Source organism: Cucurbita pepo, chromosome 1 (assembly GCF_057944985.1).
Source record: "Cucurbita pepo subsp. pepo isolate OVF chromosome 1, ASM5794498v1, whole genome shotgun sequence".
Classification (NCBI taxonomy): Eukaryota; Viridiplantae; Streptophyta; class Magnoliopsida; order Cucurbitales; family Cucurbitaceae; genus Cucurbita; species Cucurbita pepo.
In genome coordinates this window covers 10,949,544-11,075,940 of record NC_141798.1, presented here as the reverse complement: position 1 = coordinate 11,075,940, position 126,397 = coordinate 10,949,544, and the positions used below count along the sequence as shown (strand labels likewise).

General features: G+C 37.5%; 7 protein-coding genes and 1 pseudogene across 20 annotated transcripts; 4 read left to right on the top strand and 4 right to left on the bottom strand.

Annotated features, from left to right (window-relative positions):
• The first annotated feature begins 17,922 nt into the window (after window positions 1–17,922).
• MEF8S (Pentatricopeptide repeat (PPR) superfamily protein) lies at window positions 17,923–23,409 on the top strand. 8 transcript variants are annotated; one of them, XR_002814863.2, is made up of 5 exons: window positions 17,923–18,248; window positions 18,357–18,404; window positions 18,851–20,738; window positions 22,753–22,805; window positions 22,891–23,409. XR_002814863.2 is itself a non-coding variant. In XM_023674650.2 (4 exons), exon 3 carries the CDS (start codon window positions 18,862–18,864, stop codon window positions 20,719–20,721), a length of 1,860 nt encoding a protein of 619 aa, XP_023530418.2. In that variant the 5' UTR covers window positions 17,923–18,248; window positions 18,357–18,404; window positions 18,851–18,861; the 3' UTR covers window positions 20,722–20,738; window positions 22,961–23,409. The 8 variants fall into 8 exon arrangements, 5 of the variants coding, with proteins under 5 accessions (XP_023530418.2, XP_023530411.2, XP_023530394.2 ...); XR_002814864.2 differs by having other exon boundaries at window positions 18,357–18,415; XR_015411444.1 differs by lacking the exon at window positions 18,357–18,404.
• A 12,686-nt stretch (window positions 23,410–36,095) lies between these two features.
• LOC111792904 (uncharacterized) lies at window positions 36,096–42,069 on the bottom strand. 2 transcript variants are annotated; one of them, XM_023674531.2, is made up of 6 exons: window positions 41,601–42,069; window positions 37,673–39,116; window positions 37,510–37,586; window positions 37,178–37,289; window positions 36,973–37,089; window positions 36,096–36,675 (listed from the first exon to the last, which is right to left on the bottom strand). In XM_023674531.2, the coding sequence occupies exons 2-6, from the start codon at window positions 39,089–39,091 to the stop codon at window positions 36,319–36,321; spliced, it is 2,082 nt and encodes a 693-aa protein (XP_023530299.2). In that variant the 5' UTR covers window positions 39,092–39,116; window positions 41,601–42,069; the 3' UTR covers window positions 36,096–36,318. The 2 variants fall into 2 exon arrangements, with proteins under 2 accessions (XP_023530299.2, XP_023530301.2); XM_023674533.2 differs by having other exon boundaries at window positions 37,673–39,091.
• Window positions 42,070–47,263: 5,194 nt separating this feature from the next.
• Window positions 47,264–48,028, bottom strand: LOC147794702 (uncharacterized; annotated as a pseudogene).
• A 4,527-nt stretch (window positions 48,029–52,555) lies between these two features.
• Window positions 52,556–61,199, top strand: LOC111792802 (Beta-glucosidase, GBA2 type family protein). 4 transcript variants are annotated; one of them, XM_023674392.2, is made up of 20 exons: window positions 52,556–52,718; window positions 53,509–53,587; window positions 54,263–54,373; window positions 54,769–54,825; window positions 54,927–54,997; window positions 55,652–55,751; window positions 55,934–56,004; window positions 56,118–56,218; window positions 56,308–56,411; window positions 56,521–56,574; window positions 56,741–56,796; window positions 56,947–56,985; window positions 57,110–57,254; window positions 57,945–58,126; window positions 58,207–58,274; window positions 58,982–59,054; window positions 59,123–59,184; window positions 59,266–60,193; window positions 60,303–60,593; window positions 60,715–61,199. In XM_023674392.2, the coding sequence occupies exons 2-20, from the start codon at window positions 53,513–53,515 to the stop codon at window positions 60,983–60,985; spliced, it is 2,859 nt and encodes a 952-aa protein (XP_023530160.2). In that variant the 5' UTR covers window positions 52,556–52,718; window positions 53,509–53,512; the 3' UTR covers window positions 60,986–61,199. The 4 variants fall into 4 exon arrangements, with proteins under 4 accessions (XP_023530160.2, XP_086983791.1, XP_023530166.2 ...); XM_087127665.1 differs by lacking the exon at window positions 52,556–52,718 and adding an exon at window positions 52,758–53,063; XM_023674398.2 differs by lacking the exon at window positions 52,556–52,718 and adding an exon at window positions 53,101–53,406.
• Window positions 61,200–68,598: 7,399 nt separating this feature from the next.
• Window positions 68,599–72,802, bottom strand: LOC111792938 (protein FAR1-RELATED SEQUENCE 11). Of its 3 annotated transcripts, none has more exons than XM_023674573.2 (4): window positions 72,659–72,802; window positions 70,844–71,860; window positions 70,158–70,601; window positions 68,599–69,389 (listed from the first exon to the last, which is right to left on the bottom strand). In XM_023674573.2, exons 2-4 carry the CDS (start codon window positions 71,822–71,824, stop codon window positions 68,784–68,786), a joined length of 2,031 nt encoding a protein of 676 aa, XP_023530341.1. In that variant the 5' UTR covers window positions 71,825–71,860; window positions 72,659–72,802; the 3' UTR covers window positions 68,599–68,783. The 3 variants fall into 3 exon arrangements, with proteins under 3 accessions (XP_023530341.1, XP_086982059.1, XP_023530349.1); XM_087125933.1 differs by having other exon boundaries at window positions 70,844–71,864; window positions 72,659–72,786; XM_023674581.2 differs by lacking the exon at window positions 72,659–72,802 and having other exon boundaries at window positions 70,844–72,552.
• Window positions 72,803–90,913: 18,111 nt separating this feature from the next.
• On the top strand, window positions 90,914–96,538 carry LOC111793051 (uncharacterized). The gene is made up of 14 exons (XM_023674748.2): window positions 90,914–91,353; window positions 91,742–91,849; window positions 92,824–92,883; window positions 92,997–93,098; window positions 93,388–93,471; window positions 93,551–93,669; window positions 93,794–93,895; window positions 94,210–94,326; window positions 94,591–94,656; window positions 94,768–94,834; window positions 95,574–95,627; window positions 95,714–95,803; window positions 95,917–95,943; window positions 96,023–96,538. Exons 1-14 carry the CDS (start codon window positions 91,333–91,335, stop codon window positions 96,116–96,118), a joined length of 1,113 nt encoding a protein of 370 aa, XP_023530516.1. The 5' UTR covers window positions 90,914–91,332; the 3' UTR covers window positions 96,119–96,538.
• Window positions 96,539–104,138: 7,600 nt separating this feature from the next.
• On the bottom strand, window positions 104,139–112,206 carry LOC111792759 (DNA (cytosine-5)-methyltransferase 1B). The gene is made up of 12 exons (XM_087127581.1): window positions 111,890–112,206; window positions 109,534–111,040; window positions 107,901–109,407; window positions 107,551–107,715; window positions 106,636–106,840; window positions 106,436–106,547; window positions 106,102–106,249; window positions 105,823–106,020; window positions 105,365–105,643; window positions 105,126–105,287; window positions 104,759–104,977; window positions 104,139–104,461 (listed from the first exon to the last, which is right to left on the bottom strand). The coding sequence occupies exons 2-12, from the start codon at window positions 111,036–111,038 to the stop codon at window positions 104,312–104,314; spliced, it is 4,650 nt and encodes a 1,549-aa protein (XP_086983707.1). The 5' UTR covers window positions 111,039–111,040; window positions 111,890–112,206; the 3' UTR covers window positions 104,139–104,311.
• A 9,916-nt stretch (window positions 112,207–122,122) lies between these two features.
• On the top strand, window positions 122,123–122,629 carry LOC111777343 (uncharacterized). Its single transcript, XM_023656894.2, has one exon. It carries the CDS (start codon window positions 122,123–122,125, stop codon window positions 122,627–122,629), a length of 507 nt encoding a protein of 168 aa, XP_023512662.2.
• The last annotated feature ends 3,768 nt before the right edge of the window (window positions 122,630–126,397 follow it).

Below are 126,397 nucleotides of genomic sequence, written 5' to 3'. Positions count from 1 at the left end.
TTGCACCTTCTTCAACTTTATTCGTAAGGTCGGAGATTGTCTTCTCATTCTTTTTCTTCTCCTATTTTAGACAAAAGAAACTCATACTCAGCTCAGTCACTTCCTTCTCTAACCATTGAACTTTTGTTTCTAGCTCTTTCTTTTCTTCTTCAATTTTCATCCTCTTTCTTCTTTCTATCTCGAATTTCTTTTTCGGCCATTTGAGTTCTCTCTCTTCGAGTTCGGGTTCTCTGTTCTTCAGTTGTTCATCATTCTTCGATTTTCTCGTCTCTGATACCGCGATTTCGCCAAATTCGATGCGAACTAGATCATTCCTGATAGTTTCTACCACCTCAAGACTACCGTTGTCATCTTTCGCACCCCTGTCTCCTTTTGTGCTCGGCTCTTCATTTTAGCCATCAAGAGGATGCCTCCATTTGTTGTGTCATCCAAGGCTAGGTTGATGGTTTCTTCCACCTTCTCTTTGGCTCGACAATCTCTCGCATAGTGACCCATTCTGCCACAATTGTAACATCTGTCGGAGTTACAATTATTCGCGTAATGACCATATGATATGAACCAAGAGACATCAATCATACAATATACTTCAATGAAGATGTGAAGAAAATGTTGACAAAATGATCAAAGTTGTTTCAATTCATGCTACATTGAAGAAGAATGAAGTTTGATTGTTGTAAATTTTGGGTGGGTTACAATTTAGAATAATTTAGAGTTACTGTATTTTAAGACTTTTTATTTACTTTAGGTTACATTTACATAATGGCTAATTATAATCATTAAGTATGAATGTTACAACTTTTGGTATGCCTTTAATAGTTTCATTTTGAGGCTAAAGCCATGTATGTTGTATTAGTAAGCAGACTTGAAAAATATAGTAAAAGAAGCATTTTTGCTCTTCTTTAGCCAACGACTAAGTTTCTTTGCAATTCTATATAGTTTAGGTTGCATGTAGAATCATTCAAGCTCGACATGATCAATCTTGCTTGTGGAGTGATTCGAATCTCAAACAATGTTCTTGTCTTGAGATATTCGATCAACAAGGTAATCCGAATCTTATTCCCCTTGTATTGATTTTCTTATCTTATCACCATATTTTTGACATTTAAATCACTAGATGTTGGAATTGTATCCTTGACCGCGCCCTTGAATGCGTCCTCATCCATGCCAATTTGCTTGGGTCGATAGTCTCTTCTCCTTATAATTTTCTTCATAACCATTGCTTTGACCACCTCGCCATTCTAGCGGCTTCCACATTCTCTACCTCGAAAATTTTGTGAGTAGAGTATTTTTCCATCCTTTATTGATGCCTTCGTCTGAAGCACTTGATCGAGTGGCTCCTCCTTTTTCTTACATTGTTCATGTGCCTCGAGAGAGCCGGCAAGCTCATCGACTGTGAACTTCGTCAGATCCTTTGACTCTTCTATGGCACATACGACATTCTCGAAGTTGTCTGTTAACGACCTTAAGATTTTTTCCACAACCCGCGTCTCGGGTAATATTTCTCCGTTTCGATTTAGCTGATTCGCTACGGTCTGTACACGTGTAATGTAGTCAGATACATTTTCTCACTCCTTCATCTTCATGCTCTCCAACTCACCACGCAGAGTCTGGAGACGCACCTACTTGACTCGGTCGGTTCCTTTGAACACCTCTTCTAGAGTGTCCCACGCTTCTTTTGAAGTAGTTGCCCTTGCAATCTTCTCAAAGCCCGACTCGTCAACAGTTCGAAACAACATGTATAATGCTGCTTTATCCTTTGACTGTAATTTCTTTAGCGCCTTGTTTTGCTCTACCATATAACCCGTGGTATCCTTCGGTTCTTCGAAACCTTCTTCGACCACCTCCCATGCGTCTTGCGAACCGAGAAAAGCTTTCATTTGGATGCTCCAATTCTCGTAGTTCGTCTTCGTCAATCGTGGTAGCGACATTTGTCCCATCATGTTCACCATCGGCTCTGATACCAATTTGTAGAAAATAAATTGCTCTGATACCAATTTGTAGAAAAATAAAGTCGCTCCGATACCAACTTGTGAGAAAAAAATGCTTGCTCTGAATCTAACTCATTTAGATAACTCTCACGAAACTTCGGTGTCAAAAGGGGAGAGACAAGGAGACGAAGAAATTCTCAAAAGGCTTTTTGTATTACACACTAACTCAGACAAGTGTGCTGTGCTGGTTCTTTTCTCTCTCCCATGTTCTTTTCTCTGTCTCCTCTGTTTCCTCCTTTTCTTCTTCTTCTTTTGTGCTATTACATCAATAAGTGAAGCCCTTTTATAAGCTTTCCTAAGGCCAAAATTGGCCTTAACTACCCATAATTTTCTCACCCATTTGCTCTCCTTTTAGTAATTTTCTCACCCATTTGCTCTCCTTTTAGTAATTTTCTCACCCATTTGCTCTCCTTTCAGTAATTTTCTCAGTCATTTGCTCTGCTTTTCGGAAATGATTATGACCTTGTGACTGAATTAAAAAAAACAAAAATTCATAATTACTTTTTTTTTTCTCTCTCCCACATTTAAGCTTATTTCTCAACAAGATGTACCTCATTTGTTGAATCATACAAGTCTCACAAACTTCGCATTATGGGTTGTCGTGGTTCATCTTCATCATCGAAATTTTTTTAGTCCGTTGGTGCACTTGTTGGTGCAACGACTGATGATTCTCCTACTTCGATATTGACTTTCGTCGAATTGTTCTAGTCCCATTCGCTTGCTTTATTTACTCGCACAATGCGACTCACTATCACCATCTTTCTTATCGGGTCAAGTAGCTTGTATCCTTTTGTCTTCTCATCATATCCAATAAAAATATACCTTTTGCTTTGGTCTTCGAGCTTCGTCCTTTGTTGATCCGGTAAATGAGCATAAGCCACACTACCGAACACTTTGAGATGAGAGATTGTAGGCTTTTGTCCGCTTCAAGCCTCTTGCGGTGTTTGATCATCTAACTTCACATGTGGCCATCGATTTTGTACGTAGATGGTGCATTACACAGCTTCTGCCCAAAATTCCTTTGGCATCCTTTTGCTCTTGAGCATTGATCGAACCATGTCCAGAATGGTCTGGTTCTTTCTCTCGGCCACACCATTTTGTTGAGGGGTGTACGGTGATGTTAGAAATCACCATATGCCTTGCTCATCACAATACTCCATGAAAGATGTCGACGTATACTCGCCACCTCTATCATATCGTACAACTTTGAGGTGTCTACCAGTTGCCTTCTCCACCATCAGTTTGAACCTTTTGAACACCTGGAATGCCTCAGATTTTTCTTTCAGAAAGTAAGCCCAAGTTTTCCATGAGTAATCATCGATAAAGGAAATGAAATACCTCTTTCCGCTGAAAGGCTCGAGGGTAATTGGTCCACATATATTTGTATGGATCAACTCGAGAGGTTGTTTAGCCCAAAATTCAGCCTTATTTTGAATTGAGGTTCACGCATGCTTGCTGAGTGTCACAATTGCACTTTTAATGGCAGCGGACTTACGATTGTGCGGCACTCACTTTCCAACGACAAGTGAGCTAAGCCAATTCGTTCTTGCGTCGCCTAGGGCCAAGCGACGTATGCTCGAGCCTCTGGCCTTAGTTTTAAGAGAAGGTTTTAGAAAACGAGGGCAGAGAGAGATTTTTGAAAGAGACGTTATATAAGCAAGCAAGAGAGAAATAACAACGGCTTACAGTATATAACCTTGGGTAGGGAGAAGTTGACAACTAATCGTATCCCCCTATAGTACATTCTGAGGCATTTCATGTCTGACAAGCCTAGACATGATATTGCTGAAACGTCATACTTCCTAGAAATCTAAAAGTAAAATACTAGAATATGAAAAGACATAAAGGGTTGGGCTTGTCATGGGCATGCGGCCATGGGCAACACGCCTTGGACGAGCATGACCGTGACATCCTCCCCCACCTAATTGGTTGACGTCCCTGTCAACCGACTACTTTCGAACCTGGCGATGTGGGTGGGCGGAGTCCAGATCTTCGGCGCGTTCCCAGGTGGTTTCCTCCGTAGGGAGATTCTTCCATTTGTCAAGGAATTCACGAATCGTCTGTACAAGTCTTCCTATCTTCCTAACCCTGTCAGCTAGGATCTCCTCTATTTCTTTGTTGTCTCTTTGTTTCAGATCGATGTTCGATCTTGTGATTACATTTCGCTGGTCGTCGTCCGGGTCAGGGTGATAAGGCTTCAAGTTTCTCACATGAATTACTAGGTGGATTTTCATCTATGTGGGTAGCGCAACTCTGTAGGAGGTGGCCCCGATCTTTTTAAGGACTTCAACCGGGCATTCATATTTTTGAATTAGTCGCTAGTCCTTTCGGCTGCAAAATCTGATCTGTTCTGGTCTCAACTTGATGAGGACTTGATCTCCTGCTCGGAATTGGAGGGGGCGACGCTTCTTGGCCGCCCAATTCTTCATTTGCTTGGAAGCTTTCTCTAAATATGTCCGGGCTATATCTGTTGTCTGCTTCCATTCTCTTGTGAAGTTTTGAGCTTGAGGGTTTTTCCCTGCATAAGGATGATCAATAATATGTGGTAAGGCCGGTTGTGGTCCACTTACAATTTCGAAGGGACTCTTCCCCGTAGACGAGCTCGTTTGACAATTGAAACAGACTGGGCAACATCTAGCAGTTGTATCCAGTTCTTCTGGCGAGCGTCGACGAAGTGACGTAAGTATTCTTCGAAAAAGTAGTTGAACCGTTCTGTCTGTCCATCGGTTTGAGGATGGTAGCTCGAAGAGATGTTTAAAGTCGTTCCCAAGAAGGCGAATAATTCAGTCTAGAATGTGCCGATCACCACGGACTGCAGATTCGACGCTAGATGCCAATCACGATGATGGTCTGGTGGCTAGGTACCGGAGGATGGAAGACCTACTGGGAAGAGGTGAATCATCGAGACTGGCGGCGTGCCAGCTCGAAGAAGAGGTGGCCGAACAAGACGTGGAGTCTGGAGGACATGTCGCCAGGGACATCGAGCCATAGGGCTCAAATCGAAGTTCAAACAAAATAAGGTAGATATACCACAGGTTTTAGGAGGAGATTGTTAGATAAAAGCTTGAGGTTTCCTTATTTAGATTTACAGATTTCAATTAGTTAATTAAATATCTTTCTTTGACCGTTTGACAAACACGTGGAATGGATTACCAATTTTGTAGGTGGTCATTCTCAATTAAATGACACAGATTTAGTTGACCACTCTCGGACCATTTTTGAAATGACACAGATTTAGTTGGCCACTCTCGGCCATTTTTTAGGATAGTTAATTATTTAAATAGGTGAATCTTTTGAAAAGATATCATCACCTCATTTTAAGAAAAAGTCAAAATTGCAATTCTCTCTCTTTCTCTTATTTTCACATTTTTATTTTCTTCCAACAGTTAAACGATTTCCTCTCACCGAAAAGGATTTCACTTGTCGATTGTAAAAAACGACAAGTGGTATCAGAGCCCGGTTGAAGCTATCGCTGGTATATCATTGCGGAGGAGCCAACCTTATCAAAAGTCAAGTTGAATAGCTCAAAAGGCTAGAGCGTCGACCTAACAACACACAAGTCTCAGGTTCAAGTAGAAGAAAATGCAAAGTGCGAAAATGCACACATCGTGGGGTCCATCCCAGGTGACACAATCGTGCTTTTGAAGGCAGCGGACTAGCGATTGTGCTGAAATAGAATTACAAAAGGGAATGAAAAGACATGACAAGAAAGGACATACGCCCTAGAATGAAAAAGGGAATGAAAAGACACGACAAGAAACTACATACGCCCTAGAATTACAAAAGGGAATGAAAAGACATGACAAGAAAGGACATACGCCCTAGAATTACAAAAGGGAATGAAAAGACATGACAAGAAAGGATCTACAGAAAGGATCTACTGCTGGATAGATACCTTCGGCAGCTAATCCTCTTGATAGTACGGTAGTAGCATCCAAATGTGCAAATGTGGTGGCAGGAGCAGGATTGGTTAAATCGTCTGCAGGTACATAAACTGCTTGAATAGAAGTTATGGACCCTTCCTTGGTAGAAGTAATTCTTTCTTGTAAGGAACCCATTTAAGGGCTGGCTTGTCATGGGCATGCGGCCATGGGCAACATGCCCTGGACGAGCATGACCGTGACATCCTCCCCCATCTAATTGGTTGACGACCCTGTCAACCGACTACTTTCAAACCTTGCGATGTGGGTGGCGGCGGAGGCAGGAGCAGGATCGGTTAAATCGTCCGCAGGTACATAAACTGCTTGAATAGAAGTTATGGACCCTTCCTTGGTAGAAGTAATTCTTTCTTGTAAGGAACCCATTTAAGGGCTGGCTTGTCATGGGCATGCGGCCATGGGCAACATGCCCTGGACGAGCATGACCGTGACATCCTCCCCCACCTAATTGGTTGACGACCCTGTCAACCGACTACTTTCAAACCTTGCGATGTGGGTGGCGGCGGAGTTCAGATCTTCGGCGCGTTCCCAGCTTGTTTCCTCTGTAGGGAGATTCTTCCATTTGACAAGAAATTCACGAATCGTCCGTACAGGTCTTCCTATCTTCCTAACCCTGTAGGCTAGGATCTCTTCTACTTCTTTCGTTTCTTTCTACTTCAGATCGATGCTCGGTCTTGTGGTTGCATTCCGTTGGTCATCGTCTGGGTCAGGGTGATAGGGCCTCAAGTTGCTCACATGAATTACTGGGTGGATTTTCATTCATGCAGGTAGTGCAACTCGGTAGGAGGTAGCCCCGTCTTTTTAAGGACTTCAACCGGGCCTTCATATTTTCGAACTAGTCTCTGGTCCTTTCGGCTGTGAAATCTGATCTGTTCTGGTCTCAGCTTGATAAGAACTTGATCTCCTGCTCGGAATTGAAGGGGGCGACGCTTCATGTCCGCCCATTTTTTCATATGCTTGGAAGCCTTCTCTAAATATGCCCGGGCTATATCTGTCGTCTGCTTCCATTCTCTTGTAAAGTTGTGAGCTTGAGGATTTTTCCCTGCATAAGGATGATCAATAATATGGGGTAAGGCCGGTTATCGTCCACTTACAATTTCGAAGGGACTCTTCCCTGTAGACGAGATTGTTTGGCAATTGAAGCAAAATTGAGCGACATCTAACAGTTGTATCCAGTTCTTCTGGCGAGCGTCGATGAAGTGACGTAAGTATTCTTCAAGCAAGCAATTAAACCGTTCTGTCTGTCCATCGGTTTGAGGGTGATAATGTTGGGTTTTATGTCCTAAAACTCATAGTTTGTAAACAAAAACATCTTCTATTTTCAATAAAGTTATTATTGTTATTTCTTCATAAAGATTGTTATTGAATAAAGTGAACTTTACGATCATTAATCTAAATCCATTAAACTAAGAACACTCTGGCTATAGTATGATTACTTGAACAATATGTAGAGACATAAGAGTAGATCAAGTTCAAGTATATAGTCAAAATGATCTATAGTATAAGGATAAGGCTGAGTACCTTATTCTGGGGACACTATGGATGCGGCCCACTTTTGTATATGATATAAACAATGTGATCACTAAATTGTACATGTGGAGACATGTGAGTGGGGGCGTCCTATGCAATGAGTATTGCATAAGATCGGACCATGAAGAAAACCACTCTCACTTTATAATGTAGTTTACTGTTGAGACTGATTTTCTTTTCATTCGATAACCTAGGTAACTCGGTTTTAATCCTGAGCTAACCATGAACTCCTGTTTATTCGGAATTATCCTTAGATTTGCATGGGTGAGAGTGGCTCTAGTTCGCCGACTCAATAGGCCTCCCATTTCAGGGGTAAGACTGGGTGAATGGCTGGGGACGTGGGGTGCAAGATGGAATTCACTCCTACCCACTTTTAGGGATAGAAGAGAGGTAGTTCCTTTAAGCACTGACTCCAGGTCTTGAACAAGGGGCCCCACCCTCTCATTGGCCTGAGAGGGATTCGGTTTACTGGTTGGACCACAAACCAATTGTTCATTAGAGGATCGGTGAGACATAAGGAACAAGAAGTAACTTTAGGGGTAAAACGGTAAATTGACCCAGCTCTAGTTACGAACAACCTGTGAAGGATCGACTTACTAATCATGGTTATATCAAATGGACAGAAATATATCTATAGTTGAGGGGAGTGCAACTACTAGGCTATAGTGGAGTGTCCTAGTAGTTAACGAATATTGGTTAACAAGGTTAATGAGTTTAGCCGGTTAATCTTGGATCGTTGGAGCCCATGATCTATAGGTCCATTAGGTCCCTCTGCTAGCTCATATCGGACTAAACCATAGAACAGTGTGACGAGTGAGTTCGAAGTGTTCGAATTCAAATTAGGGAATATGCGCTACATATATACGATATATTTAACCACATTTTTGTTTAATTTACGAATCAAACAAAAGAGAGAATCTGAGATATTTAAATAAGATTTAAATATCTTAATCAATTATGTGTCGGAATTGATTGGGATTGGCATTTGAATTAATATTAAATATTAATTAAATAGTTTAATTAATCATTTAATGTTACTCTAATTTGAAATTCATTATTCAAATTAATTGTTGAATTAAAATGAAGAAAGTCAAAATGTTGACTTCATCTCATGGAAAAATCCATGTTAGTGGAATTTTGAGGTGTCAAAATTTGGTTTAACCAAACTTGCATGTTTGCCAAATAAACCCCACAAGTTTGAGTGGAATTTTGAGTGTCAAAATTTGGTTAACTCAAACATGCATGCTTGCCACATAATCCCAAACATTTGAGTGGAATTTTAAGTGTCAAAATTTGGTGATCTCAAATTTGCATGAACATGCAAACATGACTCTTTAAATAGAGTGATCATGGTACATGGAAGGTCTTCTTCTTCTTAGTGGAAAACCTTGAGAAAAACCTCTCACAAACATCTCTTCACATATACAAAATCCCTTCCAAGTTTAGTCACTCACCGGATTCCACAATCCGTTCTAAAGCCGGAGGATAGTGGAGAAGACACTAGTGGTGGTTCGAAACCGGTTCGTGAGGAAAAAGGAGTTTGAACTACAAAAGGTTAGTATCTAAACTAATTAAGTTTTAATACTTATGAACATGCTAGTTATATACTGTAATTAATGTTCTTAAAGTGCTTAAGATCCAAATTGCTTTCGCATGTGTTATATTAACACCATCTATTGGTATCAGAGCAAGTTTTAGGCACTTTATTTACATTAATTTGATCATGGTGGGTACCATTTCATGAATGAAATTTGTGGTTGCTAAAGTGGATGGTTTTGGTTTTGGCATTTTTTTATGCTTCCATTTGATACAATTATTGTAATAAGCCTAATGTGTATGGGCTTTAATGAATGAAGAAAGGTCTGTAATTTTATGGAGTCATTAGAGTCCATTTTAGGTTGTAATTGATCGAAAATGGAAGAGATAGCAAGCTGAACCGAAGAAGATGGAAGAGGCGGTTCGAGTGTTTTTTCTGCCGTTGGGGTCCGATTCAACGTTTTTAAGGGTTGGTTCGCCCAGTTCGTGATCCTCGGGAACGGCTCAAGTTATTTTTAATTATTAGTGTAATAATTTAGTTAATTGCTTGCTTTAAAATGCCAAAACCAACCCACTTTAGTGTGTTTAATTAATTATGCATTATGAATGTATGTTTTAATTAAATAGAAAATGTATATGCATAAAGTATGTCATATAGATTTAAAATCCCACCATAGGCTAAGCATGTTTCATGCATTCCAAGTATGTTATAAGTGTTATAATGTAAAGTATGCATGTTTAGGGTTCCATGAGTGAAAGATATAAATTGTTATATTATTGCATGGAATGGATGATTACATAATTGTTATATAAAGCATGTTAGATGCATGTTATAGGTTATTTTCAACGTCATAAAACGAGATAGACGTTAAAATCTATAATAAAGATAAGTGTTTGCTCACTTAGGGTCAAGACCCTAGCACGATCAATTTTAAAGTTAAAATAGGTCGATGTCTTACGAAATTGCGGTTACGAGAAAGCTCACCTGGCACGATCTTGTCTAAGGCTGGAGATACTTAAGTTGACGGTTTACGGAACACCTACTACCTGGAGATCGGACCAGTACTTGAGCTTAGTTAGCCCAGTTTTATGAGCATGCTTAAGTGATGTAAGATTTAGAAAAATCACCTAGACTTAAAGTTATATTTAATTAGCCGGAATATAGTTAAGTAATGAGTATACCCAACCATCTAAAATACTTAGTGGGAGGAAAAAGATGTATAAGATACATCGTTTTATTTTCACGCTCTCTGTAAAATTCACACAGTGAGATTCATGCTCGGCCTCGTGTCGCCCTGGGAGCGTCCTCCATTCGGAAGGTATTTGCATGAGTCAATAACAAGGTGAGTAGAGAAAGTATTTATAGTAAGTGGGAGAAGGAAGTATGTCAAATACGTCCTATGGTCTCTACCACTAGGTTGCACCATGAGGTTCCCATGTTCCACCTGCATGTTGCCCTAGAGCAACTACCCATTCGGAGGGTCGTAACATGGGAGTCGAAACAACGCAAACTCCAGAAATGGGATAGGATTTCTTAGGTCCGTTCCCAACTTTGGCTTTTTCATTCGATAGCATTGTTGGGACCGATCTATGAGGTCTGAAAATGGTGGGTCACACTTACGAAGAAATACTAAGAGTTGGTATATTCTTGACCAAAACAGCGATAACTAAAGAATACTATAGGAACAAGAGTTATTCTGGGAATAGTGTTTAAGTCAAGAATGTCTTAGTTTAGTGAATGAGTGATTGACTGCCCCTCGGTAGTAGTTGCTCTAACTCACTAAAGTATCGTTGCAAATTAATAATGATTTGGGTACATTATTACATTTGCTAAAACTGATTGGATTAAACAGGATTAGGTCAAATCACTAATAGAATTTTCTTTATATCACAGCATGACAAACTCAATAGTACAATTACTCGCTTCTGAGAAATTAAAACGGCGACAACTACACAACTTGGAAATCAAACCTAAACACAATACTGGTCATTGATGATTTAAAGTTTGTTTTAATTGAGGAGTGTCCTCCAAACCCCAGCTCAAATGCAAACCGAACAGTTCGGGATGCGTATGACAGATGGATAAAGGCAAATGATAAAGCCCGAGTGTACATTCTAGCCAGCATATCTGATGTTTTGGCTAAGAAACACGATGTTATGGGTATTGCTAAAGAGATTATGGAATCTCTAAAAGGGATGTTTGGACAACCGTCCTTCTCCCTTAGACATGAAGCCATAAAATATATTTACAACTGTTGTATTTCCGAGATCATTCGAAGATTACCTGGTTGCTTGATGCTGGCAGGTATTACTGTGGGGTTGCGGTCGGTGATCACCAAGCATTTTGCCAGTGGCATTGGGATGACCTTGTGTTCTAGGAGGAACTCTATCCCAAGTACCACGTCGAAGACACAATCGCGCTTTCGAAGGCAGCGGACTAGCGATTGTGCGGCACTCACTTTCCAGCGACAAGTGAGCTTAAGCCAATTTGTTCTTGCGTCGCCTACGGCCAAGTGACGTATGATCGAGCCTCTAGCCTCGGTTTTAAAAGAAGGTTTTAGAAAATGAGGAGAGAGAGAGATTTTGGAAAGAGACGTTATATAAGCAAGCAAGAGAAAGATAAGAACGGCTTAGCATATATAACCTTGGGTAGGGAGAAGTTGGCAACTAGTCATATCCCCCTATAGTACATTCTGAGCCATTTTAAGTCTGGCAGGCCTAGACATGATATTTTTGAGGCGTCATACGCCCTAGAATTACAAAAGGAAAAACACTAGAATGAAAAGTCATGACAAGGGTTGGCTTGTTATGGGCATGCGGCCATGGGCAACATGCCCTGGACGAGCATGACCGTGACATCGGGCAGGCTCACTCACTCCTCCACGTCGCCGTCGTGTGCTGGCATCTCCATCACTGCCACAAAGAGACTACTTCAGCTCTCGACAAAGAGGATCCTCTACTCTTCACTAAGGAGGGGAATGGGGCTTGCACGCCTAAAGCTCTGTGACAACACTGGCGAGAGCAATGGGCTCTCCAGCCGCAAAGGCAGGCGGTAAGAAGCCATGAAAGTCTCCTCGCGGGCGCATGCGCGGGAAACCGGCGGATCAAAAGAAGGAACCCCGACTGAATGACAGGCCAATCCAGTGCTCGTACTATGGGAAGAGAGGTCACCTGAGCAAGAATTGTGTTGGAGCAAGTTCAGGAACAAGGAGACGACCGAGAAGGCAGGCCCATGTGGCTCAATTCGAGGAGGACGAACCCGAGGAAGAGCTCCAACTGTGCATATAACAAAAGGCACCGGCTGGGGAGCCAATTCAACTGAACTTCTGGCAGTGGAACGACATGATCGAGGTAGACCACAACTCAAATCAATTCACGGTGGAGTACCTCATCACCGAGTTGGAAGAAGGAGGAGCACAGCATCAGGAACCGTTACCGCTGCTAGCAGCTGCACCCCCTGAACCAGTGGAGTTTGCAACACCACGGACTGCAGATTCGATGCTAGATGCCGATAACGATGATGGTCTGGTGGCTAGGTACCAGAGGATGGAAGACCTTATTGGGAAGAGATTTTTTAAAGAGACGTTATATAAGCAAGCAAAAGAGAAATAACAACGGCTTACAGTATATAACCTTGGGTAGGGAGAAGTTGACAACTAGTCATATCCCCCTATAGTACATGTTTGGTAGCCCATGCACCATATTCTTCTTCGTTAACTCCTTTAGGCTGCCATGATGTAGGTGACCAAAACGGAGATGCCACATTGATGCCTTGTCTTCTACATCGACTCGCAAACACTTTTCTCGTATGCTTCTTAAGTTCAGTTTGTACATCTGATTTCTTTCTATCTCGACTGGAGCAACCAAACGCCCTTGAGTCCATTAAGAATATCGAGTAACCTTTCTCTGTGAGTTGTCCCATACTCAATATGTTGGTCTTGAGGTCTGGTACGTAATAAACATCTTGGATTGACCTCATTACACCATCGTTTTGCAATAAATGTATCGTACCTCGGCCTTTGACCTCCACCTTTGAAGCATCTCCAAATGACACATGACCATCTTCAATCTTTTGCATCTCTTTGAATAGGTACTTGTGACCGCACATATGGTTGCTTGCCCCTGAGTCGAGGTACCACAGAGTGTCGCTGTTGATGTTGTCTTCTTGAGCCAGCAAGAGAAGACCTTCATTTGTTACGTCTTCCAAGGCTAGGTTGGTTGCTCCTTCCACCCTTTTTCCGGTTCGACAATCTTTTGCAACATGCCTCACTCTGCTACAATTTTAACATTTGTCGAAGTTACAATCATTCGCATAGTGACCATATTTTTTACATTTATAGCACTGAATGTTTGATCGGCCGCCTCTTCCTCGTCTGCGTCCTCTCCACGCCAATTTGCTTGGCTCGATTGTCTCTTCTCCTTATAATGTCCTTCATTTCTGCTGCCTTGACCATTTCCACGACCTCCACGACCTCTACTCTGAATATTTTGAGAGTAGAGTACCTTTTCATCTTTTATTGATGCCTTGGTTTGAAGTACTGGATCGAGTTTCTCCTTCTTCTTCTTCTTACGTTGCTCGTGTGCCTCGAGAGAATCGATGAGCTCATCGACCGTGAACGTCACTATGTCCTTTGACTCTTCTATCGCACATACAAGATTCTCGAAGTTGTTGGTTAATGACCTCAAGATCTTCTCCACAACCCATGTCTCGGGTAACATTTCTCCGTTTCGATTTAGTTGGTTTACCACAGTCTGTACGCGCGTAATGTAGTCAGATACATTTTCTGACTCCATCTTCATGCTCTCCAACTCGCCACGAAGAGTTTGAGACGCACTTGCTTGACTCGGTCGATTCCTTTGAACACCTTTTCTAAAGTGTCCCGCGCTTCTTTTGAAGTAGTTGCCCTAACAATCTTCTCAAAGCCCGACTCGTCAACGACTCGGAAGAGCATGTATAATGCCGCCTTATCCTTTGACCACAATTCTTTTAACACCTTGTTTTGTGCCGCCGTATAACCCCTGGTATCCTTTGGTTCTTCGAAACCTTCTTCGACCACCTCCCATGCGTCTTGAGAATCGAGAAGAGCTTTCATTTGGATGCTCCAATTCTCGTAGTTCGTCTTCGTTAATCACGGTAGCGGCATTTGATCCATCACATTCGCCATCAGCTCTGATACCAATTTGTTAAAATAAAACTCACTAATTTGTGAAGTAATCTCACACACACTAACGATCGAACGCTCCGATACTACTTTGTGAAAGTACTACTCACGTACTTGTGAAGGAGATGTCTAGAGAGGAGAGACAAGGAGACAAATAACACTAATTTTATCAAAGACCTTTTCTATTGTTCTGTATTTCTTTTCTCTCTATTCTTTTGCTCTCGCTTTACAGGAAAAAGATTAGGTATTTATACCTTTTCTAATCCTAATAATAGGGTGAGGGAAACTCTCATAACCCCCTACCATGTTCCCTAAAAAAAACAATGGCCTTTTCTTTCACATGGCTTTTTAAAATTAACTTTCCTAACATAACAAACTAACTGCATTTTGACATTTTAAGTTTATTTCAACACCCTCTTGGTTTAAATTTGTCTTGGCCTGGTGCTGAGGTACCTTTGAGGAGGTAGGTGACGTCTGTTCTCTTTTTCTCTTCTGGTCAACCATCGTGTTTAAGTGGGTTTGACTGTCTTCTATCGGATACTCCCTATCGTCGAGCGTCTCGGCAAGTCAGAGTGTTGTTGCATAATCAGGTGGAAGGTGAGCTGACACCGCCCTTCGAACATCGGGCCTCAAGCCCATAACAAAACATTCTACTTTCAGCTCTTCTGTTGAGAAAATTATTGGGGCGAAATGGGACAGGCGGGTGAACTCTCGTTCATACTTCTCTACTGACCTGTTTCCTTGCTCTATGCTTAGGAATTCACGTTGCTTCTTATATTGCACCACTGGTTTGAAGTATTTTCGGAGGAACGCTGCTCTAAACTGCGTCCAGGTGATATCGTCTTCGTCCGCAGCAATTGCCCGGAAGGGTGTTTGCCACCACAATTTAGCATCTTCGCGTAACAGGTAAGTCACACAACTCAGTCTATGCTCCTCCAGACACTTCATGCGTTGAAAAATTTCATCAATAGCCGACAACCATAATTCAGCTACGACAGGGTCCTTGAATTTTCCCTTGAATACTTCGGGGTCCAATGTTTGAAAGCTGGAAAATACTTGATTTCTTCTGTTGCGTCGGCATCCCCCCGGTTGTGATGGGTCGTCTGCCTGGAACTTTGCACTAAGGTCGGGATCAGTTGTGTCAATTGCTCATTTGTCTGTGCCATGGATTGCATCAGTCCTATCATCGAGGTCATGTTAGGTACTTCCGGAGTATCGAGATTTACTCTCGGTAGATCAGATGTGGGAACTCCTATTTCCAAATTTGGGTTCGCATTTATTGACTGTTCTTGAAGTGGGGCCTCTACAGATAGGTTCTCACATTTACCCCCTCAATTTGTTACTTGGTCAGACATCATTTTTCCTTGTTTTTGGTCCTAATCAACAATTAATTACCTCATAAAATTTCTTTTTTCAGCCGGGTATTATGCAATGTGTATTATCCATTACTTTATGACTTACACGTATATAAAACCACACATGATAGTCAATCAAAATATCAATATTCGTCACTACATGTTCACATATTATGCAACATGCATTATCCGCTACTTTTAACTTACAAGCGTGCATAAAATTACCCATGATAGCCAATCAAAATATCCAACAATACATATTCCTCCATTTTATGGCCAAGCTTACTTGGACGTGACGAGGGTTTGCCATTCAGTCATGGGCGACTCTTTAGCTTACGATGTAAGCAGTCTGCAGAATCCTATAACTGGGCTTTGATACCATTTGTAACGGCCCAGATCCACCGCTAGCAAATATTGTCCTCTTTGGGCTTTCCCTTTCGGGCTTCCCCTCAAGGCTTTAAAATGTGTCTGCTAGGGGAAGGTTTCCACACCCTTATAAATGATGTTTTGTTCCTCCCCAACCAATGTGGGACATCACATCCTAACTGTATCGTGTGCAAATGGAGAATCAAAGCAGGCAAAGCAATGTTTGCCTTGAAATCCATAATCGAAAAAGAGATGTTAGAGCACATTTGGGATGACAAGACACCGAAAGAAGCATGAGACACGTTCATGATGTTGTTCTCAAAGAAGAACGATACGAGGGTACAACTTATGGAGAACGAGTTGTTATCAATTTTCACAGTGTGACATGGGGGTTGCTTAGTACTTCTACAAAGTCAAGCCGATTTACCGAGAGATTACTGAACTAGACCCGAAGTCCGCCATTGGAGAAGCTCGAATGAAGAAGATCATCATCCATGGATTGTGACCAGAATATAGAAGTTTTCTTATTTTTGTACGAGGATGGCCCACTCAACCATCACTTGTAATTTGTTAGCCAGCCAAGAAGCCATGGCTAAACAAATGGGAGTCTTGTAATCTCTTTTCAATTGTTCTTAATAATAAGTGCGAGTGTTTCCCACAAAGAGTTGTGTTCAATACTATAGTGAGAAGGGATCTTAGCCATGACGAACCTATGCTCGTTGTCGTTATTGTAGTTGAAGAGGGGAACTCAAGTGAGCTAACTCCAATAGAAACCTCGTGGTGAATACAGAAAAACCATGGTACAAGACCAGAAAGTAAGACAGTTTAATTTTTGGAAAAACCTCGCGGTCTTTCTGGAAAGTAAAACTTGAGTAACCAAAGTAAAATAATCGGGGAAGGTGACTTCTTTGTTTTTGTTTTTTTTTAGGTTAGAAAATAACTATACAATAAAGTTATCGAAAAAGGTACAAAATTTTCTTAATCAAAAAGTACGAAAGTTGACTTAAGAATAATAACGGTTGTAGACTAAAAATATTATTGAATTAGAAGTAAAAAGCGAAGAAAAAAAAACTAGGGTTAGATTGTTATGAATCACGGATCACCACAATCGTATGATATTGTTCACTTTGAGCATAAGCTCTCATGGCTTTGCTTTGAGCTTCCTAAAAGACTTCATACCAATGGAGACAGTATTCCCCGCTTATAAACCCATGATCTTCCACTCAATTAACCAATGTGAGACTGACTCCCAAGAAATCGTTACATTCTTTTAGTATTATCCGTCTTTTTAAATAACTTGTTTGGAACTTGGTGGGTGATTATCACCATCTTTAATGTAGACCTAGAATAAAAGAGAAAATTTTTCAAATAAAGTAGACCTATAATTTTCTCCAATTTATCTCAATGTCAAGAATTGTAACTTCAATCTTCTTTTCATAAACCCAATTGCAATAGGGCCCTTTCTACAATCATAAAAAATACGTCCATACACCTTATTAAGTTCAAATCAAATCTTAAAAAATACGATACAAATATTTGTTCTTTTTAACCTAATTTACAACAATAAATATATAATTTTCAAACAATAAACTAAGGTTTAGAGCTGAATTACTCTCATAAATGAGCGTTGTCCACGTATAATTTTTTTATAGAAGAAATATGATGAAAATGAACTATTATTTATGCAAGAACTAAAGAACTATAAAAAATATGAAGATGAAATGAGGTAGGTTGAGAGGTATCATTAAGACACGGCATACGTAAAAAAAATCAACATCACACCTATAAAACACATTTAAATTATTATGTCCTATCATCCCGATGAGAAAGACATTTTTTTAATTTTTTTTAAAAAAATTAAAGATAATAATAAAATTTTTTAACGTCCAAAGATAATTTTGAAACGAGATACTAACAGTTTTCGATAGTATATTATTTATTTGTAGAGAGAAATATTTATGACATAATTTTAAAACCATCTAAGGATAATTATAGATATAGAAAAGGAGAAAAGAAAAAAAAAAAAAAATAATAATAAAAAAAAAAAATAAAAGAGAAAAAAAGCGAAAGAAAAAAGGAAAAGCTAAACCCTAATCAGCGTCGTTCGACAGTGACCAGGCCCACGTCTCACAGGCGACGACTCATTGTTCAAACGGCGGTAGCGCGGTGTTACCCACGAACAGCAGCGGGCGAGCTTTTCCTCTTCTTTTCCGGCGACTGCTCCAGCTTTCCAGCGAGCCTCGACACCAGTGACGCTTACCCCTATGAGCAATCGGACCACACCCGAATAACCCGATTTGGATTACCCATAGCCTGTGTGAAGTTCAATTTGCAAGTTCAAACCCATTCGAACACCTTCCAGCAACAATCCAGGTCGTTTTATTTGTTAGATTTGGATAGCAAAATTTTGTTGAAGCCCTTTCCATCTCTGGTAGAGTATGTTAGATTGTTCTCTAACCTTTAGGAGGTATCTGTTTGCAGTTTTGGAGTCTTTCAAACACTTTTCAGCCAGGCTCTAAGTCCATTTTGGTGAGTTTCAGGTTGTAAAGCTCTATTTAATCTTCACTGGATCAAACCATTCTCTCTAAGCTAAATGCTTGTTTTTTTTAAAAAATATTCCTAACTTGGACTTCTTGGTTTTAGAAATTTGATATATTACCCATAATTTTGTAGTTCTCAATTCGTGAAGTGGTATTCTTGTTTGCTGCTTTTTTTTTTTTTTTTTTTTTTTTACTTCTTTGGATATTGATATTTGTGATCTGTTTGTTTACATTCTTTTGTTCGGTTAGTTGAAAGTTAGAATTGTGCTACCATCTCTGCCCTAATACTTTATTTATTTATTTACTTACTTTCCTTTTCCACGTTTAGGTTGTCTATGGCCTTGCATATGTTGGTATAGCGTTTGATCAAGCTATATTCTCTTTTTGGATTTTCTACACAGTTTCTCTTATGTTATCCTTTGTTCTCTTTAACAGTTGAACCATTAATGTGTAAGAAGAGAGCTGCAATTCTTGCTAGACGCTCCTTAATAGCAGTATGCAACATACGATCTTCATGTAGCTCCTCAGTATCAAACAAAGTCCTAAATCAAGTTAGAAATTTAAGCATTGCTTCTGAAAGAGAGGAATATCAGAACGATAATGGATATCATGCAGATAACTCTTTGCAGAGTTACCAAAGCCATGGTGGATTTAGCAGTGACAGCCAAAGCCCTGGGTACTATCAGCATCATGCCCAAAGTGCTAGTTTCCAAAGCTCTTCTTGGCCTAATCAGAATATTCTACTTGAGCGTAGAGAAAATTTAACTGCATACAATGGGTTTAACAATGGAGAACTGCAGCAGAACAATTATGAGGTTTCTGGACAGAATTCATGGGGCACGCAGATTGAATCCAGACAATTTGTACATGGCAACAGCCTAAATTACCACAATTCTATGCCAGGACTAAACAACCATATTCCCATCTCAAGACAATATGAGCAAAACTCTATGTCTCAGCCACATCGACAGGGGCAATATCAACAAGGTGGCATTGTTGAACTATATCAGCCAAACCCAGATACTATTCAGAGTCGCACGATTGGTACTCAAGTATTAAAAAACACCAATGCTGATGAGGAAATTGGCGTGACTAAGGATAACCCATATGGTGGTACCCTTGGGGAGCTTGATGAATTCTGCAGGGAAGGAAAATTGAAGGAGGCTGTGCAAATTCTGGAAATGTTAGTGAAACAAAACATTCCTGTTGATTTATCCCGGTATTTAAATTTGATGAATGCATGTGGGGAAGCAAGGTCCCTAGAAGAAGCCAAAGTGGTTTGTAATTACGTAATAAAATCTCAAACCCCTCTCAAAGTTAGCACCTATAACAAAATTCTGGAGATGTACTCTAAATGTGGTTCCATGGATGATGCCTATATGATATTCAATAAAATGCCCAGCCGCAACCTAACATCTTGGGATACTATGATTACGTGGCTTGCTAAGAATGGCCTAGGGGAAGATGCTATTGACCTTTTCTACGAGTTCAAAAAAACTGGGTTGAGAATTGATGGAAAAATGTTCATTGGAGTTTTCTCGGCATGTAGTGTCTTGGGAGATGTTGATGAGGGGATGTTACACTTTGAATCAATGACAAAGAATTATGGCATCATTCCTTCTATGCAACATTATGTTAGTATAATAGACATGCTTGGTAGTGTAGGTTATGTAGATGAAGCATTGGAGTTCATTGAAAAGATGCCATTTGAGCCAGGGGTAGATATTTGGGAAGCAATGATGAATATCTCTAGAGCTCATGGGTTGATGGAGCTTGGTGATCGTTGTTTTGAGCTTGTCGAGCAGCTTGATCCCTCTCGCTTAAATGAGCAATCAAAAGCTGGCCATTTGCCTATAAAAGCTTCAGACCTTGCAAAAGAGAGAGAGAAGAAAAAATTAGCCAACCGGAATCTTTTAGAAGTCAGGAGCCGAGTACATGAATATCGAGCTGGAGATACTTCTCACCCTGAGAATGACAGGATCTATACCTTGCTTAGGGGTTTGAGGGAACAAATGAAGGAGGCTGGTTATATTCCAGAGACTCGATTTGTACTCCATGATATAGATCAGGAAGGCAAAAATGATGCTCTACTTGGTCATAGTGAGAGACTTGCTGTTGCATATGGTCTAATCAGCAGCTCAGCCCGCTCACCCATAAGAGTAATTAAGAACCTTCGAGTTTGTGGTGATTGCCATAGTGCACTAAAGATAATTTCAAAAATTGTGGGTCGAGAACTCATCATCCGTGATGCTAAGAGATTTCACCATTTTAAAGATGGATTATGCTCTTGCCGTGATTACTGGTGAAGAAAACGAAACTTGAGGTATGTCTTGTCTCCACTTGTCTTCCTTTAATGTCTAAGCTTTTGTCAGGTTTGGACATATTGATAAATTGCTTTAATTTATATTCCTCATTCCCGTTAAAAATTGAATTGCAAAATTAGGTTGGCGCTGAATTATATGTTGTATTTTGTGATGTTATGAAAGTTTATCTTTATATTCCTGGTCTTTGTTTTTGTTGTTTTATTTTAATTCGTGGTCTTCTCATTTCATTGTTGCATTTGCATCTTGTTCAAAGTTTGGTTGGACATTGAAATTATCTTGTTCATTGAAATCTAATTTTTTTTTTCATTAGAAGTTAGGAAATGCATGTTTAGAGTTTGGCTAGAGATTGAATTACCTCTTGCTCGATAGACTCTAGTAGCACGGTCAGTTATCTGTCATTACCTAAAAGGGGAAAAATTTTGTGATCACCTCCTAGTTGAAACCGTACGTGTACTTGATTGTAGTATCAAGTAATAAGTGACGTTCTCAGTGCAATATTCTTAATGATAGTGTGTTGTCATCCACTCATTTACAAATTATTGAGACTGATAATGCCTTCCCCCCCACCCCCTTCCTGCCTCCTCGAGGTGTATTGATTGGCAATGATGTGTTGTCCAAAGTGACATACCCACAAAAAAAAAAAAAAAAAAAAAAAAAAAAAAGAAATCAAGTTAAGTAATATATGATTTTGGTACTTTGTATAGGATCCTGGATTTTGTAAAAGTAAGAACTTTGTATTGTAAGGTAATAAATGGTCCATATTCCTTAATGGTGGATTTATGCTTTTAAAAGGCTTCATCAAGGTGAACCATGAGCTCCATTTCTATTTTTGCTAGTTGGAGAAGTTCTAAGCGGATACATGGACAAAGGTATGTCTATGACGGTTTTAAAGGCTTTTTTGTTGGCAAAGATGGGATTCTTACAAGAAATAATTTTTCATCGATGAAATGAAAAATCACAGAGAAATATGGAAAATTTTTCACAGAAGAAATGACAACTAAGGCTATCGGATCATCTTACAACACTGACCAAAACAAACTATACTAACTCTTGATCAAATAGAAAAACTAAACAAGAAACAAAAACTAGGAAAGCACACTATGATGTCAACAACTGTAAATTTCAAACTCTCAAACCACCAGCAGCAGCTTTCTTTCGAGCTCCCTCATTAGTCAAAACAAACTGCCGACAGCAAAAACTCTTCCTCCCACAACAATGGATCAGAAATTGCAACTTGAGCACCATCTACCTTTGGAACCAACAACAAATAGAGAAAACCGTACTTGAAGAACTCTCAAGAATTTGTAAAACTCAAATGAAAGACAATAACTTAAATAATCTTTTGCCTCGTAAACTTTGAACCTCTACCATCGGGGGGGTAATTTTGAAAATAAAGAGGTGTTGATAGATGAAGGATTTTGGTTTGTCTAGGGGAGGGATGATGCTTTGTAATGTCATTCTTACAAATTTCATAATGTTCTGGCTTTGGCTTAATGAATCCTTACTCTTCTAATATTCTGTCATTTGCAAACAATACCAATAGAGAGTTCTCTTCATTAGGGAATGTCATGGATTATCTCTTCTTTGTTGCCTAGCTAAGGAGAAAATGTGTGTGAGAGAGAAGGGAGAGTAGGAGGTGGGGATGGAAATGGATGGCATTCCTAGTCGGGGAAGATAAAAGTGGAATCTAAGGATTCGAACTCCTTGATGTAAGATTTAAGGGGAAGTAGATTAAATCTTAAGGAAAGAAGCAGAGTTGTGACTTCAATTTTTATCCAATTGGTCTCAGCTATTGGAGCTATCGTTTAACAATAAAGCTGTTGTGGTTGAATTTTTCCTGATCGGTTCACATGGAGTAAACTCGAGTAACTTTATACTTGAGCTGAGGTGTAACATAGGCAAAAAGAATGAATGCTCGAGTGGTTGAAAAGAGAACTTTGGGTTTTGTAGGAGACATAGCGTTAATATGCTTTCTAATCAAGTTTCCTAATCATCTCATTGATCCTTGTTTAGATTACATGCTTCCTTGTTCACGAGCTGTTTCAGAAGGTTAGCTTTTTTAGTAGGTATTTCTCATCTTCCCCTCTGGCTATTGTAGAAGCACTATGACAGATAAATGCACAACTCTCATTGCATATGCATCTTCTGCAGCTCCATTACCCATGTTCAAAAGGGTGTCGAGGTTCAAAATTAACAGAAAGTTCAAAATTACTATTCCCAGGCAAAGTCACCGAACTCTTTCACACTTGGTGGAGACTTATGCATGAGAATGTAAGGAACAAACCGCTGATGGCTTGTGCCTGGGCTCGGATCAAACCTAAACTATTCTTCCTAAACTGCAGCTATTATTTATCGACATCTCTTATTTACTTAGTAATGTAATCACCATTATCAATAACCCCAATTTTGATGTAGCAAGAGAACTAGTGATAGACAAACTGGAGCCAAGCAGTCGGTCAAACTAAACGAAAGTCGAATTGAACAATTTCTATTTTGTTTTCCCAATGATTTATTGGTTCAATTCTATGTACTATTTTCTATTTGGATTGGTTTTATCAATGTTCTATAGAGACAAGCCAATGTGTCTGTACATATGTTAGTGAACAAAGTATCATGTAGTGTGTAATCTTTCTGAGCAGTTCGATATGGGAAAATGTTTTGGTGGGAAAATTTGTGCATTTTTAGTTGGTTTATCAATGAAGAAACTACTTAAACCAAGACTAGTAAACATGATTGCATTAGGTTCGTATTGTACCAAGTCAGATGGTTTTTTATATTTTATTTTTTATTTTTTTTTATTTTTATAAATGGATTGTATTATATTAAGATATGAGGGGACGAAGTGACTCGGCCAAAGGTTCAAAGTTCCGCTTATACCTTACAAATTGGTACAACGGAATGTGCAGCTTGTTTTTATTTTCTATTTTTTAAAATGATTTTATTCTTTCGTTTCCTTTGGGATGAAATTTAGAGATTTAAAGTTAATAATACTCGATAAAAGAACTATGTTATAATTTTGTTCACTAGAATTTTACAATTTAATATAATCGTATAAAATTGAAATGATGTTTGATGTTTTGTTTACGATTACGTAGATATGTAATAATATTCAATGCAATGTAGTCTTATAATTAAGAGGCTTACCATTAAATATCATTCTTGTTTTTACCTTTCGCAATAATCCACCTACTTAGAACTCGAATTGAAAATTGTTGAAATTATAAGTTTTTGTTGATTCTTGGATTCCTAATGTAAATTAAAGCAAAAAATCTAGGTATATATAAAAGGTTTAAAAACTCGACAATCTCATGACATATTTTATTAAATTCTTTTAAGGTTCACGTGAACTAAAACGTGTATCATTTCTCTGGTTGTTTGATTTGCTTTTTTCTTGTTCATTCATTGTCAATTAATAAGCCATGACAAAGACAAAGACAAAGACGACGACGACAAAAAAAAAAAAAAAAAAAAAAATTGTTTAGTTTGAATAGGAACGGTTGTGGGACAAAAGATACTCTGTTTATTCAAGTTAGAGGTTGGTGCGTCTACTCTTTTGTGTTTGGTGTCAAAGGTAAACATTTTTTTTTTATCGAACTTAGTGATCACTATGCAGTAGGATCATGCAATTGTCTCGTGAAAACAATTATGGTACACTCGAGTGATCTAGACACTCACTCACTGATATAAGAAAAGGTTTTGAGGAACATGAATGTTTTTTGTGCTCCGAAGGATTCTTTGTCTCGAAAAGTGGTTTGAAGCAATCTTTACTCCCACACCTCTTCATTGGTGGAAGAATATCTTTATATTTCTCCTTAAACACACTCTCCCAAGCACACATTTTTTATAAGAAATAGGGAGTTGTGGATTAAGCATCAACCAAATGTGACTCAATCTTAATACCTATAAACGCTTATCCTTTGATTTGCATGGGTGGAATAAAAGCTGGGAACATAATATCTCGAGATGGAATTCACTTCTTTCCATATATGGAAAGTAGATGAGTTGTTCTCTAAAGCGTCGATTTCAAGACTTGAACAATGGGGCTGCACCCTTTCATTGGTTCGAGAGGTACTTGACTTATGATTTGATCGTAAAAAAAATTGTTCAGTAGAGAATCAATGACACTTGAGGTGAAAGATGTAATTATAGGAGTAAAACGAACTTTTAACTCAGGTGTATTTACGAACAACTCGTGAATGGTTTAATTGTTTGTAATGATTATATCAATGGATATAACTTATCCTACCGTGCATAAGAGTATAATTCTAAGTCTATAACTAAGTAAACTATATTTAATGAATAAAAATTAATTAATTAATTTTATAATTTATAGATCCATAAGATCCCTTTAGTGACTCATAGCAACGCTAAAATGTTTAATTTAATTAAATTAGATATATTAAAATAATTTTTTTTATTGTATTTAATACATTAAATATTAAAATAATAAATGTATATGAGATACATCAATATGTATTTGAAATTTGAACGAAATTCAAATTCGTAGAATATATATTTAGATATTCTTATAACATTTAAATATGATTTGAATAATATATTATAATCGATCGATACTCAAATATATTATTGGTAAAAAGATTTTCTAATAATGCGAAAAGGTCATACCTTCTCCAATTCCTTGGAATTTTTTTCAATCGGAGATACCTTGGTCTTGTGCTTGAGTCATAACGTGGAAGAATTTATGTGTTGTTGGAATATATTAATGAGGCTTGCAAGCTGCCGGTTTCTAAAAATGTAGAGCTCTTACTCTCGTATTAATAATTTTTGTTTTAATTCTCAATAAAATTAAATCGGTTTCCAATGTTTTTGCTATACGGATGAAGAGTTATTTTCTTCAAGGCTCTCATGCATAGATAACAGTATCATCTGAGGAGGTTGTGAAAATGAAGTCAGGATAGATAGATTTCTACATTTAAGTAATAGACTTTATGTTAGGATAGGTCAATAGTATCACAATTGCGCTCTTGTGGCAGTGGTAGCGGACAAGAATTATGCGACATTTGCTCTAACCCTGAAAACAAGTCAATCATGTGAAAGTCACATTTTGTAGATAGTCTTGACATATGATCGAGTTTAAAGTCATGTCTGAGAGAAATATTTTAGAAGACGTGAGCGAGAAAATACGTTGAAAATAATTTGAAAGAAAGTAATGTTATAGACTAAAAACGAATAAGTAATTACGAAAACTTTGATAGCATGTAACTCCGGTAGTAAAAATTGACAACTAGTCAGATCTCCTATAATGCATTTTCGGGCATTTTAGCCCTTGTAGGTGTAGACGTAATTTTGGTGAACGATTATACACCTCCATATTGACCCGACATGGTTTTGGTGAACGATCATACACCTCCATATTGTCACTATAGGAATAGTAAATACCTAACTACACATAAATGCAAATAATGGAACGGACATGCGGCTATGAATAATATGTCTTGGACAAGCATGACCAAGACATCTGAGACACGACACAAGCAATTTGTCTTGGACAAGCATGACTGTGACATCCTCTCCCACTCAATTGGTTGACGTCTCTGTTAACCGACTCTTCACGAACTCAACGATGTATAATGAGGTTGACTTTAGGTCTCTCGACGCACTTCCAGGTGATCTCAACATTGAGAAGTCTTTTGCATGCCAGGAACTATTGAAAATCAATTCTTGAGTCATCGATTCTTCGTGTCTTCTCTATCAAAGTCTCTTTTACTTTCTTCGCAGTAAAATTCTTTTTCGTGACATGAGGTCGTACCACCTCCTTGTGTCCGGTATCTTTCTAGTAGGATAGTAACATTTCAAGTTACTGACGTGGACAACAGGGCTAGTCCGCATCCTTGTGTCTAGTGGTGTTTCAACTTTCACCGTCTCATACTCAGCTTCTGAATTCGTTCCAAATTTTGCTTGAAAGGCATAGAGAGTCATCTTTTGTGGGCACTCAGTTTTTCAGTTGGCCTCTTTGCATATGAAGCAAGACATGGAGATTTGGCTAGGACTGATTTGGTTATGAGGACTCCACCATGATTTCTACCCCTATATTGGGAGGACTCACATTCTCCTTCACTTATAATTCGGTCACTTCTCCCACTTTTGGGGGGTTGGGTTGATAATTTCTATTACCCATTGGCAGAAGCTTAATTTGGCCTTTCGTCTTGGAATTGATTATTGCTAAGGTCAAAACAGTGGTGGTGAAGACCAAACCCCGGAAAGGTCTTGAACTTTTTGTTTATAGAGTTTGGTCTTCACCTACAACTTCAACCCGTCAACAAAGCTGAAGAGCTTGTCTTTCTCGGATATGTCGTAAATGTCCAACATAACTTAGAAAACTGTTGAACATAGTCTCGAATATTCTTTGTATACCTCAACTCTCTTAACTTCCTCCTATTATCTCGACATTCTTTGGGAAGAATTGTGAGCGGAGTTCTTGTTTTAAATTCTCCCAAGTGTCCACGGTACATTGGCCATCTTGAATATTCATGTACCCACCACAACTTTGCATGGTTAGCTAGATGTATTATGGCCACATGCCCTTCATCTCTTTTATCATGGTACTTATGGCTTGAAAGTATTATTCGAGGTCAAAGATAAAAAGGTATGTTCTTAAATACTCAAACATTTGTGAGACCATCTGAACGATCTCTTATTGGGCATTGTTTAAGCTCTCGATACGTCCTCCATTCGAGCAATAGAGCCCATCAAGCTATCTCCACGCTCGAAGCCACCAGAAGTTATGACCTTGTCTTATAAGGTCTCGACCTAACCATTAGTTCATGGATGGGTATTGCCTCAAGGCGGTCTACCATTTTGTCGATCTTGTCAACTTTAGCGGCAATCTAGTTCATTTGAAACTCTAAAAGCCCAATTCCATTAGGAACGTCACTCAAGTAGAGAAACTGATCTTCAATCTCTACCAACCAGTCAACCTGAGACTTGCCCAGTTGTTTTGCAGCGAATATGTTTGTTTACCACGATTCAAAGAGTTGACTAAGCTATGATACCACTTGTCACAATCGCACTCTTGTGGCAACGAGACAATGATTGTGCAACACTTATTCTAATCTAGCAAACAAGTTAGTCATGTGAAAGTTGGACTTTGCGGACAATCTTGATGAATGATCGAGTCTCGGGTCACGTTTTAGAGAAATATTTTAGAAAACGTGAGTGAGGAAATGTATGGAAAACCATTTGAAAGAAAGCAATGTTATAGGCTAAAAGCGAATAATCAACAACCATAAATTTGATAGCATATAACTCGGGTAGGAATAATTGACAACTAGTCATATCTCCATATAATACATTTTGAGGCATTTTAACCTAGGCGACTGTAGACATAATTTGGTGAACGGTCATACACCCCTGTATTGACACAACAGAAATAGTAAAGGTCTAACTTCACATTCAACCAAGTAAAAGAGGGTTTGGAACATGCATGCAGCCATGGACAACACGTCCTAGACAAGCATGACCGAGACATTCAACAAGCAGACACAAGTAACACGCCTTGGATAAACATGACCACGACAAATAGCATCTATTTTAAAACTTTGACAAAGATGTTAATTTTTTTGGTTTTCATTTATGTTATTTTATGAGTTTATTATTATGTTTGAAAAGAATTTATGAAAATTTATGTCCCTGACAATGCTTAAAAGTGAATTATTTTTAAATAATTTTTTCTGCACATAGTAGCTATGACATTCATGTAATGACAGCTACTGTTTTTATGAGAACTCTAAGTCTATAGATCCGGTAAACTAGCTTACCATGTAGGCTTAGAATGTCTTTATGACGTGGCAACAAATGCTTTGTCACATCAAGTGTGACATATGAATCAAGTGTCACATGAAAGATAATAAATGATGTTGTTATGTTATGATTTACTATTCATGGAATATCAATGCTACATGATGTTTTGATGTTCAAAACATTTTTAGATTTAACATGTTTTGTACTGTGATTATGAATCTATAGTCTCGTGAAAAGAGGTTGGTAGTAAGCTAATACTAGTATAAGCATGAAGATGATTTTTGTTAAGGAAGATTAGATGTTTCAGTCAGATGCCTTGAAACATAAAAAACCGATGTGGTATTGGGACCTTAAAGGTGAAAAATGATGTCACGTATACTAGTAAATTGCTTCAAATGAAAACGACCAAGGGGGCTTGATAGACAATAATATTCTATAGGTTGCTATAGATATTGAGAGTAGTAGTGTTGAAGTAAGTTTTGTCACCACGAAGTACGTAATTATGAAATTAAAGTGTTGGTATAGACAGGAAAAAGAGTGATATGGGCTTACCAAATGAAAAATTTATGACCTGACACCATTAAAGTTCAAGCACTATATTGAACTAATTTGTGATTGCCGCGACGATCTTTAATAGAGTTAGGAAACCATGATTTAAAATTGAGCGGAACCATGATTAAATTGTAGAAATGGTTCCTAAACCAATTAGATGTCGTATCCATGATAATCTTCCTGGTGCTACTATGCGAATGCATTTCAATATCGTATTATGAATCATTTTTTTATAAGTTTATGAGGGATCTTCTTAGTCATGTCCAAATGTTTAAAAAGTATTATAGTAGTTAAAGTTTCAAGATGCTTAATTTGTGATTGCTTTTGTTAAGTATCTCGAATTTCTCCACACTTAAAGAATATTCATTATATTTATGAAATACTTATTTTTAGAGGAGAGTTTTGTTAAGATTCCCTTTTAGTGTAACAAAGGGATTGAAAGAGATAACCCTCTCATTGTGTCTTTCCATTATGGTTATAGAAAATTTTTTAAAATGAAACCATGAGGATGTATGAATAAAGAGGTCAATTGTTGGGCCTTGAGAATGTATATAATTTGACTTGGAAGGCAAAGATTACATGAAATTTATTAAACCATTTATCTAGTTGATAGAAGAAAGCAAGACATGGTTGAATTAAGTATTTTAAAGGTTCCAACATTAGTATCAACCCGATATGTTGATTTGAACTAAGAGCTTGAGTCATGTACCCGCTTCTAATTCTTAAGATTATGCATAGAAAGATTTAATACAGTTGAGGTACACCAAGCCACATACACGTGTTATTAAATCATACTTCACACGCCTTAGTGTTTTTGTAGTTTTTATACCTGGTGACAACGTGTTGATGCTACTACAAAGCATCATGGTGCTATGCTGCTAAGTGTCACAATTGCATTTTTGATGGCATCGAACTTGCGATTGTGCGACACTCACTTCCTAGCAACAAGTGAGTTAAGCCAATTCTTTCTTGCGTCGCCTACGACCAAGCGACGTATGCTCGAGCCTCTAGCCTTGGTTCAAGAAGAAAGTTTTAGAAAACAGGGGCAGAGAGATTTCGAAAGAGAGTTTTGAAAGCAAGATTTGAGAGATTGAAATTGGTGTTATATGTGATGCAAGCAAAAAGACAACAACAACAGCTTACAGCATATAACTATCGGGTAGGGAGAAGTTGACAACTAGTCATATCCCCCTATAGTACATTTTGAGGCATTTCATGTCTGGCAAGCCTAGACATGATTTGTCGAAACGTCATACTCCCTTACAAATACAAAAATAGGGCATTACAACATGGAAAAACATAAAGGGTTTGGCTCGGCATGGTCATGCGGTCATGGGCAACACGCCCTGGACGAGCACGATCGTGACATCCTCTCCCACCTAATTGATTGACGTCCTTGTCAACTGACTATTTTCAAACCTAGTGATGTGGGTTGCGGCGAAGTCCAGATCTTCGACGCGTTGCTAGCTTGTTTCTTTTGTAGGGAGGTTCTTCCATTTGACAAGGAATTCACGAATCCTCCGTACAGGTCTTCCTACTTTCCTAACCTTGTCGGTTAGGATTGTCTCTACTTCTTCGATATCTTTTGTTTTCAGATCGATGCTCGGTCTGGTGGTTGCATTTCGCTGATCGTCGTTTGGATCGGGGTGATAGGGCTTCAGGTTACTCACATGAATTACTGGATTGATTTTCATCCATGTGGGTAACACAACTCTGTAAGAAGTAGCCCCATTCATTTTTAGAACTTCAACCGGGCCTTCATATTTTTTAACAAGTCTTTGTTTCTTTCGACTGCGGAATCTGATCTGTTCCGGTCTCAACTTGATGAGGACTTGGTCTCCTGCTCGAAACTGGAGGGAGCGATGCTTCTTGTCCGCCCACTTCTTCATGTGTTTGGAAGCTTTCTCTAAATTCGCTTGGGCTATATCTGTTGTTTGCTTCCATTCTCTCGTGAAGTTCTGAGCTTGAGGGTTCTTTCTTGCATAAGAATGATCAATAATATGGGGCAAGGCCGGTTGTCATCCACTTACAATTTCAAAGGGGCTCTTTCCCGTAGACAAACTCATTTGACAATTGAAACAGAATTGAGCGACATCTAGTAATTGTACTCAGCTCTTCTGATGAGCGTCGACGAAGTGAAGTAAGTATTCTTCGAGCAAGCAGTTGAATCGTTCTGTCTGTCTATCAGTTTGGGGATGGTAGCTCGAGGATATGTTTAAAGTCGTTCCCAAGAAGGCGAATAACTCAGTCCAGAATGTGCCAATGAATCTACCATCCCTATCGCTGACGAGGCTCGATGGAATACCTCATAGCTTCACAATGTGTTTGAAAAATAATTAGACTGTTAGTTCGGCTGAGCATATTTTGGGGGTGGAAATGAACGTTGCATACTTCGAGAATCGGTATATGATAACCAAGATGACTTCATACTCACCGACTTTTGGGAGGTGTGTTATGAAGTCCAGAGACACTTTTTCCAAGGCCTTGTTAACACGGGTAGAGGTTCCCAGAGTCTCGAGACTTTGGCTCTCTCGACTTTGTCCTGTTGGTAGATGAGGCACGTCTTGGTGTATTGCATTATGCCGTCACGCATATTTGGCCAGAAATACCCCTTTTTCATTAAGGCATAAGTTCGTTGCCACCCAGAGTGTCCGACCCATAAAGTATCATGACATTCTTGGATGAGCTTCTTCCTTAGTTCTCTTGGACATATAATCGGTTTTCTTTTGTCATTAGAAGGTCTCCCTCGACCCAAAACTGTCATGTCTTCTCAGCTTTGGCTAGTTCAACGATGGCTTTGGCCGACGAGTCTCTATGTAAATGTTCTTTGATGATGTCGCACATCGATCCATCGATCTTACTTGAGTGAATATGGGCTAACATGCACAGAGCTCCATGTTCGCCCTTCAGACTCAGTGCGTTAGCTGCTTGGTTACTCTTTCCTGTCTTGTGTTCAAATTTGAAGTCGAATTCAACCAACGACTCTTGCTACCGAGCTTGTTTTGTCGTCAACTTCGGTTGATCGAAGAAGTGGCAAATAGCGCTGTTATCCGTCTTCACCACGAATTGTGATCTCAAAAGGTACTGTCTCCAGACTTGTAGGCAATGAACCACAACTAGCATTTTTTTTTTAGAGACATTGTACCTTCTTTTTGCATCATTGAGCTTTCAACTTTCATAAGCGATGGAGTGACCTTCTTAGATAAGGACATCGCCTAGGGCAAAGTCGGAAGCATATTTCTCTATTCAAATGGCTTAGAAACATCCACCAATCCGAGGACAGGACCCCTCGCCATGGTTGCCTTCAGATCTTCGAAGATTATTTGACATTAATTTGGCCACGACCAAGGGTGGTCTTTTTTTTCAGAAGTTTTGTCAATGGGGCAACTCGTCGTGAAAACCCTTCGACGAACCACCTATAATAGTTTGCCAATCCTAGGAAGGATCGTACATCGGATACGGAAGTAGGAGTTTTCCACTCTTGGATAGCTTTTATCTTGTCGTTGTCCATACTGATCTGCCCACAATTGATGACATGTCTAAGAAAGTTATGCATGTTTGTGCGAAAGCACATTTTTTCTTTCTTAACATATAACTGATTCTGCCGCAGCTTGTCGAACACTAACTTTAGGTGCATCTTGTGCTCTTCTAGGGTTGCTCTGTATATGAATATGTCGTTGAGGTATACTATGACGAATTTCTCCAAGTATTCGTGGAAAACCTAGTTCATTAACGTGCAAAACGTAACTGGGGCATTTGTCAGGGCAAAGGGCATTACCAGGAACTTGAAAGCCCCGTATCTTGTTACACACGTCGTCTTGGGCTCATCCCCTTCGGCAATACGTACTTGGTAGTACCTTGATCGTAAGTCCAGCTTTGTGAAGTATTTAGCCCCGTGAAGCTGGTCAAACAAGTCGGATATTATTAGTAGTGGGTATTTCTTATGTATAATCACCTTGGTTAAGGCTCTATAGTCTATGCACAGACGCAACATCTCATCTTTCTTCTTCTAAAACAGTACGGGGGCTCCATAGGGTGCTTTGCTGGACGGATGAATCCTGCCTCCAACAACTCATTTAGTTGTTTCCTCAATTCGGCTAGCTCAGGGGGAGCCATTCGATATGCGTTATTCGCTGGAGGTTTAACCCCGGGGAGGAGTTCAATTTCATAATTGATGCCTCAACGAGGTGGTAATGTTTGTGGTAAGCTCTCTGGCATTATGTCGGCATAGTTGTCTAGTACATCCTTGATTTCGCTCGGAATGGTCTCCTCAGTGGTCACGTCTTCCATCAGGGGTATAGCCAAAAATGTGGGTTCCTCTCGTGCAAGTCTTCATTTCAATTGTATGGCAGAGATCATTCTAAGGTTACTTGGTTGCTTGATGCTTGCAGGTATTATTGTGGGGTTGTGATTGGTAATCACCAAGCATTTCGCCAGTGGCATTGGGATAACTTTTTGTTCTAAGAGGAAGTCCATCCCAAGTACCACATGGAAATCGTCTATACAAACCATGACAAGGTCCATTTCTCCTGACCAGGCCCCTAATTTCAAGGGGACTCTTTTGGAGACTCCCACGATAGGCAAGGCCTCGGAGTTGACAGCTTTCATTTTTCGGGTTCCTTTTCTATGGTGAGTCTCAATCTTCGGGCTTCTTGGTCGGCAATGAAATTGTGGGTCGCACTTGAGTCTATCAAGGTGCTCTTGCTCGGTCGTTAGTTTATTGTTGTGTCTATGAACATAAGCCCTTTCTTTATTATCTCTTTCGGGTCGACCTTCCGTTGGAGGGATGACAGGAATTTAAGCGCACCCATTCAGGGGTTGTCTTGATCTTCCTTCTTGTCTTGTGTAGTCTCGACTCCTGTGTCGTTGCTCTCTTGAATGGACACTTGGAGTGCACTGAGAGAGGCTCGGTGAGGACAGTAAGACAGTTTGTGGGGGCCTTTACACAACAAGCACTATAAAGGCATCGTTGGGTAGTTCTTTTGAGGGTAAGGTCCACGAGATGTCCCCGCTTGGTTATTATGAGGAGGTTTATCTGCCCCTCCATTTGGTCTGTCGTTACTTCCGTTTGGCCTATTGGGGCCTTTGTTTTGATGACCTTGCGGCTTATATGCTTTCCCCCAGTATTTGAGGTTTGTATAATTTTTCTTTGGAAACTACCTTCGCTTCCAAAGTCTAGGAGTCTTTCGGCATTGGCGATTGTGGTGGCTAGGTCTTAAACCTTTTTCTCGTATACTTTTGTCATGGCCCATGATTGCAACCCATTTATGAAGAGGAATACCTTGTCTTTCTTTTACATGCCCCTGATATCCAACATCAAGGTCAAGAACTGCTTGACATATTCCCTTGTGCTTCCAGTTTGTTTTAGTGCTAGTAGTTTTTTTCCTTGCTATGTATTCTATGTTTCGGGGAAGAATTGATCCTTCAACTCTCTCTTGAGGTCTTCATATGAGTTGATGGTGCATAATCCATTTTCAATGTCTTGCACATTCAAACGCCACTGAAGCTTTGCATCGTCTATGAGATGCATTGTAGCTACTGTAACTTTTATGTCTTCAGTACAAGCTCTTATGGCTTTGAAGTACTGTTCGACATCAAAGATAAAGTTTTCCAACTCTTTGGTGTCCCAGTTCCCTTTGAAGGCTCTAGGATATGGGAACTTCAGTTTGTTGGGTCCTGTATGAGTTTGCCCTGACGAGACATTCTCCACGGCTTTCATGGTCACCGCAATTCGGGTGTTCATCTCGGCCATCTTTCCTTGGATGGCATCGATCGTTGTTCTGAATTCGTCAGCTAATCCATTAAACAACTTCATCATGGTATTTTTTAGCTCGTCGAACTCTTCGCCACATCCCTCTTTGTGAGCGACAAAGCTATCAGAGCTACCAACAGGTCTTGAGCTGCTCGTAGGAGTAACTCTTTCTTTGAGCGAGTCCACTCGAAACATTAGTTCTTTGATCAGCAATCCGTCCAGGCGGTTGCTCATTGTGTCGATTTCTTCGACTTTTTCATTCAATTCCATCAATCGTGCTTCCAAGAAGCAGACGGTGTCAGGGACTTCTTTGAAGAACAACATTTCCTCCTCTATCAAAGTAAGCCGGTTGGCTTGTGATTTTGTGTCGACTTTATCGTCAACATGGTTTCGGTCTTTAATATGTCACGAAGCTAACAAAGCTCTGATACCACTTGTCACAATCAAACTTTTGATGGCAGCGGACTTGTGATTGTGCGGCACTCACTTCCCAGCAACAAGTGAGTTAAGCCTATTCGTTCTTGCGTCGCCTACTGCCAAGCAATGTATGCTCGAGCCTCTGGCCCCGGTTCAAGAAATTTTAGAAAACGGGGCAGAGAGATTTCAAAAGAGAGTTTTGAAAGCAAGATTTGAGAGATTGAAATTGGTGTTATATGTGATGCAAGCAAAAAGGCAACAACAACGGCTTACAGCATATAACTATCGGGCAGGGAGAAGTTGACAACTAGTCATATCCCCCTATAGTACATTTTGAGGCATTTCATGTCTGGCAAGCCTAGACATGATTTTTGCCGAAACGTCATACTCTCTTACAAATACAAAAGTAAAGCATTACAACATGGAAAAACATAAAGGGTTTGGCTTGGCATGGTCATGTGGTCATGGGCAACACGCCCTGGACGAGCATGACCGTGACAGTAAGCATCATCGCACGGGTACCCGTCTTTTTCTTTTCGTCTTTGTTTTACTACGCCGGGTCATTATCCTCTCGAGTTTGGACTTCCTCATTTGCCTTACAAAACTTTTTGGTTGTTTGTAACACCTCTTCACGACTATCAAGTTTGCTCTTTGACGAAGCTTTTCGAGTTTCAGCCTCACCATCTCCAAAGTTGCCTCTTAAACTTATGCCAGTTACATACCATCCAGTAGTCCAAGTTCCATGACGGATCATCTGATTGTACCATTTTATGGCTTATAGACATATATAATGGATAGTCTTGTATGCATCATCATTACTAACTTCTAATAAGAACGAATCAGATGATGTGCAAAGCTCAGATGGGAGAGAACATTGTTGTGAAAGAATAGCGTTTTAATATTATATTCACATTTGCTCAAACCAATGTTATCTGAAAAACAATCGATCACCCGAGGGAGCATTCAATACCAAACAAGGCACGTGATGTATTTTTCTATAATCTTCTAACATTTCATTTTCACAATAAATACAAGAACTAATCACCAACCCATCCACCCACACCCAAATAAAAGGAAAGAAAAATGAAAAAAATATCTCAGAGAAGTGGCTCAGAAAGTTCCATCTCGTTTGAACTCTCTTGTTGTTGTGTTTCAGAACGGCGAGAGCCAACAAAGTCGAGTCCAAGCCACTGCCATGGCCAACAAACGTATCTACTCCCATTTAATCCTCTTCTCGAATCTTCTCGTTTATCGAGCTCTTCAAGCTGTCGGGTAAGCTCTTCCACCCTCTCCCTCAACCTGGACGCCCTCACGTCCGCCAGTCTCAATGATTTCTCCGCAGCATCTCTGGCTGCCATGGCAGCGTTTACTGTCTGTTCTTTGAATTTGAGTTTATTATCAGAATCCAACATCACCTTCCTTGCTTCTTCAACTTCCTCTTTAACAGCTGAGATCTGCCAATGCCAAATTCAAGTCTCTTATCATAAAGTATTTAGCTGGAAAAGACTAATACTTTCAGTAATCATAATTACAAATTAGAATAAAAGCCCTTGATTATAGGCTGCACAAGAAGTAGCTTTGTATGAACTAGTAACCAAGTTATCAGGTCCAGACCATGCAATGGGAAAGATAACAAGAATACTTGCAAATTGATATAAATAAGGTCCCTTGGGTAACTCTTTTGTTCATGAAAATTTAGATTATAAACAATACTCCGAACCCTGTGCCAGACAAGTTAGAAGCAAGCATACCTGTGCCAGAAACTCTTGCTCTACAGCTTTGCCAGCAGCCGCTTCTTGCTCTGCAGCTACCTTCCATCTCATGATTTCTTCTTCCGCAGCTGTAATGTCCATCATTAACCCTTCAACCTAAATCACGAAGAAACCCAAAACCCAATAATTATGAACAGAAACGAATGAACAATTAACTTAAATCAATGAACAATTAATTACATACACTTTCATTGGCAACTCTCTCCTTTTCTTCAAGTTCCATAATTTGAAGCGATCTAAGTTTAAGCTCCTTGGATTGGGATTCTAGACGCTCTTTAAGTACAACTGACTCTGCCCTTAACACATGTAAGATAAAAAAAAAAAAAATAATAAATAAATGCAAAGAAATTACAGGTCAAAATCAGCAGAGATTACATATGCATAAGTATAATTCTATAAATATGGTCATTTCTGCGAGACTCCAATATCTAAAGTAAATCACAAATACAAAGTCCAAGGGTTTGTTTTAATCAGAAAATCAGCAACTCAGGGACTGCTGAATATATGTTCTCGTACCTTAATTCCTCCAGTGAATGCCGTAGCTCAATGATTTCAATCTGAGATGCCTTCACGATATTCTCCAGAGCACCAGCCTGCATTTTGCAAGAGAACATAAAAGAAATTTAAAACTTGATATCATTTAAAGGAAAAGCTTATAATAAAAGACAAAGAAACTTACCAGGGTGAATATTTCATCCTCCTCTGCATCTACTGCTTTACCATTGTCCCTAGATGTTGAAAAAATCTCGTCTCCAAGAAGCTTGCTGAATTTGAAATCAATCCCAGCCTCCCTTAAACCATTCTCCGCAACTTCAAATAATTGATTTGCTTTTGAGGGATCAGATGTTATCCTCTTAGATAATGCACTCCTTAGCAAATTTCCAATATGTTCTTTCTCCTTGAGCAACTGCGCAACTGTTTCATTTAAATTCTTAATTTCACGAATCTTTTCCTGAGTTGAACTCCTTGTCTTATCCATGACAAGTACTGCTAATGCATATATAGATTCCATTCCAGCCAACGACGCCCGGACATTCTCCTCCATGTCTGTTTCCTGAGGGAGGAACAATGACTCTGAAAATTCAGAATGGTCTATATCACTGGCATCAACTATCTTAATAATATCATAAATTTGGTCGTGAATTTTTGAAATGAAACCCAACTGATCCATAAGTAAAGGCCTTTGGGACTCTACTTTTGACTCCAAATTCCTTAACTTATCATCGTACTCCTGCGCAACCTGCCTCAGTTCAGAAGCTTCATCCTCAGCCCTAGTTAATTTACCACACAAATCTGCTTCAATTTCAGATATCTTTTTATCCCTTTTGGTGAGAGTGTTTTCCAAGTCTTCAATAACAGAAGTTTTCTTCGAAACCTCATCCCTCAGCCCACTAATCGTAGCTTCAAGCTGAGAAACCTCAATGGCAATTTCATAATTCCTAAGCTCCATTTGTTCCCTGGTTTCGTTTCTTTCCTTCGCCGTGGTGTCAATCTGTCTAACAAGCTCTTCAACAATTTCGTTTGTTCTCTTGATAACTCCATAGGCAACTGCAGGTAATCCAGTATATTTTTGAGACCTAGGCAACCCACCTGCTGTAAAATTCTTGAAATTGCTCACTTTTGCAGATATCTTATCAATCCCAGTCACTAGCATATGGGATGCATTACCAATTTCTGATCTCAGAGCATCCCTTTCCTTGAGGATCTCATCAAATTCCTTGGTAATCTCATCCCTAAGCTTTGAGACTTCATCTCTCTGCTGATTTGCCACAGCCAACTCTGCAGAAACCTTTTCATTCAATTTCAAGGCTTCTTCCTTCTCCCTTAATGCCTCATCCCGCTGCCTCCCACACTCATCGCGCTTCTTAATCGCCTCATGGGCAAGCGCCTTTAAGCGATTAAACGACACTAGCAATTCTGATTTTGAATTCTCTGTTGCTTCTCGAGCTTGCCGCTCACGATCACGCTCCGCAAGAATCTCTCTAAACCTCTCAACAGAGATTTCTTCAGTAGAAGGATTCTGAATCACAGTAGGATGTTCATCACCCTCAACATCACTGAGCACAGCATCTACGTCTTCGTCAACACTACTCGCCATCTGTGTAACACCCCAAAATTCTAGCCTACATTAAGGCACATTACTAGATTTTCAAACTTGATCCCAAGTAAAACAACAAACTCATTTAAAGAAAAATTAGTAAAAGAATGATCAAGCAACATATTCAAAAAACTAAATTCAACCATATAAGTAAATCATAGTTTAGGCTCCGAGTTGTTTTTGGGGACACCTCCTCTTTTACATCACCAATCTCATAATAATCCTTATCACCAATGGGAAATGGAGGGGTACGTACAAGTGTAATCAGTACATAGCTCCCACCTGAGGAGCCACCAAACAACATACAATGTACATTACAATATCATGTATCTTACATACAAGCTAATCACGTACTATATGGAAAGCGAGTAACATAAGAAACATGCTCAACATATGACTCCATATTATGCATAATGTTCCTGTTCAAAGCTCTTTCAAACACCTCTATTTCCCATAACTCTCTTTACTTCGCATTCACAAGCTCTTCACGATTGACTCCTTCGAGTCGCATCAACCTCTGACCATTAGTACCTACGGCCTCAATGCTTCTCTGTAGTTTACAGTACTCAACGTTTGACCCTTGACCATTTGTATTCAAGACCTCGAGCTGTTACATTGCTCCATGATTGTTTGTATTGATGACGCAATGATGACTTAGCAACATATTAGTATTCCACGGTCACCACAAAACTTGCTCTATGGACTAATCACATCGATCATTGACCATTGTACCAAAGCCTTGTATCATCCCTCATCCATTTTTACCCAAGATGCACAAATATTCACCAACTTAAAAGCCTCAACCATTTGTAAATATAGTTCTCTTGGCAAAATGGATTTGGCAATACCAAGGTGAGGAACAGCCTTTGGGAGAAAAGTAGCTGATGCAATATATGACACCACAACTCTAAAAAAAAAAACTAGGCAAACATTTGTAGAATCAGCAAGAGGCCCATGGAAATCTATCTTGAACTTTACAACTTTGATATAGGACATAGATGAACTACAAGCTTGGGGATGGATTGAAGGTTGATTTATGGACCGAATTTTGGCTTGGAAATGGGCCTATTTATAGAAGATTCCCCCTTATTTATAACCTCTCCCCTGGTAAAGTAGTGGTGGTGCATGACTTACAGGTGCATGCTAAGGATATTTGGAATCTCAAGTTGAGAAGAAACCAAAAGAGATGCTGAAATTGATGAATATGCCTCCCTTTTACATTGCCTATCTTTAGTGGTTCTTTCAACCGAAATTGATAGAGAATATGGGAACAAAAATCCAATTGGTTTTTTACTACTAGCTCCCTCATTCGTGATCTTTACCCTGTAGCAAAGACAAAGTACCAAAGCCTTACGAGTTGATTTGGAAAGGTCAGGAACTTTCCCACAAAGCTATCATTAAAGATGACAAGTTACAAAGAAGGATGCCTTACCTGGTTCTCTACCCACAATGGTGTGAAATCAACAAGAAAAGTTCAAAAACACAAAGTCATTTGATTCTCTCTTGCAATTTTGGTGTGAACTTCTGGAATATCACCTTACCCTCTCTTGTTGACAAAGGATCCTACCAAATGATCCCAAGTTGCTTCCAAGTTACACTCCAGGAGGTCACCCTTCAAAAGGGAAAGGAGACTCCTAGGGAGAACTTTATCAGAACCTTTTGTTGGATTATATGGCAAGAATGAAATAGAAGAATCTTTCAAGATAAGGAATGATCTTTCTGTAGATTTTTTTTATGCTATGGTCAATATGGTTGTATCTTGGTGTAAATGCTCTCTCCTTTTCCATCACTACAGCTTTGCTTCCCTCCTTTCTAATTAGGGAAGCCTGTTATAGATCTATCCTTGGGGGGTTTCCCATTTTCTATATCTTGTAAGTTTATATCATCAATGAAATTATTTCCCATCCAAAAAAATATACCTTACTTCCTTTTCTCAAAACTTAAAGTCCTCTAACCCTTTTCTCACTAATAAGACTCACAGTCTCACAAGAATGGACAATCCTATATCATGCTTCCAAGACCATGATCTTAGCCGAAAGACCACATGAACACATTCATCATGCTTTTCCAGTCAATCTCAACATCACAACACCACAGCATGCTCAACATTACAATATTATAACTAACACCTCAGCATGTTCAAACACATCCAAATATCTAAGAGTTCAGGAATGGCATTATATAAATCATAATTATCAAAAAAATCAAACAAGACATACACCATATAAGGCATAGGGAAAACAGACTCAACCAACAAAAACTACATACAAATGTTGTAAAGTATTCCTAGCCTATTCTAACGGTTCCTGAAACAAGAAAGACAAGATTTCGAGGTTCGAACTCAGTTCCAAATTCTTGAATAAAGTCAAAATGGTTATGAGGAGGCGTTGCCAACGTGGACCATAAACTATGTTCAATCAATCCGAAACTAGTCCAAACCTAAATAGAGAGGAATTCCAAGGGTTCGAAACTACTCTAAAACACTTCGATCAAATTCAAAAGGGTTTACCGCCTAAATCTTGCCGAAAAGAAATTGGGTCCTTATTGAATTGTATTCGTATGGGTTCGGGTTGTGCGTCCCCGCCAAAAGTCATCGAGCTGCCAAAAAGTAGTTCGCGCCGTCGCGAATCTGGGTGTTGTCATCGCAGAAGGAGCGTCGCCGCCAACAGAAGCATCGGCAGAGAAGATCCCCCGAGGGAGGAAAACTCGTCGTCGCCGTTTGACGAGGGACGGAGTTGGCGCGCAATAGGTGGATGGAACTCGCGCGTGCGTGGATGGGTGACGCCGGAGACCAATGGGTAGCCGAAGTTGCAAATGAAAAGGGATTTGGATTGCGATTACTTGAGAATGAAGCTAAAACTTGGATGAAAAGGATTTCCGTCGGTGAATCTAAATTCAATGGAGAAAGAAAAAAGGACGACCAAAGGACGGAGCATAGAAGAAAAGGACGATGGCTACCATTTACCAACCAGTCTTCTTTTGCCATTGCCTTTTTAATAGAAAATTATTTATTCAGCACCGAAGATATGATCCTGTGTTATCCGACCTATCGTAGTTTTCTACATCGGAAATCCCGATGGCTGCCACGTTTTAGGTGATGAAGATCAAGTAGATCACAGCCGTACGATCTCATTCTGCGAGTCCAATTAGGAAAAGAATGTAGGGAACTCGGGGGTAGATGCTAAAATTACAGCTTTTTTTTTTTTTAAAAAAAATATAGTATATTACATTTATATTTATTTTTGTATTTATTTTTGCGGATATCGTATTTTCCAAGCGAAATTTTTCATAAATTTTAATTTTTTTAATGAATGATTTCTATTTTTATTATAATTTCTAAAACATTTTAATAAATTTAATATTATTTCATAATAAAGAATAGAATATAGTTTTTACCCTTTTAACTTTGAAATATATGTAGTAAGTGACACATTTGGGATAAATCGGATGTGTAGTACTTCTTTACATACTATCCACACATGCGAACGTGGACCTACTAGGCGGGATCGCGTACCCCCTGGCTTTGTTGGTTGAGCTAGCACTCGTTGAGGGGCTATTGCATGACACCCAGAGGGAATAACGACTGTCGTATCATAATGGGAAACATGATGGTCATAATTAGTCATAGTATACGCGTTTGTACTCATCATAATGAGAAATATCTCGATGCACGTGAACACACAGTTATGCATGAGGTTCTTATACTTTCCATCATGACATAATAAATGATGTAAGATAACCTCCATTCTTTCAAAACAAATTAAATCGGATAATTATGCGTACATAATTCTTAATACATCATTTCATACCTAACATAACTTCCATGACATGACATGACATGACATAATGAGGTTGTGCATCATAGATTTCCTTATTTCAAAACATATCATGACATGTCATACCATATCATTGTTGGATTTTATGTTCTAAAACTCATAGTTTGTAAACAAAAACATATTCTATTTTCAGTAAAAATTGTTATTGAATAAAGTGAATTTTACGATTATTAATCTAAATCCAATAAGCTAAGAACACTCTAACTATAATATGATTACTTGAACTATATGTAAGACATAAGAGTGGATCAAGTTCAAGTATATAGTCAAAATGATCTATAGTACAGGGATAAAGCTGAGTGTCATATCGTGGAAACACTATAGATGCAGCCCACTTTTGTATATGATATAAACAATGTAATCACTAAATTGTACATACGGAGACATGTGAGTGGGGGCGTCCTATGCAATGAGTATTGCATAAGATCGGATCATGAAGAAAATCACTCTCACTTTATAATGTCGTTTACTGTTGAGACTGATTTTTTCATTTGATGACCTAGGTAACTCGATCTTAATCCTGAGCTAACCATGAACTCCTGTTTATTCGGAATTATCTTTAGATTTGCATGGTTCAGAGTGGTTCGAGATCGCTGACTCAATAAGCCTCTTATTTCAAGGGTAAAACTGGGTGAATAGCTAGGGACATAAGGTGCAATATGGAATAAATTTCTACTCACTTTATAAGGATAGAAGAGAGGTAGTTCTCTCTGACTCTAGGTCTTGAACAAGGGGCCCCACCCTCTCATTGGCCTGAGAGGGATTTGGTTTACTGGTTGGACCACAAAAACCAATTGTTTATCAAAGGATCAGTGGGACATAAGGAACAATAAGTAACTTCAGGAGTAAAATGGTAAATTGACCCAGCTCTAGTTATGAACAACCTATGAAGGATCGACTTACTAATCATGGTTATATCAAATGGACAGAAATATATCTATAGTGAGGGGAGTGCAACTACTAGGCTATAGTGGAGTGTCCTTAGTTAACGAATGTTGGTTAACAAGGTTAATAAGTTTAGCCGGTTAATCTTGGATCGTTGGAGCCCATGATCTATAGATCTATTAGGTCCCCCTACTAGCTCATATCGGACTAAACCATAGAACAGTGTGACGAGTGAGTTCGAAGTGTTCGAATTCAAATTAGGGAATATGTGTTACATTTATACGTTATATTTAACGGCATTTTTGTTTATTTACTAATTAAGCAAAAAGAGAGAATCAGAGATATTTAAATAAGATTTAAATATTTTAATTATAAACAGTGATTTATTTAAATATTTTAATTATAAACAGTGATTTATTTAAATATTTTAATTATAAACAGTGATTCATAATCAATATGTGTCGGAATTGATTGGGATTGATATTTTATTTAATGTTAAATATTAATTAAATTATTTAATTAATCATTTAATATTATTTTGATTTGAATTAATTTGTTGAATTAAAATAAACAAAGTCAAAATGTTGACTTCACCTAATGGAAAAATCCATGTTTGAGTTGGTGGAATATTGAGTGTCAATATATGGTTTAACCAAACTTGCATGTTTGCCAAATAAAACCCATAAATTTGAGTGGAATTTTAAGTGTCAAAATTTGGTTTGACCTAACTTGCATGTTTGCCAAATAAACTCCACAAATTTGAGTGGAATGTTGAGTGTCAAAATTTGGTTAATTCAAACTTGCATGCTTGCCACATAATCCCACAAATTTGAGTGGAATTTTGAGTGTCAAAATTTGGTGAACTCAAATTTGCATGAACATGCAAATATGACTCTATAAATAGAGTGCTTGGGAAAAACCTTGAGAAAAACTCTCACAAACTCTCTCTTCATATATACTAATCTCTTCCAAGTTTAGTCACTTACCGGATTCCACAATCCCGTTCTAAGGCCGGAGAATAGTAGAGAAGACACTAGTGGTGGTTCGAAACCGGTTCGTGAGAAAAAAGGAATTTGAACTACAAAAGGTTAGTACTCAAACTCCTTGAATTTTAATACTTATGAACATGATAGTTATTTACTATAATTGATGTTCTAAGAGTGCTTAAGATCCAAATTGCTTCCGCATGTGTTATATTAACATCATCAATTGGTATGAAAGCAAGTTTTAGGCACTTTATTTACATTAATTTGAGCATGGTGGGTACCATTTCATGAATTAAAAATTGTGGATGCTAAAGTGGACGTTTATGGTTTTGGCATTTTTTCATGCTTCCATTTGACACCGTTATTGTAATTGGCTTAATGTGTATGGGCTTTAATGAGTGAAGAAAGGTATGTAATTTTTATGGAGTCATTAGAGTCCATTTTAGGTTGTAATTGATCGATAATGGAAATGATGGCAAGTTAAACCAAAGAAGAAGAAGGAAGAATTTTTTCTTCCTGACCCAACCCGACTCGTGGTAGGCTCGAGGGAGTGGATCACATTATTTTTTAATTATTAATGTAATAATTTAGTTAATTGATTGCTTTAAAATGCCAAAACCAATCCACTTTAGTGTATTTAATTAATTATGCATTATGAATGTATGTTTTAATTAAATAGAAAATGCATATGCATAAAGTATGCCATATAGATTTAAAATCCCACCATAGACTAAGCATGTTTCATGCATTACAAGTATATTATAAGTGTTATACTGTATAATATGCATGTTTAGGGTTCCATGAGTGATAGATATAAATTGTTATATTATTGCATGGAATAGATGATTATATAATTGTTATATAAAGCATGTTAGATGCATGTTATAGGTTACTTTCAACGTCATAAAACGAGATAGATGTTAAAAATCTATAATAAAGATAAGTGCATGCTCACTTAGGGATAAGAACCAAGCACGATCAATTTTAATAGTTAAAATAGGTCGATATCTTGTAAAATTGCTATTACAAGAAAGCTCACCTGGCACGATCTTGTCTAAGGCTGGAGGTACTTAAGTTGACGGTTTACGGAACACCTACTACCTGGAGATCGAACCAGTACTTGAACTTAGTTAGCCCAGTTTTATGAGCATGCGTGAGTGATGTAAGTTTTTTTTTTTAAAAAAAAATCACCTAGACTTAGGTTATATTTAATTAGCCAGAATATACCTACGTAATGAGTATACCCAACCGTCTAAAATACTTAGTGGGAGGAAAAAAGTATATGAGATACATAGTTTTTTTTTTTTTTTAAGCTCTCTGGAAAATTCACACCGTGAGATTCATGCTCGGCCTCGTGTCGCCCTGGGAGCGGCCTCCATTCGGGAGGGATTTGCATGAGTCAATAACAAGGTGAATAGAGAAAGTATTTATAGTAAGTGGAAGGAAGTATATCAACACATCCTATGGTTTCCACCACTAGGTTGCACCGTGAGATTCCTATGTTCTGCCTGCATGTTGCCCTAGAGCAACTACCCATTCGGAGGGTCGTAACATGGGAGAAGGAACAACGCAAACTTAGAAATGGATAGGATCTCTTAGGTCCATTCCCAACTTTGGCTTTTTCATTCGATAGCATTGTTGGGGCCGATCTCTAAGGTCTAAAAATGGCGAGTCACACTTACGAAGAATTACTAAGAGTTAGTATATTCTTGACCAAAGTAGCGATAACTAAAACACTATAGGAATAAAGAGTTATTCTAGGATTAGTGTTTAAGTCAACAATGTCTTGGTTTAGTAAATGAGTGATTGCCCCTCGGTAGCAGTTACTCTGACTCACTAAAGTATCGTTGCAAATTAATAACTTTTGGGTACATCATTACATTTGCTAAACCTAATTGGATTAAAAAAGATCAAGTCAATTCACTACTAGAATTTTCTTTATATCACAGCATGACAAGCTCAATAGTACAATTACTCGCTTCTGAGAAATTAAACGGCAACAATTACGCAACTTGGAAATCAAACCTAAACACAATATTTGTAATTGATGATTTAAGTTTGTTTTAACTGAGGAATGTCCTCCAAACCCCAGCTCAAATGCAAACCGAATAGTTCAGGATGCATATGACAAATGGACAAGGGCAAATGACAAAGCCCGAGTGTACATTTTAGCCAAGATATCTGATGTTTTGACTTAGAAACACGATGTTATGGGTACTGCTAAAGAGATTATGGAATCTGTGAAAGGGATGTTTGGACAACCGTCCTGCTCCCTTAGACATGACGCCATAAAATACGTTTACAACTGCCGTATGAAAGAAGGGACCTCAGTTAGAGAACATGTCCTGAACATGATGGTCTATTTCAATGTGGCAGAAGTAAATGGAGCTGTCATTGATGAGAAGAGCCAAGTTAGTTTTATTATGGAGTCTCTTCCGAAGAGCTTCCTACAATTCCGCATGAATGCGATGATGAACAAGATAGAATATAACTTAACTGCTCTTCTCAATGAGCTACAGACTTATCAGTCCCTCTTAATGAACAAGGGACAAACAGGAGAAGCAAATGTTGCTGTCTCTAAGAAATTACTACGAGAAGCAAATGTGTATAATGTAATAACTCAAAATTTGTCCAGGTTGAGGAAGGGAGAGGGACTGATAAGTCTGTAGCTCATTGAGAAGAGCAGTTAAGTTATATTCTATCTTGTTCATCATCACATTCGTGCGGAACTGTAGGAAGCTCTTCGGAAGATACTCCATGATAAAACTAACTTGGCTCTTCTCATCAATGACAACTCCATTTACTTCTGCCACATTGAAATGGACCATCATGTCCAGGACATGTTCTCTAACTGAGGTCCCTTCTTTCATATGGCAGTTGTAAACGTATTTTATGGCGTCATGTCTAAGGGAGAAGGACAGTTGTCCAAACATCCCTTTCAGAGATTCCATAATCTCTTTAGCAATACCCATAACATCGTGTTTCTTAGCCAAAACATCAGATATGCTGGCTAAAATGTACACTCGGGCTTTGTCATTTGCCCTTGTCCATCTGTCATATGCATCCCGAACTATTCGGTTTGCATTTGAGCTGGGGTTTGGAGGACATTCCTCAGTTAAAACAAACTTAAATTATCAATTACAAGTATTGTGTTTAGGTTTGATTTCCAAGTTGCGTAAGTCACCGTTTAATTTCTTAGAAGCGAGTAATTGTACTATTGAGCTTGTCATGCTGTGATATAAAGAAAATTCTAGTAGTGAATTGACTTGATCTTTTTTAATCCAATTAGGTTTAGCAAATGTAATGATGTACCCAAAAGATATTAATTTGCAACAATACTTTAGTGAGTTAGAGTAACTGCTACCGAGGGGCAACCAATCACTCATTTACTAAACCAAGACATTCTTGACTTAAACACTAATCCTAGAATATCTCTTTATTCCTATAGTGTTTTAGTTATCGCTACTTTGGTCAAGAATATACTAACTCTTAGTAATTCTTCGTAAGTGTGACCCGCCATTTTCAAATCTCGGAGATCGGCCCCAACAATGCTATCGAATGAAAAAGCCAAAGTTGGGAATGGACCTAAGAAATCCTATCCATTTTTGGAGTTTGCGTTGTTTCTTCTCCCATGTTTCGATCCTCCGAATGGGTAGTTGCTCTAGGGAAACATGCAGGCGAAACATGGGTATCTCACGGTGCAAACCTAGTGGTGGAGACCATAGGATGTGTTGATATACTTCCTTCCACTTACTATAAATACTTTCTCTATTCACCTTCTTATTGACTCTTGCAAACACCTTCTGAATGGAGGCTGCTCCCAGGGCGACACGAGGTCGAGCATGAATCTCACGGTGTGAATTTTCTAGAGAGCGTAAAAAAGAAAACGATGTATTTCATATACCTCTTTCCTCCCACAAAGTATTTTAGACGGTTGGGTATACTCATTACTTAGGTATATTTTGGCTAATTAAATATAACCTAAGTCTAGGTGATTTTTTTTTTAAAAAAAAAACTTACATCACTCACGCATGCTCATAAAACTAGGCTAACTAAGCTCAAGTACTGGTTCGATCTCCAGGTAGTAGGTGTTCCGTAAACCGTTAACTTAAGTACCTCTAACCTTAGACAAGATCGTGTCAGGTGAGCTTTCTTGTAACCGCAATTTTACAAGATATCGACCTATTTTAATTATTAAAATTGATCCTACTTGGTTCTTAACCCTAAGTGAGCATGCACTTATCTTTATTATAGATTTTAACGTCTATCTCATTTTATGACGTTGAAATTAACCTATGATATGCATTTAACATGCTTTATATAACAATTATATAATCATCTATTCCATACAATAATATAACAATTTATATCTATCACTCATGGAACCCTAAACATGCATACTATACATTATAACACTTATAACATACTTGTAATGCATGAAACATGCTTAGCCTATGGTGGGTTTTTAAATCTATATACCATACTTTATGCATATACATTTTCTATTTAATTAAAACATACATTCACAATGCATAATTAATTAAACACACTAAACTGGATTGGTTTTGACATTTTAAAGCAAGTAAATAACTAAATTATTACATTAATAATTAAAAAATAACGTGATCCACTCCCTCGAGCTTGCTGCGGGTCGGGAAGCAAAAATTCTTCCTTCTTCTTCTTCTTCGGTTCAACTTGCCATCATTTTCATTATCAATCAATTACAACCTAAAATGGACTCTAATGACTCCATAGAAATTATAGACCTTTCTTCACTCATTAAAGCCTATACACATTAGGCCAATTACAATAACGGTATCAAATGGAAGCATAAAAAAATGTCAAAACCATAAACATTCACTTTAGCATCCACAATTTTTCATTCATGAAATGGTACCTACCATGCTCATATTAATGTAAATAAAGTGCCTAAAACTTGCTCCGATACCAATTGATGGTGTTGTTATAACACATGCGGAAACAATTTGGATCTTAAGCACTCTAAGTACATCAATTATAGTAAATTAGCTAGCATGTTCTTAAGCATTAAAACTCAAGGAGTTTGAGTACTAACCTTTTGTTGTTCAAATAACTTTTTCCTCACGAAAAAGAGTTTCGAACCACCACTAGTGTCTTCCCTACTATTCTCCGGGCTTAGAACGGGATTGTGGAATCCGGTAAGTGACTAAACTTGGAAGGGATTTAGTATATATGAAGAGAGAGTTTGTGAGAGTTTTTCTCAAGGTTTTTCCAAGGGCTAAGTTCCATCTACCTTGATCACTCTATTTATAAAGAAATATTTGCATGTTCATGCAAATTTGAGATCACCAAATACTGACACTCAAATATTTGAGATTAGGTGGGAAGCATGCAAGTTTGAGCTAACCAAATTTTGACACTCAAAATTCCACTAAAATTTGTGGGGTTTATTTGGAAAGCATGCAAGTTTGGTTAAACCAAAATTTAACACCTCAAAATTCCACTCACTCAAACATGGATTTTTCAATGAAGTCAACATTTTGACTTTTTTTTAATTTTAATTCAACAATTAATTTAAATAATTAATTTCAAATCAAAATAATATTAAATGATTAATTAAACAATTTAATTAATATTTAACATTCTATCAAATGCCAATCCCAATCAATTCCGGCCCATATTGATTATGAATGACTATTCATAATTAAAATATTTAAATCTTATTTAAATATCTCAAATTCTCTCTTTTTGTTTGATTCATAATTAAAACAAAATGCGGTTAAATATATCGTATATATTTAGCGTATATTCCCAATTTGAATTCGAACACTTCGAACTCACTCGTCACATTGTTCTAAGGTTTAGTCCGATATGAGCTAGTTGAGGGATCTAATGGATCTACAGATCATGGGCTCCAACGATCCGAGATTAACCGGCTAAACTCATTAACCTTGTTAACCAACATTTGTTAACTACTAGGACACTCCACTATAGCCTAGTAGTTGCACTCCCCTCACTATAGATATATTTCTGTCCATTTGATATAACCATGATTAGTAAGTCGATCCTTCACAGTTGTTCGTAATTAGAGCTGAGTCAATTTACCGTTTTACCCCTAAAGTTACTTCTTGTTCCTTAAGTCCCACTGATCCTCTAATGAACAATTGGTTTGTGGTCCAACCATCAAACTGAATCCCTCTCGGGCCGATGAGAGGGTGGGGCCCCTTGTTCAAGACTTAGAGTCAGTACTTAAAGAAACAACCTCTCTACTATCCCTAAAAACGGGTAGGAGTGAATTCCATCTTACACCCTATGTCCTCAGCTATTCACCCAGTCTTACCCTTGAAATGGGAGGCTTATTGAGTCGGCAAACTCGGGCCACTCTCAACCATGCAAATCTAAGGATAATTATGAATAAACAGGAGTTCATAGTTAGCTCAGGATTAAGGTCGAGTTACCTAGGTCATCGAGTGAAAAAATCAGTCTCAATAGTAAACGACATTATAAAGTGAGAGTGATTTTCTTCATGGTCCGATCTTATGCAATACTCATTGCATAGGACACCCCCACTCACATGTCTCCGCATGTACAATTTAATAATCACATTGTTTATATCATATACAAAAGTGGGCCGCATCCATAGTGTCCCCAGGATACTTAGCCTTATCCTTGTACTATAGATCATTTTGACTATATACTTGAACTTGATCCACTCTTATGTCTCTACATATAGTTCAAGTAATCATACTATAGTCAGAGTGTTCTTATTTTATTGGATTTAGATTAATAATAATCATAAAATTCACTTTATTCAATATCAATTTTTACTGAATAAACATCAATAATAACTTTATTGAAAATAAAATATGTTTTTATTTATAAACTATGAGTTTTTGGACATAAAACCCAACAAAATGTATTGGTAAAATTTGATTATGAGACTTCGTGTATGTATTGAATGACATAATGCTGTGAAAGACAGTTGTGGCAATTACTTACCGAGTGTATGAATTAATTATACCGACAAAGACATAGATTGGTTGTCTCACATCCTGGTTATTAGTTACAAGCTAGTCAAGGTTTCAGTTTTCAAGACCACATGCTAATTGGTCATGTTTTAAGCTTGGTCACAAGCTAATTGATCAGTGTTGGCAGGTTCGATAGGAGGTACATGTTGGTTGTCCTACCTCGTCCCCCTCCCCTCCCCTCCCCAACAATTTTAACCCCTCGATTTTCTTTTTATATTTTTATTGTATATATGCATATCTAATCCGAGCAAGTGGTTACATATCGAGCATTCAACATTTACAAAATATTTTTCAAGTAAAAACAAGGGTGGACAAAGGCGGTAAGGAAGACTATTCTCATGTTTTGATCGTATTTCTAAATTATTTTGTTTTATTTACTTTAATATGTCCCCTTTTAATTTCTTTTCAAACTTTGAGATATTTGTTTTAAAGAGTGTTAATGGTGTTTTAATATTTAATTTCGTTAGTTAGTGTTGGCTCTAAAAATTTGGTTATTTAAAATAAATTTAATTGGCCTGCAAGTTAAAAAAAAAAGTTTTAAAATTTTTTAAGGATAATTTGGAATTTATTTAAAAAATGAAAGAAAATATTGGGTAAAGTATGGAATATTTTGATTAATATAATATTTAAAGAAATAATTTGAGGAAAAAGAAAGAGAACGAGTTAGTTACCCGTACGTGCGTCCACAGGTAATAAAAAGCAGTTAATAAATCTCAGGTTTGAAGAAGATGAGATAATATTATTTGTAAGAATTGGTAAACGACACTTGTACGCGTTCATGACGAGAGACAGACACAGACAGATCGGATTCATATGCAATTCCGTATCGCTTTTCCTTTTCCGCCATTGGAGCTCCTTTCCAGTATTCCCTGCTTCTTCAATTCCGCTTCCTTTTCCTCATCATCCTTATCACGTACGTATCTCTTCCTTCGTTTCCCCTTTCACTCCATTCATCATGTTTTTGGATGATTTTCGTCTTTGTGCTTCTTAGATTCAACTTGTTTGTGTTTTCGTCTTCCTTGATTCCCCTGCTTTTTATCCTCTAATTCTAGTTCATCGTTTTTTTCAATCGCTTTTCGCTCCGATCATTTTTTTCTTTCCCGATACAATGCAATTTCGAGGTTGACTTTATTGGTTTTTTTATTGAACTTCTTCGATTCCCCTGCTTTGTGTTGCAATTGACCAATGCATTTGCTTATAGGCATGCATGAGCGTTAAAACATGTACTGTCTAGGAGGGGATATATTGTGAATTCGAGGTTGATATATTCTTCTTGTTCTTTTGTTACTTCGTTTTTATTGCTCGAATTCCGTGCTTTGTATTACCTATGATGCATCTACGTGTACTTGTGTGGGGGCGGATGTCTGTACTGGATTTATTATGTCCTCTATGTTTGGATTGAAGTTGGTCCGTTTCTCTTCTGGCTTATAGATTCTTGTCTGTTTGGCTTTTTAATTCGAATCAAGAGAAAATAAATTTTAATTTCCTATTTGCTCATTAAACTGAAAATCTCTATCACTTTGTGTGTGCGCGATCGTGTTCTGGCTCTGCCAATTTTAATTGTTATGCAGAACAAAATAAGAATAACGTTTGGATTTAGGGTAATTGCAGTTCTTGTTGTGGCCTATCTCTTAGATTATTATTGTAGGCTTTATGGATAGAGCTTCACTTATCGCTGTATTCTTTAATCCTCATATTGACAGAAACATGTCAGAAGGCATGAAGTTGGAAAATGGCTCTGTTGAGCAAGATGAGGATCTCCATAACTCTGCAACTGAAAAGGTAAATAGTGCATTCCTTCTTATTTGAATGTTAAAGATGATCAAACCCATTTTCCACGATATTCAAATTGCTTTAACTTGCGCATAATAATCTATAAAAGGGAACAGGCTCTGCCTTACTGTCCGTTCATCTAATCTACTCATAGGAACGCTTTTTGAAGCTTGAGTAATTATCTAGGAGGGGTATGTCAATTATTTTGCGATTAAAACGTAAACTTTCAAGACTTGTGCCATCTTTTAGCCCAATAAATGCATATTTATTGCAGAGTACAGATAGTAATATATACATATACTTTTTTTTTGAATCAGACAGTATCTACTTTCTCATTTCCTCCTCTGTTAAAGGATTCTCACATATTTCGAGGGGGAAATGGCGCCGTTTTGTCTATGCAGAAAAAGCAGATACTGAACTGATAAATTAATGGCTACTATTTTAAAAGGAATGCCTAGGTGTGTCCCTGGGCTCTGTGCAGTCATTCTCTTGGCATATTGCTTCCCTTAAAAGTACATCTTTGTGTGCTAATTCCTTCCTTGTGAACCTTGTGAAGGATTACAGTGTGAAGAAATATCTGTATTTGACAAGGGATGCTTCTAGTAATATTAGTTCCCATAGAATGCCTATTTCTATTGATGCTTATATATATATAGACTGACTAACTTTCCTCAATACGCATAGCCTAGCATTGATCCAGGGCAACCCCCATCACTCACCTGGCAACGAAAACTAAACAGTGAGGGAGTTTCACTTCGGCAGTTCAGGTTGCATCTGAAAGAGATAGTTCATCTGGTATTTTGAATTTCAGATGATTTCTTTTAAGATCTCTATTATACCTTATAACTTTGTGAGCATATATGTCATGGCTGAATGGTTCAGTGTTTCTTGGTGTCCAAGCAGTTAAAAAAGCTTGGTATTCATTATTTTGTTTCTATAATATCAGAATTTGACGGATTTATACTTCCATCTAGGATTGGTCTTCTTTTATAGATATTATTGATCTTCTTTAATAGATATTATAATGTGAAAATAAGATCACATGCTTGCCTATTTTTATAAAATCAATGTTTCTATGCATTACTGGTACTCAAATCATCAAAAGGATGCAGTTTAAACTCATGGTTTGAACTATCAGCCATGATGACTGTGTTCTGTATGAAATATTACTCACTCCTTTTCTTTTCCAGGCTCCTGTAGGACTTAGGCTAGTCCGCCATATACGAGAAGAATCTGTGAAAGGAAGGGTAGTAATTTTATTGTAGTATGGCCAGTCCAGTTTGATTCTTAGGTTTGCAAGTAAATAGATCTAGAAATTATTGACTACCTCTTCTTGTCTGCATTTCAGGGGGCTATGATAAATCCTTTTATCAGACGCCAAATAACTGATACTCATGGAATACCTCTAGGTGGTATTGGGTAAGTCTTTCTATCTTTATATTTTTCCCTCTCCAAATTTAGTATAACATGTACAGGACAATTTCTTTACTTGATATCTGCATTTTTCATTCACCTATCCTCCTTTTCATAATTGCATGCTTTTAATATTTGAAGATTTAAATACTCTTCCAAAGTCAAGTTTAAAATCTGCATTAAGAACATGGAAAAGATTCTTTATATTTGTTTAGCCAGATTGAATAATGCTTAGGACCTTCGATATATATAGGATATGCAAAGTTACAGGTGATAGAAGCAAGTATTGACTGTTCAGATTGAATCAAGAACAATAAGAAATTTAAGCCCCCAATATGTTTTTATTTACATCTAAATTAAAATTTTAAGAAGTAGAAAGAATTTTGAATATTTACAGGAAGTGTACAGATTTCACATTGATCTTTGCATGTAGCTTGTCTGAATTTTATGTTGATGACCTCTTTTATGAAATATGTATCTTTACTTGTAATCTTCCCTTCCACGTGGATCTGCACCGATATTTGGCTATTACTTATGCTTGTTTTATACTGAAGTTGTCAATTATGTAAGCTTTTGGTCCATTGAAATTGACCTGAGAATAATTATATGTAGCTATTCTTATTCTTTGTTCTTTTGTTATTTAACAATCCAAATGTTTAGATCAGGAAGCATTGGAAGAAGTTACCGAGGTGAATTTCAACGATGGCAACTATTCCCTAGAAAATGTGAAGATAAGACAATTTTAGCAAATCAGTTTTCCGTGAGTTCATTGAATCCCAATTAGATGCCTTTCTTTGTTTCTTTCTTTCTGTGTCGAGAGGCTTTTTAATGTGTTGTATCACACGTCCTGTGTGTTCATTTTCATCCTTTTGGATTCATTAGTTACCAAAAAGTTAGTCAATTCAATTATTAATAATAATCTAATTACGAGTACTGCAATAGGTTTTTGTTTCACGACCGAACGGGAAGAAGTATTCTACTGTACTATGTGCACAGAACCCTCAAACCGAGAGGTAGTTACTGAACTTTTTTATGATGTCAAGTTTATCTGCATTTGGAGATTGTTGAATGGCATAATTCAAAAGTAGATGTTTATTTGCCCTCTCATTATCATATACACCATCAGGGATGTTGAATTATCAGGAATTGGGTCTTGGGACTGGACTTTGAAGGGTCATAGGTCTACATATCATGCTTTGTATCCACGAGCTTGGACAATATACGATGGTATTTTTTTAATTCTACATTTTATGCTTCTTAAGTTCATCATCATTTATAAAATGTATGTCATTTTTCACCCTTTTCCTCCACTGCAGGTGAACCGGATCCAGAACTTAAAATAGTTTGCCGTCAAATTTCACCTATTATTCCCCATAATTACAAGGAGAGCAGTTACCCTGTCTCGGTTTTTACTTTCACGGTAGAACTGCATTTCTGTATTCACATTTATTTTATTTTATTTTTTGCTGTTGTTGGTTTGTCTTATGAATTTAAGTTCACCATTGGTCTCTTGATCTATTTTTCTTCAGCTGCACAATAGTGGAAAATCAGCTGCTGACGTCAGTTTGCTTTTCACCTGGGCAGTATGTGTTCACCATGAATATCCATTTGATTTCTATAATTTCATTTTCTAATGCTATGTCATGAACTAATTATGATTCTTTTAGATTGTTACTTGGAATTTGTCTAGATTTTATCCAGAATCATGAGATTCTTTGGACTTGATTTTTCTTTTTCCGTGCTATTCAGAATTCAGTGGGAGGGATTTCTGAATATTCTGGTAACCATGTCAATTCGAGAACAAAGTAAGAAAATTACACTGCTGAACCTCATTTTTATTCTTTATTACCTGAACTATGACTGCAAGTGTTACTTCAATTAAAATTTTGCTCATTTATTTGTATTAGAATTACAATTAATTCAAAGCTGACCTACAATATTTATAAATTTTTTAGGACAAAGGATGGTGTGCATGCTGTGCTTCTACATCACAAGCAAGTGCTTTTCTCAGTTATTTATTCCAAATAATGTAAATAGAAAGGGGATTCGGATAGGGTATGATTAGTGCAATAGCTATAAATTTTCTGTTTCTTATCGTCTTCTTTATTAAACATTCAGGACAGCAAGTGGATTACCCTCTGTGACTTATGCTATCGCGGCACAGGAGGGTAATGGCATTCATGTCTCAAATTGCCCTTGTTTTGTAACATCTGGTAACTTCCCGGGTATATCGGCCAAGGATATGTGGCTTGAGATCAAAGAGGTATTTAGCTTGATGTATTTTACATCATTTCCTGATGATGCTTCGAGATTAGAATGCATGTCAACTTTTATGACTCTGAGATTTGGATATCTTAAGAAGCGAATGATTTTGTTGAAATATTCTTTTATGTAACTGAGATGTGTGCGGTTTTGAACTTCATCACTCTTACCTCAAATTCTTGGACACCTTAGGTAATGAATGGTTTTACTTAGAACTCGTTTGGTTTCAATTGGAAGCTATTTTTCCTATTGATTGCTCTGATTAGAAGAGAAAAGATAGGAGAGAAATGTTCGAGTTAGCAAAATCTCATGTAACTCTTCCTTGGTTTTTATAGATAGAGTTTAACAACTATACTCCCTTTTGTAGTCACATAAATTGAGGTGAAATTTTCTAAGCTTCATTGTGACTTTGTTCTCTATGTAATACTTGGTATGGTGGACCTTTTATTGTAATTTTTCAATAATTATTGAAAAGTCTTGTTTCTTCTTTCGAAAAGAAAATTGAGACTCTTTTGCTCCCTTGTTTCTCACAAAAGGAAAAATATACTGCTTTACAGACTACACTACAGATTTCTAGTGTTATTATTTTCTTCATGTTTTCACTGTTCATGATGCAATTCTTATTAAAATCGTCATTTGTATTAGTACTTTCCTTTTGGAGCTTGATATATGTCTATTTTTGTTCTAATAGCATGGTTCCTTTGATCGCCTCAACTCTCCTGACATGTCAATGCCCACTGAAGTGGGTTCATCCATTGGTGCGGCTATTGCTGCTTCAGTTACAGTTCCACCTAATGCAGTTCGTACTGTTACATTTTCGTTGTCTTGGGACTGTCCTGAAGTGAACTTCTCTGGAGGAAAAACTTATCACAGGTCAGTGGAAAAATTGTACAAGAAATGATACAACCTGAATCAATCATTATTTACGTTGTTAAAGAAGATTTTCTATGCAGGCGTTACACAAAATTCTATAGTAACCTTGGAGATGCTGCTGCCAATATTGCACGTGATGCAATACTAGGTAAGTTTTAGTTGTGTCATAATTAGATTGTCTGAACCCCAATTTGTCTCTCTCTCTCTCTCTCTCTCTCTCTCTCTCTCTCTCTCTCTCTCTCTCTCTCTATTATGCGTTGAAAGTTAAGTAGTGCTTAGATTTTTTTCCCTTCTAAATTCAACTTAGATACATTTATATTAGCTCCGGTACATTATAGTTGATATAGTAGGTGAAGCAGATGCGGTTGTGACATAGGTTTGAATCCCCACCCTTATTTGTGCATGATATTCCCAAGAAAAAGGTTTTCCAAGAAAGTAGGGCTTTAATGAAGTAATTGAGAGGCTGTTAGTATTGTATGATTAAAAAAGTAGCTGAAGGGTTGATGCATTGAATTAAGTAGGTGAAGCAGATGCGGTTGTTTTTCATGGAAGTTCAGGTTGTATAACTCTCGTAGAAACCTTTAATAACATTTTAGTGTTTTCCCTACAATCGTCAAGAGCATTGTGTCTTTGAAGCCTTGCTTTAGTCTTGCATGTTTGGTGGTCACCAAACTTGGGGAGTGTTTGGGCCTTGAATAAAGATTTATTTTATTTATTTATTTATTAATAAGGTTATGATATTTTGAATGTTCCTCATCTTGATCCATTTCCCATGAGAAGGAACAACGTTAATCTTGATCCATCTCCCACGAAAATATGTTATCTTAACACCCTGTGTTTCTGTATCTGACTTAGAACATCGTCACTGGGAGTCCCAAATTGATGCTTGGCAAAGACCTGTGCTTGAAGACAAGAGGTTTCCTAAATGGTATGCTTAATTACATCAGTTATTGTTAATTGATTTCTTCAGATTTTGACGTCTCCCGATTTCTGCAGGTATCCCACGACTCTCTTTAATGAGCTTTATTATCTAAATGCAGGAGGGACTATCTGGACAGGTATATCTAACCTACAAATTTAAGATTGTTTCTTGTCATTTTGATTAAAACTGTATCATTTTCTTGAAAATGTTTCTATAGATGGGTCACTTCCAATTCAGAGTTTAGTAAGCTTTGGGGAAAGGGGATTTTGCCTTGACGAATGCAGATTTGGTCTGCAGAGTGCAGTTGATGCATCCCATGAAAATGACACTGCTAATGATATTCTTGGGAGGATGACTTCAACACTTGATGAGTTACGCAATTCAGGCACATCAAATTCTGCATTTGGACTAAATCTGCTACAAAAGGGAGAGGAGAATGTTGGCCAGTTCCTTTATCTTGAAGGGATTGAATACACCATGTGGAATACCTACGACGTTCATTTTTACTCGTCTTTTGCAATAATAATGCTGTTTCCAAAACTTGAACTCAGCATTCAACGAGATTTTGCAGCGGCTGTAATGATGCATGATCCCAGCAAGATGCAACTTCTAGATAATGGGAAATGGGAAGCAAGAAATGTTCTTGGAGCCGTTCCTCATGATATAGGAGTTAATGACCCGTGGTTTGAAGTAAATGGATATAACTTATATAATACGGACAGGTGGAAGGACTTGAATCCCAAATTTGTGCTTCAAATTTATAGGGATGTTGTTGCCACAAAAGATACGAAATTTGCAAAGGCTGTCTGGCCCTCTGTCTATCTTGCCATAGCTTATATGGACCAGTTTGATCGGGATGGCGATGGGATGATTGAGAATGATGGCTTCCCTGATCAGACTTATGATACGTGGTCCGTCACTGGTGTTAGTGCATACAGTGGTGGTCTATGGGTGGCAGCTTTGCAGGCTGCTTCCGCCCTGGCTCGTGTAGCTGATGAAAAGGATGCTGAACACTATTTTTGGTTCAGATTTCAGAAGGCAAAACGCGCGTATGAGAAATTGTGGAATGGTTCTTACTTTAACTATGACAGCAGTGGGGGGAGTTCAAGTTCATCTATTCAAGCTGATCAGTTGGCTGGACAGTGGTACATTTATAAACTATCTTGAAGTTCTATAATAATAATAATAAAAAGTTCAGCATTAATATAAAAATCTGTATGGTCTTCTGATGGAAGCTTAATATTTATGTGAAAGGTATGCTAGAGCCTCAGGTCTTCTTCCCATTGTTGATGGAGAGAAGGCCAAGAGTGCAATGGAGAAGGTATACAATTACAATGTGATGAAGGTGAAGGGTGGGAAGCGAGGTGCGGTAAATGGGATGCTTCCTGATGGAACAGTGGACTTTTCATCAATGCAGTCAAGAGAAATATGGTCAGGAGTGACATATGCTGTTGCTGCTACAATGATCCATGAAAAATTGACTGATATGGCATTTCGAACAGCGGAAGGGATCTATGAAACTGCATGGTCAGAAGATGGCCTGGGGTAAGTAAGATCATATATATTTTTCTTTTTCCTCTTCCATTGTGTACACTGTTTTCAATCAAATCCCAGATGAACTTTCAACTGTCATATTTATGAACTTTTTGTTGTTGGTTGTGGTTAGATACAACTTTCAGACACCAGAAGCTTGGACAACCACAGATCGGTATCGAGCGCTGTGTTACATGCGACCTCTTGCAATTTGGGCTATGCAATGGGCACTTTCAGAAAAAATATCCATCATTGAGGAGTTGAAAGAACTTGACAATGAGGCCATATTAAGGCACCATGCCAAGTTTTCCAAAGTTGCCCGCCTTCTGAAGTTGCCTGAAGATGGGACATCTGCAAGTGTTATACAAACGGTCTATGATTATACTCTGAAGAGGTTTTTCTAGATTCTGTCAATCCACTTTTGGTTCGATATATTATAATAAACTATAAGTATTACTTGTACCTTCTTCATTCTGCTGTGAGTTTAAGATGAGTGAATCTAAATCTCTAAAAGCGGTCTTAAACTTCTGGGTTTGATCAAGGATTATTTCTTCTTAAAGACAGTAACATTCTGGATCTATGAATATGCTGAATGCTGAATTGCTGTGGTGGAAGAAAGCTGTTATTCTTGGGCATGGTGCTTGACGTGGATCCTAAACTTTTTGTTTTGGTGTTTGTGTGTGTATTTGCTCATTTTAGTTTAGGAAGGGACCCAAAAAGATTAGGTTTAATAACAAAACCCAAAATGACTAAGTTACCACACTCTTAACCCTTTATTATTAGCCTTGCACGTACATGAAGGTCCACTCTTAAGAACCTAGGTCTTGAGTACTTGATTAGTCTAGGCCTAAGTGTCATTCTATGTACCCATGTGGTCCCTCGTCCCCCAAAATGGGTTTATGAAATGGATGTTCTATCCTGACACCCACGTTAATTTCTACACACAACACAAAACATAGACATAAGTCTTGAAACTAAGGCACTGTCTTGGCTAGACCACTCTAAGTCACATGATTGGTATAAAAGTTGAGGTGCTCTCTTGGCTAGATCACTCTAGGTCGCATAGTTGGTACACGGGAAGAAAAATCATGCATGTCATTCTATTGATCAGGAGGAAAACGTGAACTCTTGGCATACCAAAAACAAAACGTGGGAGGTCTTCGAGGACTTAGAGTAGTCACTAGGCTAAGCTAGGTTTATTTCATGATGTGAAACTTAGCTATCAAAGCATTACGTTAGGCATGTAGTCCTAGTTGTGCCATGTCATGGATTTAGCCTACTTGGCCGGCTATACTTTTAGAGCAAAAGTATAGATTTTAAGTTCATTTGGATCATTAGAAGGCATTTTCGTCTTTTTTACCATTAAGGATCGTTTAAGCCCTAAAAATACTCCGAATTTAAATGTATTAGAAGGCTTAATTTCAAAGTTTTATGCTAAGTAGAGTCCATTTTATAGGTCAATTCCAAGTAAAACGTTTATTTAAGGTCCTTTTCTAAAGACTCTAAGTCCTAAATTCTTCCTATTCACTTAGTATCAACTAACACTTTTTAAAGGTCAAACTAAGTGATTCCTGTAAGTAAAGTTTGAGAAAAGTTTGTTTAGACGTGTTCGAAAGCTCGATTCGTGTCCTTTGAAAACTCAAAATTCCTCAAATTATCTCGTGGAGGTTTCTTATTGAACAAGGTTTTCAGAACCATGGTTAATTTTGTAAGAACCAATAAAAAAGAGGATCAAATTGAATAAAAAATGAATGTAGTTCAAGAAAATTGAATCGACCATGTCATCATTTCCTACCTACGGCAAGGAGGAGATGTGTGCGACTTATACTTCAAAGTTGGTTTCTTCATCAAACCTGTAACCCAGTCATCAAGGACAGGGTTACAGGTTTTAGTCATTAAGCTTCTCGCATATTTATCTCTAACTCTTGAATTGAAATTCAAACTTTTGCCCAAAAACTTGCATCAAGTTATTGATGTCTAATAGAAAGATTCGGGATTTGTTAAATACCTAAGTGAGATAGGTCAAGTTTCTAGGTTGTCATCCTAAAGATATTGATTTATTGCAACCCTTGAGTATTTCGGTGCAAAAATAGGATGGTTCGTGGTGAATGTTATGACAAGACCCTAGAGATAGCTAAACTTATGCACAGTTTGAGTGATAGTAGGTTGTTTGTTTGACAATTAAATCTCATGGCAAACTTACTATCTTACGAGATAGTGTTGAGTAGAGATTCTTGAGTTATATCGAATGTTATAACAAGTTTGCACCATATGCATGGTAAAAATGCACTACAATTTTTCATCCTCAGACCGATGGCTCAACAAAAAGGTTGAGTCATACTTGAAAAACACATGTTGTGAGTCTATAGTCATCTGTGGGTAATTACTTTTATTCGATGATGATCGAGCGTGCATATCCCATGTGATGGGATAGGTTGAAAAGAACAAGCTGTTAAGTCTTGAGTTGAACAAAGTTACGAACATGGTTGTTCAGGATAATAGATGAATATACATACAATACAAAGTAGACAAAATAGTTTGGTGTTCAATATAGAAACTCGAAGTACGAAGACATGAACAACGAATGAATGGAAGGTATAGCAAAAATGAATATAAAAATATACTAATAACGTGCATGTAGACTCTAATTGAATCTCAATCCTATTAGCTAAATACTACATACATACATTGTAGACGATATCAAGGGAACCATAAGGTACTTTAGCCTATTCAAAGCTTATAAATTTTTTTAATTTCTCTACCTCTTGAGTTCCCTTGAGTTCCCTAGTTCTTACCCTGTCGGGTCCTTGTTGACTCTCGAAATCTATGGCTCATAGTTCATCTTGGTCTGGTGCAATTGAGGCGCAACTGGTGTGTGATACCTCATCATGTTGCTTGTGAATGCACGCCTACTTATCTGAGTTTTGTGTGAGCCCCTCAAGAGTTCTAACTTTTCAGAAGTTGTGGTGTTCACCTAAGTTAATTCCCATGAATTTATTGTGACTGTCTCAGTCGAGGCGGCTCTATTTGGGATACATCCTCACTCAGTTCATCTTAGTACATCAACCCATGAGGATTTCTGTAATGAATCATAGAGTACACTTGAATCATTTTTTACTATTGTTATGCGGTATCTAGCTTCTTCATCTAGGGGATTTTGATGACTAATTCTTCTCATCGTGTTCAAGTTAACATTGAATTTGCCCTATTCCTAAATTCTATCTCACTGTACGGGACTCATTCCTGAGTTATCTAGTTCAGTTTTATTGAACGAGTTCCAATCTATGAAACATGACGTACATTCAAGCTCATTTAGCCCTAATCATGATCCTAGAGTTTGCTTATATATATCATCAACAAAATTGTTCACTTAATATCTTCTATATAATAGTAAAGACATCTATTCAATAAGATTGGTACGTTGAGAACATACATAACGACCATACTCTCTTTATCGAGTTAATCCAGCAAACAAATGGGCCATAAAACCAATGATACATTCTAGGTATGCATATTTTCATTACAGGGACTTATCATGAACTTAGCATACTTAAAAAAAAATTTATTTAACGACTTGGTTTGCCTAAAACATGCTTAGAGTCCAATTACATTTCACAAGGTCTTATAGACTAAAAGAAGTTCATAGATAGTGGTTCGAGGCCTTAAACATGCAAAAATCTATCATGGGAGACCTTGATGTTTATACGTTTGGGACTTGAATGTCAACAGATTTCTTTGAGAAGTCCTAACTTGAATCAAAATAAGGAAACTGGTCCGGCAACTTTACACCGATCAGGCCCTTCCAAGCATTATCTTTCCTCAATTTCTTCTACAAACCTGTAAGTATACTCCTTATGACTCCAAAGGAAGAAATATTACCTCCTTTCATTTAGAAATGAAGGAGAATTTTGAGAGCAATCGTGTTTTTGGGTTTGATTATTAAGTTTATAACTCGAAATGGTTTTAGAGTTTCAAGGGCTTTTAGCCCTCAATCCCTCGATGATGTTGTTGCCTTATCACTAAGTTGTAGGATTAAACCTTAGCCAATGACATTGAGTATCACTAAGTTGTAGGATTAAACCTTAGCCAATGACATTGAGTATCACTAAGTTGTAGGATTAAACCTTAGCCAATGACATTGAGTATCACTAAGTTGTAGGATTAAACCTTAGCCAATGACATTTAGTGTGGGGACAGAGTTTGTTCTTAAATCTTCTAGACAAAAAAATTTACCTAAAAGTGTCTTTCTTTAATTGGCCAGATGTAAGTCTCCTCAACCCTCAATTCCTTCATGACTTTTATTCTTTAAACTTTTGATATCAAAACTCCCAAAATTTGTTTCGAGATTCTCATAGACCAATTTTACATTTATTTACAAATCATTTGTGAATTCTTAGCCATTAAAAAACAATTTTTTTTATTTTTTTTATTTTTTAGTTTTCAATTGGGTTTTTAAAACACAAGTACAAAATAAAAATAAAAATATTTGGATGTGGCTGTATTTATAGACTTAATTTTCAAAAGATAAAAAATTTAAATAGCTTATACACAAACTTCTATTCAGTGTTGGAAACTAAAAAATACTTGAATAAAATTGAGACCTCAAAAATTGTTTGGTGAGGTGAGATTAAGGATCTGATTTTCAGCTATAGAGGAATCCCACATTGCTAGATTTGATATTAGATGTGGTCTTTATAATGTAGATTGTGCCACCAACCATTGCCGAGCTTGGTAATGCGAGCTTATAAATCAAATGGGGCATTAAAGTGGATGGAGGTTGGCTCAATCAATCCATTGGGTAGAGTCCATGGAGTGAATATTTGGCCTGTCTATTTTAAGGTGGGAGTTGGGCTGTTGTTCATGGGTGAAGGCCCACGGATAGCGCTGGCTTCACAGAACAGCGTAACCTCCCTCTCCTGTCGTTGGAAGGATAGCAAGCCGGTTCTCCATATTTCAACAATACAATAGTTTGAGTGATTGTAGGTTGTTTTGAGCTAAGGAATAATGCTTTTATTTTCTAAAATTGTTGGATATGTTTGCGTGTATATTGCTAATGAAGGTGTGATTGTTATGTCATAAATTGTTATGTCATAAAAGTATGCATGAGATGTGTGTCGTGTCCACCAAAAAAAACCATAGAGGTATTCCAAGTCATCAGACAATTTGGACCTTAGTTTTAAATACTTGATTCTATATAAAAACTCAAATTATAATTTTGATCATTACAGATGATCCATGATTTTTTACGAATGATCACCAACGTATTTGACTGGGTGATTAGTTCCTCCATATGTTGGTTAGGGTTGAGTTAGATAGCCCAGATCTAAGATAGGTCATGTATAACGCTCCAAATGTATTAATTTTCTAATGAATAAAAGAAATATTAATAAAAAAAAAATTTAAAATAAATTTAGAAATATAATTTTTTACTCGAGATTGATGGGTTGCATTGGTTAAAATTTATACCCTAAAACCTTATCATTAATTAATTATTTTGATTATTTTATTTAGCATATAATATTATTTATTATATGAAAAATCCAAAATTATTAGTGTAATCTTGAACATGATGTGATTATCATATCTGAGAATTATGTTTAAGCAATAACTTAAAGGGTTTATATTATACAAATAACATTAGGTGTAATTCTGTTCCCCTATAGTTGCATAACTCTAGTATGCTCCCGACATCAATCTCCAGGTTCTTGCTCGATCTGTAAAAACAAAGTGTAGCAAGAATGAGTATAAAAATATGCTAAGTAACCTGCCGGTAGACTTTAACTGAATCTCAATCCTAGTAGCTAAATACTACATACAACATCGGAGACTATATCAAGGGAACCATAAGGTACTTTAGCCTATCCAAGCTTCTAAATGTTTTTAATTTCTCTATCTCTTGGGTTCTCTAGTTCTTACCCTACCAAGTCCATGCTGACTCTCGGAGTCGATGGCTCATAATTCATCTGGATCTAATTGCTTGTCAATGCACACCTACTTATCTGACTTTTATGCGAGCCCCTCAGGAGTTCTAACTTTTTTCGAAGTTGTGGTGTTCACCTAAGCTAATTCCCATGAATTTCTTGTGACTGGCTCAATCGAGGCGGCTCTAATTAGGGTACATCTTCACTCGAATCATCTTAACACATCAACTCATATGGATTTTTGCGATGAATCCTATAGTACATTTGAATCATTCTTTTTTACTTTTGTCCTAGCTTATTTGCTTAGGGTATTTTGATGACTAATTCATCTCATCATGTTTAAATTAACATTTGAATATGCCCTAGTCCTAAATTCTATCTTAGAGTTACGGGCTCATTCTTGAGTTATCTAGTTGAGTTCTACTGAACAAGTTTCAATCTAAGGAACATGACGACATTCAAGCTCATTTAACCCTAATCATGATCCTAGAGTTTTCTGTCATATATCATCAGCAAAATTATTCACTTAATATCTTCTAAATCATAGTAAAGGTTATAGACTTGCAAATCTTATGTACAACACATATATTCAATAAGATAAAATCAATGATACATTCTAGGCATGCATATTTTCATTATAGGTACTTTTCATGAACTTAGCGTACTTCAAAAAAAATCTTATTTAACAATTTGGTTTGATTCAAACATGTTCCAAGTCCAATTACGTTTCACAAAGTTTTATAAACAAAATTCACAGATAGTGGTTCGAGACACTAAGCATGCAAAATTCTATCATAGGAGATCATGACACTTTCTTCAAGAAAAATTTCAAACCTCAGTTAATTTTAGTGCACTATATAGGGAGAAATTAAAGGGGAAAAGGTAGTACATGCAACTTTACATCTATTAGGCCCTTCCAAGCCTTATCTTTACTCGATTCCTTCTACAAACCTGTAACTATACTCCTTATCACTCCAAAGGAAGAAAGATTACCTCTTTTCATTTAGAAATGAAGGAGAATTTTGGAAGCCATCGTGTTTTTGGGTTTGGTTATTGAGTTCCTAACTGGAAATGGTTCTAAATTTTCAATGACTTTTAGCCCTCAATCCCTCCATGACGTTGTTGACTTTTAGCCAATGACATCGATGCAAGTCTCCTCAACCCTTACCTTCTTTCATGACCTATTTTAATTTTCAATTAGTTTTTTAAAACATATGTACAAAATAAAAATACTTATTTATAGACTTAATTTTTAAAAACTAAAAAACTTTAAATAGCATATACACAAACCTCTAATTAGTGTGAAACTCAAAAATTGTTTGGTGAAGTGAGATTAAGGGCTTATTTTCATTTGTAGAGGAATCCCACCTTGCTAGATTTGATATTAGATATGGTCTTTATAATGTAGCTTGTGCCACTTACCATTGCCAAGTTTGGTAATGGGAGCTTATAACTCAAAAGGGGCATTAAAGTGGATGGAGGTTGGCTCAACCATTGAGTAGGGTCCATGGAGTGGATACTTGGCTTGTCCATTTCAAGTAGGGAGTTTGGCCATTGTCCATGGGCGAAGGCCCATGATGGATATAGCTGCCCTTAGAGTGGAGGAAACTGCGTGAGGCTGGCTTCACCGTAACCTCCATATCCCGATAAATACTTGGTGGATAGTCCTCAACCCAACAATCACTTTTTTATTATTATTATGATTTTGTTTAATACCATCTATTGTTTTTTTAGTTCAATTTTTGTATGAATTAGATAACTTCTAATCTAAAATTTAAACAATTATTATTTTATTAAAGCTTATTTAGAGTTGAATAGATTTAATTAAGATTTTCAATTTTGTCTATTAGATTTTCATTTTTTTTTTTGTATTAAAAAAATAAAAGCATAATAAATCAATTTCATTTGAAGATTATCAAACATATCTCTTCTTTTCTTTAAATATTATAATAAAAAAAGTAAACAAAAAAAAAAAAAAAAAAAAAAAAAGAAGAAGAAGAAAGAAAATAATGAAAGGTAGATTTTGATGACAAAAAGTTAATCTTCAATGACCAGAAATGCGTAGAGGAGATACAAACGAATTAGAACAGCAGAAGGAAATGCGTAGAGGAGAGTAAGCTTCTTACATTAAATGTTTTACATTACTTAATTAGAACATTAGAACAGTAATGGCACATGAAACTAAGCTCATGTCCCTTTAAATTCATCCCTCGCCCTCACTCTATGCAGAATACAATGTTTCCTTCAACTCTCCTTCCTACTTTTAGTTTACAACATAATGTTACAAGTTCCTGTGTATGCTAGAAACATCTCTCGAATCGGGTAACGATGTCGAATGTTCCCGCACACGGGATAGGAGGACAGATACCTGCTTGGTTGCAAAATCAAGCCTCTCCCGGGACTTTGCAGATTCAGTAACAAGAGTTGTCACCATGCTCTGCAACAACTGAGTCCTTTCACCATGATCATTTGTAGTACTTTGAAGGAGCTTTGCCGATGGCATGCTTATCCTTCTCCATCGTACGGGAAGATAGCTTTCGGGTATCTGGAAACAGTTTACGGTCGATAGGACTCGAAGAGCATGGCGGCAGAGTATTCCTGAGAACTCAAACTGACGGCAGCTGCAACTTATGATACCTTCAGGAGGAACCCAATATACCTTTCGACCTCCATCAGCTTTCGTATGATGCCTCACGAGAAAGCCATCATCCATTTGAAACGATGCGTAATGGGCTGCCAATACGAGTTGTTCTTGAAGCTTTGAGAAGGCAAAAGGAGTGAGGATTGTGGCAGCGTGGGATTCCATTGGGGCCCCTGTTTTGAGGCTGATATTTTGAAGATTTTGTTGCATTGTTTGTTGATCTTTGAAATCCACAGCATCAGCTACCTGAATATGCATGATTTTATCGAAAACTATCAGCAGCACGAGCCAAACACAAATGAAAAACCATCCAAATCAAGGGCATGTGAAATATACATGAATTCCACGACGCCAAGCAATCAAAAACAGGAGAGTTTCACTTGTTTTGGCTACCGTGCCCATGTGCTTGCTTCTACCCTTGTTTTTGTGTGACCCTCACCCTTTGTATTTCTTTTGTTCTGTTATTTTTCTAATGAATGTATGTGTAATACCACCTATTCTAGACTGATTTATACTCCAAGCAGAAGATCAATCATATTATACATATAGTAACACATCACTTTTCCATCAATTAGGAAACCGTTACGAACATGATCTCAACATGATAGGAATGCATTTAATTAATAAGCAACAAAGAAAAATAGTTATGTAAGAAAACGAAATTTCTACTTGAAATTTCTCCTATGATTCTCACGTGTTTGAAAGAACCACACACCAAATTAGTATTTCGAGACTCGGTATATCTAGCACACCCAAGGATAGATTCAATATCTGTTCATAATAGATGAAAGTAATCATCAAATTCTGTGATATGACAAGAAGATTCAATAGCACTAAAAACCAACATCAACAACAATTCCTGCATTGTGCTTACATCAATCCATATAGGCTAAATTGACCCTATATTTTAATCACAGAGAGGAGATGAAAGAGACTTGATGAAGTAGCAAACAAGCAGTTATGGATTCAAAAACTGCACTGGATAAACGGAAACAGTAAGATAAATCAGCATACCTGTTCAATAAACTGCCTAGGTCGAGTTTGTGCACTCAAAAATCGCTGAATAAAAGCATTAATTGTTTTTGATTGGTCAATAGTTTCCATTCCAGCAAAGAAATGGCTTCTCAAGAACGGTAACGCCCAAAGAAAACGCGTACTGTACAAGTTGGCTATGGGACTATTTGTATGCAGACCAAAGGAATACACCATATCCCTCCACCCTATTTCAAAATCCTCAATTGACTCCAGATTATATAGTCGATAGAATTCCCTTTTCCATTCATTGTAACGTTCTCCAAGAACAGCATTAAACCATGATGGAAACTTTGCCACAATCATCCAAATACAAAGTGCATGCTTAGTAGTTGGGAGTTCCATGGCTATTGCATCTTTGAGACACAGGTTCTGGTCGGTTAATATTGTCTGCGGAGCCTTCCCGTTCATGAACCCCATAAATGCCTTCCATAGCACACGAGAAACAAACAAATAAGTAAGTTGAAAGTTATGAACTATTCAAATAGATGTCATGTCCATCCCTGAGCCATAATGAATGAAGGGAAATTCCGAAATTAAAAACTGCAGTGGCATGGATACTAAGAATGCTTGTTTTATTTTCTAGAGTTGAACACAAGGATCGGTAATATTATAATTCTCAATGTGATATACTGAATGACAAAGAAATAATATTTAAACTGTAGTACCTTCAAAGCCCATGTAAATGATCTCAAATTCTCCTCCCGAAGAAGTACACAACTTAAGAGACAAGGCATGCCATAGTTATTAATTCCAACCCATATCCCAAGTGGCATGTCAAATGCAGTCCATCGATGTGTGGTATCGAAGACCACTGCATCACCAAATATCTCATACGCCTGAATGGATGATGCATATGACCAGGCAATGTTCTCTAACCTGTTGTTTGAGTCGATCATAAACTCGAATATGAAGTTTGGATCTTTCTCCTTAATGTTTTGGCACATCCGCAATAAGTCAATGCTCTCTTCTTCATGCTCTAATTTTCTAAATGATTGAAGTAGATTTCTTACATCCTTCTCAGTGAAAGGCAAATATCCTGGCTCCAAACCCTTCTCGAGCTCCATGAGCCTCATCATTTGCTGCACAGAAATTCCTGATTTGGCATACATAAGAATTCGAGCCTTGTCCATCTCAGAAATAGTTCGATATGCTGGAAGAAAACGAACTTGGTTTGGTTCTAATAGTTCATGATTATGGTGGTTTGCAAAACCAGTGACGCGCCACTCTGCTGGTCCTAGTTCCATTGTCTTGCTTATCCTCATATATGCTTGACATCCACAACGAGAGGATTTTCTATTTCTTTGAGGCTTATTTTCGTTAGGTGTTTTCATAGGAGTGTTCCCAGCACGATGACAAACAAAATAGCGCCTCGTAAGGCCTTTCCCAATCCCATCTTTTCCCTCTGTTCGATGTCTTCGGATTGAGAAGCCACATCTCTTTGCAAATTCACTATAAAACTCATAAGCAGAGTCATGAGTAGGAAACCTTTGCCCTATATACGGAGTTGCATCATTACTTAAATCCAGGGACATCCTGGTTTCATCAGGTGACTCATCCGTGCTGCCGGTTTCTTCTAAAGACGGGGACTGTTGGTCAGAAGGATCATCATATACCACCAACAATGGTCCAGTCTCTTCAGACATCATAATATCTCATTTAACTCCTCAAGTTCAACTTAAGACCTGGCTTTGCATTTAGAAATCAACAAATGAGAATGAGAATGGGGCAAGTTCAAAAGATTCAGCACTCCTTAAAAATCCAAAGCAATTCTTACCCTTTCATTCTCAGGAAGCAATAAAACCATTACAAATCAAAATTTACAGCTTACAAGTACAAACATTCCAATTCACTTCTTGTTCCTGTTCTTTTAAAAAATGATTAAAAAATGCCGGAACAAAAATTAAAAACTTGATTTCGTTGTTCTGAAAATACACATTTTAAAAACGATTCTTAGAAATGAGGAATGAGAAATAAAACCGTCATTATGAATGCTTATGTTTCTAAAAATTGAAAACAAGAAACAAGAATGTAATCAAACAAAGCTGAAAGCTGAAATATAGTGCACATACTTGGTAATGATTTTCAAAACGAAGTTTATTTTCCTTACAACACTGTTATCACATCATATTGAAGTTAGAGCCAGAATTGACCAAATGAACTAAAACCTTCGACTGCACAGATCATAATCCCAAATTGGCACAAAGTTTCAAGCAAAACACATAAGAAGAAGGCCTACACGTCTACGTTTGATAATAAGAACAAGAACAAGAACAAGAACAAGAACAAGAACAATTAGCAATTGGGGCAGGTGTCTATTATCTAAATAATCAAACAGGCACATAGGTTAGGTTCCCTCAATTTCATGTTTATCAATCTGGAGTAGGAACAAACTGAGATATATATATATATATATAGATATAGATATATATATATATATAGAGAGAGAGAGAGAGAGAGAGAGAGAGAGAGGATGTTTTTACCGCGTTTTAAAGGTGTAGATGGCGCCATGAAGATGTGAAAGTGAAAGGAGCAGAGCCCTAAATTGCGCAGGGAGGAGATCGGAGCCAATATATACTTCCTGCGCACTTTCTTATCCAACGCCTATTCTCTACCATTTCTCTTTCCCTCTTCCACGCAGTATTGGGCCCAAAACGCCCCGTTTCGACGGCTTTTTTTTTTTTTTTTTTTTTTTTTTAAATGCCATTTTTTAATATAAAACAATATTTAATATATTCAAATATATATTATTTAAATAATATTTAAATATCATACAATATACTCATTCAAATTTTATATAAGTATATTGTATTAAATAATAAATATGTATTTTTATTCCTTTTACGTTGAATATATCTAATATATTAAACATTCATCTCAAACTCCAATTTTTTTTTTATATTTAATAATATCAACTATATAAAACATTTATTTAAATATTTCAACAATTAGATCAAAAGTCTATTTTACCCCTATAACTATATCTAATAATTTAAGTATCATTGATCCTCTAGTGAACAATTTGATTATGATCCAACCATAAACTATGTTCCTCTGAGACTATTGAAAAGATAGGAGTCTACTTTAAAACTTATATGGGAGTGACAGGAATGTACATTCAACCCGACAAACCAAACTGACCCAACTTGAATTATAGAGATTGGGTTGGGTTGGATTGGCATTTCGTGTTGGGTTGGATTAATTTTCTGAACCCCAATAGATTCAGTTCGAGTCTCAAGTTCATGGGACAAAATTTTCGAGTTGACCCTGTTAAAATCTTATAATATATATTAAGAATTCTAGTGTATTCATATGTTTGCTAGAGTGGTAATTCAACCTTACTAGGAATGCTCCACATGTAGGTACAACTTTAGCTTCTAGATCAACATTTAGTATGAGCTTGAGGGTTATTGATTATTTTAGGAGTTATGGATAACATATCCTAACGAGAGTCCAATAATGGTGTATATTTTATTTTTATATGTAATTATATTCCATATAGTCTTGTTTTCTACCCTTACGTACAATCAAAATTGTACTGATGCATAGAGTTACAATACAATTTCACTTTCTATCAACTAATTTTAGTACACAAGGTTCTTATATTATTCATTATGATATAAACATAATGTCTTGGTAGATGATAACTCTTCAAAAGTAGAGTTATACCAAGTTTTTTTTATAGTTAATCATGCAATCATACAAACCATTTTCTTATTATTTGCTCCACTTGGTCTAATTAGCAAGCATGAAATACTTTATTGTGGTTCAACATGAAATGAATATCAATTTTCATGAATCGAGCCTAATTGTATATTTAATTGAGTTATTTGACAAAATTTCAGAACATTTATGTTGAACCATGATGTTGTAGCAAATCTGGGAACAAGGCTAATGACAAATCTAAAACAAATTGTTGACCTTAATGCGTGAAACAATTTGGAAAGCAAATTTTCGGGGATGACATGAAAATTTTAATCCACATCAGCAATCCAAGTATGTCATTGACTATCGAATTAGGAACATCCTAAGTAAATAATTTATTCCTTTTCAACCCTAAAAGGGAAGTAATGCACAATATAAAAGGAAAAATAGGGAAGTAATGCACAATATAAAAGGAAAAATGATTCAATAGAGAAGAGAGCCACATTTGGGAAAAAAAAAAAAATTGGAATAGACCGTAGCAGCAAATTCTTTTCTGCTGTGAAATCAGAAAAGAAGAAGAACCATAATCCAACAGGTGTGACAATAGAAGGAGAAGAAAACAAAAAAGGATTGATTGAGGAGAAGAAAACAAAAAAGGACTGATTAGGACAAAGAGGTGGACGTGAGAGTTGAAAGGAAGAGAACTTCCCTTAAGAAACAACAACAAAGCTTAGTTCCTTACTCTCTTTTCTTATTCTATCAATTTTACATGATTGAGGGTGGGTTCCTCTTTTTAATTCAGTTTGTATGGAGAGCTAAACTTTATATAGGGGAGGCGAGAGAGTTTTATGTAGTTTAAGTATGTTGACGGTGTGTTTTAGTTTATTAAAGATGTGTTGTTAATAATTTACATGTGTGTTTAATTAGCTACTTTACCTACATATGTGTTGTTAATTTTGTTTAGTTAGTTTCATATCACCAACCCCCATTTGAATGATAACAAAATGATTGGCATATCAGATCAGCTACAAGAGCCATTCTCACCCATGCAAATCAAAGGACAATCCCTCATAAGTAGAAGTTTATAACTCACTCAGGATTAAAATCGAGTCGCATATGATTATCATGTGAAATATTAATCTTTTATGATAAGATAAGGAATCAACTACAAGGGGAATAAGATTCGGATTACCTTGTTGATCGAATATCTCAAGACAAAAACATTGTTTGAGATTCGAATCACTCCACCAGCAAGATCGATCACGTCTAGCTTGAATGATTCTTGTTGATCAAATATCTCAACGCAAGAACACTTGCTTGAGATTCGAATCACTCCACAAGCAAGATTGATCATGTCGAGCTTGAATGATTCTACATACAACCTAAACTACATAGAATTACAAAGAAACTTAGTCATTGGCTAAAGAAGAGCACAAATGCTTCTATTACTGTATCTTCAAGTCTACCTTACAAATACAACATACATGGCTTTATATAGCCTCAAAATGAAACTATTAAAGGCATTCCAAAAGTTGTAACCTTCATACTTAATGTCCATAATTAGCCATTAGGTAAATGTAACAAAGTAAATAAAATGTCTTAAAATACAATAACTCTAAATTACTCTAAACTGTAACCCACCCAAAATTTGTAACAATAAAACTTCATTTTTCTTCAATGTGGCATGAATTGAAACATCTTTTGATAATTTCAACAATATTTTCTTCCGATCTTCATTGAAGTACATTGTATGATTGATGTCTCTTGGTTCATATCATTTTCAATTAACGGATTTATAGAGACACATTAAATATTTCTTGGTCCAATCTTATACAAACTCATTGTATAGGATACCCACACTCACATGTCCCCACATGAACGATTTGGATCAAATCATTTGTAAAGATTACAAAGTGAGTCATATCAATAGTGTTACCAGGATAAGGCACCCAACTTTATCTATATACTATAGACCCTTTAAGTTATTGCTTGAACACTATCATCCTATATGTCAACCACATACTGTTCAAGATTACATTAATAACCTTTGATTTTTATACCAGGGATAATATTAAATTGTAAATAAAATAACAAAAATTATTATAAAAAATTAAATAATTAATTATGAGGCTTTAGGGTATAAATCACAACATGTAGGACCCTAAGAAAATCAAGGTACATTGTGCTTTGTACATGTTGAAATACGAGGTACATTCTTTTAATGCAATTCCTCTTGGCATATTCCTTGACTTTAGAGTATTACTTTAAATTTATGAAGTCTTAGGTTCTAGCTCTAAGGGTTCTTTTACCACCAGAGAAGTTAATGACATGAGGTTCTTAAGCATTAACATTTCATGCATGGGTCTTTAATGAGTGTCATGTCGTCATCATACTTATTGGACTTCATGAGTTATGCCATGTAGTCGATCAGATAGTTTTCTTCATCATGCCCCCATGACTACTCCTTGTGAAAACCTAAAAGATCACATGATTGGTTAACCATGAGAATGTGACATCTTGCAAGAAATGTTGTCAGTGTATCTTGAACATTGGCAAGACGAGGTTGTAAAATATGTAGCAAGATAAACCTGCAAAGTATGAGCAGATGTCCTGTAAATATGATGCAGAGCATCTCATCTAGACGAGAAGAACATGACATCTTATTAAAACTGGCATAGGGCATCCCATCCTGATAGAGCCGATGTAGGGCATCCCACCTAGATGAGAAAACATGAACATCCCGTTAAAATTCGAGTAAGTATCTCATCTAGATGAGGAAAAACATGAATATCATGATACACTGCATGATGGGAGGTTAAGGAACATTTTGGGCATGGTTAAAGTATTATCTAATATTATTGAGGTTATGGTAACTTTAGGATATTTTGTTCCTTAGTTCCTCTATAGGAGGAGTACATAATCTTCCTTGACATAGCAGTCCGATAATTTGAAGAAACTGTCCACTAGGCCTTCTGCTAAATGGTTCAGTATCTTGTCTCGGCTAGAGTTTTCTCGTTGAGACTCAATAATCCTCTATCGTAGTGTGAGTTGCACAGTGAGTCGAGTCATCTGCACTATAATTCCCTCAGTTACCATGGCTATGTTAGCTCGCTCGAAGTCTATTTGTACTCGTGACTCCCTAATAATGAGGGTTGACGAGTGTATCATTTTTCGACTTAAGGCATCCACGACCATATTTTCCTTTCCAGGGTGATACTAGATGTCTATGCCGTAATCCTTCACCAACTCTAACAACCTTCATTGTCTCATGTTTAGTTCTTTCTAAGTGAAAAGATATTTTAGACTCTTGTGGTCGGTGAAGATTTGAGTCTTCTCTCCATACAGGTAGTGTCGCCAAATTTTTAATGCGAACACTACCCCAGCCAACTCTAGGTCATGTGTGGGGTAGTTCTTCTCATACTCTTTCAACTGACGGGACGTATAGGTAACAACCTTACCATATTGCATCAAAACAATCCTAGTCCCTTATTGGAGGCATTGTTGTATATCTCGTACCTCCTTGAACTTTCTGGTACTATGAGCACTAGGGATGTTACTAACCTCGGTTTTAGATCTTGGAAGCTCGCTTCACATGCATCATTCCATACAAATAGTACACCCTTCCTTGTCAACTGTGTAAGTGGTGAGGGTATTCTAGCGAAGTCTTGTACAAACCTTTGGTAGTATCCTGCTAATCCCAGAAAAATTCGCACCTCTGTAACTATAGTTGGGCGTTCCCTATTAGTGAGAACGTAAATCTTGGTGGGTTCTACTGAGATTCCATCCTTTGACACCACGTGTCCCAAGAATGAGACTTGTCGTAGCCAAAATTCGCACTTGGAGAACTTGGCTTACAACTTATTCTCTCTCAAGATGGTTAGGACTTTTTGGAGGTTTTTTTGGTGTTCTTGATCCATTTTTTAGTATACTAGAATGTCGTCTATGAACACGGTAACAAACGTGTCGAGACACTCCTTGAATACCTGGTTCATTAACTCCATGAATACAGCTGGGGTGTTGGTGAGGCCAAACGACATCACTACAAACTCGTAGTGTCCATACCTTATCCTGAAGGTTGTCTTCGGTACATCCCTTTTTTAATCTTAATTTGATGGTATCCTCGCCGAAGGTCTATCTTGGAGGATATTGTCCCTTCCCTGAGTTGGTCAAACAGATCTTCAATACGAGGGAGTGGGTACTTATAATTTATTGTCTTCTTGCTCACTTTTCTGTAATCGATACACAATGTATCGAGTCATATTTCCTCCTGACAAATAACACTTACGCACCCCACGGAGATACGCTTGAGCGGAGGAAGTCTTTATCTAGTAGGTCTTGTAATTGCGCCTTGAGTTCTTTCAAATCTTCTAGTGCCATGCGGTAGGGGGCTTTAGAGATAGGTCTGGTTCCTAATTCGAGTTCTATAGCAAAGTCTATAGCTCTAGATGGGAGTATTCTTGGTAGGTCTTCCAGAAAAACATCAGAAAATTCATTTACTATAGGCACCTTGTCTTAGATTTCTTCTATTCCTCTTACATCCACGACACTTGCTAATATGTCTTAGATTTCTTCTATTCCTCTTACATCCACGACACTTGCTAATATGGCCCAACCCCCTTGTTGGACTAATCTCTTGGCTTTCATTATCGAGACTACCTTCAGGGTAACTCCAGTGCATGTAGCCTTGAACTTAAAACTGGATCCGGACGACATTGAGAATATTACTTCCTTTTTGTGATGGAATATAGTAGGATAGTTTTCGGCTAATCAATCCATCCCTAGTATTACATCGAAGTCCGTCATGCTAGCAACTATCAAGTCTATGCTTAAGGTACGTTTAGCTACGATTACTTGGTCATCTTTTACTCTATCCTTAGCAACTAAGTCTACCCCGCTAGGGTGCTTATAGACAATACATGCAATTAGGGTTTTAGTTCGAACCCTGCTTGTCTAACAAATGAAACAAATATGAAAGAATACATAGAGCCTGAATCAAATATATTGAAAGCATAATGTCCCAAAACTGATAGTGTACCTGTCACCACTGTGTCGGACCTTCCGGCATCCCTGCTGGTGGACGCGTATACCCTAGCTTGAGAACGAGTCTACATAGGTCTGTCAATCCTTTCAAGTTCTCTTGGTGGGTTAGGTGGATTCTCAGTGTTCTTAGTTGTATATTGATAGCAATGTAACCTAGCCACACCGAAAGCAAGCTCTAGCCCTGGCCATACATCTTCCCCCATGTGGCTTTCCACATATGTTACACCCTACCTCTCCTCTTCCTCTAGCCCCATCTTGGTTTCTGGGTATCTGTCAGTACGTCGACGAGGGTACCTATCAGCATGTCGAGGGGGATGTCTATCAACATATCAAGGTCTACGCGCTGGTGGCCGACGGTTTGAATCTCTCAGTTCATATGGTCACTTTCGCCCGATAGTAACTGTTGACTCTCAGCACATTTCATCTCTGGGCTTCTCCAAGGCCTTGGTTGTCCTATGTGTCCTCATAGGTGGTATGGTCTATGACTTCCACCATGTGGCGAGTCTTTGGATCCAAACCCATAACAAACTTCTCAGCCATTTTTAGATCGGTTTCCACTAGTGAATACGTGAACCACTTCAGCCTCATGAATTTTTGGGCATAATTATCTACCGAACATCCACCTTGTGTTAGGTAGGTGAACTCTTGTTGTTTCTTGAGTCGGGCTAACTTCGGATAGTATTGCTTTAAGAAAGCCTCCTTGAATCATGTCCAGGCTATAACACTCCCATCCGGACTAAGAATTTTCCTATTATCTGTCTACCATAATTTTGCATCCTTCTTTCAGCATGAATGACTGAATGACGCACATGACACCTTCTGATTGTCTGAGCAATCCATTAACAGAAATATTGTCTCCATTGACGAAATTCAAATTTGAGCTTCTCTGGGACTCCCGCGATTCCGCTAAAAGTGCGCGGGTCATACCGCTTGAAGTCCCATGAACATCTCGCTCCTCTTGTAGATTGCGAGCTATTGGCTTCTTGAGTGGCCACCATTGTATGCATCATGGCATGGAACGATTCCCACATCAGGCTTGTAGTGGGACCAACTCCAACCGCTGGCGCTGCTAGAGGTTGTGCAGCGGTGTCTGTTCTAGTTATTGAACCCTCATAAGGTGGGCTCTCAACTACCTCTACCCATTCCACTAATAGGAGGTCGTCCCCTTCCTTGTCGTCCTCTTCTGCATTCTCTGAGTGTCATGGTTCTAAAATCCAATATATAACTTTACTCAAGTCTATTGCTCGCTAACATAAATTACATCGTAATGCATATCATCATAAACATACAATTTGCAAGCACAACATATTCATAAACATACAACTAGGTTAAACATCATGCTACAACCAATAATATAGTCGTGGCTTATTAAATTTGATACTAAGTTACATTCAATAACTGTAAGCAATCATAGTACATGCAATCAAGGACATTTATTTTTTTTATTTTATGTAGGACATACCAGACAGTGACAGTGAATCGACGGTGGAACCATGGAACATGTCAAGCCCATCTCGCAGGCTAGTCTACAAAATCTATAACCCAGAGCTCTAATACCAACTGTAACGACCCTAGATTTCTACCAACCTAAATTCCCTACCATCATCATAATATACTCTCCTATGTAAAAAATAAACTTTAAAAAACTCATTACAAAACATTGTCATGGACTTATATGTTTTAAAACGTCTTTAAAGTAACAAAACGAAATATTAAATAAAATAAATAAAACTTTAAAAGTAAAACGCCATATACTAACTTATAATCTAAGAAATGGAATACCACTATCTTATGCACGTATCATGGTCTTTACTTGTGATGTCATTGTAAGTCGTACATGGTGTCTTTGCCTTTACTTGAATTAAAAGTAGCACAAGACTTGAGTATTTTGAGAAATACTCGGTAAGTTACCTCACTATTGGGTTCAGAGAATGAAACCACATGCAACTCATGATTAGGGACCTATCATTAAAAGCATCATACGAGTGGCCTCCAGTCTGGACTAGTACTTCCCTACACACGACCCACATGTGCAAGCGTGAATCCCCAGACAGTTCACTCCTCCTGGACCCATCATAGTCGGGGTAGCTTTCCGTAGTCGGATGTTCAGAGGTCAGTATACCCCCGAGTTTCATGTGAGGCATGATGATAATGATCATTATCATAGTGTATGCATCCATACTCATCATCATAAATGGAGAAGTAATCCGATGTTTGTGAACACACAAAATGCATGAGGTCCCTATAGTTTCCATCTTTAAATCATATTTATAGCACAACCCTATTCATTATTCACACTTCACACAAGGACAAGGTAACGTGCATGCGTTGGCTTTCGTCATCATAATGTATCATGACATTTAATACATGCACATCATTTAATACATGGGTGACTAGATGGTCCTATGGGTAGGGTTCGCTAGCTAACCTCCCATGAATGATGAGAGTAGGCTAGCACACACCACATTGTCCCCACTATAGAGAGAGGTTACGAGGTAGCGCTTCGACCCAATACACCAATTATATAATGCTTAGGCAAAACAAGCTACCTAAATCTAAGAACAGAAAAGTAGTGCAACTCGTAGATGAGATTAGCTGCCCAAAAGACCTGCGACACCAGAAATGGGTAAACTTCTCCTCCATACTCAGAGTGGGACCGTGACATTACAGCTTATTGTTATTCATTACATTTTTCCTGATAATGGTTTTTTTTTTTACTCAAAGCGAGCTTGGAGTAATACTTTTACGAGGCTCCAACTCATAAATTATATGAAAATCTTCATCAAAACTGATTTATTTTTAATAAATTCAATAAATATAAAGAGTAAACGGTTAGGACCGGGCTGACTCAATGACTCCAAAAAGACAAGTAAATTTTTGGCGAAATAAAACACACCAAATTTAAAAGATAACATGCATTATACTTATATTATATCAAAATAATGTTTATACAAAATATTTAAAACACCACACAACCGTTCAAACACAAAATAAGGAACAACACAAAATATTTTAAAACAAAAAGGGTCGAAGGATGACGGGTGAGGTCTGTTTACGACATCGGCTCTAGAGTCCGCTCCCGACCTGGCCAACTCCTTATTACCTAAAAAATTGAGAATAAGGAATGAGTACAAAGACTCAATAAGCAGTCTACTTGTAGGCTCTTAATCGTGTCCTTGATATGCTAAGATATCACACTCTTTCTTTTCTTATTCTTGTTCTTGTCGTAAGTACTTAGACCCTCTAGTTCTTGTTCTTGACTTGTGGATTCTTATCAGGTTCTATTATGAGGACCTTGATCCTTGGATTCTAAAACCTTGGATTTTCTCTAAGGGCCTTATTACTATAGTTCTTGGTTCTTATGCTTAGAACTTGGATGTTGATCCATGTTCTAGTCCTTGATCTTCACTTGTTCTTGGTTCTTTTTAGGTTCTTGTCCTGTTTCTTAATTCGTTCTCCAAGACACTCCCTTTAGGATTTACGGTACTAGTCATAAACATGTCAACTTGTGTCCGAGGCTTTATATGGTCCAAGTGACATAGTCTTAATATCTATGCTCAAAGCTTCATGCGTTCCAAGCAGTGTAGTCTAAGTCATGAGCATGATGTACCGTGGGAGGTCTTAGGAGGTTCTTAATTCTTGGCTAAGGTAACCCACTCTCTTCTTTTTCCATTGTGGCCCTAGATTACTCCCCATGATAGATCATAAAGGACACGTGATCGATGCATGCATGAACATGACATAGACCGTAAAGGTCATGTGATTGATGCATGCATGGACATGGCATAGACCATAAAGGTTTCATGATCGGTGCATGCATGAACATGGCATCCTGCAAATCTTTGGGTACCCATGGTGCAGAGCATCTCATCTAGGTGAGGGAAACATGAGGCCAAACATGACATCATGCAAAGGTAACATGGTGGAGGGCATCTGTAATAGCCCAAAAATAAATAAATAAATAAATAAAAATAATTATAAAAAGTAGTTAAAATAATAATAATAAATAAATAAATAAACAAAAAAAACAACATTTCCCCACTTCTCTCCACTAACCTCTCATACCATCCCACAATTATCTCTGCTAAACCCATCCCACAATTATCTCTGCTAAACCCATCCCACAATTATCTCTGCTAAACCCATCTTAGGTCCGTAAAGTAATAGTTACTGCAAAAGAAACAGAAAAACAATAATAGTCAAATTTACTTGAGGAGAAAAAAAAATGAGAATAGCCTTTACCCACGTGAGATCCACCCGAAGATAGATATAATCAGTATATATTAAATCTTCATTTTCTTTTATCCTATTTTTTTAGAAATCACAACAAATTATAGTTAGATCTTCATTGTGTTTTATCCTATTTTTTAGAAATCACAACAAATTATAGTTAGATCTTCATTGAATTATTACAATGGTCTACAGTTAGAAACTAAATGGCAATCATTTATACGGTTATAGTAAATCACAAATTAGTAATATTAGATTAAATTTTTATCAAGATTAGTAATATTAGATTAATTTTTTATCATTAGCCAAATGAATAGTTTAAAGATAGAATGACCAAGAAAACTTCTGAATAGGAAACACTGATAAGGAAAGATCAGGAAACAAATATCCACGGGAAATTTGGAATACATGAGAACAGAATTAGAAGGCAACAGATAAAAAAAGATTAGGGAATTAAAAACCACAAACTAAATAGGGAGGGAAAGGTAAATACAGAGAGTAGTAAAGCCCATAATAACTTAAACAACGGTATCTACTTTCTTATACAACAGTAACCATGAAAAATGAGATTTTTAATAAAAATATAATTATAGATATATAACATTTCAAGACTTCTAACAATGGACCAATGTAAATTAAAGAAATAATGTTGTAGAGTTCAAACCCGAAACTAATGTCATGGGCTCATATAGGTTGACCCGGATTTCAAAGGACGAAATCGAACTTTCATTAAAGATATATTCGTGACAACGACTTAAGCTAGCCAAGTAAGTGACCTTACTATCGGCATGGTTATATTTGCTGTTGACACGTGCCCCGTGGTTATGCACCTGTCATATATATTGATATGTGTGAATTGTCTGTGGATCGATATGCTTCTTATTTGTTATGTAGATGTTATAATATGCGAATTGTTTGATAATAGTTACGGTACGATGAGTTCAATGATATGTTTGAGATAGGATACGAGAAGGATGCATAAAGCGAAATGTAACGATAGGAGTAAAATACATTCATGAAACGTTAAGGTCAGGTTACATACCGAAGTGATATGGATAAGAGAGATTGATGGAAGAATACGGTTAGGCTACGGGTAGAAAGGGATAGGTTTGTGATAGATTGATAGAATGATAGCGTTAGGATTGATAGAATGATAGCGTTAGGATTGATAGAACGATAGCATTAGGTTAAGTCCTTGTGATGAGATGAATAAGGTACGTTCACGTAATGATATGTCTGTGATAGGTATAAGAACGTTAAGACTATGATAAGTTAGAGAACGATATGACTATGAAGTTTACGTTATGACTCGTGTATGATATGATACATTGCGATGCAATATGTTATGGTATGATGTGTATATGATGAAATGTTATGTTAAAAGCATAGAACGTTATGTTAGGTCTCTTAAATTGTGTGTATATAGCATAAATTGTATGACATGAAATACGGTAAACTGCCTGGAATCATAAACCCGATAGGAATATGTATGAAACGTAAATTAAAAATGAGAATGACATGAAGCATGGAACATGACAGGGGGGTTAGGTTCATTAATGATAAATGTAGAAGTAGCAGGACCTCATGCATTATGTGTGTGTTCATGCATCTGGGAGGATACCCTTATCCCATCACGAGGGTACGGACGCGTACATCCAATGGCAGGACAACGATGGTTATGCTTTGTATAGCGCTACCGTGAAGGTTACTAATTTTAACGGGTCCCGGCATAAGGGGCTCCCAGAGTATGTCCACCGGATAAGGAAAGTGGTCCAGCGGTGTGCGAACTAGCTGGTGAGCCCATACTTGCACGTATGGGCTGTGTGTAGAGTATATGGTACACGTCCACGATTACCCGTTAGGACAGAACCGTAGGAAAAACGAAACGAAATGAAAGATAGGTCCATCATTTCATTGCATGTGATTGTTGCATTTAACCCTAATAGTGGGGTCACTTACTAAGTATTTCTTTAAATACTCAAGCCATGTGCTACATTTTTAAGGTTAAGGCAAGGCATTCCTGTACGGCTGACGACGGCATCGCAACTCGAGACCATGGCACATACATAGGGTAGTGGTATTTATTTTCTTAGTCTTAGGCTAGAATATGATGTTTTTAACTTATTCATTTTATTTAGTCTTTTGTTGTGTCGTTTTAAAGATGTTTTCGAAACACGTAAGTCCATGGCTGTGTTTTAAGATAAAGGTTATGTTTTATAGAATTTAAATGAAGTCTTCCGCATTCAATGTTTATGGTATGTATACAGTAGCGACCTTGAATTAAGTAGAAAATTTTGGGTCGTTACAGCATCCCACCTAGAAAAGGAAACATGGCCTCTGAAAGCACCGCGTGGTGGGAGATTATGAGCCATAATTGGATATGCTTAGAGTACTACCTAGCATTCTTGAGTTTCTGAGTTTGAGGTCCTTGGTCTCTTATCCTTGAGTGGTACCTAACATTCTTCTTGCCTTGGTAATTGTAGAGCTTGTTTGGTATTGTTCTTAGTTCTCAATCTTGTAAATTCCTAAGATTCATAATTCCTTGAGACATAAGTTGTCACATACATTCGTAATCATATGAACCCATCATAATAACTAGCATGAGTTATTCTAAAAAGTCATAGATTCATCATGGATTCCTTAAAGGGCTCTAGAAGGGTCTTGAATCTTGAGGTGTTTTCTTTAGGCTTTTCTTAAGTTCTATCTTGGTTTAGGTTCCAAACTTGCTCCAATCAACTTGAAATCTAGAACTTATCCTCATGTCATATAGAATAGGCCTTATAGGAGATAGTGTTAAGTTATGGAGCCTGATGCTTATTTATAGCTTAGTCAACGGTTATACATAGTAAAGCTACATACGACAAAGTACATTTTCATAAATAGTAAATAGCTATGTATAGTAAAAAGCTATATACGGTAAAGCTATATATGGTACATAGTTATATATAGTAGATGTGAGAATGTTTGCTTAATCCACCGCACCTAAATGGTGTGAAATTTGTCTCATTTATAATCAAATAAATTAGAAGAATATGGAGAGAGTAATAAATGGAAATAACAATAAATGGAAAGATAAGGCAAATATCTGTCTTATAATAAAATATCAAATATGATATATATGATAAACTATAATTTAATACTAAATATCCTTAACACCCCACCGCAAGCTGAACGTTGGATTTGAACAAAGCTTGGATATGAAAAATTCAAAGAGAGATTGAGAAATACTTTTCGTGAAGATGTCAACAACCTGGTTCGAAGGAGGCGTAGAGAAACACTTTCTTGGCCATCGAAAATTGCAGAGGGATCGCCGCTCAGCGGCGATGCTGCCTTGGCTTTGGTGAGAATATGTCTAACCCATGCAGAGGGATCGCCACTTAGCGACGATGCCACCTTGGCTCTGGTGAGAATATGTCTAACTCCAAGAAGTAGAAGGGGAAACCTAGAGCAAGGGACAAAGACAATGTTGAAGCTAGAAGAGTCGCCGCAATGGGCGAAGGAGCCAATTTTGGCTAGAAGAGCGGCGACGACTTGGTTGGCAAAGAGGCCAGTGTGGCGCCTAGATTCCAAAGGTAAATCTCTGCAGAAGGTTGATAGGTTTAGGTTAGGGTTTCTGTGAAGGATGAAGGGAAGATTGGGAAGAAAATGAAAGAGACTATGTTGGTTGAGGGAAAATCGATTGTGTTGGAAAAGGTGAGGTTGTATGTACAAAGTATGGTGAAGGGTGATTCGGAGGTCAAAAGGGTGGAGCCGAAGAGTAATCAATCGGCTTTGCATGTGGTAGCCATTGTGACTGCTCCTACGGCGTCAAAGCCAACAGTGGAGGTGGAGAAGAACAATAGAGGATTTCAGAAGTCATTGAAAAGAAAGGATCGGGGTTGTTAAACCGAAAAGGCTTTAATACCATGAGAATGTTTGCTTAATCCACCACACCTAAATGGTGTGAAAGTTTTCTTATTTATAATCAAATAAATTACAAGAATATGGAAAGAGTAATAAATGGAAATAAAAATAAATGGAAAGATACAGACAAAGATCGATATTTGCCTTGTAATAAAAGATCAAATATGATATATATGCTAAACTATAATTTAGTACTAAATATCCTTAGTAAGATGGTTATATCTAGTAAACCTATATATAGTAACTAAACCATATATATATCACTTAGGCATAGCTTTGAAAATGTATTTCTGTATTCTCTGTATTCTCTCTTGCTGTACATATCTAAAGTCATCAATATAAATCCTTTTGCGAGAGTTCTCCTTGCATTTTCTCTATCATATTCTTTGTGTTCATGTAGATCGAGTGTGTGCGTTGTTGTGTGATCCTAACAACTGGTATTAGAGCTAGGCGGAAGTCACCACGATATATGAAGATGGAAAGTTCAAAGATTGGAATTGAGAAGTTCGATGGATTCGATTTTGGTTTCTGCAAGATGCAAATTGAAGATTATATGCACCATAAAGATCTTCACGAACCCCTATTGGGGGTGAAGCCAGATACCATGACCACGGAATAGTGGAAGCTCAAGGATCCACAAGCCTTAGGGCTGATCCGGTTGACGCTATCCAAAAACGTGGCATTTAACATCATCAAGGAGAAGACAATGTCAGATCTGATGAAGGTGCTGTCGAATATGTACGAAAAACCGTCGGCTATGAACAAGGTGTATTTGATGCGAAGATTGTTCAATCTACAAATGTTTGAAGGAGGATCTGTTGTTGATCATATAAATGAATTTGATATGATCGTAAGTCAACTGAGTTCGGTGAAAATTAATTTCGATGATGAAATTAAAGCATTGATTTTGATGTCATCTTTACCCGAGTCGTGGGATACTGTTGTTGCCGCAATCAGCAGTTCCCGAGGATTTTGATAAACTAAAGTTTGATGAAATTCGAGATATACTTCTCAGCGAAAGTATTCGCAAACGAGAAATTGGAAATTCATCTGGTAGTGCTCTTAGTGTTGACCAACGGGGGAGAAGTAAACCGAAGGACGATCAAAATCAAAGAATCGAGAAAAATCTCCAAATAGACCAAACGTAACGAGATGTCTGCATAAAAACTCCGGCAGAAAATCAGTGGATATTTAAGGATGTTAGATATATTCCTGGTCTCAAGAAGAACCTGATCTCTATTGATCAGTTGGACAGCACAAGTTATGCAACAGAGTTAGGGAAGAGTTCGTGGAAGATTATGAAGGGTGCTACGGTCATAGCTGGCACAAAATCTAGAACCTTATACACCACTGCAGGGTGTATGATCATAGCTGTTGCTGCTGAGAGTGCTTCAAATTCAAGTCTATGGCACAATAGATTTGGACATATGAGTGTGAAAGAAATGAAGATGCTGGCTGCGAAAGGAGTTTTAGAAGGTCTGAAATCTGTTGATGTGGGTCGTTGTGAGAACTGCGTTATGAGCAAGCAGAAATGAGTTAGCTTCACAAGGACTGCCAGAGAATTGAAGAAAGTGGGAGTTGAGCTTGAGTTGCAGGGAAACTCACCTAGTGATGTTGTAGCAGATACTCATGAAACTCTTGAGACTACTCTTGAGGAACCAGATGTGAAGCAAGGTTCCAAGACCACGAAGCATGTGGGAGTTGAGCTTGAGTTGCAGGAAAACTCACCTAGTGATGTAGCAAATACTCATGAAACTTCGGAGACTATTGCTGAGGAATCAGAGGTGGAGCAAGGTTCCAAGACCACAAAGCAAGTGGGAGTTGAGCTTGAGTTGTAGGGAAACTCACCTAGTGATGTTGTAGTAGATACTCATGAAACTCCTGAGACTACTGTTGAGGAACCAGATGTGGAGCAAGGTTCCAAGACAACGAAGCAAGTGGGAGTTGAGGTTGAGTTGCGGAAAAAAATCACCTAGTGATGTTGTAGCAGATACTCAAGAAACTCCTGAGACTATTGCAGACGAACCAGCGGTAGAGCAAGTGACACCTGAACTGGTGTTGAGAAGATCATCCAGTACTATCAGAGTACAAGATATGTATGTACCTTCATTACACTATCTGTTGCTAATGAAAGGGAACCAGAGCCCTTTGATAAGGCCCTATAGTTGGAGGTTACAACCAAGTTGGGAGCAAACCATGGATGATGAGATGTCTAGGCTTAAAAAATGCATTGTACTGAGGCTGAGTACGTGGCAATAAGGGAAGATGAAAAGAAGACCATGTGGATGACTGACTATTTGGAAGAATTGGGCAAGAAGCAGCACGAAAAAAATTCTTTATGGAGATAGTCAGAGTGCCATACAGTTGGTGAGAAACCAGGTCTATCATTTTAAGACAAAACACAGAAAGCGATACCATTTCACTCGCAGGTTAGTGGAAGATGGTGATGTGTTTGGAGAAGATAAAGGGTGCAAAGAATCCAACAAACATGTTGACAAAATGTGTTGATGTTGGAATATTGAGGTTGTGCAAATCGATTGGTATAGTGTAGTGAAGATGTTCATGATCATTTGAGAATGAAATTCTTGGTTGGGTTCAGTCTGGGAGAATTGTTAGGCTATGGAGCCTGATGCTTATTTATAGTTTAGTCAACGATTATACATAGTAATAGTAAAGCTATATATGACAAATGACATGTAAAGTAAATTGTCACAAATAGTAAATAGCTATGTATAGTAAAAAGCTAGCTATACATAGTAGATAGTTATATATAATAGATGATTATATCTGCTAAACCTAAGCTAAACCATATATATGTTCCCTCAGACATAGCTTTGAAAATGTAATTCTCTATATTTTTCTTGCTGTACATATCTGAAGTCATTAATATAAATCATTTTGCTAGAGTTCTCCTTCTCTATCTTGTTCTTTGTGTTCATCTAGATCGAGTGTGTGTATTGTCGTGTGATCCTAACAGTTAGTTAGTAATTTGGAGCATGTCTAGACCTTGAGCTTGGATATGACTTCTTGTATTGTTTTTAGGTACTAAACCTCAGAAGTTGCCATGTCATGCATCCTATTTTAGCCCCCGAAAACTCTTCCAAAGGAACCCATAATTTTCTCCCCATGAGTGCATAGGTGGCGACGTCATAATCGTGGCATCTTGCTAGCAGAACGTGATGCAGTGGGAGAGTTTCTTAGAACACCAGAACCTTAATTATTATGATTTTCAATTCTTTTTGTTGGCTACATCTTAAAAATAGGAGTTAAAACACTAATAAATTTCTTAAACTCAAGTCAACTACTAACTATTCTTCCAAATAAAAAAATTAACAATCTTTTTAAACACATTATCCTAAAATTATTTCAAATTAATAATTTGTTTTTCAAAGTCAAACAGTTGACTTGCTTAAACGACAAGAGAGTGATGAGAGAGAGAGAGGAGAAATTGGGAGAAAAATGGTGAATTGAAAGAGAGTGATGGGGATGTGACTGAAAAGACGGACGGCGACACCATTGATGAAACTCAAAAAAAAAAACAAAAACAAAATTAAAGTTTTAAAAACTTATTAATAAACCATGAAATTTAAGGAAATAAATTTACGAAAATTATGAAAATGGGTTAAATGAAAAAGGAAGAGCCGCCATCCATCCGACCACGAGACCACCTAGGCACACCGCAGCAACCATAAAATGCATTTATTATTAACAAAAATTAATATGTATTTTTATTTTTTATAATTTAAAATATGTATTTTCAAGAAATAAAATGCAATTACAATAAGAGCACGATAGCAAGAAATAAGGGGAACGCACGCGTCCCACTACGCAACATTCTTGCAATCAATTATTTTATTTTTTTAATTAAGGAAACAAAAATTCCAAAATTGGGTAAAATCCCAAGGCCGTGACCGCGACTGCTACCGGACACTCTCTAAACTACATACAGACAAATTCCATTCTGCTCATTTTCTTCTCCTTCTTCTTCTTCCATTTCTGATTCTTTCTGCTGTTTTCATTCCACCAAACTCCATAGCTACTCCTCTTCTATCTCCTTCCCAACTGGGTCTCTTTCCCCTTTTACCTTCCTTTTCGGGGACCCCAATTAAATGGGTATTGGGTTGTTGTTGTTGTTGTTGTTGTTCTTCTTCTTCTTCTTCTATTCGAGACCTTTCCCCTTTTCCAAACCTCCTTATATTCCTTGCTTTCCCTCTGAATATTCATCAAATTCACTACAAACCTCAGTTTCAAGTAGAGAATTCTGAAAACCAAATTAGGGAATCGCCTTTTTTCCCCCCTTTTGCTTTCATCTCTGCATGCTTCACGATTTTGGATCAAAATGATCAAGGCCTTCGCTTCTGTAATCTCTCTCACCTCTTTTTGTGCTTGTTTTGTTTAACCCTTTTGGCTTATGTCTGTTTATGTTGCTCTCGTTTCATGATTTGTCTCCGTCTTCATTTTCTTTTGGTGCTCTGTGCTGCTTTAACATTGTGATGCTTCTCTTTTGAGATTTGGAATTTTAAGTTTATGGGTTGTGGTTATTTTGCTAGGAAACAGAGGGAAATTGGCTGTTTGATTCATTTTTCAGAATAGCTTTATTATTGTTTTAATCTTTCAAATGGATTGTGGATAGTTCTCCGTCCCTTTCCATGGCTCTATATCAAATAGAGAGCTCTTATCATTATGGTTTTTTGTTTACATAATTTGATTGTAATTGGTCTTTTTATAACTCGTTTTCCATGCTTCAGAGTTTCGTGCCATCGGAGTCGAAGAATAGATTACGCCTCTGTACCTTCTTCATTGCCATATTCCTTGGTGCTGGAGCTTATTTCATAGCAAGTGAATTCATTACAAAGGTAGAAATCGAAACATATCTTTCTGAAGTTCCTATAGCTTCCTGTTGCATAGTGATGATAGTAGCAATATATCTTAGAGATTAAGTTTATGGGTTTGAAGTGTCCATGTTTATTCATGGCACTAAGATTAAGTTAATCATATTTGAAAATGAAGGATTAGAAGAATTGGCTTTCTGTACAGCTTACAAAATTTTGTATTCTGCATCCCAAGTATTGGCTTTGCAGTTTACCGTGCGCTCACTGTCTATGATGTTCATTGGTGGTATCCCTTATATTTCTTGAATCTAGGCCCTAGATTGCTTAGTGGTTAAGTGTGAGATCGAACGAAGCATTCTTTACAAGGGTGTGGAAACCTCTCCCTAGCGGACGTGTTTTAGTACCTTGTGGGGAAGCCCGGGAGGGAAAGTTCAAAGAGGACAATATGTGTTAGCGGTGGGCTTGGATTGTTACAAATGGTATCAGAGCCCGAGATTGAGCGGTGTGCCAGCGAGGACGCTGGGACCCCAAGAGGGGTGGATTATAAGATCTCATATTGGTTGGAGAGGGGAATGAAGCATTCCTTATAAGGATGTGGAAACTTCTCCCTAGTAGACGCGTTTTAAAAACCTGAAGGGGAAGCCCGAAAGGGAAAGCCCAAAGAGGACAATATCTGCTAGCGGTGGGCTTTGACTCTTACATTAAGTACAATTCGAATTAACAATAGTTCTCAACTCTTACAAGAAGGGTTATGATGTATATGTGGTTGTTAAACTTCTTCCACTTGATTTATTTGGGTTAATATTCATTGTATGAACTTCAAGCGTTCATCTTACTGGGTGTTATTATGCCCAGCAGTATTTTTCTTATGTAGATTGTAACGGGCTTGTCAGAACAGAACATCATATATCATCGTGCATCCAAATCACATGTCGATACAATTCATCACTCAAAATGACCGAAACGAGTCAATGATAGGATATTTGATAAACTTGCAGGAAATGTTTAGATGGGAGGCATTTTATCCTGCCCGAAATGTAAAGTCCAGCACGTGCAAGGTTTGTCTAGTAAAATCCCGAGTTCTTTTTATGGTTTCTCATTGTATTTGTTCTAGTTTGTTGTTAGGTGTTATAAATCTCTTTTCTCTCGCCTCATCCTCCTTCCTACGCAGAATCGATGCAGACCTCCTGGGAGTGAGTCTTTGCCAGAAGGAATCATTACTAAAACATCTAACTTCGAATTTCATCCTCTATGGGGTTCAAGTGTACAAAATGTAAGTGATGCACCGATTGAAATGTTGCTCGCCTATACGCTGAATACAACGAATTTTTCTTTTTCAATAGAGTGTTCAGCTCATTCGAGTATAGTTGAAAGTAAAAATTTCAGTTTTCATGATGTTTTAGTATATGATATTAGGTAACTACTTTCTTTGAATCGTGTACGTGGCTTGATACTCCGACTATTTTACTTATATACAACTTAGCTAATGAATTCACGAAATCGCTAGATAAAAACGGAACATATTATGCATTGCCCTTAAGTGACAATACTCTTTGTGCCAGAAAATGCTGAAGATGTCTAAGAACTTGTTAGCTATTGCTGTTGGAATCAAACAAAGACGTGTAGTGTCGAAAATTGTCGAAAAGGTTGTCATCTAAAGCCCTTATTCTTCACTACACTTTTTAGCGATCTGTTTGTTTTTGAATATGTAGTTTTCATTCTCAGTTCCCTCGAGACGATTTTGACGTGATTCTTTTTCATTACGATGGTGTTGTGGATGAATGGAGGGATTTCGCATGGAGTTCTCGTGCACTACATGTCTCTGCATTGAATCAGACAAAATGGTAATGCTTATTTGACCCCAAGAGTTGTCTGAAATTGCTGATCGTGTGTATCATTTGGACTCGAAGTTGCTTCTTTACTCTTTAAATTCGAAACATAATTGGAAAAAACTGGCTTATGGCGTAGGTGGTTCGCCAAGCGTTTCTTGCATCCAGATATTGTTGCTGAATATAATTATATCTTTCTTTGGGATGAGGACCTTGGCGTCGAGAATTTTAACCCGAAACGGTAGGTATTATTTTCCTTTTCATGATTATTGAGTTCAAACCTGCAAATGCGTAGTTTATTGTTTATTTACCGCCTTTTTTCCCCCACAAGAGCTTAGCTCAATTGGCATAAAGTACGTATTCTCAACCAAAAGATTAGAAGTTTGTATCGCCCATCTTGCATATTGTTGAACTAAAAAAAAAACGCTTTTGATCATTGAACATATAAGTAATAAGTTAGCTCGTGGACTTTATTATGTAACAATTTGGTCGTTGTACTCCAAAGTATAGTATGTAACGACTTAGTTTTCTTTTCTTCATCTAAAACTGGGTCAGATATGTATCAATCCTCAAGGAGGAGGGGCTTGAGATATCACAACCAGCTCTCGATCCAGTTAAGTCCAAGGTGCACCAGCTGCTTACTGCACGCAAAACCGGATCGAAAGTACACAGGTTAGTTTTACACGGGTTTTTTGTAACTGATGTGGGATCTCACATCCCTAATGGTTGAGTTGAATTTTTGAGCTAGCCTCTTGTCAGTTCTACAAAGTTTACTTGAATGGAATATCGATTTTAGGTGTTAGAGCTCCGATAAACGCTATAATGATGTTTTGTCACCTTCGAAATTGAGCTACATTGTTTCCCATTAATCTGTCACATCTACTGATATGTAATAAAAGTTTCCTTTTCTCGAATTTTATTGATATCTTCAAACAGAAGGTTTTATAACTTCAAGGGCAGTGGACGGTGCAACGCTAATAGCACGGCTCCTCCATGCACAGGGTAAAAAGATTATCGATTCTTTTGATCACGGACTTTACTATTTTTTTCCTTTCTGATGTTGGATTCAAACACAGGTTGTTAAATTGTATATGTTTTATAAATTTGATGTAGATGGGTAGAAATGATGGCTCCTGTGTTCTCCAGGGCAGCATGGAGATGCACATGGTATATGATTCAGGTAACAACTACTATTGAAGTGAGATTCAAATTATACATCTCAAAAGTAGGAATATAAACGATCGTAAAACTAGATTAGTTGTGAGATCCCACATCGGTTGGGAGGAGAACAGAACATTCTTTATAAGGGTGTGAAAACCTCTTCTTGGTAGATAGCGTTTTAAAAACTTTGAGGGGAAGCTCGAAAAGGGTAAGCCCAAATAGGACAATATCGGCTAATGGTGGGTTTGGGCAGTTACAAATGGTATCAGAGTTAGAAATTGGGCGATGTGCCAGCAAGGAGGTTGAGCCCTAAAGGGGTGGACACGAGGCGATGTGCAACAAGGACGTTGGGTCCCGAAGGGGGTGGATTAGGGGGTGCCACATCGATTGGGGAAGGGAACGAGTGACAGCATCTCGCTGGGCCCTGAAAGGGGGTGAATTGTGAGATCCACATCCGTTGGAGAGGAGAACGAAACATTCTTTAAAAGGAGGAAAACCTCTTCCTAGCAAACGCGTTTTAAAAACCTTGAGGGGAAACCCAAAAGGAAAAGCCCAAAGAAGACAATATCGGCTAACGTGGGCTTGGATCATTACACTAGTCTTCTGTTTATATTTAGTCCATTTTCTTACAATACAACAAAAGTTTCAACTCACTCGTGATATCGATATCAAACGGACGTGTGAATACTGTGGTAATATTGTGATGGGACAGAATTTTAATGCCAAAATACTTGGCTATTGCTCTCTTTGCTTTACAGAATGACTTGATCCATGCATGGGGCTTAGATCGACAGCTTGGCTATTGTGCACAAGTAACTTCCATACTCCACCATTACTTTTGCTTTGCTAGTAAGCCACTAGTTTCTTGTAGAGTTTGTGATTATGGATTCTCTTTTAGGGTGACCGAACACAAAAAGTTGGCGTTGTCGATGCCGAATACATCGTTCATCTAGGTCTGCCCACGCTCGGTGCTTCCCATGACAATGTGGTAAAGTTTTGCAGTCACAATCCTATGAATTTACGACTTCAAATGGTCATTTGTTGCACTTCCTTTTCTATGAATTTACGACTTCAAACGGTCATTTTGTTCAATTCTTGCAGGAACCCAAAATGGATAATCGAGTTAAAGTAAGTTACTACGATCGATCCAAGTATTTATTTCCCGAATGGATCGTTCATTGTTTGTAATGTATCCTAATATGTGTAGGTGAGGATGCAATCTTCCTTAGAAATGCAGGTCTTCAAGGAACGATGGACGGACGCTGCAAAGAAGGACAAGTGTTGGATTGACCGGTATCGGTAGTTACCGAAATCGTTTAATGTTTCATCTTAAAGAATAAAACTGGAAGTGAAGGTGTTCCAGTCTTTCAGTAACAGAGCTCAAACACAGCCTGAGCATGCAGCTGCTTAGCTAAGATTCTAGTTGTCTCACAACAATTTATACCCAACAAATTCAAATTAACCAAGAACGAGGCTTTTCATTGGATACAACTCACTTTCTTTTACTGTATACAAAATCATGTCTTCCATAATTTTTTTTTTTTTTTTTTTTTTTTTTTTTTTTTTTTTTTTTTTTTTTTTTGGGTTGGTTGTAAATGCATTATAGTCTTTCGAGAAAATTAAGGTTTGGAATTTAGGTGTTTGTAAAAGTTTCCATGTAATTTGAATAAATGTAAACTTTCTTTTACTTGGGACAATGATTTTTGGACATTTTTAGGGTAAATCTTGGTGTTCGTTAGCTCATGATTCGGCGATTGGTGGAGTTTGGTTGTCGGACGGGAAGTGCACGGTGTCACAATTGCATTCTTCTTTTGGCAGCGGGACAATGATTGTGCAATACTTGTTCTAACGTAGTAAATAAGCTACGTGTGAAAATCAAACTTTACGGACAATCTCGATGTAAGGTAGATACTTAAATCACATTTTGAGAGAGAATGTTTTTATAAACATGAGTGAGAAAATAAGGTGAAAATAGTTTGACGCACGGTGGTTTAACGTATATTATTTAATAGTATATTTAAAATTAATTTTATTAGATAGTTTATAGTAATAATTAATTTTAAATTAAAAGCTAACTTTATTACATAACAATTATAATGTGGGTGTAATTCTTTTTCATTAACATTTATACAAATATTATTTTTTCAATAATTATAATTAATTATTTAATTGAAATTATTTATAATCAATCAATTTATTTCTATTTGTTGAAATTAATTTTATTAATTCATTCAATAATGTACCAAAATAATATGTTTTAAGATTAATTTCATAAAATATTAATTTATCATGTAATATAAATTTAATGAATTAATTACAAATTATTCATTTATGGTAAGAATAATTATTACCATTAATTATTCGGATGTACTACCATATATGTTATTACCATAACAAGATTGAAATGCTTTAGAATATTCTATTTTTTGTAACGTTCACCGCTTTAATATATAGCTTTTTTATTTCTATAATTTTAAAGTCATTTTACCTATATTTAATTATCAAAATGATATTTGATTTTTAAAATATTTTATGTGATATGAACCGAGAAATCAATCATGCAATATACTTAAATGAAGATACGAAGAAAATGTTGTTAAAATTATCCAAACATATTTCAAACAAGTGTTTTTGCAATTCTATATAGTTTAGGTTGCATGTAGAATCATTCAAGCTTGACATAATCAATCTTGCTTGTGGAGTGATTCAAATCTCAAACAAGTATTCTTGTCTTGAGATATTTGATCAATAAGAATCATTCAAGCTAGATATGATTGATCTCACTTGTGGAGTAATTCGAATCTCAAACAAGTGTTTTTGGCTTGAGGTACTCGATCGACAAGGTAATCCAAATCTTACTCCCCTTGTGTTGATTCCATATCTTTGTTAATGCGAGGTAAAGTTGACATTTTTTTAGCTATCAACTACATAAAAAAAAATTGTCAACTTTACACTATTTGTTGACATTCTATACTAGGAACCATGAACCTTCATAATGGTACTATATGGTCTACTTTGAGGATAAGCTCTAGTGGTTTTACTTTTGGTTTCTCCAAATAATCTCATGGCAACAGAGATACTGTCTCTGACTTATATGCCTATGATCTTCCTTCTAATTAGCCAATGTGAGACTCCAACAATACTCAAGGATCCTCTTTTCAAACAAAATATAGCATTGAACCTCCCTTAAGGCTACCTTCTCTATAACCCCTCGAATAAAATGTACCATTTGTTCGACATCTAAGTTACTATGACTATACTTTCATAACTCACAATTTCTTTGTTCGATACTTGAGAATTCTACTGACATGACAAAATTAAGATAATGACATGGGTATATAAGTCAGGACACGATTTCCATTAGTACGAGGCCTTTTGAGAAAACGAGAGTTTACACTCAAGGTGAACAATATCATACCATTGTGGAGGCCTGTTGTTCCTGACATGGTATCAGAGTATAAGCTAATAACTACTAACAATTTTCCTAAACAAAACACTAACCATTTTTGTGATTAACTTGCTCCACAAGTTGATAACCACTAATAATTATGCTAAACTTGCTCCACCAATAACTTCTTTTACTAAGCAAACCTTATTGACCCACATTCTCTCTCGTAAGTTTGACTTTACTTGAGATTCTTTGCTCTGAGGAACTCCTACATCTCTGCAAATTTGACCTTTGTTAGGGTCTTAGGAGAGTATTTGTACGTTGCTCTCTAGTGTCAGCTTTACTTGGTTTGTGATCAACTCCATCTTCTTAAAAAAAAAACAATTCAATTCTCCAACATGCAATTTCTTCCATTCCTTTCTTATGCATAGGAACTTCATTATGAAAATTGCATGTAGAAACTTCTTGTAAGGTATTCCTCTATCTTTCAACCCCGCTTTCCACTAATACAAGTTTTTTAGAATTTTTCGGGACACCATTCGTCTCAAGCAAGTTGGATGAATGGGTATTCAATAGAAAGTGCCTGAATAAGTTGGTAATTGTGCCTCTAGTCCTCTTTGGTTGACATGACAAGTTTGATGTCCTATTTTTCTTATGCTTTCGTGGCCTTCCTTTAGGCCTCATTAGTTAAGATGTTAAGTCTAATGAAGCACATCAACTAATAGGTTGCTCGTCGCCGACTGAAATAACCTTCAGTTTCTTCTTAACTCTGTTTTTCGATTTCTTCTTCTCCCAATTCACTAGTTTCTTCTTCCCTTTCTTGCTGCTAATGCCAAAGGAGGCTTTTGAAAAATGTTGATAGTCTTTCATTAGTATCTTATACCGATAGTTTTGCAACTGTTTTACTTTCATCAACAAGGCTCTGTTTCTATCGAACATCTTAAGGAACCACCCGACTAACTTTACTCTTCTGCCTTCTTCTGTCATTTTACCAAGACTACTAATATTACTCTTCAAGCTTGGGATGTAATATACCTTAGTCAATCTCTATTCTTGCATCAGAATAAGATGAATTTTTTTCCTTGGTTTAGTACAATTGATTGGTTGCCAAACTTCATATTTTTAATGAGCTTCTCATCAAGCTTCTTGAACTTTACTTGATCTTCGGTCACGTGGTTGCTTCCTCTGTTGTCTAGGTATCACATATTGGTCTCCACTCGATCTTCTCCATCTGCGAGGAGGTTCACCATAACCTTCTCTTCATTGAGCATCAAGAGGTTAGGCATCTTCTCGACCAACATTAGTGCAGGCTCTTTGTCATGCATGAATGTGAGGTTTGCCTCTTCATTGTGTTCCTTGTTCCACCACCCCACCATATAATGCCCGTATTTTCCAAGAGTAATACTTGATCATACATTGCTCTTCCAGGGGTTGACATCGTCATGAGTTTGTGAGATATCATCACGACCTTCTCTGTGGCCACGGCCACAACCTCTACTTTCCTTATTGTGGTTGCCACGTCCCTTCGTAACTGAAAAAGAAAAATCAGTCGCATCTTTCTTTTTCGTCCACATGAGCCACTCCTCGTATGTGAGTAAGAGGTGTTTCTCCTCCTCTTTTGCGTCGTTGTCACGAAGTCTCTTCTCAACCTTAATTTCAACTTTCCCAGTTCCTTCTAAATGGCTTGCTTTCTTCTTTTAACTAGATTGATAGTTTCATCAATGTAATGTATTACTGTGACCTCCTAGTCTCATCCTCTAAATCTTGCTTGAGTTTCTGACTATTGACCTCTTTGCTTATATAACCTCAAAACTTCATTTGAATATTTTTTTCTATAATCACAGATGAAAATCATCTCTCTTTCGGTTGTTGAGTCTTGAAAGCAAGCAGTAGGAAGTTATTTCCTCCCATTTCTTTATACAACCTCGATTGCCAAGCAGAAGAAATTGGTCCTATTACACTATTGAAACATATTCATACAGGGGTATTGGGTTGATTCATATGGTTGAATAACCATATTCATAAAGTCATTTCAAACATAATAAAACATCCTACAAATAACGGAGGTAACCAAGAAAAACAACATTTTTTATAAAAGTTTAGAAATAAAATGTTGTTGACCTCTCTTATTATAAAGACTCCACTTAAATGCAAAAATCTAACTATAGTGACTTGATCCATGCTCAGCTAACGTCATCATCGTACCTGGGGCCCTATCTTTAACTGAAAAAAAATATAAATTTTGGTTTGAGTATTTAAAAAATACCAAGTAAGTGACCCCATTATTGCAGTTGGAAATGCAATCATATGCAACATGGTTCATAGTGCGACCTACTTTTTGTAACTATTCCTTGGGTTGTACTTTCGTTTTTGGGTAGGGTTGGATGCATGGTATTTCTCTATGCATGATCCACACATGGTCACATGAACCCATTAGGTAGGTTCGTATATATACTCATAGGCCTAACTACAGACTAGCATCTACTCACGCAGCAAAAAACAGTAGCAAAAAACCAACGAAAAGAAAGGAGCACATATTATATCATAGTGAACACATCAATTCAAAACATATTGGGGAAGTGTCTAGAGCTTGTGACATGTAACATGCATAAGCTCCCACACTATAGAATCATGGTATAGGATTATAATGCACATCATCCTTCCATACTTTTCATGACATAATCTTCCTAATAGACATATATATTTATGCATGGTATCACGGTCATGCTTGTACAAGACGTGTTGCTTGTAGTTGCGTGTCGAATGTCCCGATCATGCTTATCCAGGGTGTGTTATCCATGACCGCATGCCCATTCCAAACTCCTTTTATTTGTTTTTATGGAGGTTAGGTCTTACTATTCTTTTTATGTAATAAAGAGGTGTATTACAGTTCACCAACCTCATGTCTACACCCACCAGGGCTAAAATGTCCCAAAATTTATTATAGAAGGATGTGATTAGTTGTCAATTTTTTGTACCAAGATTATACGTTATCAAAGCGGTTGTTCTTTTTTAGTCGCTTTTAGCCTATGAAATTGCTTTTCTTTTCAAATTGTTTTCAACTTATTTCCTCGCTCTCGTTTTATAAATATTTCTATCAAATGTGACTTGAGACGCGATCATATGTTAAGATTAACTGCAAAATTTGACTTTTATATGGCTGACTTGTTCTTAGGTTAGAAAAAATCTCGCACAATCGTGTCCTGCTGTCACAAGAGTACGATTGTGACAAGTGGAATCATATCTTGGTTATCTCCTTGACTGTATACATTAAACATGTTCGATTCAAAACATCTGAGCAAGTCTCAAGCTAAACAATTGGTAGAGATCAAATATCAGTTGCTCAACTAGAATGAAGTTCCAAGATGTAATAAGGCTTTTGGAGTCTTGCATGAACAAGATTACCACTAAAGTTGACAAGATCGACGAAATGGGAGGCCACCTTGAGGCAATGCCCGTTTGTGAATTAATGTTGATGGTCGAAGCCCTAGAAGACAATGGCACAACTGTTGGTGACTTCGAGCACGTGGATAACTCGACAGGCTTAGTTATCTAGATAAAAGAACATACTAAGGGCCTAAACAATGCTTAACAAGCAGGCGTTCATATGGTTTCAGAAATGTTTGAGGATTTAAGTGCAGCCCTTGGAGTGATCTAAGGCTGATGTGACAAATTTAAGCGTCATGCTAAATCTCATCGTGAGAGTGATGGGGAACCAATATAACAACGTAAAGGTCCTAAAGCCTAAGCCCTTCTATGGGGTTCGAGATGTCAAGGTTCTAGATAACTTTATTTTTTACCTTGAACAGTACTTTCAAGCCACAAATATTATGGGAAAAGAAGCGAAGGTCACATTGGAAACAATACATCTAACTGATGATGTAAAGTTGTTGGTGGAGATCCAAGTACATAGACATTCAAGATGGTCAATATACTATGGATACCAACTTAAAACAAGAACTCCACTCACTGTTCTTCCTAGAGAATATTGAGATAATAGCGAGAATGAAATTAAGGGAGTTGAGACATATTAGGAATATAAAAGACTACGTTAAGCAATTTTATGTGCTTATGTTGGACATTCATGACATGTCTGAGAAAGACAAGGTCTTTTTGTTTAGGGACTGAAGTTGTGGGTGAAGACCTCTACGAGCAAAGAGTTCAAGACTTTTACACGACTTATGCTACAACCGAACGACTATTTGACCTTAGCAATGATCAATTTTCAAACATAACGTGAAACCAAACTTTCACAAGTAGGGTAATAGAAATTATCGACCCAACCCCCAAGGTGGGGGAGGTGACAGACTCAAGGCTGGAGGAGGGGATAGTGAAGCCTCCCAATAGAGATGTAAAACTCCGTGGCGGAGACCTCACAAATAGAATAACAACCGTCAAGGGCCCTTTACCTACTTCATATACAAGGGAGCCCATCGAGAATTTGAATGGCCACAAAATGTGGCACTCAATGCCTTTCAAGTAAAATTTGGAACAAATTTAGAGGTTGAGTATGAAATGGCCAAAGTTGAAACAACACTAGTCGAAAGCGTTGAACGCCACTATATAGAGGCACTAAAGTACTTGTCTACTCTCCAGAAGAGAGTGAGAGAGATAAAATAGTTATTAGATGAGGTATTATGTATGTCGAGACATGAGTTAACCACAAAACGGCCAAGAACACTATTGTTGATTCTAGAGTTGTCCATGACTTCATGATGGAGACAAAAGTGAAACGCTTAAACATCCTCTAACATCGAGACATAGGAAAGATGATAGTCGTTAATTCGGCTACCCTACTTGTCTCAAGAGCTGCAAAGTAAACTTTGATCAAGTTAGGGAGATAGATTGGACAAATCGATTTTGTGATAATCAAGATGGACGACTTCGACATCTTGTTAGGTTTTGATTTCTTGCTTAAACACAAAGTTGAAGGGAATGAACTCTTCATCTTTATAGTGGAAGGATTGGGACCGTTTTGATTTAATTAAAAACTAAAAGAAAACCATTAATATGAAGGCAATAACTCTACATTTGTAAAAACAATAGGTTGCAAGCCTCTTTGATATATTCCAACAATGTAGAATTTCTTCCACAAGATTTTAGACTCGGATAAAAGGTCAAGGCCTATATGACCTTTTGAAAGAAAATTACAAAGGGATTGAAAAGTGAGACTGATAGAGAAGATGCAAAGAGTCAATGAACCGTGAAGTAATTTTCAACCGTTCTTGGTAGATTGGAAAATACTCCTTAATGTGAGATCGACTAGAAGTGCATCAAGAGACCTGAAGTCACCCTCATCCTACATTTCCAAGTTCATGAAGATTCAGTTGATAGAGGCGTCAACCAATCGAGTGGGGGAAGATATCACAGTCATACTTGTCCAAGGAGTGTTACTTGTGACGGCATGTTAGATTCTTGGTCATGCTTGTCCAAGGCGTGTTGCCCATGGCCACATACCTATTCTAAACCTCTTTTACTTTATTATGCTAGTATAACTTTACTATTCTTGTAATATCAATATGGGGGTGTATGACCTGTTTACCAAAATGCCCTAAAATGTACTGTAGGTGATATGACAAATTGTCAATTCTTCGTATCCAGGTTATATGCTATCAAAATCGTAGTTGATGCTTATTCGCTTTTAACCTATAACATTGCTTTCTTTTTTTCAAATTGTTTTCAACTCATTTCCTCTCTCACGTTTTATAAAACATTTCTCTCAAGTGTGACTCAAGGCTCGCTCGTACGTTAAAATTGTCTGCAAAATTCAACTTTCACAAGGCTAACTTATTCGGTGGGTTAGAACAAGTGTTGCACAATCATTCTCCCACTGCCGCACGAGTGCAATGTGATACATGATATGTCATTCATTCTTATCAACAAGAAATTTGTACCATTATTTAAACAAGGACGAAGTGAGATTTCAGGCAAGCTGTACACAAAGGAATACATTATCTTCAAATAATGTTCTCATGGAAATAACAAACATGCCGGTGACTCTTAAATTCTAATTGAGAAATCTGAGGTAATGGTGTACACAGAAAGTAAAGATGTGGAGAAGAACCTAAAACTACAGCTACAAGACAAAATTGCAGCTCAAACACACAATCAACTCACCTCTGATTTGGACATTTTCATCTCTATTGCTTCCCTGAGTTTCCTCCCCAAAGCATACGCCAAAGGAGGAGGAACAGCATTCCCAATTTGCCTGTGTTTGTGTTGAATATTCCCAGCAAATATATAGTTGTCTGGGAATCCCTGCGCAAAACCAACACACATGCTTAAAAACATACCATGTTTGTTGAGAATTGACTAATTAAAGGCTTGGTCATGGGTTTATAAGTAAGGAATACATCTCTATTGGTATGAGGCCTTTTGAGGAAGCCCAAAGTAAAGCCACGAGAGCTTATGCTCAAAGTCGACAATATCATACCATCGTGGAGAATCGTGATTCCTTACTTGCAATGTACTACACCTTCATGGAGATATCTAAATCCCTTCTTGCTACAAATACACAACTTGTAAGGATGAAAGGAGAATGAAGCAATAACTTACTTGAGATCGAGCACATTCGCGGACGGTAAGTATCCTATCCTGCTCAGGGTGGAAGCACATCCCAACCTTCCCCATTGGTTGTGGGTCAGTAATTGAAGTGGGGAAGTTCCCCTCCCAATCCAACCGACCGAACAAGCCTTTCCATTGGTTGTGCCTCTTGGCTGTGTTCGGCAGGCACCAGGGTATCATATCATGCATCTGTCCAGTTGACAACCGAACCTGACGACACAACGTGGAAAAATGGAGGGAATAAGATGAAGGCCGACCCAAGAATATGCAGACAAGCCAACTAATATCTTTTCCAAATGTGAATTGAACTGAATAGATTCATAAACTAGAAGTGGTTCACCCATCAGAAAGAATGTACCTTCTCATCTGGAAGGTCGCGCCAATCAGCGCCTGGGCGTTTGGGAATTCTTTGACATCTAATAAGATTTAGCTCATTCATTTCTTTTGATATATGATCATTTAAGACAAGGATATCTCCTCGAATCTTCTTTTGAAACCAAGATGTTGGTTCGCTCTTGTACTGCATCAGAATGAAGAGATCAGCAGAAAGATAACAGAACATGACATGTTTAAAGCGGAAAGGCAAATAAGAATCACCTCCATTGTTGTCACAGAAGCACCATTTCCAACAGCTGGAAGATCGCCAATTGTATCTCTGACAGTAATTGGACGAAAAGGTGCACCTCCTGCCGTACTAGGAACAGCAGCATACCGAGTATTACCAGACAATGAAATCTTGAGCTCTGGGCTACCGAACACATGCATTGGCTCTGGCCATTCTGGTAGAATTTCCTCTGGAGATGCTGCCCATATGAATGCACGTTTTCTAGATTGAGAGATTCCATATGCCCCAGCTTCCAGAATACCAAATCTTACCTATACAAATAGCAAGTTAATTCAATCTGGATTCTTAATTCCTTGGTTGGCACCCATAAAGATAAAGAACCTATCCTCTGCTAACATTCCTATCCCATTCACAACTATGAACAAAGAATCGCTGCAGGCAAACAATGACTTTGATTTGGACTAATACAGAATTAAAAGACTACACCTACCTGATATCCCATCTCAAGAAGTGATGCTAAGGTAAGGCGAAAAGTTTGCCCCTTATTGAACGAAACAAAATTCCTCACGTTCTCCAGAAGAAAATACTTTGGACGAAAGTATTCGGCAAAGGATAAGAATGCCAATATCATCTCGCATTGGACCTTACTCCAGGTACGTTGATTAAAACGATTCATTCCAGAAAAACCCTGTGTGTAGAAAAATATTAGAATAATGAAAGGTTTGGATATTTCATGTTATAAATATGAAATGCAAGATGTTAACCATACCTGACAAGGAGGTCCTCCATTGATGAATTCAACTTGTCCTGGACGAGGCAGATTATTGATCTCCTTTTCATCAAGTTTTTCTGCTAGTTCAATTGCTTCAGAAGTTGATACACAATCATCAGCATCACCACATGCTGTCATGACAGCCCTGCATTAAAATCGATATGCACCTCATTGAGAAAACAACGCTTAGCATGAAAACCATATACACCTCATTGAGAAACTCCAAGACAATGTACAACCAAAAAAAGAAAAGATCAAAACTGGGAAAGGAAAATAAGACAACTCCAAAAATAGAAGAAATATTTAAGCACAATTGCCATCCGCGATCAACCTTAGAATCACATTGCAATTGTTCACAAATGTCAATGCCTCTGGATGATTGAGACTAAATGCTTCACCCGCAGGCTCTTCATATTCAATGGCCCATTTGGTAACTGAAACGCCTATAACAAAAGCATAATGGCCACGATGTGAGGTCAGTCATCGAAGAAAGTTATAGTTTTTACTCAAGACATAGAAAACTGAAGTTACCTGCTTGCTGCAGACCCTCAGATAAGCCACCACATCCAGCAAATATATCCAGAGTAGCCAAACGGTTTTCCAATGGCAAATCTTTTTTGTTGTCAGTTTCATCAGGTATACTTTCTCCTTCTTTACACTTCCCTTTTTTCTTTCTTTGTGCTGCGTCACTCATTGGCATTTCGGAAGAGGAACTTAGTTTCACATTCGCTGGCAACTGAAAAAAAAAAACATATTAAACATCCAGGGAAGAAAAATACAATTCAAGGAATGCTCTGATTGATGCAGAAGGTAATAGGGATGCCTATGAACTTCACTTGGAAGCATTGTCCCAGCCAAGATCCTATCTACTAGTACAAAACATTATTTGTCAAATTTCTGAAAATCCAGTAGAAATTAAAACGAAGTCACAACATAAGACTATCCTACTCTTCCAGCTGAGCTGAAAGCACTGTTTTTTGAGAAAGCGTTGACTATTGACAAGGTGTTAGTAAAAAAGAAATGATTGAAGGGAGCAAACTGAATAAGAGTATCTAAGGGAAGGCATTTGCAAGACTCAGTAGAGAAAGTAAATGTAGAGAGCGTTAGAAAAGTTTGATCTGTCCCGAGTGTTATACCCTCTGTTGTGCATGACTAAAGAAGAAATCTATTACCAGCCTACGTAGTATGTCCGGTGGACCTACTATGGTGTGAAGAGTTGAGGCGACCATGGAGCACATGATGTGAAACTAATTGAGAAACCATGACTTCTCTAATTCAGCTAACACAAGTCAAGCACTAACCACCACATCATAGAAGGCCAAAGCTAGAACCAAATTTTGTTCATATGTAGAATTTGTTCTCTTCCTTGCAAGTCAATATCCAATATCTTGGCAGAATTCACGTGATCATTTGTTAATGTTTAAATTCACACCAAAAAATAGTTACCTTTTTTATGGCTCCCTTCTCTGGATAATAGAGATGTTCGCAAAAGAAGATATGATCGAAGATAACAGGGCAGTTTGACATTGGGATATCCTGCTTTTTTCTTACTTCACACTTCCCTTCTATAGCAGAAACAGGCTTCATTGATATTTCATCACTGTAGTACAGCTGAAAAGAATTGCAAGTGTTATTAATTAATAACAATGAAAAGTCCACAAACAGTAGTCAAATGAACAAATTATGCCCAGTAAATAAGAAAATTGGAGTCCAAATGTAATGCAGTACATTTGATGGCATACAAAGATCTAATTCCATGATATTCCAAATTTTATAAACCTGGAAAAAGCACTTACTTCTCTAATATCAGAGCAGTATGCCTTTTCTACCGAAATGTCCTCTGGTCTAAAAAATCTTCTAACTTTGACCATAGCTGATAATGGAACAGGTTGTTTCGAACCCTTGGGTGATTCAATTCCCAACAATTGACAAACAACATAAGCATTGAGGCCCACATTTCTTCCACCCTTGAATGTCTCAATGCCTCTATCATCAGTTCCAAAATGATGAGGAGCTAAGTAAACATAATCATTAACAGAATAGTCAGTGCCCTTGTACTTGAAGCTGGTCAAAGAAGAATGCAACTCTATGGTGTCCTCTTTTTGGGTTTCCTTTAGTTTACAAGAATGGCAATCTCCGGTTCCCAGGCCCATTGTTTCTTTTGGAAGACAAAAGAAAGCACCTTTTTCAGGCCAATATAAACTTTTACAATAGAACTCCATAGGCAATCCTCTACGTTTCCTCTCCTCTGCTCTTTCCTCGTCAGCCTTAACCTTCTTCGCATTATCCTTACGGTGCTGATATCCCCAAGGCCTCATGCAAATCTCTATAACCACTGTTTCTTTAATTTCACTCAACTCTAATTCTAGGCAATCATTTGTAAGAAAAACCTCCCGCTCCTTTGCAGCATTGCCTAAAACAGTCTCTAATCCTCTTACCACAAGTCTACCGTGAACCATTTTCCTTGCGTTGGAATTTTCATACATGTACTCCACAAGACATATGGCAGGCAAGTCATCTACATTATCTGGTTCCACAGACACAAAACCACCCACGGTAACCAAATTTCCATGGACAATGGCTTGTTTGTAAAGAGGATAGCCTTGACTTGTTGTGCCCACTATTTCACTCTCCCATTTAATTTTTCCCTCAGAAAGCTTTGCCTTTGCAGGCTTTACAACAGGTTTTGATTCCTCAGTTTTCAAATCCACTTGACCATCTTCCTCTTCAACCTCTTCCAATTCTTCGTCTTCAACCTCCTCATCTTCTTCCAGTTCATCTTCTTTTGTTTCATTATTATCTGCTTCTTTCAAGTCATCCGGCAAATAATTTGAGTAAAATTCTCCCCAAATCCTGTTTATCAATCTAGTTGTTGTAGCAGGCATAGCCCTTTTTGATGTTACAGGATTCATTGAAGCTCTTGGATTCATGTTCACTTCCTTCTTTAGTACAGCCTTCTTTTTTACTAACCACTTGGTATGATGCCTTTCCTCCATTTTATCACTAAGCCCAGTTATAAAGGCACACTTCCGGATCACATCATCTGGATATTCAGAAAAGGTTTGCAGTATTATTTGTCCATGTACCACCACATACCTCTCAACAACTGATGGGGTAGAAGAGATATAAGCAGGATTGTTCTTATCAAATTCAGAAACTCTTTTGATAATATCGGAGAAAGAAAGCTTTGAGGCACGGCTCTGCTCCTTCAGTATGGTAATAATGCTTATGGCAAGCCTTGCAGTTCTTAGTACTGTTTGATACCATGGAGCATACTGTTTGGATGGCTTTCCCAACCGATACCTAATGGAACAAATAGAAAACAGTAATATTACGATAAAATGGAACTTATGTAAGAAGTGGTGAAGACAAACAGTATTTCCAACAATTTAATGTCATTATATTATAAAGGTTAAATAGTCGTATTACCAGGCCATGTCAGTGCGAATTGATATGAACACCATTGAAGATCCAAATTCAATCATCCACTCCTTTATTGCACTCAAATAAATTGGAATACCATCAGTGTCCTGTATTTGAACCGAAGATGACACACTAGTATCAGCATCAAGACAGAATCCACTTCCATCATCAGCAGTCATGATCCCCGATCCATATATTGTCACATCAATGTCATCACAAGGTTTCATTGGAAGGAGTTCTAAAGAAATAAGCCGGGAATCAGCGTTGTAAAGGGACCAGTTATGAAGCATGCTTCGAGGAAGATCATCAGGATCACATATATCCATATCCCCATCGAAGATAACATACTCGTCCATTTCGTCTTTCGTAGTTTTGTAAAAGGCTGGTAGAGGATAGTCATTTGCAATTTCATCCTCATTGATTTTGATGTAGAACTTGTTTGATGTAGTAGAACGCTGATTTTTTCTTTGCTTTGCAGATCGCCAATACTCCTCTTCTTGCAGCAACTTAGCCAATTTCAAATCCTCATCTTCCTCAGCTCCAAACCCAGGCATATTGGGAGGATTGAACTGTTCTCCATCTTTAATCTTCAAACCGACATTTGTGAACCCATCAAATATGCCAGTACTTGGTGGCAAGTTCCTTTGTTTTCTGCTTTCATCCCTTAGAGCACAAAGAACAGGCAAGTCTATGAAAATCTGGTCATTTCTCTTGGATGTTTCATCCAAACCAACAAGTTGATTATATATAAACTCCCCCTGCAAGATGATAAAATCTTTGACAGACATCCCAGCAGGAAAATTTCGACTACTATTCAAGGAGCGTACTACTCCAGCAACCAACTCATCCAGTGTCAAATCTGGATTCCCACCAGAAGTCCTTGCCAATTTCTTGTAGACCTCCACACAGGCATTGGCTTTTTCATAGAAGATATTATATAGCTTTCTGTAAGAACCTGCAGGCTTAACACAATCATAATCAGCTATATCGGTGGAGATCCATATAGTTGGTAAGCCATCCTCATAACCAGATATTGTCCAAGACTCGATCCGTCCAAATCCTTCGCACCTAACACCCTTATTTTTCTCTTTATCAGGGGTGTCTTCAAAAGGCAAGATAGTACCCGAAATGAACAAATTATTTACTTCTAACATTTCAACAGCCTGTGGCTTTCCATCCTCATCATGAAATGTAAATTCAGTCAGTCTCCTATTTGGCCGAAAATCATCCATACCGGAGGTTGTCAAGCCAACTGCAGCTATCTCATCTTCCACCGCCACCTCCCTTTTGCATTCAATAACAGAAGATTTCTCTGGTAATGGAATAGTTTTGACCTTAAAATCTGAGCAGGCAGCAGCACGCTTTGGCATTTTCCTAACACCAACAACTTGTTCTTTCGTCTCTGACCTACTTCTCTTCTGCTTTGGTTTAACTGGTTTCACATCTTGAGTGTCCGACTTTTTTAGATCATTAGATGTAGCCATCAATTGACTCCTAGTCTTCTTTGCCATACCTGTAATACAACATGCATTTAGCTTATGGACGAAAATGGATTAAATCAGAAGGCGCAAACATACTCCAACGGACATCATGCAGATTAAAGAGAAACGTAGGAACATCATCAAGAACAAACAGTAAAAAGCCATCATGAATCAAAAATGGAAAACACAAAAAACATTTGATTAAAATCATATCTCCCACCTCTAGGAAAACGAAACACTTGGATAAACTACTATTATTTGGTGTACAAAACAACCACAAATAAAATATGAAAAACACAAGTAAGCTTGATATGAGAGCTTCAAACTTGAAGAGACCAGAGAAGCCAGCTACCTACCCATGGTTAACAAAACAGTGATACCAAAGTCAAAAGAATGCAAAACAGATGAAGTAAAGAGGAACCCACAAGCCGATCCTTATATATGCATGTCATCTATACTCCAATAGAAAAAAGCAGATGCAGTGAAATGTTGACAGATCAAAAAGATGAAGCAGCCAATGCTAGTAACTAACTAGAAAGAGAAAAGGAGAAAACCACGGAAACCCAGAAAGCATAATGCCAAATAGCCTCAGGGAACCAAACAAATGCTTGAGTTAAACCGTAAGTAACCGAAAGAAACCGAAAGAAGGAGAAAAACTCTAGCACAATACACGACAAAAGCCAGTTCAACAACCAAAAAAACAAAGAAAACACAAGAACAACAAAATCACACAAGATAATCGGTTACTAGAATCGTCTGATTTCAGGGGAAAAAGAGAACACAGATGCAGAAATGCAAAATTAATGGATCAAATGCATGAAAGGGAGTGAAATGAGAGAGAGAGAGAGAGAGAGAGAGAGAGAGAGAGGGCGGGGCCTGACCTGAGGAAGAATGTACAGCGGCGAAGAAGGAAGGACGAGGAAGGAGGGGATTGTGAGAGAGAGAGATGAGAAGAAATCAATAGAAAAAAGAGAAGGGGAAGAAGAAGAAGAAGAAGGCGGGAAAGTGAAAAAAGGGAATGGATTGGTATAATTTGGACACAAAATTTGAGTACAAAAATGGCATATGAGAGCACAGAGGTTCCCGCGTTTGCATTTGGCGGGTACTCAATGCTCATCCCTTTCCCTTCCAATTTCTACATACAAACAATGCTCTTTGACTACCGCTGGTGATTACTGAGTTGTCTTTGGAGCCCCGCTGCTGCCCTAATCAAATCTCCCCTTCCCCTCCACACCATATCATTTTTTTTTAAATAATATCACAATTTTTTTTTTTTTTTTTTAATTTTAATACAATTTCATTTTGTAATTTAATGAATATTTTCATATTCTCACTTTCGAATTTATTATATTTTTCGAGTTTATTATAGTAAAGTAGCTAGTTTATAACTCGAATACGACAAATGTGATTACCGTTAATTAGTTGAGGATAAAGATAGAAACTAAATCTAACCGTACAGAAATCATTGTTCTTTGTCGTCTTTCATTTACGTTAATACCGTTACACACTTTAACCTTATTAATACCGTTATGTATTTGATACGTACGTTAATCTTGTTAATACCGTTACACATCTTATACGCACTTTACCTTATCTTGAATTATAGAAAATATCCATAAAAAAAATATTTAAACTTTCCAAAATTAATTCACGTCAACTTTACAAAATAAATAAATAAATATATTCTTAGGGTTGGTATGTAAAATGATTTGTATTTTGTTAAAAAAAAAATATAGTTCTACTTTCGAGAGTTGTATTAGTATCCGTAAACCTAAAACATGAACTCCTCCCTCTTATCTACACTATATCACATAGGAGTGTATATTCAACCCGATAATCCAAACCAACCTAACTTGAATTGGGTTCATTTATTTGAACCTGAACTGGTTTGGTTTGGTTGCAGGTTGACTCGAACTAAACAAAAATTTATAAAATACATTAAGAATTTTAGCATTTTCATAAATTTTTTGAAGTGGTACTTTGGGTCTATGCACATCGAAAACATTATTTCTTTTTATTGTTTTGTTAAATTTCTTTTATATTATTTTATTATTTTAAGTTTCTTTTATATTATTTACATTATTATTTTTAATTTCTTTTTAAAAAATACGTTAATATTTCATATTATTTCTAAACACATTATTTATAATACGAATAAATTAACAAACAACCATTCATACACTTCGTATTATTTTTAAATATATTATTTATAATAGGCATAAACTAAAACAATTCTACCAGAATTTTGTTTTAAATTTAAGTATATGGTTTAGATAAGATTATTGATTTTGATTTATACCTACTATTTAGATAAATTCTTGATTATTTTAGGAGTTCTTTAACACCTACGTTGTTGACACACAATTAAATTGATAAAAAAATTAATTTCGATAGATTTTAAAAATTTTGTTCTAAAATTGGGAAAGTAATTCTAAATTTTAATGTATTTATTATCTAGAAATATCTGTATCAATATTTAACTAAGGAAGTTGCAACTTTCTCTGATGAATTTATTTTTTTAGTGATTATAGATTCATTTGGGTTTGTTTGTGGTTTTTTTTAATATAGTTTATCTAATATTGTATTGAATAATTATGAATGATAAATAAATAATTTCTTTTAACAACCGACAACCCAACTCGAACTCAACCCGAAAATAAATGGTTGGGTTGGGTTGGATTACCAATCCAATTTGATCTTTTGGGTTGGGTCAAGAAAATCTTCAACCCAAATCAACTCGGAACATGTGTACCCCTGACATCACATAGCTAGTCTATTTTGTTTTTCTTTCTTTCTATCTATGACCTAATACTTTCCTTTTTTTTCTTCATTTTTTCTCCCTCTTCTTCAATACCCTCCTATTCTGCTTGTGTTCAATGTATCTTTAAAACTATTCTATTCACGGTATCATTCCAGTCCTAACCAGAATTAAATACTCAATTTTTTTTAAAATTTTAACTTTTAGTATTTCATTAAGAACTTTGACCGTCATTTCAAGATAATATAGAAAATACAAAATGCTTTGAAAAATTATAAAAATCCAAGAAAAATACAAAAGAAAATACGTAAAAAAAATTAAGAAAATGGTCCAAATCAATTTCAAGGGGCAAAATGGTCATCATGACCCTTTCCTTAGAGGGGTTTGCAAGGACCGAAATCATATTTCTAAGGAAGAAGATAAAAGAAAAAAATGTTAGGGTTTTGAGGTGAGGAAGGAGGAAGAAAGTACTTCGTGGAGATTTATGATGGTAATATCACAACCAATGCGTATCTGTATGCAGGAATAATGTATTAAGTTCACCAACATGAGCTATCATAATTCGAAGTTGCTCCTAATTACACATCTTCTCGTTGTTATTGAAATTATATGCAATTTTTATTTACCACATATCGTATATTTGATGCAATTTACTCACTAGTATACATGGGTACATCTTTATCTTTATAGTCATAATACTACATTGTTTAACTATATTTTTAACTATTATTAAACCCGATAGTTTATTAGTAATTTGGTTAAAAAAAAAATATCCTTCCAATTTCAAAACTTGCATTAATATTTTAACCCTAAAAAAAAAAAAAAAAAAGTAAAACAAAAAGTAAAAACGGTTTATGTACATTTAATCACCGTCCTCCATTTTTCTTTGTTTCCATCTATAACTTAACCGTTTCCTATTTTTCCTCATTTTTTCTCTTTCTTCTTCAATACCCTTCCATGTTCTTATTGTTTTTGGCACGTGTTGCTCCTAATTATACCTGTTTCTTCTGGAAATTGACATAAAATATGTATTCTCCGCCATCATATGTATGTTGGCAATGAATATTTATTTCTACTTCTCATTTCATCGTCATCTTGAATTCTTGAAATTTTGAGAATGTGTAAGACTTTTCTTTCATAAAGAAAATCCACACATATCTATCACCATATATTGCATCCCGCTGATTGATGTTCATTTGACTAGACCGAACAAATCCGAGTGAATTAACTCTAATGACTTCTTTTCTGTGAACTTTGATTCTTTGTATGGTAATTGATGAGCTTTACCATATTGATATCTCGCACAAATGTTTATTTTGACTTCAGGTTGAGGAAGGCCTTTGAGCATAGATTTCTCTCTCATCACCTTCAACTTGTGCTAGCCATCATGTCCCAATCTTGCATGTCATAGATCTATTGTCTCATTCTTTTTAGTCTTGTCTACATAGCAAACTATGCAGATAGGGGTAAATGAACTCCACTCTTGGCCCTTCCATCGTTGACTTTCCTATTACCTTAACAACTTTATAGACTCACATCTTTTGACCTAAACAAAACGTAGTTTCTTGATGTTGTTAGTTGTGACACTGACAACAAGTTCTTCATTATACTTGGTATACGATAAACATTATGTAGTGCACATTGTTGAATTTATTACCAAGCATGATTGTCGTATTGTCGACCTGAGTAATTGGCAACTATAGGTTGTTGGTTGTGTGTACCACACGACTTCTATTGTGCTCTTTCTTGTCTTGTAATTTTCTCTGGTACCTAGACAATGGTCATTCTCAAACTTTGTTCAGGATCGTATCTTCTTATCCAAATCATAGCTCAAAAATCATCTCATAACTCTCGCACCATAGTCATGCTTTATATCTTTCAATTCATGCCAATGTGAGAATGTTTTCTATATTTCACTATTCTCAAAAGCTCAATTCCCAAAAGCTCAATTCCCAAAAGCTCAAGCTTTACTCATGGTGTTTTTAAACTAATTTGAACTTTTATGGTGTTAGCTCATAAATTCTCATTTGGTAAGTTTAAACCACATTTTTTTTTCATACCAACAATATGATTTTACAATTATCTACTTTGTAATTATGAATTTTTCCTTTGACACTACCACTCTTAATAGGATATTATTGTCAACGAGCCTCTTTGGTCATTTTCATTTGAAGCAATTTACTACTATATGTAGGTATATCTTCTTTTTTTTTTTTTTTTTTTTTTCGTCTCTAAGGTCATAACGCTCTTGGCTTCTTGGCCTTTGATCTCAAAAAATTAATTAATTGATGTTTTGAGGATAACAAGCCTACCTTTAATTATTTTAAACGGTTCATAATGTAAAGTTTGGAATAACGATTCCAACATCTTTTGAATCACTATATTGAGATATAATATTTAGAGTATATATTATTTATGGAATATATCTTAGATATTATATATTAATATTCTTTATTTATGATTTGATTTACAATATATTTTATTTTATTCTCAATATTGAATTATTTTATATTTTTCTCATTTGTACGCATTAGTTGCTAGCTTGTATCCTATTTAAGCTCATGAATATCAATGAGAAGACACACCTTCCCAATTATATTTCTATTTATGTTTCTCATTCTTAACATGGTATCAAAGCACCTATCTTGGTATTCTTAAATATCAAAATTTTCTCTAGGGCGGAATCAGCCAAATCCAGCTTCAAAATTTCGGATGTTGATTTAACACATCCTTATTATATTCATCACTCTGATCAGCCCGGATATGCACTTGTTCAAATCAAATTAAATGGAACAAAGTATCAATCCTGGAGTAAATCAGTTATGCATGCTCTTATTGCCAAAAAGAAAATTGGCTTCATTGATGGCACAATTGAAGAACCGTCTCAAGATGCAAATTCAATCGAATTTGAACTATGGAATCCGTGCAACAGTATGCCAATATCTTGGTTAACTCATTCAGTTGAAGCATATATCGCTGAGGGTATTATTCACGCCAAGACAACTCATCAAGTGTGGGTTGATCTTCACGATCAATTCTCACAAAAGAATGCTCCAACAATTTTTCAGATACAAAAGTCTATAGCAATGATGTCACAAGGAACCATGACACTGTCAGTATATTTCACCAAGCTCAAAGCACTCTGGGATGAATTGGAAGCATACCGCACACCATTTACCTGTAATCAACGTCAAATACATGTTGATCAATGCGAAGAAGACAAGTTGATGCAACTACTCATGGGGCTCAATGAGTCTTATAAAACGGTGAGATCTAACATATTGATGATGACTCCATTATCTAATGTGAGGCAAACCTATTCATTACTTGTACAATAAGAGATGCAACGCCAGGTAACTTCTGAACCTACTAAGAATTTCTCGATTGCATCAGCAGTGCAGAAGAAAACAACATATTCAAAATTCCCAAAGGATAAATCATGTGAACATTGCAATAAAAGTGATCATACAATTGATGAGTGTCGATTCCTTAAGTTTCACTGTAAATTTTGTGATAGAAGGGGACATACAGAAGATTGATGTCAACAGAAAAATAATTCTAAAAGGGCAGTACAAATCAATCAACACAACAATCGAGGATATGTCCGATGTTTCTCAGTTGAATACAGAAGAACAGTCACCTAATTCCATCTCAATTTTTTCTTCTGAGCAATTACAACAGATTGTACAAGCCTTATCTGCACTCAATCATCGTCCTTTTGGTAATTCTGATAATAACATCAATGTTGCAGGTTTGTTTCCAGTATATGTATTATCTATTAACTCTACAAGTTCTAATCCATGGATTCTCGATAGTGGAGCTATGAATCATATAGTATCCAAAGCTTCTGTTATGACTGAACCAAAGGCTACCACCATATCTACAATAAATTTGCCTAATGGAGGGACAATACATGTGTCACATACTGGCAGTGTTTCTTTTAATCCTGACCTTAAATTAAACAATGTTTTATGTGTGCCTTCATTCAATTTAAACCTAATGTCTATCAGCAAACTTACCAATGACTTGAAATGTTATGTGACCTTTTATCCTGATTCTTGTGTTATGCAGGACTTGGCTACGAGGAAGATGATTGGCTCGGGTAAACAATTCGGAGGTCTCTATCATATTTCTTCATCTCCAATCAAATCTTCAGCAAATCAAGTATCTCATTCATATGATTTGTGGCATTTACGCCTAGGTCATCCTTCTCCTTCTCATTTTAAACTTCTAGCTGACCAATTGCATCTTAATAATGCTACTCTTTCTCATAATTGTAGTATTTGCCCATTAGCAAAACAAACTAGGTTGTCTTTCCCAAAAAGTTCAATAACAACCCATTCTGCCTTTGATCTGTTACACATTGTGATGTTTGGGGACCACATAAAATTCCAACTCATTCTGGTTTGCGTTTTTTTTCTCACTGTTGTTGATGATTTTACTCGATGTACTTGAGTTTTTCTTATGCAACACAAATCAGAAGTACACCATTTGTTAGTAAACTTTGTTAAATTCGTTCAAACTCAATTTCATACTACTATGAAGATAGTTAGATCGGACAATGGGACCGAGTTCCTATCTTTGCAACCATTTTTTACTTCTTGTGGCATTGAATTTCAGCGCACTTGTGTCTATACTCCACAACAAAATGGAGTCGTAGAACGTAAGCATCGTCATATTCTAAATGTAGCTAGGTCTCTTCTTTTTCAGTCACAGGTTCCACTTAATTTTTGGGGAGAATGCATTTTAACTACTATTTATCTTATAAATAGAACACCATCACCATTGTTATCTAACAAGACACCCTTTGAAGCAATCTACAAACGACCACCTACATTTCACCATCTTAAAGTTTTTGGTAGTAAGTGTTATGCAACTGTAGTACATCCGAAGCAAAAATTTGAACCCCGGGCAATTCCTTGTATTTTCATAGGATATCCTTGTGGTCACAAAAGTTACAAGTTGTATGACATGCAATCTAAAAAATTCTTTATCAGTCGTGATGTTAAATTTTGTGAAGATGATTTTCCTTTTTCATCAGATTCACAAACTTTGACATTAGCTCCTTCAACTCCCATTTTTCCATTTCATGATCCATCCTACTCAAACATCCATTCTAATCCTTCTATTCCTTCGTTGTCTCCTTCGCCTTCTATTCCTTCTCCAAATTCATCAGTTCCAGATTCACCCACTAAATCTAATCTTATCCCACCTGATACATCAATTCCACTCCGACGTTCTATTCGTACCAAACAACCTCCAGCTTGTTATAATGATTATGGGATATCTTCTGGAGCCAATCATTTGACCTCTAGCTCAAGTCCCAACACTAGCACCAGGTATTTCCTTCATCATTACCTTTCATTCTCTTGTTTTTCTCCTACTCAACGTGCTTTTCTAACTCTTATTACAGCCCAGATAGAACCTAAAACCTATGATGAGGCAGTTGGCAACCCATTATGGTAGCAGGTTATGAATGATGAAATTGCAGCTTTGGAACGTAATCATACTTGGTCTCTCGTTCCTCTACCACCTGGCCATAAAGCTATTGGCTGTCGTTGGGTGTACAAGATTAAACACAACTCTGATGGTTCTGTTGAACGTTATAAAGCTCGATTGGTAGCAAAGGGATACACTCAGGTTGAAGGTGTTGATTACAAAGAGACGTTTTCTCCTACAACGAAACTTACTACACTTCGTTGCTTACTCACTATTGTTGTTGCTCGAAAATGGTTCACTGATCAGTTGGATGTTCAAAATGTTTTTCTCCATGGTAATCTAGACAAGGAAGTATATATGTCTTTACCACCAGGTATTCGCTGACAGAAGGAGAATACAGTATGTCGGCTCCATAAATCTCTTTATGGTTTAAAACAGGCTTCTCGCAATTGGTTCTCCATATTCTCTACCACTATACAAAATGAAGGCTACACTCAGTCCAAAGCAGATTACTCTTTATTTACTAAGAGTAAAGGTACTTCTTTCACTACAGATCTTATCTATGTTGATGATATTCTGTTGACAGGCAATGATCTCAAAGAAATTCAATATCTCAAGACTAGTTTACTCAAGAAATTCCTTATCAAAGATTTAGGGAATTTGAAATATTTCCTAGGTATCTAATTTTCTAGGTCTAGAAAAGGAATCTTTATGTCTCAAAGGAAGTATGCTCTAGACATTCTTCAAGACACAAGTCTTACACGAGCATGTCTAGAAAAATTGTCTATGGAGCAAAATCTGAAACTTTCTTCAATAGAAGAAGAGTTGAATGATCCAAATAAATACAGACGGTTGGTTGGCAGTATATATTTAATCGTTACTAGGCTTGACATATTGTATTCAGTTCGTATGCTTAGTCAATGTAACGCCACACAAAAAAGGGGGGGGGGGGGCTAAGTCAATTGAGGGGCAAAAATGTCATTTTGCCCCTCCAGCCCTAGTAGGGGTCCAAGGAGAACCCCGTCAATTCCCTGCAAAAGGAAAAAAGAGTTAGAGAGAAATTGGAGAGGAGTCAGCCACGAAGATTATCGGACCACCGTCGGAATCAACCTTTAGACGAGACTTGTACAAGGACTGAGAGGTTAGCGAGGCCGACGCTTCGTCAAGATCCAAGAACGTTTCGCGAGGTAAGGTTCTGAACGACATTTCTCAGATCTGAGCTTTCCCTATGTGAATCGATCCTAAAATGCTGAAATATTCACATAGGAACAACTCTACGCACGGTCTGTGAAGAAGTTTGGCCGAGACCTCAACCCAAAGGCGGAGATCCGAGAATCGTCTAAGAACGGTGAGCGAACTTTCGACGCTCTTAACTCGTCCGGTAATCAAGCAAAAATTACAAAAAAAAATACTAGGACGTAGCCCGTAACATGATCTAGAACTTTGCCAAAGAAATCATGTCGATCGATCTACGGATCGAAAGATATGAAAATCGAAAAAGGGGGTTGTGTTACGAATTTCAAAGGACAGAGAAGAAAGAAGAAGAAAAAAAAGAAAAAAGGTCGGCCGGCGAGCGGCAGAGGGCGGCGAGAAGCGCCGGACACGCATCGACCGTCGACTGGAGAAACACAGCTCCAGCGAGGCGATGAGACGTGTCGCCTGCAAAGCCGAGCCAAATTGTAAATGCGAGCCGAGCCTAGTCTAACTGGGACCGGCCGACCCGCAACCGCGCAGAAGCTGCCGTGCGTGATAGGCACGCGTGCGGCCTGCGACTGGCGCCGAATTAGGAAACTGAAAGGACGACGAACCGGTGAAACCCAAGGGGCAAGCTCCAAGGGACTAAGATTAGAACCAAATGTCCTAGAACCGAATTAGGAAACTGTGCGGACCTGTTAAATTAAGATGCGAAGAGAGCCTACAAGTAGGTGGCTTACTGAGTATAATTTTTATACTCATCCTTGTTATGTTTTCCTTTTTTCAGGAGCGCGAGGCGTCGGTCAAGGGCAGGCGTGATGGAGACGGGGATTGTAATAGAGGAACGGGTTGTCTCGGGGCGTTAGTCCAGTCTTTATTTTGTGTTTGCATACTTTCGAAATTTATTTCCAAACTGTCATGTGTTTTGTTGTTTGTCGTCCAAAAACTTTATTGGAATTTAAGGATTTTCTTTATTTCATATTTAAATCACTTTGTGCATTTGTGTCTTGTCATAAGTCACGGTCCGTAGTAAAATACTGGGTCGTGACAAATTTGGTATCAGAGCAGTTAGGTTATAGGTCCTATAGACCATTTAGGATAGAGAGTCGTGTCCTCTGTGACTTCACTCGTCAAACACATGTCGCTCACGACCAGACGTTGTCATGCGATGGAAACATAGAGACAAAGGTTAAGCTAGTATTTATAGAGTATACCATGACTGACTATGGCATTATAATCGCACATTATCTAGGAGATGTGCTACGAATGAATTGTAATCATAGTTCCTTTTTTCTATTGTGGTAGATAATGGCATCAAAGAGGCGCGAACCATATGTAGGGCCCAAACCCAGAAAGGGAAGAAGAGAGGAAGTTCAGGACACCTTGATTCCAACACCTGAAGAGGAACAACCTGAATTTCAGGAGGAGGTTGGGGATACGCCCCAAACTAGCGAGGGGACAGTACCACAACCATCAAGAACAAAAAGACGCCAAAGGAAGGCCAAGGCCCGAAGGCTGCTTGATACGCCCCCTACTACTCCCTTCTCTGATGAGGTCCCATCGGGTCCAATAGAGATGTTTCGAACGTTCATGATGACCTCGATAGAGATGTTTCAAACGTTCATGATGACCTCGATAGAAAATCAGGCTCTGACGAACCAAATGATACAAACCATGATGGCTAATCAGTCAACAGGGTAAGGGGGGCAATGATTCTGGGACTATGACTATGGAGTCCTGCTACTTAAGAGATTTCCAGAGGCATAAACCGCCTTCCTTTGATGGAGGCAAGGTGGATCCCATTACCGCTGAGAATTGGCTAGAGGCCATAGAAACGACCTTCTATTTTATGAACTGCCCACCAAAGTATGAAGTCCACTGCGGGACGTATATGTTGAAAGGAGAGGCGCACTTCTGGTGGAAGGGTTCTCAGAAGACCATTATACCACAAGGAGAGTTTAGTACATGGTGTCAGTTTAAAGATGCGTATCTCCACAAATATTACCCAATCACTGCCAGAGTGAAAATGCAGACAACATTCATCGCACTGAAACAGGAAGACAAATCAGTGGAGGAATATGACTTGGAGTTCTATAGGCTGGCAAGGTCTTCTCCAGCGTATGTTAGTTCTGAGGAGTTGAAGGGCGAACGATTTATCGCTGGCCTGAGGGAGAAACTAAGGGGGAATGTGGCATCCCAGTCATCCTTCGTCTATGCGAAAGCCCTTTAAGTGGCGACCCTGCTCGACTTGTCTCGCACCGACAAGCTGCAGTTGGGAATAGCTCAATCATCCCACACTGCAGCCCAGGGAAAGGTGACAGACCCTAGCCACCCCAAAACTGGTAGACCGCCCCGTGGCCGCACTGATAAACGAAGAAGGGCCCCCGGTACAGAACATGACCCTTTGTCTTAACTGTCGGCGTACTCACACGGGGGAATGCAGAGCAGGAACAAGCGCCTGCTACAGATGCAGCCGGGTAGGGCACTTTGCAGTGGATTGCCCTCAGAGGAATGATCAGCGTGTCAACTGGCCTACATTACAGCATCAGAGGGGCCAAGCTGCTCAACATTAGCAGGGGCGAGCTGTAGCCCATGCAACAATAGCTAGGCAAGCTGACCAGTCTGACGCAGTTGTCACAGGTACGCTACCCGTATTTGGCCATCTTGCTTTAGTATTGTTTGATTCGTGTTCGACACATTCATTCGTATCTGAAGAATTTGTAGAGCTAGCACACCTAGAGAAAGAACTTTTAGAGATTACCCTATCAGTGTCTACCCTGATGGTGTTAATATAACACATGCGGAAGTAATTTGGATCTTAGGCACTTTTAGAACATCAATTATTGTAAATAACTAGCATGTTCATAAGTATTAAAACTTAATGAGTTTAAATACTAACCTTTTGTAGTTCAAACTCCTTTTGCTTCACGAACCGATTTCGAACCACCACTAGTGTCTTCTCCAATATCCTCCGGCCTTAGAACGGGATTGTGGAATCCGGTGAGTGACTAAACTTGGGAGGGATTTTGTATATGTGAAAGAGAGTGTTTGTCTCAAGGTTTTTCATCAAGATGAAGAATCCCTTCCAAGTATCATGATCACTCTATTTAAAGAGTCAAGTTTGCATGTTCATGCAAACTTGAGATCACCAAATTTTGACACTTAAAATTCCACTCAAATGTTTGGGATTATGTGGCAAGCATGCATGTTTGAGTTAACCAAATTTTGACACTCAAAATTCCACTCAAACTTGTGGGGTTTATTTGGCAAACATGCAAGTTTGGTTAAACAAAATTTTGACACCTCAAAATTCCACTAACATCGATTTTTCCATTAGATGAAAGTCAACATTTTGACTTTCTTCATTTTAATTCAACAATTAATTTGAATAATGAATTTCAAATTAAAGAAACATTAAATGATTAATTAAACTATTTAATTAATATTTAATATTAATTCAAATGTCAATCCCAATCAATTCCGACACATAATTGATTAAGATATTTAAATCTTATTTAAATATCTCAGATTCTCTCTTTTCGTTTAATTCGTAAATAAAACAAAATTGCGGTTAAATATATCGTATATATGTAACGCATATTCCCTAATTTGAATTCGAACACTTCGAACTCACTCGTCACACTGTTCTATGGTTTAGTCCGATATGAGCTAGCAGAGGGACCTAATGGACCTATAGATCATGGGCTCCAACGATCCAAGATTAACCGATTAAACTCATTAACCTGGTTAACCAACATTCGTTAACTACTAGGACACTCCACTATAGCCTAGTAGTTGCACTCCCCTCACTATAGATATATTTCTGTCCATCTGATATAACCATGATTAGTAAGTCGATCCTTCACAGGTTGTTCGTAACTAGAGCTGGATCAATTTACCGTTTTACCCCTGAAGTTACTTCTTGTTCCTTATGTCTCACTGATCCTCTAATGAACAATTGGTTTGTGGTCCAACCAGTAAACCGAATCCCTCTCAGGCCAATGAGAGGGTGGGGCCCCTTGTTCAAGACCTGGAGTCAGTGCTTAAGGGAACTATCTTTCTTCTATCCCTAAAAGTGGGTAGGAGTGAATTCCGTCTTGCACCCCACGTCCCCAGCCATTCACCCAGTCTTACCCCTGAAATGGGAGGCCTGTTGAGTCGGCGAACTAGAGCCACTCTCACCCATGCAAATCTAAGGATAATTCCGAATAAACAGGAGTTCATGGTTAGCTCAGAATTAAAACCGAGTTACCTAGGTTATCGAATGAAAAGAAAATCAGTCTCAACAGTAAACGACTTTATAAAGTGAGAGTGGTTTTCTTCATGGTCCGATCTTATGCAATACTCATTGCATAGGACGCCCCCACTCACATGTCTCCACATGCACAATTTAGTGATCACATTGTTTATATCATATACAAAAGTGGGCCGCATCCATAGTGTCCCCAGAATAAGGTACTCAGCCTTATCCTTATACTATAGATCATTTTGACTATATACTTGAACTTGATCCACTCTTATGTCTCTACATATAGTTCAAGTAATCATACTATAGCCAGAGTGTTCTTAGTTTATTGGATTTAGATTAATGATCGTAAAGTTCACTTTATTCAATAACCATTTATTACTGAATAAACATCAATAATAACTTTATTGAAAATAGAATATATCTTTGTTTACAAACTATGAGTTTTAGGGCATAAAACCCAACAAACTCCCACTTGGACTAAAACTCTAGTGGGGTTTTATAACGTTGAGTAGAGAGAAATACAATAAACTTGGGCATCACATACTCATGCCTTTTCTCCCACTTGCCCTAGATTACATAACTCGTAGTCCTAAACTCACTAGGTGCCCTTCAAACACTTTAGCCGTGAGGGGCTTTGTAAATGGATCAGCAATGTTGTGTTCTGAAGCTATCTGTGTGACGATCACATCTCCTCGTTGCACAATCTCCCTTATGAGATGATATTTGCGCTCAATATGTTTTCCTCGCTTATGGCTTCTTGGTTCTTTTGAATTTGCAACTGCTCCACTGTTATCACAATAAAGAGTGACGGGAAGATGCATATTTGGAACGACTTCCGAATCAGTTAAGAACTTCCTAAGCCATACAGATTCTTTCGCTGCTTCACAAGCAACAACATACTCAGCCTCCATGGTGGAATCAGCAATGCAACCTTGCTTTATGCTTCTCCATATTATTGCTCCTCCGTTCAGAGTGAAGACAGATCCTGATGTCGATTTCCTCGAATCTACATCGGTCTGAAAATCTGAGTCAGTGTACCCTGTAAGGATCAGATCCTTAGCACCGTACATTAGCATATAGTCCCTCGTTCTCCTAAGATACTTGAGGATATTCTTAACGGCAGTCCAATGAGCACGTCCCAGATTGGACTGATATCTGCTGACAATTCCCACAGCATAGCATATGTCGGGTCGGGTACATAGCATGGCATACATCAGACTACCGACCGCTGATGCATAGGGAATGTGTTTCATATCCTCAACTTCTTGAGGTGTCTTAGAACTTTGTTCCTTCGACAAATGAACTTCATGCCTGAAAGGTAATAATCCTTTGTTGGAGTCCTGCATCTTATATCGAATCAACATTTTGTCGATGTACGATGCTTGAGACAATGCTAGTGTTTTGTTCTTGCGATTCCGAACAATTTGGATTCCAAGAACAAACTGAGCCTCTCCCAAATCTTTCATTTGGAATTGTGTCGCCAGCCAATGCTTAATGTCACTCAAAATTCCCACATCATTTCCAATGAGTAGGATATCGTCAACGTACAACACCAGGAAAGCTACTATAGAGTTGACTATCCTTTTATAAACACAAGGTTCGTCAACATTCTGTTTAAAGCCATAAGATTTGATCGCAGTATCAAACTTTATGTTCCAGGATCGAGATGCTTGCTTCAACCCATAAATGGATCTTTTAAGCTTGCAAACCTTTTGCTCGTGATCCTGTTCAATGAACCCCTCTGGTTGA

Excerpts from the sequence above, each read along its gene's own strand:
- LOC111792938 (XM_023674573.2), bottom strand. The coding sequence starts at position 71,824 with ATGATGTCTGAAGAGACTGGACCATTGTTGGTGGTATATGATGATCCT. Across the intron at positions 70,602-70,843 it reads CATTTACATGGGCTTTGAAG|GCATTTATGGGGTTCATGAA; the intron begins GTACTACAGTTT and ends GTGCTATGGAAG. Across the intron at positions 69,390-70,157 it reads CTAGGCAGTTTATTGAACAG|GTAGCTGATGCTGTGGATTT; the intron begins GTATGCTGATTT and ends ATGCATATTCAG.
- LOC111792904 (XM_023674531.2), bottom strand. The coding sequence starts at position 39,091 with ATGGCGAGTAGTGTTGACGAAGACGTAGATGCTGTGCTCAGTGATGTT. Across the intron at positions 37,090-37,177 it reads AGAGAGTTGCCAATGAAAGT|GTTGAAGGGTTAATGATGGA; the intron begins GTATGTAATTAA and ends TTCGTGATTTAG. Across the intron at positions 36,676-36,972 it reads AGCAAGAGTTTCTGGCACAG|ATCTCAGCTGTTAAAGAGGA; the intron begins GTATGCTTGCTT and ends TGGCATTGGCAG.
- MEF8S (XM_023674650.2), top strand. The coding sequence starts at position 18,862 with ATGTGTAAGAAGAGAGCTGCAATTCTTGCTAGACGCTCCTTAATAGCA.
- LOC111793051 (XM_023674748.2), top strand. The coding sequence starts at position 91,333 with ATGATCAAGGCCTTCGCTTCT. Across the intron at positions 94,327-94,590 it reads ACCGGATCGAAAGTACACAG|AAGGTTTTATAACTTCAAGG; the intron begins GTTAGTTTTACA and ends ATCTTCAAACAG. Across the intron at positions 94,657-94,767 it reads ACGGCTCCTCCATGCACAGG|ATGGGTAGAAATGATGGCTC; the intron begins GTAAAAAGATTA and ends AATTTGATGTAG.
- LOC111792802 (XM_023674392.2), top strand. The coding sequence starts at position 53,513 with ATGTCAGAAGGCATGAAGTTGGAAAATGGCTCTGTTGAGCAAGATGAG. Across the intron at positions 54,374-54,768 it reads TGAAAGAGATAGTTCATCTG|GCTCCTGTAGGACTTAGGCT; the intron begins GTATTTTGAATT and ends TTTCTTTTCCAG. Across the intron at positions 55,752-55,933 it reads TTTTAGCAAATCAGTTTTCC|GTTTTTGTTTCACGACCGAA; the intron begins GTGAGTTCATTG and ends GTACTGCAATAG.
- LOC111777343 (XM_023656894.2), top strand. The coding sequence starts at position 122,123 with ATGACTATGGAGTCCTGCTACTTAAGAGATTTCCAGAGGCATAAACCG.
- LOC111792759 (XM_087127581.1), bottom strand. The coding sequence starts at position 111,038 with ATGGCAAAGAAGACTAGGAGTCAATTGATGGCTACATCTAATGATCTA. Across the intron at positions 106,250-106,435 it reads AATTGCAATGTGATTCTAAG|GGCTGTCATGACAGCATGTG; the intron begins GTTGATCGCGGA and ends ATTTTAATGCAG. Across the intron at positions 104,462-104,758 it reads GCGAATGTGCTCGATCTCAA|GGATTCCCAGACAACTATAT; the intron begins GTAAGTTATTGC and ends GGTTTTGCGCAG.